Below are 144,179 nucleotides of genomic sequence, written 5' to 3'. Positions count from 1 at the left end.
CTGCTGAAAGCTAATTACAATCCCTCTCCTCAATACTGAAGCTCTAATTTATTTTCTTATTCAAAGTGACTAGCACCTATTATCTACTGTGTCAGCCCTTCCTGGTCAAGGAGTTTAGGAGAGTGAGAAAGTGGTCTGTTTTTCTAGAATGGGAGCTCTGTGTTTCCTGGAGGTTTGGGGACTCTTCCTCTCACACTATCACTGTTTCAACTGCTATGAACTTGAGTCAGGAATCTGGGTTAAAATCCAGTATCTTTCACTTCAAATAAGTAGGCAAATTACTTGATATTTCTGAGTCTTAATTCCTTAATCTGAAAAAATCAAGGGCCTAATTCTCAGGGTTAAAATGACCATTGAAGGAATTTTAAAATGAGGATTGAAGGAATTTTTTCACATGAAGTATACCAATATGGCCATGAAGAATATGAGCATATATTAAAGACTCAATGAATGTTGTGTATTTTACTTCATGTCTTGACATGAGTACAGCCATGTTTGGCCGCTCCATTGACCTACAGCCACCAGCACAAAAAGAAATAAAAAAGCTGCTTTCTGCGTGGTGGGAACTGGCCCTTCTCCCACGGAGAGAGTTGCAAGTTGTAACATTTCAAGGCTCTTGGAGCGTCGTAGCACAGGATGGACTGGCCATCGGTGCCGGGCTAAGACGATAACCAAAGAGAACAATGCACGTACACAATTACTGGACTGGGACTTTAGCCAAGGGGCTCAGTGCACATACGCCACTGATAACCATTTGTGCATGGGAACACTAGATGCTTGCTCTATAAGCTCTGTAACTGCTTATATAAACTGCTGGAGACTGAGACCCGGTGAGAGTTCCACCTGCGGAAGGGACGCCTTGCCCAGGACGTGTGATCCTTGCCCAGCCATGTGGATTGACAGGACTCTCCCGGCAGTGGGGCATGGATGTTGTGAGTAATTGATTTATTGTGAAGTAATTGATCTGATGTGTTCTCTTTTCGGTCAACCTGGTGTTTCTCTTTCCGGTTGATTTGTGTCATTTCCCTTCAGCGGATCTGGTGTTTCCCTTTCCAATCGACCTGATGTTTTTCCCTCTTATTATATGACCTATTTGGATCTGCTGCTCTCTCAGCCGATGTGGATGTTTTCCCTTTCCAGTTGAGCTGGTGTTTTTTCCCTCTTATTATTTGACCTATTTGGATCTGTTTGCGGACTATCGCCTTTACTATCCTCTATATAATAAAATATACCTTCAGTCCATTTGTTTGGAGTGGAAAGTTTCTTTTATGTCTCCGATCGAATCCCCGAACCTCTTATAACGCTTCACCATTACAGAGAAAAAAGTTACCAAAACACAAAGAAATTCTGTTTGTTTTATCCATGGAAGAAAATTTCTTTTTTCAAATGAAGTTTTGTTGGAAATATTAATATGTAAAACCTAAAAATGAAAAATTTGCTTATAAAATATGAACTGGGGTATGGAAATCTGTTTAGTCACCCACCTAAATGTTCCTCTACATCTAATTCCACTGTATGAAGTGGTCCTTTGAGATACATCTGCGAGAACCCTAAGATTTACTTACATAAAAATTACTTGTCATAAATAGTCTGGATGTTATTAAATCATTTAATATTTATTTATATATGTATATAATACATATGTGCATAAATAGGTTTATTCATTTATAAAATTATTTGCTAAGCACTTTTTGAAATTAGGCAGTTTGCTATACTTTAGAAATATGAGAAAGTTAAAACATTGTTCCAAACATAGATAACTTAATATCTAGTAGGAGAGACAAATAGGCAATCAATCTCTCTCTCTCTTTCTCGCCATCACCTATCAATCATTTATCTCTCTCTCTATCCATTTATCTATCGATTTATCTATCAATTGATCATCTATCTCTTGAACTATCCAAGTGTAATAAAAGGATGTTATGGGACCACACTGGAAAGGCGGCTAATCAAGTTTAAGGTCAGGACAGAATTCCTTGAGGAGGTGACCTCTAACAGAAAATCTGAATGACAAGTAGTAGTATGTGGAGGCCGTGCACATCCTGAAGGCCACGGGGAGCTACCAAGTGGCTTTGAACAAATCCTAGAGCTAATTATTTCATTTATTTAATCTTTAATTTTGAAGAATTTCAAATGTACAGAAATTTTTAAAGTTTAGTGCAATGAACACTCTATACTCCTTACCTAGATTCCCTACTTGTTCCACTTGGTTACACTTATTTTCTCTTATTTATGTGTTTGTTTCAAGGATGTATGCGTGTGTATGCATATAAAAATATATGTATATGTAACATATAATTTCATATGCATATATATTTATACATATTCATTTTTTTGCAGAATTTGTTTAAAGTATATTCAAACATTGTGACATTTAACCTTTAGGTACTAAATCTCTAAGTACTTTAATATGTGTCTCCTGAGAGTAAGGAGGACAATATACAAAGAATCCCCTATGACCTTCACTAGAATTCCCCAATTGTTAACATTTTGCTAATGTGCTTTGTAATTCTCTCTCTATATATAACTCATATTACTTTCTTCTGAATCATTTGAGAGCAAGCTATAAAAAGACGTCCTTTTGCCTCTCAAATGTCAGCGTGTTTCATTAGAACAGATTCTCTTACATAACCCTTGTGTAATGACAAAAATTTCCTGATCTGATGTCTTACTATTATCTAATTTATAGACTTTAATAAAATTTCACCACTTGTCCCAATAATGGTCTCTATAGATAAAAAATCTGTAAAGTTTCCAATTCAGGATCATGCAGTATATGTTCCATTTAGTTGACAGGTCTCTTCAGTCTGCTTTAGTGTGGAGGAGGTAATCAGTCCTTCTTTGTCTTTCAAGAGCTTGCTTGCAGTGACTTATCCCTACAAGCTTGACATTGACATTTTTTAAAGAGCGCAAGACAGTTATTTGTAGAATCAACCTCAGTTGAGGGTGGTCTAATGTTGGAATACCACAGATGCGATACTGTGTTCTTCTCAGTGCATCCATCTAGAGCCGTGTGATGCTGGTTTTTCCCATTACTGGTTACCTTATCCCTTTCTTTGGCATTCTACTTAAGGAATGGGGTTTTCTTTATCCCCTATTTATTTATTTACTAATTTACATATTTATGAACTCATGACTTCATATTTCTTTAAATTGGTTATAATGTGTTATTATCATATTTTAGTTTTGATAATTAAATGGCTTCAGATTTGTTCAGTAGAAGACCTATCAAGTTGGGTCCTGTGCCATTTTGTTTTGATAAGGTTTTAGTGGTGTTCTTATAAATTGGCTCCAAAAAAGAGGGAGGAGGTGCTTGATTTGAAGTATCTTCTGATTTCCATGGTGTAAATACTCCTACCTTGATGGTTTTAAGCTACGAACATGACATCACTGCACATGAGGTTGAGAAGACAGATTACAATCCGCTACTGTTAAGTCTGAAGATGAAATGGATGATATGTGCACAGTCAGCTCTCACAAGCCAGTAGAATCCAGGGCCAGTATACTGCATGTCTCTATCATTTTTTGCATCTGGTGAAATAACATGTTTGAGGATTATTTTGTATTTTCTCTTTCCAAGCCCAGAAGCCAGACATTTCTTCCAGGAGCCTTGGGGTAACTGGTCTAACGTGGCTGACTCTTTTCCCTCATATTTCTCATCCTCACCCAAGCTAGCCTAAGTATGGTCTATGACAATGACACAAGGGCAAAAATGAGAGCAAGCCCACATTTGCAAGTGCTTTTCAAGCCTCTTCTTGCACTATATCTGCTATGATCTCAGTATCCAAAACAAGTCAGAAGGTCAGGCCCGGATTTAAGAAGTAGAGTATATTGAATATACCAAAATGGGAAGTCAGTATAACATTACACGGCAAAGAGTGTGGATACAGGAGAGGTGAATAATTGTTGCCAATGATTCAATAGAACAAATGGCTATGTATTATCATCTGATCATTGCCTTATCTAAACCCCAAAGATATTGCTATATAATATGTATATATAAGTGTATATTTTTAGAAATTTTGTGATTTATAAGTGTATTTCCCAATCACTCAAGAATTTAAAAGAGATTACTTATAAAAATTTGTTATTTATGTCTTTTATAGATTTACTTTTCTTCATCCACTTGATCTATCTTGGACTGAGAGCAGTGAGTTGAAATTTTCAGGTATTTGTAATTTTGTCCATTTCTCTTTACATTTTAAATTTTTTTCTGAATTATGGAGGCTATTATTTTATTCGCTGCATAGATATTCTTAATTGTTATATCTTCACTATCAAATAAAACCTTTAGTATGATGAAGCTCCCATTTTTGTTCAGTTAGCTGCTTTTTGGTCTGAATTCAACCTAATCTAATATCAGAATCACAATCCCTGCTCTTTTATTGTTTACATTGTTCACCATTTATTCTTTTTTTTTTTTTAAAGATTTATTTATTTATTTATTTATTTTCCCCCAAAGCCCCAGTAGATAGTTGTATGTCATAGTTGCACATCCTTTCAGTTGCTGTACATGGGACATGGCCTCAGCATGGCCGGAGAAGCGGTGCATCGGTGCACGCCCGGGATCCGAACCCGGGCCGCCAGCAGCGGAGCGCGCGCACTTAACCGCTAAGCCACGGGGCCAGCCCCACCATTTATTCTTAATAGACCTTATAAATCCCCTTTTTAGGTCTGATTTTTATACAGCAAACAATTGGATTTTTCTATATAAGGTAATTTAGTTGTTTTTATTTGGTAAGAAAGTCAAATCCATTCATATGTATTAATAACACTGAAATGATTGGTTCCTATTCTATTATACTATATTACTGTTCTATTTTTATATGGTTTATGTTTCATTTGCCATGTTTGTATTTACTCTTTTTCTTTATATGTCTTTTATTGATATTATTTTAAATTTTGTTTTGGTATTTAGTTAGGTTTTATTTTATCTACTAGATATATTTATAATAATTTTTATAAAACTCTAGTCCTCTTACTTTTCTTAAACCTTATATGTTTTGTCAGTTTTAAATAATATCTTTTGAGTTTCGTTTAAAATCTCTGCATCAGTCTAACGCTTTTCTATTTTTTCCTTTTTTTATCTCTTATTTTTTCAATTTTTAGTAGAATTTTATTTTCTAATATGGCATAGCATGTAAAATCTACATAACATTGTTACATCTTTATTTCCATGTTGTTTTAGTGTTAGATCTACAATAAAACATATTTAATCCTCATCTTCAGTCCTTTTGCCAAATTTCCCTCCCTTATCTAGCTAATGAATCATTTCTTCTAATTGTCTTCAGAGGAAGGATTCATGGATATAATTTTCCCTGAATTCATACAGGCTTAAAATGTTTGTTAGTTTCTCTATAGTCTTGATACTTGAAGAACAGCTTAGTGAGTAAAAAATTCTTCATTTCCATGTTCTTTACTTGAGTTTCATAAAAATATCCATCCACTCATGCCTTGCTTGCTAAAGAGAAGTCTAAGAATAAGTTGACATTCTTTTCCTCATAAGAATTAATCTATTTTACCTGAAGCCCAAGACAAAAGGATTTTATTTTTATCTTTAACATCTAATAGTTTAGCTAGTATATGTCTGAGAGTTGACAATTCTGGGCCAATTTTGGGATAGGAAGTAACTTTTTAAAAAATATTTTTATCATGTACTCCAATTATACATGTATTAGATACTTTTGCCTGCCTTATCTATCACTTTCTATCTGACATCTTTTTTTATATATATTTATTTTCTATTTTCATTTATTTATTTATTTATTTATTTATATTTATTTATTTATTTATTTTGTGAGGAAGATCAGCCCTGAGCTAACATCCATGCTAATCCTCCTCTTTTTGCTGAAGAAGACCGGCTCTGAGCTAACATCTATTGCCAATCCTCCTCCTGTTTTTTTTCCCCAAAGCCCCGGTAAACAGTTGTATGTCATAGCTGCACATCCTTCTAGTTGCTGTATGTGGGACGCGGCCTCAGCATAGCTGGAGAAGCGGTGTGTTGGTGCGCGCCCGGGATGGGAACCTGGGCCGCCAGTAGCAGAGCACACGCACTTAACCATTAAACCTCGGGGCTGGCCCCTATCTGACATCTTTTATTTTCTAATTTCATTTTCATGTTTTTGGAAATTTTTCTTTTTGTAATTCTAATCTGATCTATTATCTCTTGAGAAACTTGTAATTTAGTATTTATTTCTGGTTTGATTTTGTTCTTTGTAATATTTCTTTTTTCCAAATTTATTTAATTCATTCTACATTAAGCTGGTTTTTTTGTACATGTCTTTTCTGTCTTTGAATTTCTGATTTGAGATATTTTTGCACATCTATAGATGGTTGGTTAAAGATAGATAATTTAGGTCGCAGTATATTGTTTCAATTTTTTTTTGCTCTTGTTTGCTTTTTAGGGATCATTTTCATCTTGGGAGAAATGGCTAACTCTTGGACTTGGGCAGGAAAAACAAAAGATTAGCCTGGAACATTTTGTTCCACCAAAAAAGTAAAGAAGTGATCAAAAAATGATGGAGACTTGCAGTATTTTCTGAGCTAACAGTACCAGGATTATTAGTAAGATTGCTAACTATATTTCATAGAAGAGTGTTTTCTTTTGTTGGCAAGGTGAAGTTCATATTCTTAAATCAACTGTGCCATTTTGAGAAGTTGAATTTGTTTGTCTTTTGATTTTTGTAATCCTATTTTGTTTCTTCCTGATCTTCATTTTCATTTTTTACTTATTTCTTTTCTTTTACCATCAAACCTCCAAGGCACACCTTCTTTGTTCAAGTAAAACCAATTCCCTGGAAGCAGTGCCTTTCCTACACTTCAAACTCAGTCCCTTCCTTTTGATGCCCCAGATGCCAATAGCTGAACTTCTGGATATTATACCTGTTCCAAATATTTCCCTATATAATGTGGGACTCTTCTTCTACAGATAATTTAACATGGATCTCAATACTCATATATCATGTTCAATCAATCTTTCTATTTTCTATGCAATTTCCACCTGACCCATCTCTAGAATGGTCTCTGGATAGTGCTTGGCTATTTTAGAATATTTTCCTACTATAAATAGGTGCAAGCTATGAGTAGTTTAATTTACCATCTTTGCTTGATATGTCTGTCTTTTGAGAGTGGGGAGATATGGATTTCAGCAGTCACCATTATTCTATGAAAACCTAGATTTTTGTTTTTGAAATATTGCTCTTGCTGAACCTGGACATATGAAATGGAAGATAGGGGAGAGGCAGTCCCTAGAGCAGAGTAAAAGTTTAGATATATTGCAACGATTAGAGAAACAAAAATTACTGTGGCCAGAACATACGAAGATATCTAAAATGAGATAATTTAAATAAAACAAAAAAAATCAATCAGTACTTGGCTGGCTTGGAATTAGGGATTAATGAGATTATAGATTGCCATAAAATACTTGGATATGAGATACTCGTATTAGTCTATCTGGAATGTCAGGTAAAGTATACCACCTGTCTCAACTCTATCCGTGCACAGTAAATGAATGAGGAATTTAAGCCACATTAAACAAACAAACACTTATCTATTTTTATGATATGCCCCCTATAGTGTTCTATGCCTAAAATTACTTAGAAATAATGTTTGATTTTCACAGTAACTGTATAATTATTACTACTAATTTGCAGATGAGGAAATTCTCAGAAAGGTTAGATTTTAAATATCATGTTCATGGATAAATAGCTAATAAATGGTGAAGCAATTATTCCAAATTATGTCTAAGTCCACTTATATTTTTAAATGTAAATTAAAATATGAGCAGATAAATACTTTGCCTCACAAAAGTTATAGACAATAGTAAAGCCAGTAAACCTGAGTTTAAAACTTTCATTGTAAGAATCTCCACATAAATTGGAAACAGTATTTTGAGAGGTAAATCACAGCATCCTGACATTTTAGTGACTGTCCATAGTATTTTTTTTCACCTATGCAAGATATGTCAAAATGGCTTTCACTACAGGAAATAGAATTTGTTAATTAGGCCAAACTAGGTCTAGGCAATTCCTGCCTTACAATAAAAGAAAACACTGTGATTTTCTTAACTTAAGTGGATATTGACTTCTACTATGGTGAAGATCAAGATTTATTATCTCAAATGATAGTCAACAGACTGGCTGACAACTATTGACTTGGGGGAAATCACAGCAGGACACTGAACCACCAATGAACCTGAAAATGATCTTCTATGTTTCTCACAGCAGGATAAGGCCAATCTTACATCAACAGTTCCAAGCTTGATCCAGTGAATACATCAAAAACAAAACAAATAGACAAGAAAACAATGTCCCTAATATCAGTGACCTCTAATCTTAGTACACAATTTTTTGGAATAAGTGTTGGGAAAGGAGTAAAACTGGGTTCAGACAGGAGCATGAAAGAGAAGGATTCTAAAGCTCTCAAGGGGTCAGAAGAGGCTGGCTAAAAGAAGTGAGAACTGAATGAGCCATGACTGGCTAAATGAAGAGTGGGGAAGGGGAGAAGGTGAGACCATGGAGGAAGAAAGAAGTGTAATGGCTTGGAGAAAGAAAGAGTATGGTCCCCAAACGCTGGGCATTTGAAAAATCAAGAGCATTTTGGTATGACTGGAGTATACAGGTGTGTGTGGGAGGGGAAGTGGCTCTATGCATCAGTTGGGGTCAAACTGTAAGGAAATTCTTAGGCCATTTTAAGATGCTTTAGAATTTACCCCAAAAACAATGGTACTGAGGTAACTATTGAAGGGTTTTAAGCAGTAGTGACATTATCACATTTGTGTTTTAGAAAGAGTATTCTAACTGCAGCGTGGAGAAAGGATGGGATGCAGTTAGACTGGACTACAGCACATGGATTGAGTCTGACACAGAAATTCATTTGAAAGTCTGAGAGGTCCCGGTGGCCTGAACTTGAGTATCAGCCTTGGAGACAGGAAGACTTGGAAGGAGTTGAGAGACAGGATTTGGTGCCTATTTCAATATAGGAATGGAGGACTGGGAGTGGGGAGCAATAATAACTGGATTTCAGCAGAGCTGGCGTGAGAGGTAATTTTCAAATTAGCGAAAGTGTAGAAAATTTTTAGCTGCCGTTGTTTGTAATGGGGCTGCTGTCTTAAAGTCCAAAATTTAGAGTCAAGGGATTGCTCAGGGTGGTCTCAGCATTACAAAGGCTGAGATGACATGCAAATATATATTTTAATGTTTGCCAGTTCTTTTCATACACTATTATAGATGGTCAAAATACGCTTTATTATTATATTTGAGCTGGTAAATTTGTTAAAAATCATGCTTATCTTATTTCAAAGGAATATCCATGGTTAGTTTCTACAAATTTTAGTTTGGTAATTTCTTCAGTATTCTTATTTGCTTTTACTTGTGTTTTTCTCTACGATTTTATTGTTGTCGTCGTGTTTTGATGTGCTGTTAGTCTTAATATTTTAGGATATGCAGAAAGCAGTACTGAATGTGACTAATTTCTCACTTTTTCTAGAACATTGATCTCAATTAACAAGGCTATAGGCTTTACCTTCCCTATGCCTCATCAAAGAAGATTAAACTATTGGTTAATTATAGCATCAATAAAACTATCAATACTCAGAATTTATAGCACAACTGTTCCCTAGTTGGGAAAAATTTCCCTCAAGTAATCATTTTGTACCATTAACTAGCTGCCTTATTGATTTCTTCTGCTCTCTGGTTACTGAAGAAGTTGATGAATGAATCATATTTCCAAAATTAAAAATTATTCTTTTCTCCAGAAAAAAATCATTATGGAATCCTGGAAATTAATAAAAAGAGCTAAGGCTACTTTAATGCTAATTATGATCTATTTTTAAACAGACAAACATTATTTGAATAATTTATATTCATGTAGTTGATCTTTATGATTCTTTTTACTAATAAATTCTATCATAAGAGAGACAGCTTCAATTACCATATTCTCCTTTGTCAAGTTGAAAAATTACCTGAAATTTAGATTATTACTATGCATAATCTACCTGTTGTTCTATTTATAACATATGATGGGATAACATTATTTTAAAATAATTTAAAAATATTTTTGCTTCTCAAAAACAACAAAATTAGTTTGCTAGGTCATGCCAAATTTACCACAAGGAGGTAAAATGAGTTGATTAATTATTGTTGGGAATTATACCTAAATTTAAAGAGAAAAATTAAAGATTAGAAAAGATGTGCAGAAGAAGAAGCAGAGAAAGGAATTTTTTAGAAGATAATTTGCCTTAGAAAATCTTAGAGATCTTAGGAAAAAACAGCTCTATGTTCTTTTTGAAAAATCTCATAAAATAAGAAATTAATAAAAATGGTTTACAAATAGTTACTCTTATCTATGAGCATGTACAGAATACTAGAATTTTTATTGCTAATTTGTTGAGAATTACATGAAATAGTCACATCTTTTGGCAAAGAGTCCAGAAGAAACCTGAAGGAAGAAGTGCCAAATAATGACACATCATTTACACTTCTTCAGTTTTCTTTGATCTGTAAGGTTTTACATATTCTAGGTTTAATATAAATGTCTCTTTTAATACTTTTTTCTTTAAGTAAACACTATACTAGTTCTAAAAAATTATGTGCTCCAACATTAATCTTTTAATTAGGAAAAACCAGGGGTTTGTAATAAGATCTGGACATCTTATAGAATAATTTGTGGCAGTGATTCTGATTTTTCTTGCGTCATCCACACCCTTTCTCTTCGGTCCTCACCCCTCTCAGTTGTGACCTACATTGTTTCCTTTGACACAGTTACTGCTTAACATTTGGTCTTTCCCACATTTCTCTTTTTGGGGAATCAGGAGAAAAAAATTGTTCCATAATTTTGGGACTCTCTTCTACTACCAGAGGGCACGTGACTGGAACCCCATTTGGCCCAAGCCTGGTCTCTCTGAAAGGAGTATCATACAGTCAAAATGAACCAGAGCAAAGTTCTCACCTTAATTTGCTTATTTTGCAGATGCCATAAAAATCTCAATTTCTAATCACAGCAGTTTTTTTTGCTATAAAATAATTCCTGATATAAAAATGATGCATTTATTAAATATTTATGTATATGCAACTAATATGTATTATTCTTGCTAATCTTCCCATCTATGTCACATATTATGATGGCCATTTTATACACAAGAAAAATGAAGTTTAGAGAGGATAAGCAACATTCTTAAGGTGGTATTTGAAACCATGTCTCTCTGACATGGAAGTTTATTTGCTTAACAACCATGCTTTATATATATGCTGTCATGAAGGTTGTATCACCCATCCTATAGCAGTAATCTGGAGAGAAGATAACAATTTTCTATAGCTTCTCTGAAATATCAGGCTGGTGTCCATGGATATCATTTCTTTACAGTACACAGGTTCTCTAGGAGAAATGGTAAATTAGGGCTTTAGATTTTATAGCCACGATTAGGACAATTATGTTAAGACTCTACAATGAATTAATATTAAAATAATAATAATAATTGAAAATCGTATATGTAGAACAGTTTAATTTTTATATATTTCTAACCCTAATCTCTATTGTGCATGTATTTATAATACACACTTATTTCTGTATATTTAAATATGCATAGGGTTAAACACAAAGTGGAAGGCAAATATTACCAGTAAATAAGTTTACTGTTTTTAAATGCCTGTATTCAAATTCTAAATGTTTGCCATTATAGAGCAAGAACAAAAATTTCTCATCATTTGCATATTTTAGATTGTCTAAATTCATTATACAGCATGTTTTCTATAGTAAATAATGTCCATTTATTGCATTATTTTATGTCTATTGAAATGCCTCCTCCCCAACACTTCAGTATGCTAACGTGAAATCATTCTTACATCCTGAGAATAAACCCTATGTAGTCATGGCATATTATCATTATTAAACGTGCTGTGGCTATGTATTTACTTACTTTCTATTTACTATGTATTGATGATAGGTGCATCTGTGTTTATAGATAAGGTGACATATAATTTTCTTTTCTTTGGTTTTTTTTTGTTTTGGCTTGATGTCAAATCATACTAGCTTTAAAATATGAGTGGGCCAACTCTGTCTATTGTCTGGAATATTTTTAATATAAGAGTGGTTATAGATTTGCCTAAAGTTTAATACAACTAATGGTACAAATATCAAGTCTTAACTTTTGGGGGTTATACAGATGTGGTGAGATTTATTACTGCTGGTCCAATTTCTTTAGTTTTCTTGTCTATTAAAGTATTCTCTTTTTTCTTGGGCTAACCTTGATAATTTCTTTATTTTTTTCAGAAAAGTATCAATGTCAATAGTTATTCAAAACTGTGTGTATAAATATATATATAGATATATAGTTACATACCCAAACTATCTTTCAATGTATTTATTCATATACGTATGTTTAATTTATTTTTGAACAAGAAATACATATACATGAGAGAAAAAAACAAAATGTACAAAAGATGTAAAGTTAAAAGTATGTTTGCCATTTTTACCTCTACCAATCTGTCCTGTTCTCCTGCCCAGGCCTACCTCTAGGATATGTGGGGCCCCAGGGAAATACTTTTTTTGAGTATGTTTTTAAAATATTTCAAAATTCATAGGTCCATGTGAGGTAATAGTGATTTATTGATGAAGATTTATAATAATGAGGATATTCTAAAGGATATCTTAGGTATTTGATTATTGTCCAATCAGTGCATATGAAGATTCCTTCTAGGCACTGTCTCTTCCTGGTCAGGTCTGGGAACTATCTCTTGGTGTTGTCTATTACCAAATGGTCATTCCTTGCTAATTTCAGAAGTCCTACCTACAGACAAATGAGCAACACTATTATTTGCAGTGCATGCCCCTTTGGAGCCTGTTTCTATACAGAACTTCCTGCCTCTGCAGTTCTCTCTTATTTATTTAGTTCTGGTTACACGCTTACTCATGACTCTGCATCATCCATCATGCCTCCTGTGAATACTGGCTTCCAGGTACTCTATCGAAGGTGGTTACTTGCTTCCTTGATGATGACCACAGATGCAAGTCTTATCCAGAGTATTCGGGAATATGAGAAGAACAAGCATTCATTTTCTAGCTATTTACCATTCAGAAGTTTGTAGTGTAAATGTAAAACAACATATCATCCTACCAAGTCTTCTCTTCAACTTTTCAAGAGGCTGTGTGTGAACACTTTTATGTTGACTCCACCCCTATCTTCACAGAGCACCAGTGGGAAGATAGGCAGGGGCCCAGTGAATGGGGCAGGGAGAGTGGCCTCTTCCTCCGCACAAGAACTGTCTGTGTCTGACCCTCCTCCAAGGGTCAGGAGAGTGAAATATCACAATATCAATTGGAGGCAAGAGATGACGCTAATGGGAAGAGCCTGTTTGCCTTCCCGAGCAATAATCTCCAAAGGGCTCCCAGCCTATAGGTGGACACCCTACAGGTGCAGCTTGTGGAAGAGACGATGACCACCCTGGGTGCCATTTGGAGAGATACAGGAGGTAATGGACACCTGTCGCCTCCTGGAAAGCTGTCAGTGCATGTGGCTCCTGGAGGGAATTTGGACAGGTGAAACTCTGTGCCCCACTCAACACGCGAGTCTGAGGGTTGGCAGATGTGGATAGCCCCTGGCCCTGAACTCGTCCTGTGTCCCATTGGAGAGTCATCAGAACTAGCACATCAGCACCATCCTGGCCGCCCAGTCCTAAGTGATTTGAGGAAAAAGATGCTTCATGCACCCAAGAGCAATTCTGCTTGCCGGCTCACGCTTGGGGATCTGGAGCCAGTGACAGGGAGGAGCACATCCAGCAAGTCCCACGAATCCTCGGGGCATCTGGGCGACCCCACGCATGGTAGAGGGTGGGAGCACATCCTAAACGGAAGAAAAGCGCCAGGCCCCAGGTGGTGCTTGGTCTCTCCTTCGGACACCCACAGCTGCCGGCCCCAAGCACTGGAGGTGGGAGCTGAGATAGGGCCAGATTGCTTAGGTCTAGGATAGTAATGCCCCTGTCCAGTGTTCCGCATCCTTCCAGAGGTACCTCTTCCATGCGTATGACTTATATGTATGCATATGTTTAGATAGTCATTCTAAGACATACCTGCACATCGCTTTGTACTTGGCTCTTTTTCACTGAATCATATGTTTTTGATATGCTTTCCATATAAATACGGAAGGAAAAAGAGAGAGTTATCATTCTCTTAAGAAACTGCATAGTTACCATCACGTTAAAGTCCTATAATTTATTTAATTCTTCATTAATAATACATTTATGTTGACATTAAATCCAATCATTTATCAGTACAGAGTGCCATACTGAATGTCCTTTAATATACAATATTTTGTGCAAGTATACAATAAATTTGGGATAAATTCCTCTAAAGAAATATACTGCTACAAAATTATGATCATTTTAAATTCAATAAATATTGCCTAAATACCCTTTTCGGGAGTCCAAACAATTTGTATTTTCACTTTAAAAAAAATAGGAGAATATCTACTTCTATACACAGCCATGTAACATATATCTTGATCTTCATTCTGACAAATGAAAAAATAATTCTCCTAAATTTAATTTAAATTGATCTAATTATAAGTTATGTTCTGCATCTTCCTATCTAAGGTCCATTTGAATTTACTTTTCTCTGAACTATAGGTTTATACTCTTTCCATATTTTTGAGTGTGTTTTTTTGAGTTTTGTTTGTTTGAGTTGTTGTTTATATCACAGCTCTTTATCTCTGGTGAGTTTTACAAACTTCTTCCACTGCCCCCACCCCCTACAGTGTTTTCACTTTAATTTCAGCTTTATTTATAGTGAATGATTTTTGCCTTGGAGAAATTATTGGATTTCTATATACTTCTATGTATGCTTTCTGGGCAGAAAGAATTCTTCATACTGAGAAACACATATACTACTCACACAAAACATACACACATGTGTTTTTATAAGCACATAGCTTCATGTTTTCTCCTATACTTTTATGGCTTCTAATTTTTCAATTTTAAATGTTTGATTTTACTGGAATTTTGATATAAAGCAGAGATCTATTTTTCTTGTGGTATGCAATGGCATTTATTATACATCTTAGGTATTTTCTTTTTCATCCAAATTAGATACAGTTTTTTAAATTTTAATTTTACATTCTAATGTATTGTTAGTTCTTCATTAATATATTTTTGAGATACTCAGATAAAATATTTTAATAACTACCTTCATAATTAAGAATTAAGCCAGCATTGAAAAAAAAAATAAACCTATTCACTTTAATTCTAACTAAACAAAATGGATGTTTAGAATGGAGCAGCTAAGAATAAATGAATATATTATAGGTTCACATGGTTTTAAAAGTCTCTGCTTCAAGATAAAATTGAATCGTAGAGCAGGAAAGACAATAATATAAGGCTTGCTTTTGAAAAGTAGAGTTTTAAGGGTGGTGGCAGTAAAATGTACACTTGGATTTGAATCAGAAGTTTTGTTCCTACTGAATATATGACCTTGGGCCGGCACGTCAACCTCTTTGAAGCTCACTTTGCTCATCCATAAAATAGAGATTGAAAAAAGTCACCCTACTTCAAAAGGCTGCTATTAGGTATCCAAACCTTTTAGCCAGTTTTGTCCATCATGCCCTATTTTGGGAAATGTGATATTAATCTGAGAGAGTGCAAGATAAACAGTATATAATCCATGAGAATAAAATGCCAAGTCAGGGTCAAAAATGGGTCCCTAAAAACGTATTATCTTCCAAAAGCATGCATTTAATGGCATGATCTTGAACATATGGCTAACTCACTTCTCTTTAAATGGTTTTGTTTTTTCTTTGGCCACCTTTCTTCCATCCATCAAAGTTTGTTCTTCTGACCACATGCTTCAATGTCATTTTTTTCCATCTGTTAACCTCCCAGCGATGGGCTGGTGGACTACCGTGTTCCATTTTGTTTTCTTACAGAAATATAACTGAAGAACCAGAACCTAATTACACTATTTTAACCAATTATTTAAGTGTCTTAATTATTTACCATAAATTAACAAGTATTTACGAGTTTCTGCCAGGCAGACACTAATAGTCACTAGGGTTACAATATGTGGCTGAGGTACAAAGGATAGATGTGTTTCCTGCACTCATTGGGCTTTTAGTGAATAACGAAGTTCAGTTAATTACAAGGCAGTATAAGTGCAATGATAGTCAATGCAGGGTATTACAGTAGCTCATGTAAAGTCCTGGGAGATTAGGGAGGCACTGGGTGGGAAAGCACTATCTATGCTCAGAATGAAGAACTACTCAGAATTAACCAGTAGAAATTGTAGGATCCCAAAAAGGAAACCCCAACTCCAGTCTCGGGAAGGCGCGGACCCACAGACACAGAAGACCGAGCTTGATGCAAATGCAAGAGGTTTTATTAAGCGGAGCTCCGGGTCGACACGTATCTCTCGCAGGAGACAGAGGAGTCGACCCCGAACCTTAAAGGGCAAGCTCTTTTATAGGATTCGGAAGCATAAAGCGGGAAAAGGTTGGCGCGGTCTTACATGATTGGCTAATTTAAAACATTTAAACAGTTACATTTTATGGCGCGAATTGCTATGGCGTGAAGCGATTATCAGGTTACACACACGCGTCCCCATCTGGACCCCCTCCACCCCGACCCTCCCAAACTTATCCCTCTGGAGCACTCTCTTGTTCTCAATTCTTCCCCGAACAGTTTAGGGTGGGTCTTTCATGAATAGAGTCAGTCAGGATTGATAAACGTTCCCTCCTATACCAGGAATCCTTAGGGCGTGGAGGTGCCTGTCTCTAAGGTAGTAACTTTTTAATTTTTAATACAATTTACTTCCTTCAGAAATAACAGAGTTGGTGGTAGAAAGAGAGGAGAAAACGCATGTACCAAGTAGAGGAAACAATACATATAAGTAAAGAACTTAAAGAAATTTAGAATGTCTTAAAATCACACTAAATGAAATAGAGACATAAAAAATATTTTTATGTTAGAAGGATAATTTCAGTTTATTTGGAAAATGTGTATATGTATAGTAGGCCTGGTGGGTAGGGAGAAAATTTTTGAGACTATGTTAGTAATGCAAAGATGATGATGTATTGAACTTAGTTGGTGGCAGTAGGGATCAAGAACAGGAAACAGCTGTTTAAGCTCTCACAGAGTTAGATTATATAGGAATTGGCTGTGGGGGTAAAGGGAGGAAAAGATAGAGAAACATTTCAGGTTTCTGGCTTGATCACTAGGCTATGCAGTTGTACAGTTCATTGAGATAGGAAATATAAGACTAGAGAATGATTTGAGAGAGATGCTGATGAGTATAGTTTTGCATGTTTAGAAAACAGTTAAGTAAAGCATCTCAGAGTAGCAGTTTAAGAGTTAGCAGTATATGGGTGGTATTTTTAGCCACTGGAATGCAGAACTTCATCTAGATAGAAGGTATTAGATGGAAAGGAAAAGGAAAAAAAAAAACCACTGAGTAATACTTATATTTTACGAAAGGCAGAGGAAAATAGTCCGCCAATAAAGGATGAAAAATGGAGACTAAAAATGTTGGAGGGTATTATTATAAACATCAACGGTAAGATGTGTCCCAAAGAGGTGTGAGAGGTCAAGAGACCTAAATACTGTTGAGACATTAATGACAGTGAAGTACGAAAAATGTCTCCGGGGTTAGCATTAGCGAGATCAGCTTCAGTGGTGTGAGAAAACAGCAGCCAGACTACAAGCAAGGCAAGGAACGCGGGTGAGTTTTATCAGCAATCAAGGACACAATGAATGCAGGTGAGTTTGGTCAGATTTGGTGCTGAAGGGGAGAAAAGGTAGGAGGAATTGGTAGAGTAGAAAAGGGGTTGAAATCGAATTTTCTGTTTTGTGCCTTTGTTTACTTTCTAGTTTTTAAAGATGAAAAAGATGTAGGCATCTTAAATGCTAGTGAGCTGGAGGCAGCAGAGAAGAGGGAGTGTTGAAGATAAGGAAGAAAGCATAACCATTGGATGAAGTAGCTAAGAAAGGTAGAGTACAGGATCCAGAGCTCAAGTGGAAAGATGGGCTTTTGCAGGAAACAGGACTCTTTTTCTATTGTGTCAAAGGGTGAAAAAGGAAAGCCGACTGCTAAATAAGTTTGGTTGAGGAAAGTTAAGTTAGTTCAGATTTTATAGTTACTATTGTCTCTGTAATTGGGTAGCTATTCACCTATTGAAAATGAAGAGAGTGGTTATGGGATCTAAGATTTCAGAAGAGGGTAATATTTTTGAAATGTCCTCTGTGGAAAATGTAATAAATTACTTGTTATGGGAATAAAGAGATTGCAGCTCAACATCAATGACTTTATAGCCAAGCCAATGGACAACTAGCTTAATCCAGGATTCCGGTTTTCCACATGAAAGCACAGATGGAAAGAGAATTTAAGAGGAGGCTCCTGCCTTGCTAGTGGTTAACAAAATGGACTATGGAACCTCATTAAATTAGAAAGGCGGTTGAGATAGGAAGATATTGATAGATAAGGAAAAAGTAAAGGAATTACATGATAATGAGCCCTTGAGAGGTCAAAGAATGCATTTGGAAGGACTAAGAAAGCTAGGAATGTAGGAGGTTATGATCAGAATGGAATGCCTTAATTTAAGCCACTAATTTCTAAAATAAAAGTTCCAATTAAAATATTTCATTTTCAAGTTATAGTGCCAAATGTATACCTCTACATCATGAGTCACAAATGCGCATATTTAGGGTTGCCAGTCAGCTTGCTTAAAGATGTGAATTTGTGCTTCCGAAGGACAAGTGGAGGGCCCGTAGGTATTGCAGGCTGGTTGCTGTGCCTAAGAATTTAGGAAAAAATGCAATCCCTGGGAGCCAACACTTCTGGTAAGAGATGCCTGGCAATCACCAGTTATCCAGATAAACGAATCTAGCCATGTTGCAATGCTGCTTTAAAACATTCAGTAGGTTGTTATTTTTCTAAATAACTGTCTCAAATCCTTAGTATGTCATGTAAAGTACTTCCTGATTTGGCTCTCACCAGCCTGTTTCCTGTTCTCTCTCTTACACATTAGTGTTGGTAAAGTCACACCTCACTGAGCCATGCTTTTGTGACTTTTCTCTTGTTCTTTCCTTTGCCTGTAAAAATCATTCCCTTCCATGTCCAAATGATGAATTCCTGGACATTTTTAAGGCTCAATTTAAATATCACCCCTAAAAAGCCCCCATAATCCTTCCTTGATTTTGCCCCTCTAAAGTCTCATTAAGCAGAGATAATCTAACTTTTGTGCCCTGATTGCATCACATTCATAGAAGGTAGTGCATTTGGGGATGCATTATTATTTTTTTATACCTCCCACCAATATGAGACTGTAAACTCCTTTTAAAAGAATCTTTTGTTAAAAGATAAACAGAAGCGTGTTAAAAATTTTAGGAGTTTGAGCAAAAGTTGATTCAAATTGAGCAGCATCCAATCTAACAGATAGAAACAAGCTCCGAGATGCTGTACAAAATGAAACACTTTTATAGGCAATTTATTTTACAAGGAAAAACTTGTACATTCTTTTGTGAAGTCCCTGTGTAAATATAGACATGAAGTAACTTAGATTTCTATTCTCGTGTCAGTCGAGTTGAATTTATTGCCATAAAGTTGCTTAAATATTCCTTAATATTCCTCCTTCTTTTAATATATCCGGGATCTGCAGTGATATTCTTTCATTCATTACTGTAATTGGAAATTTTTTTCTTTCTTTCTTGATCAGTCTTTTTAGCAATTTTTAGCTAACTTTTTCTAAGTTGCTAACTTTTTAGCAATTTTATTAATCTTTTCAAATAACTGAAAGGTTATATTAATTTTCTCTATTATTGGTTTTCTATTTCACTGAGTATAGCTCTTTATTATTTTCTTCTATCTACTTTTTTGTTTCTAATTTGCCCTTTTTTTCTATTTTCTTATGGTGGAAACAAATCACTTATTTTAAACTTTTGTACTTTTCTAATACAAGCATTAAAAGCTGTGAATTTCTATCACATTACTGTTTTAATTGAACTCTACAGATTCATAATGGTATTTTTAATATTATTTGGTTTGAAATATTTTCTAAGTTCCCTTGTAGTATCTTACTTGAATAATGGGTTAATTGGTGTGTTATTTAATTTCCAAATATTTGAAGAATTTCCATATCTTTATTGATTGCTAATTTAATTCAATTTTTGTCAGAGAACATATTCTGTAAAACATCAATAATTTCAAAGTCTTAATAGACTAAATAAATAAGTTTTAACAGACTTATTTTATGGCCCAGCAAATAGCCTAACTTGGTGAACATTTTATGTATACTGATAAGAAATTACTGTTGCATCTTCCTGGTTCTGTCAAACCACATTTTATTCTTTGTTAGAGCATGCCAGCCCACCAGTTTATAGGTGAGTGTTAGCTTGTGGCGATTACTCTATGGTGTGTTATTTACTGCAAAGGCATGTCCCTTCTTGGATCTCACCAAGCGACTTGCTGAGGTTCCTATACCCTTGCTGGTCATAAATCCTTCATCTTTCAGCTCTGTAGCAGGCGATCTTTGCAATACCTCTTAGAGCTGAACTCCGAGCACGAGTAGCCCAGACTTTGTTTGAGCACCTATGCTGACTCCCCACACAGACTCTCTTCTCCCATGCAATTCTTTCTTTTCAAAACCCTACCTTGCAAGTTCCTGCTTCATCAGCAGCCTGCGACTCCAATATTTGCTTTCTCTGCTCAGTGAGCCTGCAGCCCTACTTGGATTCCATCTTCATGAATATCCGCAGAAAAGTGTCCCAAGGCAGAAACCTAGGGGACCATGACACTCTCTTCATGTGTTTTCGTTTTTTCAGGGATCACAATCATGAGCTGAGTCATAGTTAGTGCCTGCAAATTGTTGCCTACTATACTGTGTCCAGTTTTATAAATAATTGTTTTTGATGCAAAGGTAAGTTTGGTGCCAGTTACTCTTTCAAAGCTGGACGTAAAAACCCACCCCCCCTTTGGAGTATAGTTGAGAAACCACTGAATGAATGTTTTCTGTTTCTCTCATCATAGGTTTGAACTGGTATAACAAAAAAGCTATTTGTGACCCTTGAGCAGGGAGGGAAGTAGATATGATTATGTACAGTTATGTAATCTTTATGAATGTTATTTCCCTCCTTTGTAGAGATCATAGCAATGCTTCAAAGCTGTTACCAGTTTTAAACAAAATAATATGTGTAAGGTATCTGTCACATTGGAAGTATGTAGATTTTAGTATTTTCCCCTCTAATTAAGAAAAGAACTTGCGGGCCGGCCCCGTGGCTTGGCGGTTAAGTGCGCGCGCTCCGCTGCTGGCGGCCCAGGTTTGGATCCCGGGCGTGCACCGACGCACCGCTTCTCCGGCCATGCTGAGGCCGCGTCCCACATACAGCAACTAGAAGGATGTGCAACTATGACATACAACTATCTACTGGGGCTTTGGGGATAAAAAGGAGGAGGATTGGCAGTGGATGTTAGCTCAGGGCCGGTCTTCCTCAGCAAAAGGAGGAGGATTAGCATGGATGTTAGCTCAGGGCTGATCTTCCTCACAAAAAAAAAAAAAAAAGAATTTGCATACATATAAATTGTTACAAATATTGAAAATTTCAGTTACACAGATGTTTCCATTTTTCCTCATGTTTATTATTTTCCTTTAATTCCATCTGAAATAATTATTACTGTAGGAAGTTACATGTGGTGAGTGCGCCCAATTTCCTCATAGCTGTGAGCATGTGCCTCTGAGATTGTTCTCAAAACAGGATTATGTATAAACCAATATCTCATCTTTTCATCAATATTATACATTCATTAGTCCTCGAAGAGCAAGTCATTCTTCCTGCTACATTTTTTTCTTGTTTCACATCCATTTCAAAGTCCGCCTTGTTCCACTCAGTCATCAATGCTACTCTGCAATTGGTGTCTCAGCCAAACACTCAGAAATCGTGTATAATTCCTTAGTGTATTTTTAATACAGTAAAAAGCATAATCTGTATCCATATCCTTTTTTCAAAACTTTTAAGTTTAGGTGTCTTTGTTTTTGTTGACTTCCTTTCCTTTATTCTCCTTCCCTCTAATCCTTTCAAATAAATCCTTTTACTCTTCTTCTCACTTGACCATCCTATAATCACATTATCTCTAGAGACTTTCAGTGTCTTTTGGAGTGACTTTGGACATTTACTTCCTCTCATTCACAACAATAGAACTGATGAGGAAGGTAAACAAGTGTTTGCTTATCTTTGTATTTTATTAAGGTAGATTACAGATAATAACACTGCATGTCTGACTGGTAGTTCGGGTGTTAGAGGAAGACAGGATCAAGCGGCACTTTACAGAAGTAGCTACAACTCCTTAACATTGGGAACAACTCCATTACCTTTCAGGGAGAATGTTTACAGTTCAATAAAAGGCAAGTTCAACAGAAAACCCAGGAAGAATGCTTGGTTAGTTTTCTTTTTCAATAAAAAGCCACATGGCTTTGTTGCAATTTTTTGGCCTGCTGGTCACCACCGATGTTTCATTGTTGGGCTAACTCATAAGAAACATAAGGGTTATTGACCTCCTTTACTCACGTTTGTTGAGCATTCCGCATGAACCATGGTCGTTCTTTGACCTGTTAGTCAGAAGTGGTCCTAGCCTAGAGCCTCCTGTTGCATTTTAGTTTTGAAGACTGTTTTGTTTTGAGGACAGCCTGATAGGGAAAAATTTTAATATCATAGAAGAATAGTTGAAACTTTCTTTTTTCCTTTAGATTTTTTAGTAAATAAATTTACTCAAAATGTATTAAATGAACTTAAGAAAGAAACTTTTTATCACTACGGTAAATAGAAAACAACCATCTGCCAATAAGAAGTGGTTTAGAGCTAGCCCTGATGGTCTAGTGGTTAAAGTTTGGCACTGTCACTGCTTCAGCAGCCCAGGTTCATTTCCCGGTCGTAGAACCACACCACCCATCTGTCAGTTGCCATGCTGTGGCAGCAGCTCACATAGAAAAACTAGAAGGACTTACAGCTAGGCTATAAAACCATACACTAGGGCTTTGGGAAGGAGAAAGAAAAAGAGGAAGATTGGCTACAGATGTTAGCTCAGAGTGAATCTTTCCCTGCAAAAAAAAAAAGTCATTTAAAATAAGTACAGTGAAACCACCACAATATTGTTAACTTCCCACTGGATACAGCACTTGGAGAAGGCTCTGAGGCCAAGGCCTACCTCTCTTTTATAAGAAGGAAGATTAGCAAAAGGCAGGGGTTGTTCAATACGTCTTTGTGCCGAAGTGAGATGTTCCTCATGATGCAATCAGGACTGAAGCCAAGTTGCAAAGGGAATCATTTTCTCCCCCATGTAATCCAAGGTAATTCAATCCGTATCTTTCATCTCTGGTCCTCAGTCATATATTCCACATTCATTTTCTTTAACTGAGCCCTTCAAAGAATCTGTAGCTTCCTGAAGGCGTATACACCATGCTCAAGGCATTTCGTAAATGAAGACCATTTAGTTTAAGCAGGAGGTCTGGCATTAGCATGTTGACAGGCTTGTAAAGAGAGTGAATGGATTGCAGAGCCACTGTTTGACCATTTACTTACTGCATATGTTTGATAAATTCTGTGTAATTACTATTTCTCTACCATATCCCTCTTTAGATTATATACATATATCCATTTGTATGTTTCCCTTTATTGATCTAGTTTAATAGCTTACAGTATAACTTCAATTATGCATCTTTATTACAGTCAGTCTCTGGAGTTATCATTATCTATATTAGCATCAAGTCTGATCCTTTCTCTCAAAGACTTTTCTTTTTCACATTTGACCAAGAATATCTGGGGCTTAGGTCCAAAGGGTATCAGACCTGCTTCCAAATACTAGACATACAGAGAGAAATGCAAAGTGTCATTCATCCCCAATATTAAACTTTGGCCCCTGCCACTTGGTGTCAGTAATGACAACTCTATCCACAGGCGCCTGGAAGCTTTTCTGCTGCTGAGATGATGGCTGTCCCTCCCATATCGTCGCACAGCCCCTGTGCTACTCTGCACAGTGCCAGTGTCAGTCCTTCCCTTGGCTCTCTACTTAAACAGAGAAAATATGTACTTCTCCTCAGGCAGAACTGTCTGAGTTGCCATAAAAATACTGGATTATTAAGAATGCAAAGATAAAAACATTCAACATTCAGCCTTTTTGACTTCCAAAATAAGTCTAATTGGAAATAAATTCCCCTCCTTTTCTCTACATCACTTCAGTTATTACAAACTAGTATTTGCTCCCTTGCACAACCAAGAGGAGCCACTCAAGTGACTGCAAACCTAGGCTCTGTGCTGAGCCAAGGTGACATTTTGTCCTCACCTTTCAGAGAGGATAAGGGAATGTCACCTATATAAATAAATGCATTCATAGATAAAATAAGCCCATGTAATAGTTTCTTTCTACAATGGAACACAATACCTGGCATGTATTAGGTGTTGATTAAACTATAGAAATGTGTCAATTTATTTTATGTAACTAATTTTATACTTTTTACAGAAAATGTGTTCAGTCAATTTTAGCTATATCCAATGTGTCATTTGCCAGAGACTATATTATCATCTTCATTTAACAGGAAACTGAATTTTAAAGGTTTATCTGAATTGCTTGGAGTGCCTAATGGAGCCAGGATTTGAATCCATTTCTTTAGGAATCTAGAAGCAAATGTTTAACCAGCTTGATAACACTAACTCTGTGCTCATTAAAATGCAAATATTTCTGTAATGAATAATATAATAACTCCTATTATCTTATTGTGAATGTGTTTCTTAGATGACTTTCCTTCCTGATGTAACAAATTGTACATTAGAAAGGCACTGTATGTAGGCTAAGGAAGGAAGAACAAGAGAGAAGGGAGAGGAACTATGTCAAAACCAGCCAATCTGACCTCCTTTATTATTCTGCTTTGCTCTAAGATATTAAGATTCGGTTAGTTTGAAAATGAGAATTTTAAGAAAATAAGTACTTTTGCAGTTTTATTGTATAACATCACATACACAAACACATACAGATACAGAAACACGTCAAACTGACATGCAAACTCAGCACAGATGAATTAAAGTAGTATAGATTATTTGTTTTTAATCTCCTTTTCCTCCCTAAAATGTCTGAATTGTATAAAATAAGAAAATCAAAATTTTTGATGGACTGGTTACTTTTTTCCGCCAAATTATTAACTCAAAGAAATTTTATGTAAAATGTTAAGGTGGAAATCTGTCATAAATCTGTATTTGATATTCTATCTATTCATCTCTCTATCTCTATTCAACTTGGAAGCCCCCACACTTCAGAGGACATGCGTATTTAAACTTTTTAAAAGTAAAATTTGGAAAATTATTCAAGGTTGTTTTTTATGATATATGTCTGCAATAACAAAATAGCAATGAGAGATAAGAACATAAGAGTAAAGCCACTTAAAATTTAAAATTAGATGTGGTGGTGTTAGCTAATACTACAGTGGTAAACATATTGCAAGATATGAGTATACCACATCAGCACTTTTTACACCTTAAACTTACACAAAGTTGTATGCCAATTCTATCTCAATAAAGCTGAAAATATAAAAAAATGCAATTTAAAATGAAAAATCAGGCATAATTTTTATTAGTAAAGCAGATGGGTACTTAAACCATTTTAGAAATGAAAGTCACATTATTTCTATGTTCACTGTTTTCATATACATTGTGATGTAAATGTATTTAGTACTTACAAGTAAAGAAAGTTTGATGAACTTTCAAGTTTAAATTTCTGGTTTCTGATATTATGGTAAGATTTGATTTTTATTTTTTTGAGGAAGATTGGCCCTGAGCTAACATCTGTTGCCTATCTTCCTCTTTTGTTTTTTCTTTTTTCTCCCCAAGGCCCCAGTACATAGTTGTATATCCTAGTTGTAGGTCCTTCTAGTTCCTTTATGTGGGACACCGCCTCAGCATGCTTGCTGAGTGGTGAGTATGTCCATGCCCAAGATCCAAACTGGCGAACACCCGGGCCACTGAAGCAGAACACGCAAACTTAACCACCAGGCCGGCCCCAGATGTGATTTTTATAATTTCAGTTATCTAGGCACATCTTGAAAACAGGGATCCTGCCATGTTCATTTTTGAGTTTACAGTGATTTGCAAAATACCAGACTTATAATAGCTGTTGGATAAATAAATGAGCTTTGAAGTAATAATTAAACATAAATATTAATATACGTTTTTAACATTATTTTCTGACCAAATATTTCTTAATATTTCAATTGCATCTAGACACTTATTTAAAAATTTCATTTCTTGCTGTCACATTCAACATGTCACATGCATATGGCATTCAACCTGTCTTTGTGATAGCCTAATTCATACATTTCAGTCTCAGAATTGAATATTAGCAGTGAATATGAACTTTAATATGTGTTACATGGAGATCCTGATATTTCCCTATTTCACATTATTACCAATTTATTTGTAATATAGAAATTTTCATGGCGTTTTGTTAGACCACTGATGAGATTACCATTTCCAGGCCTGAATGTTACTGAATAGGTAACTAACTTTAGTGTATAACCTCTAACCCCTGTTAATGTGACCTCTGTCTACCCTTCCTTAGTCTGCTGCCACCTTTAGGCAAGTCACATGCTTCAGTCATGGAACCCATTCTAACTTATTTTCCAGTTTAAAAAAAAAAGCAAAACCAAACAAACAAAAAAATTAAAAATTACTACATTTAAATTCATATCAATCTTCTCCTAAATAGTTATTTAAATAGATTATAATTTCTGTAGAATACTATAGTCAGATCTACTATCTACTATGGACAAAGATGTATAACACTCAGAAATTAACAGCTGTCTTTGACACTTTTTTTTTATATTGTCATATATCTTCACATTTATGATTGAGGTAAAGTTAGAAATAATAGAAAGATTTATTTAATCATTTAGAGACACCAGTAATGAGAAAGCAGAATTATCAAAATCTTAGTTAAATCATCATGATCCCAAACATTATACACTCAGTCACCTGATGTAGGCAATTGGTCACTGCATGATTTTATTTGTCAAAATAAGGAATTGAACTAGGTGATTTTTCAGTATTTCTCCTTTTTGGAGAAACTTTAAGAGAATTTAATAAAAGAGTTTGGGGGACACATAATGCAAATACATTATTTCATTTTATAATTGTTAGAAGATACTCGAACAATGAAAAGATTTCACTTATCTAGGAATATACAACTTAGTAATCCTCTCTACTGATCTTACTCAGCTGCTTAAAAATATTCTCTAGTTTCCCCAAAAGTTCAAGGCAAATCAATGCAACAAAAAGGCCCTTTTTCTTGATCCAAACTTGCCCTATTATTCTTTGACTTAATCTCTTTCCTTCTCTTCAAAAACTATCTTCATTTATATTGCTCGAAAGCCATTTCCTTTCAGCTCTCATTATCCATTTATGCCTTCAGTTTTCATCTCTTCCAATTGCTCCTTTTTCCCTACCTCTCTGCTGAAATGGCTCTCTCAAAGGTCATTAATGAGTTCCTTTTTCCCAAATACAACATACACTTCAATCTCCTTTTCTTCCTCAAACTCTCTACCGTTTTGCACTAGAAACTACCTTTTTTTGTTGTTTGTCTCATTTAGTTACAAGGGAATAATAAGGTTAGATTTCTGACATTTTGTCAACAAATCCAAAAAGAGGCATTGCAATGATTCAAAAGCTCAAGGAACTAGAGCTTAAAGATTATACTGTTTTCAAAGTAGTTTTAAGGACCTCAGCAAGAGGAAGGATTTTGCATATCTTTAATATTACATTACTAATATGACAACCACAGTCTAATATGACACCTGCACTCTATTTTTATCTTCTCGTTGCTGTTGTACTCTTCTGCCACTGATGAGCTTTATCATATGATTTATAGTAAACAAGACCCATTATGACCTCTCTTATTCTAATTATGCCTCATGTCTTTTAAACTCAATTTCTACCCATTGATTGGATCAGACTCTCTGATTCCTAGTTTCAATTCCTGGTGGTGATCATCTGATTGGCCAGTTCATCTTTTCCCAGGAAGTCACTTATAGGTTGCTAATCAGTAAACCAGTTACTGTTCTTGGTCAGTTATACGTTCCCTATTTGTTAAAGAGTGAGGTGGCAGTCAAAATGGCACAAAACATGGCACTTGGGAAATACAAGTGAAGTGACCTTCACTTGTATTTCTAGGGGTTATTAGATTGTTACAGTAGTTACCATTTTTGGTATATTCCATTCCTTGCCTGTCAACATTCTTGCTTTGCGTGGAAAGCTGTATTAATAATTTTACCAGTCATGAACTGCTTGCTAATTTACCATCCTGGAGTGAGTAAAGACTCAGTTCACTTAAGCAATGTCTCAGCAATTCCTATCACTGCCTGTGTCCTTCTGATAATTGGTTTCTTTATTTCTACTCCTAGTGATTTTATATATGTATAAATATATGGATATGATTATATATATATATCTATAGCAGAGAGAGAAAGAGTTTAAGGATTCTCTTTATTTCAGAACCATTTGGTTGCTAGGAACAGATAGACAGGTTGACCATCAGGCTAGCACAAATACAAGCAGTTTTATATTGGGTATGTGTAGAGAACTAAGAACAGAAATTTTACCAGGGCTAACTCTCAAAGAGATGTGGTGGAATGTGGTTCTTGAGTCAATGCCATTCTCTTGGCCTCAACAGGGAATCATTGACCTACAACCAACATTGTTGATGTGATTCCTATTTTGCCTATGTCTGTTCCTCTGCCAGCTGCCTGCCTTTTATTGCCTTTATTATTTGCTATTGCTTTTTCTTAATTTTGTCTTGCACATGACCCATTATAGTCGTCGGAATGTTACTATACCTCAGACACTATTAGCTACAACTTCCACTTACTAACTCAATCTGCCTGGGTTTCTCAATATATATTTTTAAAAGCAAGAAGACTTTCTTTGGCCAAATGTATCATATGCAAGTGCACTCACAGACCACCAAACAGCCTCTGAATTTATTACGTTTGGATGAGATGTCTATCCTTGGTCCAAAGAACTTGGGCTAAGTAGATGACATGGTCACATGGTAAAATAAATGACTTTTTATTTTACCTATGCAGTGATAGCTATGGATGAGACTGTGTTGATTAGTTTGGGCTGTTGCCCGGCAAGCACTGAGATTGGCACTAATCAAACTATTTCCTACTTCTTAAACAGCTCTTCTGTATTTTTTTTTTTTTTACTTATAACATATTAACTTTTTTTTTTTTTGATATCTCTGACACTTTTCTATCTGTGTCTCTGAAGAGAAAGAGAAGAGACACTTTCCTCACTCTATGAAAATTTTCCTCTTAATTTCCCTGTGACTATGTGCCTTAAGATTTTGTACTTGGATGTACATCTTTTGCCCTTAGATTTTTCTCAGGACATAATAATTCTTATGAATTCAGTCATAATATCTTTTACATAGTTTTTAAGTCTATAAGTTTAGCTTCAACTACCCTCTGAAATGCCAAATCCGCCTTTCCAATCACCTACTTCTTTTCTCTCCTTGAACGTCCACCATGTTTATGTATATTAGTTCAGAAACAAACTCATTATTTCTAATAGCCACTAAATTTCTTCTTCTGACATTGATATTTCCATTAATGGCATGACAGTTCACTTAGTTACCAAGTTTTATCCTTGAACTATCTTTAATACCATTTTCCTTCCTCCCCTATATTTAGTCAGGTGCTAAGGACAGTGTCTTATACTCTACATTATTTCTTATATCATCTGCCCTGTATTCTCATGCTCACCACCTAGTTCATGCCTTCATTGCTACTCTTAGCTAGACTAACACATTCAGTCTCTTCTCTCTACACCATCTATTCATCATTGTCACATTAATCTTCCCATAAGAATTTCGGTTGCATCAGTCCCAATTTCAGTCAAGTCCCTGTAGCAAACAGATGGCACATTCAAATTGGGTAATTTGAAAAGAGTTTAATAAAGGATTTTAAAAAGGTGTTGGATGAGTGAAGAAAGAACACAACGGATAATACCATACCCAGGGGTTTACATCTCAGTGTTTTTCCCATCATTGTACCTGAAAGGGAGAGAGAAGGAAGTGGTTATTGGAACCCTGAAATACAAAGGGCCATGTGGAGAGGCCACCTATCATAAAGGAGGTAGCAGCCTCAGAGGAAGAAAATTTAGGAATATAACCCACCTCACTTTCCTTCCTTCTCTTAGATGTCCTGCCGTTGCTTCTGATTGGGCAAACCCAAATGGAAGCCCAAAGGCAAGGGATCTCATGAATGTAGTCCAGGTAGATGGGCCCTCCAGGGTGAAGAGCAGAGAATGTATCTGAAGGGGCAAGTAGAGGACAGTTCAACCCTCTTAAACATTCAATAATTTCTCATTGCTACTGAAACAAGCACAACGTTTAACGCCTTTCATTGGATGACCTGAATCTTTCCCATTACCTTTATTGGCCAAATTGGGCTATAGGTATAGTCCCTGAATTTTCACATTTCCCTACAGTATATGCCTTTCTCTTTGATAAGGTACCTTCTTTCTTCCTTTAGCACATCTCTTCCACCTGGAAATAATATATATGCATTAAGACTTGCTGTACCATTTCTCATCCACATTTCTTCCTCAATGTATATATAGTATGCATAATTTCAATTTCCATAACTAATCTAACTTCTTTCTTATTTAGACACTTATTTTAACTTGTACTTTGTGGTAGGCAGAATTCTAAGATGTTCCCCAAGATCCCCCGTCCCCTGTACCAGCCCTATTGCTTTTGACTATAAGCAAGACCAGCAAATATGATGGGATATCGCTCCTATCGTTATACTACCTTATATGGCAAAGGGATTTTCCAGATGTAATCAGTTGACTTTGAATTAATCAAAAGGGAGATTATTTTACGTTGACCTAACCTAATAAAGTGAAGCCTTAATAGAGACTGCACCATTTTTTAGGTAGAAGATTTAAATCATGAGAAATTCTCCTACCAGACTTGCAGCCTTGAAGAAGGACATTCAAGGAATGGTGGACAGCCTTTAGCAGGTGAGAGTGGCTTCCTATTGCCAACTAGCAAGAAAGTAAGAATCTCTATTTTATAGTCATAAGAAACTGAATTCTGCCAATAACCAGTGACCTTGGAATAGGACACCGAGCCTCCAATGCAATTGCAACCCTAGCTGAGCAGGGTTTCTTTTAGCATCTTGCCTTTAGCCTGGTGAGACCCTGAGCAGAGGACCCAGCTAAACCATACCCAGACTCCTGACCAATCGCAGCAGTGAGATAATGAATTTTTGTTTTAAGCCACTAAGTTTGTGAAAATTTGTTACACAGCAATATAAAACTAATATATACTTCAATTATGTTTGTATTTAACTCAGCTTTCTAAATTATAAACTTCCTTGAAAGCTATGATTATATTCTACTTCTATAAGATTCTCCATAATTATTTACTGAATAAGTGACATAAAATATATGTAAAGCAATTGAACAATAGGGAAAAAGCCAAAACGTCTGACTATAATATGAAATATTTCAAACCTCATTTATGATGGAACCTACACATTCTCTGAAACACTGGAAGTATGCTGTATTGAAATCTCGCCTAGATGAGTTGAGCTACTCAATGAAGAATGGAAATCTTTGTGTTCAAAGATTAATGTTGTTGTTGGGCTTGACTTATGCAATCAGTGCATAATAGAGGTCTTAGAGGAGGTCAGATAATGGCTTCCCAAAATGACTTCAAATTGTAGACTGTTAGAGCCTTATTGGACCTCAAATATCACCTCATCCAACTCATTAGCTTTGTAAATGACAAGCAATAATATACTCTAAATGACCAAAACCATGCTCTTATAATAAGTCAGTTACAAAGTGTAGGTAAAGGTTCAAGCCTTATGATTTACGATACAGAGCAACCTCTGCTACCTCCTTCTAAACTCTGATTGAGAACGATTGGCCTAAATAGACAGAGAGAGAGCCACGAGTTCCTAGGTGGGTTCAAAGAAGATGATCTAGGATGAGTTACAGCAACTGTGTTTTCAAGGCAACAAAGTGTTGGCTGGATTGAAATAGAGGAATTAATGATTCTAGAGATGTACAGGAAGATCAGTGAGTTTTTTTTTTTTTTTTAAGACTATCACTTTTGCAACTGAAAACAATTTTTTTTTACTAAGCAAAAAGATAGTTGGCTCAGGCTTTTATAGGATAAAAATATTAAAAAGCAGCTTCTATTCAGAAACGTCAAATAAAGAATGGTGTTAGATTTGATAGTATCGAGTGGTCAAGATAAGCTACCTGGAAAAAGAACATTGAAACACGCAGAGGAGATTTGGGGCATAATAGAAGGTGTTAGCACTTCAAAAGATGAATGATCTTAAAGTTAGCACTTCCTTTCTACACATGGAGTGAGAGAACAGAAGGCAGATGCTGTCTGATTATCTCAGATTCAGCTAAAGGAGGGTGTCATTTGTTACCCCCATTTACAGGAACTGCATAAAACAGTCATAACAGGAGCACATTCTCCTTGCCTGTGCCCTGTTAATCATCATTACATCTTTTTCTGATCGCTCCGGAAAGAAAAGTTACAGATGTTAAGGGAATGGGGCAAACATAAAAAAGAGAACTATGCTCCAGATCGTGTTCTTTTCTGCAGATGAAGTGAACAGAAATGGAATTTTATAATTTTGTAAATAAATGTGAAGCTGTATCTATCTTAATGTTAGTCACATTCTAATAAAATAAATAAAAGATGAGGTGAATATCCATTTTGACTTCATTTTCTACTTTTTCTCAGAATACTTAAAGTTTGAGAAAAATGTGAGACAACTGCTTTTGTTTCTATATTGTCTTTGGACTCTTTACTGGAGGACTATATTAAATTTGGACTCTGATTCACTGTGGTATTTTAGAAAATCACTTTTACATTAATTCAATGTGATTCAGAAAACCGGAGTTTCCGCTTGACTTGAGAGTACCTTGGAAAATCAGCTGGGAATCCAGAGTATCCAAAGCTCACCTCATGGTCACTTAAAATGAGATATGCCTTTCCTATTGAAAACACAATTAATATTTTGAACTTTTTTACATATCATTTTAAAATTTAAAATGTATTTCAAAGGTTATTTTCAGGCTTTGAAGGAAAGCTAAGGGGAGGTCTTTATCTTTCACCAATTAGGAAACTCAATGCAATCAGAGTTACTGCATATAATGACACAGCTTCCATTACTCTGCTATTAAGTCAAACTCTACTAAAGAAAACATGTGACGATCTTTACTTTTACAGCAATCTGAAAATACAATAAACCCACTTAAAATTTACCCCATTTACCACATTAAGATGAGTGGCACATCTCACTGAGATTCTCAGAGGACGTAACCTCCCTCAGACTCTCCTCAACCTGTGACTGAGATGTAGCAGACCAGGCATGATTTCCACATCCTGATGTTATCAAATAAAATAAACTGTTGTTTAAGTTAAATATAATGAGATTCAGTTCTCCTAATATCAATGGTGAAGAAAATTGATAGAAACATTTCCTACAGAACCTGGAGTAATCCATTACATTCTATTCTCTCAATTAAGTGGAGAATATTACTCTATATAATTTCATTTCTTATGATGAAGAGCTTTTTTACCTGAGAAGTGCCTACCGAGGAAAAGAATGATTATGTCCCTTCTCAGGAACACACAAGCAGCATACGGGTGCGCGGACTTCTGATTCTTACAGCCCTGATCAGAAATTTTCAGGTTCTAAAGAAAGAACAACAACATTAATCAACCTTGTATATAACTTTGTGGTTCATGAAGCTTTTTTACATGAAGGACTATCTTTGCTACCTCAAGTAAGCTTGTGTCCTGTGCTCTAAGGAACTCCACTCACACAGCATATCATATCAATGGTGACAGTGGAATTGTGCAAGACAAGAGGCTCGAGGTCTGCTATTGGTTTTATTTAATGAAATAAATATTGATTTTGCAGTGAGAAAAATCTGAGGTTATTTTTACTTTGGGCAGTTTTCTTAACTAAGTGTACACACACACAAAGAATATTGTCTATTTTGTTTTTGCTATTATATCCTTCACACATATATTGCTATTTTACAAATAGTATTGAATAAATATTTTTGAGTAAACAAATTATAAAACCAATATGTGCACATGGCTAAAAAAATCATAATTCAGAACGGCACAAAGGAAAATAGAGACCTCTCTTTTCCTATTCTTCACTTTACTCTATGCTGTTGCTCGAGGTAGGCAATTTAAAAACTTTTTAAATTATTTCTTATTCTGTTTATCTCTTTTACTCCAAATAAGTTTTCAATTACCTCTGTTTCTGAATTAATTTGCTTAAGAATTATCTATTAACTTTTTTTTTGGATGATTGAATTCACTGAAAAATCTGCTTCTGATACCCATATCTATCATTAAAATAGCTTTCAAGTCATAATTAAGGATATGAAAACTCAACATCATGTTTTGCTTATTTTTACTTCTGTTTTCGTACTCTTCATATTTTAATATGGGGATTCATTTCCTCTGAATGTGCCCCCACTTTCCGCACAGGCTCTGACTTCCTGTGTAATCTGGTCAGCTTAGTTCCTGTTACTGCCGCACAATTATCTGGCCAAGAATTAGACCAGTACCTTTTGAGTACTGTCTCTCTGTTCCTTGATTTTTCTTTATGATTGAATATATAGATAATTTTTTAAGATATATCTGATAACCAGTTTTTGTAGATAACTTTTCTTTCTTCTCTTGAAGAATTCTAGGGTCATCTCTTTATTCTTAGTGTTAGGAAAATTCACAATTACATTTCTAGACATATGGGGCATTTTTGTATTTATTGTATTAGCCTTTACAGAGCTGTCTCAATGTGAAAGTTTGGGCCTTCTTTCCACTCGTGAAATATGCTGGATTTTTTTTTCTTTTATTATACCCATAGTAGTTTTCCTCTAAATGTTCTCAAATGTTTATTATTTCCTTAGTAATCTTCCTCTAAATCATCTTTTTAGATACCCATTAGACGTTGAACATCTTGTATTTATTCTCAATGACTTTTATCATATTTTTTCATATCTTCCTTCTCCATTTTTTAATCATACATTTTGGAATATGTCTTCCAATTCTATTTTTACAATGATATTTTTAACTTAAAAGGCTTTTTCTTATTAATGACTTTTAACTTTTTTTGAGTATATTGATTTATTGTGCTTTTTAATGTTCTCTCTCATCTGCTGATGCTCATCACAGAAAGCAAAATTCATAAAAACATGATGAACAGATTTGTAACATGTGAGGTAAACACTACAATCAGACAATCTGCGATCTGAAATAATATGGGCAGAGAGATGATGACTGACAGATTAGAAAAGTCTTCAAAATCTTACTGCCTATGCCATACATAGTGCCTGTTTTACCTGAACCTAAACTTGAGTAACAGTTACTGCCCCTCTATTGGGCCTATTATTACAAAATCTCTCTTGTCTTGGCATCAGTTACATATGTAGAAAGTGGTCACATATTTCAGTATTCTAATTCTGACTCTAAAATTTTTCTGTATTTTCTAACATTCCTAATCATTATGTTTATAAAAATCTTGGGGTAGAAATAATTTAGTGCCAATATATGAACATGGATAAATTTTGAATAAACTTTCTCCTTATCAATGTGACATACTTATTCTAGATTAAAATAAATTTGAATATACTTTGTTATAGGTAAAAAATTTAATGGACTTGAATATGAAATTTTTAGATTTCTCTTGAAAAATACAAGGATTTCTTTGTATGCAACCTGATAAAAAATACATTCTATGCTTGAAAGTCAATTAAAACAGAAAGCAGGATGGTAATTCACACTAATTCACTAATGTGTATCCCAGTGGTAATTAATTCAACTTTTTGTAGCAATTCCAGAAAGTAATTTACTATGTTGTGAAGGATGTTCAAGGAAAGCCTTCAGCATCCTCTCATAACCCCTCAATCCTTGGATGTGCAGCATGAATAAATAAATATAAACTGAGATTTGCTTTGGAAGATTATTTTTTATCTTAGAAGAAAGGGATTGATTTGTGTAAATATTTGCAATTTCCATTTGAAATTCTGAATGAGTTAGGAGTCTCTAACCTAGAAAAAAAAGAACATTAATTTTCCACCAAAACATTTTCTGTCCAAGTGTCATATTGTAAAACATTACAAAAAATCAAATTAATTTTCCAAGAATAATAGATAAACATCTATCTCATTTATTAACTCAATTAGTATGTGCTAGCATCATAGGATACTTGAAATTCTGGTATTTTTAGAGCAAAAGGATCAAGGGAAATTAAAAGTTATATAGTCCTTTCTATCTTTAGGTAGAAAAACATCATAGAAATAAAATTATCCTATTATATTTTAAATAATATCATATTAAGTATCTCTAAATCTCTTTGGAAACCTATTTCACTAGAGATTATGTTTGTTTTCTGTGCTTGTCACAATAGCTATAGAAAAAATTGAAGTTGTTTTTAACAATCATTACAAAAAAACTTAGTCTTCCAACCAATAATATAAAATTGATATCATTATTTGATCTTTCTTATAAAAACAATATAAAACAAAAAGCAAGAATAGGTAGGTCTAACTTTTATGATAATCTTTTTTTCAACACACCTATTAAGCATCCTATGTCTATGGAAGTATGTAGGCCCTATGGAATTTCTGCAGATGAAACACATTCCCTAGAATTCAAGACCTAGCAGGAGAAATACATGCACACATTCACAATTATGCAAGGTACAATAAAACAAATGCATAACCATTGTACAAAGGGTGCAGAATTTAAAAATATTGGCTTAATAAATGATGTGTATGAACACATTCCAGTTAAATAAATAATATGAACAGAAACTTAAATATGCTCATATAATACACATATTTTATTATTAAATGTGCTTTTGGCCCACAGAGAGAACTCATAACTAAGAGCCCTGGGTTGAAAGCACCAATAGAGGTGAGAGCTCAATATGAAACTTTACATATTATGTCACACTCATTTCTACCAGATCAGTCCTAAAACTTAATTAACATGTAATCAAGAATATGCTTGGAAGCACCAGAAGTACTAGGATAAAATATCAAAAACGACCAAAGATGTAAAATTACATTTAAGGAGTAAAGCTGGATTCAACAAGGATATAAGTATTGTGAATGATGGCAATATCTGGGACATGTTAGGACAGATGTATTAGAAGGCTATGGAAACTGGTAGAAGTGAGGGCCATCTAACTGCTTATGGGAATTGCCTCCATCAGCTCTAAGCTCTTGCGAGGGCCACGATTTTACTTGCCCCATGATGTTGTGTTTTTGCTCTCCATCATGAAAGCCCCATCCACTATCTGATGTTGTAAATATGGACAAGTTGTTACCCCATAGAGTGTTTTCTTTTCATTGTTTGGTGACACGCTGTATATATGATGTAAAACATACTTTAACTATGTAGAGTACTCTCTCCATTTTTCTGAATTCAGAACACTTTGTGTGACACATGACATAATATATGTAAACCACTTTGTAAACTCTGAAAGTGTACATGACTGTGAGTTTCCGTTACTTGTTTTTATCAAAGGAAGGAAATTGTAGAAACTAAGAGGAGTTAGGGCATGGCTGCCATCAGAAGAGTGAAGGTTTTTCTCTGGCCCACACAACACATAGCCAATATTCTGCATAGTTTTTCCTTGTGTAGAATTAGTACCCACACAGAGCAAGTAGGTAAACAGTATAACCTAACCCCCCACAGTCAGAGCACAGGAACACCCACTTTAAAGTGTAGCAGACAACAGCATTTGTCACTGGAGAAAGTCAGAGTTTGTTCTTTTATTCCAAGACAGGTCAAGATGAAACATAGGTGACACCATAATCATAATTGTGAATTTCAGGAGAAAAGGAGCATGTTGAAAGGAAGAAGATCCTGCCAGTTATATATATTATTTAGTCTTCTTGGCAACTAGGAGAAAATATTTAGGATAGAAATAAGAAGTTTCAATTGTTTATAAATCAACAAAAGCAGACAGGCCTTGGAGTACATACTATTTCAGTAATTGCTTATACTCAGACACAACGGTTGAAAGGTAACACAGCAACTGTGTTTCTCTCTCTGTTACTTCCCTACCTCCAAAAAAATGACACAAAGATTAGTCAGACTTAAAAAGTAACCAATATAAAAACAGTATGCAGCAGAAAGCAATACAGAAATATTTACTCAAGCCACAAATATCCATAGGTTGGCATCAAGTTGACAAAAATTGACTTCAAGAAATGTGAAGAGGCAAAGATTGCTAGCTGCCTACCAATGATCCATGCTGTCCTCTTCACGGAGTGGAATTATCTCTGTGAAGTGGCTGTCAATCCAGGGACTACATTTCCCAGCACCCTTGTATTTTGGTGGGGCCATCAGATTATTTCTCGCCAGTGGAATGTGACCTGAACAATGTGTCTGTCATTCCTGGGCTGATTTGTTGTTGTCATGTGTATTTAATGTTTTTCTTTTTCTAGAAGTAAGTGTGCCTTCTCCATTCTTTACTTGTTTTTCCCTTTTACATTTGGATGCAGAGGACTCCACATTTGTATGGGTGCCACAGGATGGAAAGAATTCTTGCTTTACCACATGGAAGAAACATTCACTGCCAATCAGAAACACTCTCAATAGAACGGTTATATGAGCAAGAAATAAACTTCTATTTGTTAAAAACATCTAAAATACAGGATTTTTGTTGTTGTTATAGTGAGTAGTATTATCCTTACTAATATCCTGGAATTCTTTAACATAAACTAAGATTAAAGGAGTAATAATTCATGATTAAATGTGGTAAAAGTAAACAGAGAGCTATTTTGCAATTTAAATCATAAAATTTACTGTCTAGACCTTGGATTGGCAAATGCTTTCTTAAAGGGTCAGATGATAGTAAATATTTAGGATTTGCAAAGCATACAGTCTATGACACAACTACCCAATTCTGCCATTGTAATGCCAAAAAGCCATAGACAATATATACACAAATGGGAGTTGTCATAATACTTTACTTACCAAAACAGGCTCCTTGCCTGAGGGGCCATAGTTTGCTTACCAATGGCTTAGCTTTGGCACACTTTCTCCACCTGGCGGCAGCAAATTAAATTGCAAGAATAAATAAATGGTGCAACTCAATTTGAGAAATAAAGTACTTGAAGAATAAAGTATACCTAAAGACATGAAGTGCACATGAGCTTAGAGATTTTCTTTCTTTCTTTCTTTCATTTACCCATACAGCTGCCCCCCTACCTCAGTGGTTGAAACATCCAGCTCCTAGTTAAAATGCATATAGCACTTATTTCTTTATTTGATAAATATTTTATTTTTAAAAATCAAGATCATTCACAAGAAAAATGAGAGTATTCTTTACCTATTTCATGGCATCATTTTTAGTATACTATACAACATTTGAAAAAAAATACAGAGTAGAAGCTCACTTTTATCATATAAGTTACTTACCATCTAACTCCAACTTTTCAAAATAAAGTTAAGATATGGGGGTGTATGGGGGGGAAGTAACGGTTCAAGGGCTTTCCATAATGGCATCTACATTTTCATCATATTTTTTGTATGATTTCTCTTATTCATCTAGCTTCACATAGTTAAAATAACACTCACGTCTATAAATAATAAAAATGAAAAGAAGAGACTGACTCATCTACATGATGGTACACTACCACGCCACCTGAATATGGACTCTATACCAGTCAGGAAGGTCTATAATATTGACTCTATGCCGTAAAAAAAAAAAAAAAAAAAAAAAACTTTCATTAGCTCCTTTTAATATCAAAATTAATTTAGAATGTTAAAAATTGAATTTGTTTAAATACAAATAGTTATTGCTAATGAAAAATAATAATATTCATCTAGAATATTCTAAGGAACAAAAGAAAGTTCACTTTTTCTTTCTTCAGGCCAAGCTCCAAATTCTAAATGTTTCATTACTACTTTTTGATCCCACAAAATTTTTGGAAAGAAGCACATTATTTAACCAGTAAAGTTTGTTTTTGAAATCCTCCTCAAAATATTAAAATGTAAGACTAAGGAGATAAAATTTCCTACTGAAAATGTTGGTTTGCAACATGTCAATCACTACCGTTCTTCTATCCATCCTTTATATTCTAACTGCTGTTTGAACTGCTTGTGACGTCGTTTGTAACTATTTGGGTTCAAGTGGATGTCCCCTAGGGAAATCCTCAAAATTACTGTCTAAACCACTTATTTAAGTATGTAGTCAAGATTTTTTACATTTTGTGCAATGTAAAGAGGAAAAAAATGAATCCACTGTGTTTGATAGTCAACAAGAAGACCAGTTTAGTACAAGTAAAAGTTTTGCATCTGAGAATAATTGGAGATAAGATTTAAATTTGGATGGGCATATTGTATATAGACTTTAATTCACTAGTAATAAAAGCATTGTGGAATTTTCAGTGTGGGAATAATGGGGTGGATTCAAATTATTAATTTGTTAATGTATAGGAAATGGATTGAAAAAGAGAATGAATATACGTATATACGTATGTAGATAGATGGATAGATATATAGATATGTTCATTACTTTTTCCTAACCAGATTGTTTTTTATATGTTTGTTTATTTTCCTTTAGGTGATTTGATATCTCTTTTATGTCACCAAAAGACACAGGATCTGATGATATGCTGAGTTCAGAGTAGATTTTTAATCGATACTCATTGAATTGGAAGGAATTGTATTGTTAAATCAAATACTTTTAAGAAGTTATTCTCCTGATCATATGCAGAACCATCTGATTTTCTCTGTAAAGACCCAAAGGAATCACATAGATGAATGCACACAAAAGCAGTATAGACTATCATACACTGAACTGAACAATTGTAGGTTTTCATCTAGAATGCGTACACTCACTACATTAACCTCTGTAATTAAATAGACCTCTTTTTATAATACACAATTGAATTCTCTAATAACTCTAACTTGATCAATATAATGGGTGAAATTTGGGTTAATTTGAACATGAAATGACTTGTTTCCTAAGGTTAGGATTAAATTGAGGCATCCATTTCAAGTGGTGATTAAATCAATGGAAATAATTACCTGCAAACAAAGTTTAAAAATGCATATGCACACAGACATCAAATGTGATTCTTTCAGAATATTTATTACTTTCTAACATGAGTGGAAATAGACATACTTCAGCTTATCACATAACCAGTACTTTTTGATAAGAGTTTTCCACCAGGAAATAGTTTTATTTATAGTTGAATTTCTGTTGTGGTATGTGTATTCTCCTTGACAAACCAGTGGTTACCAGGAAGTTGGGGAGTATGACGGGTTGAAAAGTAGCACACAGGATATTTTAGAGCAATAAAACTATTCTTTGCAAAACTATAATGATGGATACATGACACTAAGAATTTTTCAAAATTCATAGCACAAAGAGTAAACTGATGTATGTATGAAATTTTAAAACAAAAAGAGGCAGTCAGGAGGTCCAGGATGAATGTAGACTTAACAAAAGAATCCAACTATATTATAAACGTTTGAAATAATTTTACTGAAGGGGGTAAGGGGAAAATGTGCTGAACAAAGTAACTTTGGAAATGAGTGGATATTGTGTAAGCCTAAAGGTGCTAAATGCAGATAAGCGCTCTACTCTACCTGATAAAGTTGTTTCCCATGGGATATGGAATAACAGTTATGACATTGCTCTCCACGTGTACTGGAAGTGAACAGTTAAATAGGATGATAGATATTGGGAGCACTGGTTATCACTGTTGGAGTAGGAGGTTACAAACGAGGGGATGACAGAGTTACGCAAGTGGTACTAGACTAGAGTTGAGACATCAGTATGAATTCATGTTTACTTTATATAGGAAAAGATAATATATAAACATATATGAATATTTATAGTTATGTGTATATATACTCGTTAGTATATACACTATATTCCCTTGCTCTGTCTGCTGAGAGGACCTAAAAGCAACACCACCTAGCAGTGAGCAATGAGTATACCTGGCACCCAGATCTTGATTTCTAATGCCATCCTCCAGTAAAAGGAATCAGGGATTGTTTTTAGAAACTGATTATTATAGGACTGAAGTAGGGAATATACGATATGAGCCCAGACCATCTTGAAGTTCCAGAAAGTAAGAAACTGCTAAAACAAACAAACAAAAAAATAAAACAAAACAGGAAAACCCAAAATATGTCAAAAGACATAGGAACCAACTGAAAGAGCCCCCTTGGCCAAATCAGGAAAAATTTGGGCAACAAAATAAAGTAGTAATAGCTTATAATCCAAAATACATAATAAATATCCATGTGTCCATATTCTTATAAAAATAATTGAATGTATAAATAAATTGGGGATGATATACAAATCTCCTATGCAGAAGAATTCCAAATCACTTATGTAGCTACTCTGGGTATATAATTTATGGGCCCAAATAATTTATGTAGCCACCCCTCAATGGGGTGGAGCACTACTCTCCACAGTTTAAATGTGGGTTGTACAAAGTAACTTCCTTCCAATGAGTACAGAATGAAAGGGGGAAATCAGAGTAAATACACAGTGGAGAAATCTCGCAAACACTGCCTCACTCTGCAATCAAGGTTAATATGAACAGTGTAAGTCACACTAACAGCATGTGATAAAAATGGCACTTCACCTCTGTTGTTTTCCAAAAACCCGTAACCTCAGTCTACTCATGACAAAACGTCAGACAAATCCCAATTGAAAGATATTTTAAAAAATATCTGACCAACAGTCTTCAAAATTGTCAAGGTCATCACAACTAAGGAAAGTTGGGGGACATAGTCAAAGCCAAGGGGAGCTTAAGTAGATATGATGACTAAATGGGATGTGATATCCTGTATGGGAACTTCGAACAAAAACAGAGCATTAAATAAAAGCAAAGAAATTTGAATGAAATATGGACTTTAGTTAATAATAATGTTTCACTGATCAATAATGTTTCATTGATTCATTAATTGTGACAAATGTACCATACAAATGTATGATGTTAATAATAGGAACAATTGGTTGTGAGATTTATAGGAACAAGCTGTAACACCTTTACAATTTTTCTGTAAATCTAAAATTATTCTAAAATTAAAAGTTTATTTTGAAAATAGATTCACCTTCACTCACACACATAAAAAGTTTTGCAACTTATTTAGGCCTAAAAATCACTCTATTGAATGAGAGGAAATCATAGTGCCTTTCTCAGAGAATTGTTTTGAAGATAAAATAATGTGTCATAATGACTATTCTTATTCATAGTGATAGTCTCAAGTGGTCAATGAAATCATGCAATTACAATGCTCTCTTTCACCTTTTCACCTATACCACATACATACACACAAATCCCCTAGATCATCTGTACTATTTATTGAGTTTACGATAACAATAAATCAGACTAGCTGGGCCAGGCAAAGAAGGGACTTCAAAATTATGGAATGGACCCTTTGAGAAGTTGAGGTTCTAGATTGGCATTCACAAGGTTAAAAGTGAGAATGTGTGTTTGATTGACTAGGTAATATGTTCTGTTTAGAGACTGATAAAAGAGAACTGAGTAAATGTTAGTGTTTGGTGTTTTTATGGGCTTTATCCAACTGATTTTTATTCAGCATATCCAGTGTTTCCTTTAAAGAATATCTGAGCTTAAAATATCCTGTAAATCTATTTATTAAATGCCCACTGTGCTTTACACTAAATCATAAAAGTTTGTAAAACTATATATACACACATACATATTCATATTTTCATAAACTTTCATAGTTTATATTTGTAATACACACAGACACACCCCCCCACACACATATGTATCCTTGCTTTGGAACTCAAAATTTAATAGGTGAGATAGAGTACATGCAACTGAAAACAATACAAAGAGAGAAAAAGGGGTCAATTCATCCAGAGTCCATCACAAGAACATGTATCCAACATATTTGGAAATATGTTACAGCAGTGAGGTCAAGGGGTAGGGATGAGCCGAAATAGAGGGTTTCTATTTGAAAGGTGGAAATCTAAGGGAAAAAAGGGATTAGGCAAAAGAGTTGTCGAAGTTCTGGATGATCTGCTCATGCTGAATAGGGAACAACATGACTGAGGAAAGAATTAAAATAGGGGAAAGTAGGTATAGTGATTGCTGAGTTTAATGTGTTTATACAACAGGCAGCCTGGGAGTAAGGGAACAGATGAATGGGAGGTGGTATAGTCAGTTATCATTCTGTTGGAGATTAACATTTTGGGTGTGAGACTGTGTTTGAATGATGGCAAGAACGGGGTATATCTATTGTCATACATGTTTAGATATGGGAGACAACATAGTTAAAGCCGAGTTGGTGGGCTGATTTTGATGACACCCAAGATGAATGGGATGTCCATATGTACTCGCTTACATGGAATAACCTGATTTATACCTGATTCCATGACATAATTAGCAAAAATACTGTCTTTCATTAACACTCTACTCTCAAATTTTACTAATTTGAATGTAACTTACATGATGTTTTTAACTTTCAGCCAGTAGCCAAACTTCACAATGGTTAGGTGGAATGGCCAGCAATTCTTTAGAATAAAGGATAAAGGAGAGAAGCGAAGGAGAATTATAAGCTGATGTTTTGAACAGGAGCTGGACCGAGGATTTTTGCATGAGGGAGGCAGAGGTGAACAGTTTGGAAGTCATCCACATGTATGTCCTATTTCTCCTCGGCAGAGCTCTTTTTGCACGAGTCTGGTTTATTCTGTGATCTCAGTGTGTGCCCTGTACTTCACCATGCACTTTATTTGTTCTGTGCCCCTAACTGAAATAATTTTTTTCTCTCCCCCTTCTTCAAAACAATTCCCTCAACTGTCCAAAGCCTAGTTCAAAAATGACCTCAATAAAACACCTTTAAGTATTAGGAATATATAGTAATCCAAACTCTGTGATTTAAGAAGCCTGCAGCATTTAATTTTTGTTGATCTTGTCTTTCAGGATAGACACCAGGTTCTGGTGAATTTCCAGGAAGTTAATAGCCCCTAATGACTGTTGAAAACTGCAAAAGTCGTCTGATGAATTCAGTCTCAAACGTAAATATCAGCTCAGCTCAATATTGAGGTGTGTTTAATCGGTCCGTGCACACTCAGCTTTCACCCTTTAATTCAAGGGATAGAAATTACACATGCTACGTCTGGGTTAGTAGTAGATTTGTGTGGAAACTGTTAGGCTTATAAAATTTATCATAAACGTGGCCTCTTTTGTATGTTGCCACATATGGAAATACTAGTGTCTAGGTTAATGCCTGTATGCTAAGAAGTTTTTCATTAAGAAAATATACAGAAATACAGATATTTGGTAGTGGTTGTTGATGTTGGTGGAATTTTATATTTTTTTGCTGGGGAGGACAAACCCACCCTCTTTACTACTAAATTTTAACCTCTTATCCTTAAAAGTCTTTATCTTTCTTTTTCATTTTAATATCACACAATAGGGAGTCAGTTGCCTATAGCCAGTAAGGCTCAGGAAGTAAGGCTCATGCCAATGCCCCATGCTGATTATTAAACTTTAAGAAAGACATATCCAGGGGCCAGCCCCGTGGCCTAGTGGTTAAGTTTGGTGTGCTCCGCTTTGGCAGCCTGGGTTCGGTTCTCGGGCACGGACCTACACCAATCGGCAGCAGCCATGAGGTGGAAGCGAACCACATACAAAATAGAGGAAAATTGGCACAGATGTTAGCTCAGGGTGAATCTTCCTCAAGCAAAAAAAAAGATATATCTGCATTTGAGGAAAAAAGGTTATTTAGCACTGCTTCAGTTCTAAAAATCTCTTAACAGACATTATAAGCAATAGAAATAATTTTCCTAATTTATATTAACTATCTCCAAATACAGAATAGTCTATAAAATAATGTAAGTGCAATCTTATTTCTTTGAAAAAAATTTTAAAGAGCATTAACATCATGTAAGTCTTTCTCTTAGAAAGTTGTCTTCATTGTTTTAATACTTCATGGATAATTTATATAAGGGAAATAATTTCCCTTGTTTTTGTTGGGTATAAATTTACTTTTGACAAGAGTTGAAAACAAATACAAAGCCTTCTTCTAATAAATTAAAATATATAGCTAGACAAAATTATATGGAGATATTATCCTTTAATCATAATCATCTCCCCTTAGCCTACAATTCTATTTTATTATTATCTTTTAGGTTATGTATCAATTGAAACCCAAATATTATGTGGATTTGTTTTTCAATAGAACCACTTAAATTACACAAATGAGATAATCATGTGATGGGAGAATTTTGAAGTGAACCAAATGATATGTGTTAAAATGAACCTAGGTTGGTGTTAAGAAATTATCAGACACTATTTTCTTTCATAACTAGATATTTCTAGTACTTTTTCTGATACTTTAAATAAAATTAAGTGGAAATAATCTTCTAAAACTTCTATTATATGGTGCATATATACATAATGTAATGTAAAATTCAAATATTAAGACAGTTGAATAAATTGTAACATCAATTAAACCTTACCGTCTAATCTATTTCATTCCATCTTTTCATCTCTATGAATAAATGATATGATATGTGTTTGTCTATGTGTATCTTTTTTGACCCCATAGATGGTTCAGGAACCACTGATATAATCACTGGCATCCTTATATCCTTGTGGAGTTTTTGTGTCACCAGTCTAAATTCTTTCAGTATAAGAATTGATTTTTAGCTTTTCAGTATTTCATTGTATTATTCACAACTTTTCCTAATGAATCATAAAGTTTATTAATTTATTTTGATCATATATTTTGGGCTTTGGCCAAATTGTTAGTAAGGTCAAAATTTCAAATTTAATCTTCATAATTTTGACATTTTGGTGGTCTGGCTTTGGGAAGGGAATTGGGGAGGCTAATTCCAAATGTTAATCCCAGAGAAACCATTGGAGATATAAAACTAGCAAAAGGAGCCAAACATATTTTGGAAAGGTGAAGTCAAGATAGTAGCATATCTTCCTATTCACATGTGATATCTGCTGTGAAACTGCATCAGCCAGTTACATATGGTTAATTGCATTCTTTAGAATACTTAGAAAAAAATATTTAAATAAAAACAATCTTGCTCATTAATTTGCCCTATAGAGTTATAATTGAATATTTGAGGTACTTATTTTGAATTTGGTAGAAGTAAAGTTTCAAATCAATTCAGTCTTTAAACATTAGCTTAGAATGATGACAGACCTTGTAAAAAACCATTATTTACTTCCACTCACTTAAATCACCTTAGTGATTTAACTACTCAATATTAATGAATAGCTCTGTAAATTGAAATGACAATAAAATAATATAAGCAAGTAGTTAAGAGCATATGCTAGACATTTCAGTCAGCTAAACTTGAGAGTCAATCTCATTTCAGCTATGTTGTACTTGTGTGTTGTTGGCCAAGTTTTCTACACCATTTAAAATGAGAACATAACTGTATTCTAGAGGGATTTTTTTATAAATGATTACATTGAGTGATGGATGATAATCACTTAGCCCAATGCTGGTACATGTTTAACACTCTAAGGCAATTCATTATCATCATTCTTATTCTTATTTTATTACTACAGCTATTACTAATTCTATTATCTGTGTCATTTCGGGGTCTATTTCTATTGATTTTTTTCTCATTAAGATTCATATTTCCAAGCTTCTTTACATGCCAGGTAATTTTTTATTGAATATCAGACATCGTAAATTTTGTTATTGGGTCTAAGAGCTTTTTGTTCTCTTAAATAATTTTGGATTTTGTTCTAGGATTCAGTTAAGTTACTTGGAAACAATTTGATGCTTTTTTTTTTTTTGCAGGGGAAGATTCACCCTAAGCAAACATCTGTTGCCAATCTTCCTCCTTTTTTCTTTTTTCCCCCCCGCAAAGCCCCAGTACATAGTTGTGTATAGTTGTAAGTTCTTCTGGTTCTTGTATGTGAGCCGCCACCACAGCATGTCACCAGACAAGTGATGTAGTTCCATGCCTGGGAAACAGGCCTGGGCCACTGAAGTGGAGCATGCCAAACCTTAACCACGAGACCATCAGGTCTGGCTTGACAATTTGATGCTTGCTTTAAGCTTTGTTGGACCAGCCCAGAACAGCCTTTAATCTATGGTTAATTTGGACCCACTACTGAGGAATCTACTTGGTGTCCCATGTAGTAGAAAAACTTTCCACTCTGGTTATTCAGAATGTGAACTATTCTCAGCTCTATGTGATCTCCAGTGATTGTTCTGCCTGTTCCTTTCCAATAGTCTTTCTCTGGTCATGAGTTGATTCCTCATGAGTATGTGCCGGGCAATAGGTAGATGAAGATACGAGGAAAATCCTCTGCAGGTCTCGGGAACTCCCTCTCTGTGTAGCTCTCTCCTCTCTGGTATTCTGCTTCATGAATTCTAGCCACCATGTTCTTCCTGAACTCTGTACTGTCTCCTCAACTCAGGGAGATCAGCAGGCTTTGTTTGCACATTCTGTCTCTGAATTTCTGCCTGGAAATTTTCTCCAAGAATTGAGCTTGGACAATCTTAGAGATCACCTTATTTGTTTCCCTTCTCTCAAAAATTGTCAGCCTGAGATGCCTGTTGTCCAACGGGGAAAAAAAAGAGTTTTATATACTTTGTACGTTTTTTTTGTTTGTTTGAAGTGGGAAGCAAATCCAGTCTCCGTTATTCTACCAAGGCTAAAACCATTTCCACATAATGATCTCTTAAAAACACTTTATCATTTTTGAAACTGTAGTTAGATTTCTTCTTATTTTTTTATTTTTGTTATTTTGGGAGGAAGATTAGCCCTGAGCTAACATCCGATACCAATCCTCCTCTTTTTGCTGAGGAAGATTGGCCCTGGGCTAACATCCGTGCCCATCTTCCTTTACTGTATATGTGATGCCACCACAGCATGGCTTGACAAGCGGTGTGTCCGTCCGCTCCTGGGATCCAAACCCGTGAACCCCGGGGCCGAAGCGAAGTGCACGCACTTAACTGCACTTAACTGCTATGGCACCGGGCCGGCCCCTCTTCTTCTTCTTTAACATTTTTCCCTGTAATCTCATTACCCAGAAGTCTATCTGTATTTTTGTTGTTAAAGATTTTGCATGTGACAATATGTCAAGTAACTTTTATTTTTATTCAATTTTATTAATTTCATGTTTTATCTTTATTAGTTCTTTATTTCTTCAGGATAAGTTATTTATTTTGAGTTTTTCCTCCTAGTTTCTTAAATGCTTCTTCAAAAATTATTTTTCATCTTACATGCTTTTTGAATAAATGCATTCAAAGTTTTACCTTTCTGGCCTTTAGAGGAATAACTTCATTGCCCCTCTTTCATTTATTTTACTCAGTTTCCTGATTGAAGTCTCATTTAAGTCTCATAGCACGCTCATTAAAATCCTCCATTTCTAGTTTTCTTCCCTGCCCATTGAGACACTCCGTATTATCTTCTCTTCTTGTGGCTTGAAATTTAACTGTTTCAGGGTGTCGCTGCGTATCAGCGGGACCATATTCACTTAAGGTTCCCAATGGCTTTAAGAGGCATGAGCTCAGCTCCCCCAGGTGCGTATAAACATCATGATGCTTCAAGTCTAGCTCAGTGTCCATCCTCTTGTGAAGACTAAATTTATTTTCTCCTAAGTTACTAGGGGACAAATATAATTTGCCAAAAGCAATATTTTTTCTTAAAATCACACAATCTAGTCTGTATGAGGAATTCTTAGAGACATATTGTAACTTTGTACCTATTATTCAAAAAAATTGAAACTCTGGCCAGATGAAGTTAAAAACTGACTTCTATTCTGTGATTATATTTAGTTTTTAAAGGTCCACACTTTACCTTTTGAGCCATCCAGGGTCCTCAAAAAATTATGCCTGAGTCCCCAAATATAATCTTTCTATTTCTCCCTTGACAGTAGTGAAAACGGATTTTAGGTCTTCATAATATGTTTTTCTCTTCACTTTAATGAGGCTTAAGAAAAAAGGAAATAAATTCAGGTAGTCAATAGCTATCTTGACTTAGACCTTTCAGGATCATTTTAAATCCTTGTAGCGAGCGTTATGCCGCACATAGAAGCCGGTTTAAGACCCGGACACACTCCCTCAGCTGCCAGGAGTATTGCCCGCTGATGCCTCACAGCTGGGTCCCACTCCGGGAATTTCCCTCTGAAAGGGGACTGTCTTACCCAAGGTAATGCCCTCTCCCTGGGGTGGCCCTCATCTAATGCCTGGTACCATAGAGCAGCCGCTTTGCCTTGACCCATGCCAGTTCTGAAGGACCATGTGAGTTCCCGAGTTTCCTTTGCGTCCACTGAGGCTTCCGCTGCAACCTCATTGCAATTCACCTTCTCCCTCTGCACAATCCTGCTGCCCCCATTCTCTCACAGGTGTTGTTGCAAACTTTGTTGCAAACTTTGTGCCTGCAAAACTCCATTTCAGCGTCTGTTTCTTTAGATCCTAGGACAAAATATTTAATCAATTTTTATATCAAATATATTATGCTTAAGTTTCTGACTTACAATCCTCTTGTGTACGTATGTATCAGTATTTTCACCCACTCTCCCACCTTTGCTCCAAAGTTAAAAAATGTGGTATCCCTATTTTTTTGAATGAATATGTCCAGTAACCTGAGCTTTGATTCTAATCTTTCATTTCCCCAAGGAATTCAATAGATTAATTATCCCCTTTCTCAACCCTTCTAACCCTGCACATTCCTTCATCTTAAAAACACTCTTCTTCTATCCTTCATTACCTTTTAGTTATCACTCGATCTCACTCACTCCCCTCACAAACTTTTGCAAAAAGTAGTTTGTACTCTCTCCCTACAATCTAATTTTCACACCCACCTATGTTGAAAATGCCCACTCTAGGAAAATGGCAAGTAACTTTTTGCCAAAACAAATAGATAATTTAAGCATTTTGATTAGATCCCTCTGCAGCAGGAATAGTCCATAATTCCCTTTACTGTGAAACTCTTTCCTCTCTTAATTTCTATGAAAACTTTTCTCTGGACACTTTTTCTCAATATTCTTGACTCTCTTTTACTATTTCCTTTCCATAAATACCGGCATTCCTCCAAGTCTGGCCACGATGCTCTTTCTTCTCTTTTAATGCAGTATAATAACTGCCTGTAGCCTATCTGCTGATGATGCTCAATCTGCACCATTGGTCTAAATCTCACACCCAGCTTCCAGATTCAAACATCCAATTAAAATTTACTGACTCCAATTAGATGTTCATGGACATCTCACAATTAACATACCAAAAAAACGGTGTCATCATTCTGTCTCTCATACATAAACATTTTCTTTAATTGCCTGCTGCAGTAAATGGCACCAGCATGTTGTACAATTACTCAAACAGGACCGTTGTAAAATATCATCCCTTCCCTCTTTTCTAATCAATCATCAAGGCACATCAACAACTTAATTAACTATCAAGTCAGCCTCCCTTAGCTCCATTTCTCGCCATACTGTTGAAAATTATGTCCCTGAGATTTTTCATGTGGATTATTGCAACTACCTTCAAATTACTCTCTGTGCCTTCATCCTTTCCAACTCTCCAACGCATTCTCGATACTACTATCAAATGATTTATTTCCTAATATTTAAAATTACTCCTGTGAGTAAAATCTCTGTTCTCACCTCATTTCACACAGGAATAAGTCTAAATTCTTTATCAGGGCATATAATGCCATCATGGTTTGATCCCTACAAAAACTTCTAATCTCCCTTCAAGATGTGCTCCCTGCTCTCCAATTTAAAAATACGTACAAAAACAAAACAAAAAAACTTATAGCCAGCAGACTTCACTTTATCTGTCATATCTATACCTTTTCTTTTTTGTGAGGAACATCAGCCCTGAGCTAACATCCATGCTAATCCTCCTCTTTTTGCTGAGTAAGACCAGCGCTGAGCTAACATCTATTGCCAATCCTCCTCCTTTTTGTTTTCTTTCTCCCCCAAAGCCCCAGTAGACAGTTGTATGCCGTAGTTGCACATCCTTCTAGTTGCTGTATGTGGGACGTGGCCTCAGCATGTCCAGAGAAGCGGTGCATCGGTGCATGCCTGGGATCCGAACCTAGACCACCAGCAGCACAGCGCATGCAGCCAACCGCTAAGCCATGGGGCCAGCCCCTATACCTTTTTTTAAATTGTCATGAGAACACTTAACATGGGATCTACCCTCACATTTTTTTTTTTTTTGGTAAGGAAGATTAGCCCTGAGCTAACATCTTTTGCCAGTCCTTCCCTTTTTGCTGAGGAAGATTGGCCCTGGGCTAACATCCATGCTCCTCTTCCTCTACTTTATATGGGACGCTGCCACAACATGGCCTGACAAGCAGTGCGTCGGTCCACGCCCGGGACCCGAACCTGCGAACCTCGGGCCCCTGAAGCAGAGCTTGCAAACTTAACCAGTATGCCACTGGGCCAGCCCCTACCCTCAGATTTTTAAGTACATAGTACACAATAATGTACCATACAATATTGTACAGCAGATCTCCAGAACTTGTTCATCTTACATAAGTGAAACTTCAGACCTGTTGAACAGCAACTTTCTGTTTCCTCCTTCCTCCACCCCGGCAACCACAATTCTAGTCTCTGTTTCTATGAATTTGACTGTTGTAGATACCTCTTTTAAGTGTAATTACATAGTATTTGTCGCTTTTTGACTGGCTTATTTTACTTAGCATAATGTCCTTAAAATCTATCCACATCATAGTAAAAGATAGGATTTCCTTCTTTTTTAAGGCTGAATATTTCATTATATGGAAATACCATATTTTCTTCATCCATCAATGGACATTTAGATTGTTTCCATATCTTGGCTTTTGTGAATAATGTGCAACTAACGTGGGAGTGCAGATATCTTTTGAGATACTAATTTCAAGTCTTTTTAGATATATCCCCTGAAGTGGGATTTCTGGATCATATGGTAATTCTATTTTTAATTTTTTTTTTTTTTTCTGAGGAAGATTGGCCCTGAGCTAACATCTGTTGCCAATCTTCCTCTTTTTGCTTAAGGAAGAGTCACCCTGAGCTAACATCTGTTGCCAATCTTCCTCTATTTGGTATATAAGCCACCACCACAGCATGACTGCGGACGAGTGGTGTTGGTTCACGTCCGGGAACTGAACTCAGTCTGCCAAAGCGGAGCTCGCCAAATTTAACCACTAGGCCACCGAGGCTGGCCCCTATTTTTAATTTTTTGAGGAACCTGCATACTGCTTTCCGTAGTGACTAAATCATTTTACATTCCCACCGACAGTATACAAGGGTTCCAGTTTCTCCTCATCCTCATCGACACTTATTATCCTTTGTTTTTTTGATAATGACCATCCTAACAAGTGTGAGGTAATAACTCATTGTAGTTTGATTTATATTTCCATTATTAGTGATGTTGAGCATCTTTTCTTATACCTGTTGGCAATTTGTATGTCTTCTTTGGAGAAATATCTATTCAGATCCTTTGGACATTTTTCAATTTTGTTGTTTATTTATTTATTCTTTTTTTCTCTTGAGTTGTAGGAGTTCTGTATATATTTTGAATATTGATCCCTTGCCAGATATGTGATTTTCAAATATGTTCTCCCATTCTATAGGTTGACTTTGCACTCTGGGCTCCATCTCTGGAAGAGTTGAGGCTGGGTTTATAAGCCCCACAGAGTCTAGGGGAGGGACGTGGTGGCAGTCATTCTGTCTTAGGCTGGTAGTCTCTCACCCAGGTACCTAGGGACCTAGCGTGTTCCAGCATAAAGGTTGTAGTATCCTTTGGGGTCACCCGTCTATTGTATGTTCCCACATTGGGCCTATAGGAAGGAGAGATGACTGGCTCACTTCCCCACCTTGGCAGGGTCAAGGCTTATCAATTCAGTGACTAGCAGGTGTTGAACTTGGCAGCCTTCAAGCTAGAGCGTGCATGTGTGCCCCTGGCATCCCTGTACCCACACCCAGGGTCTAGACTTTCCCATGAGTATCCTGTTCTTAAGAAAGCTGTTTCTCAGGCCCTCTCCGTGCTGAAGGGGACCTTCTATTCCTCCTTTCAAACTTCCTGAATCTAGCTCCTGTTATTCTATTCTAGTCAACTCAAGGCACCCTCTGGAGATGAGTGATGAAATATGGATTGAGTAATTTTGATGGTTCCACGTATATGTTAAATGCTCTGATATTTGCACTTAAAACGAGCATTGCACAATATACAGTCCATGCTAATAATTTAAGTTTTTAATTTTTCTTTACTTTGAAAAACATTAAATACCAAATAAAAAACACCATGGCAAAGTCAAGAAAAACACGGCACAAGAAAAGAAAACACTTCTTTTTTAGTACCTATAACACATCTTTCCCCTGTTTTTGAACAAAGGACTCTGCATTTCCATGTTGCAATGAGACTTGCAAATTATATTGCTGATTCTGAGTGAAATATATGCTAATTATTAGATCTATTTTCCTCGGGAAGAAACTGAGTCTTAGAGAGATTCGGTAGTTTTACCAAGATGACAGAGGTGTTAAATAGGGGTATCAGAACTGGAAACCAGGTAGTCTGATTCAAGAACATATGCTCTCAAACATGCCAGCCTGTTTCATCACTTGTGGTTATACTGGAAAATGGTGATGATGATGCTATGGCTATCACAGATAAAAATAACGATAATGGTAATACATACAATGCTTACTATGCTTGAGGCATTGGTTTGAAAGCATTACTTATGCTACTTCATTTAATTCTCACATCAGCCATATTAGAGAAGTGCTATTATTATCATCTCTATTTCCAAAGATGAGAAAACTGAAGCAAGAAGTTAAATAAGTTGCCCATTTTATAATTAGCAAACAGAAGAGTCAAGGTTTGAATATGATCAGGCACTAAAGTATATTCTAAATCATGTACGTGATAGAATGCATGCATAAACTAACAAGAATTTCTGTGTGTATCCTATGTAACTCCACACATTATAAATAAAAATAGATTTAGTGTATCCTTATTATTTAACTAAACAAGGAAAGCAATTTGATTTCTGTTATCTTTAGTTTGGTTGCTCTCTTCAATTTTAAAGTGATATATTGACCATAGATAGATGGGGTGGATGATGATTGTCTTCATGTAGACATTTATATCAGCAGATTTGCAAGTGAGGCAATGCCTGTAATGCTAAGTCTCTGTGTAGATTTTCAAAGGATTTGGCCATTCTCTTTCCTTCCCATATCTAAATATTTCAGGTTAACTTCGCAGATGTCCAATTACCTAATGGGGTAGTCCAATGATGAAACTAGATCTCATTATTTTCGGCTCCTGTTAAGGATATAAAAATAAAGAGAATGGAAGGATTTTAGTGTTACTATTTACTATGGTGTGGTGAGTTTCTAATTAAACTTATTTTAGCACTGAAGACCATGACTTGAATTCATTTTATTGAAGAGAAGAATATGAAGACACAAGCACAACTTTCTGTCACCCTCACAGTGACAATCCCAGGTTGGCACATCATGCACACCCAGCCACAGCTGCTCAGTCCTTTACTACCTCAGCGCTTGCTGGCGTCAGGTTTGTGAAGAATTCTAATTCCACCACCCCTGGGTAGAACCAGAATTGAAATTACACAATGTTAGCCCTGGAAGGGAGGTCTCGCATTACTAAATTAAAATTCTTTCATTTCCAGGTGAGGATTTGATGCATGAAGGAATGCATATCCTTAGTAACTTGGTATCATTTGCTAGTGGTAAAAACAAGACTTAAAAACTTACATTTCCAATCCTAACTGCTGGAAATAATCATAATATGGACCTCGCAGGATACTATGTATTTTCTGCTTGAGTCTTAAAACATCCAGATAAATAAATGCCATCTTTTATTCTTAAATAAATTACTCATATGGGTGGTTTTATTTTGCTTTTTGACATGTTACTATGATGCTGTGAATGAATGGCATATAAAAGATTATCTTTTTTCCTCTTTTCTGACAATTTGGAACATTTCATTTTTATTTTGCCCACTGAGTTTTCTATTTGTCACAGTAAATATATTTAAGAAGAAGAATTTAATAGACATAAAAAGCAAAAAAGTCAATACAATGAAATATAAAATAAACTAATTTTTCTTTTTATTATAAGAAAAATATTAAATCATTAAAGAATTAAATTTATTTCATCAGTTTGGGAAATTTAAATAAACACATATTACCCGATGTATGGGAGATCGCTGTTCTGACCATTCAAACTATTGCTTGCTTCTGAGAACAGGGTACTTGTCTCCCATTTGTTTTAGGTGGAAATTACTTCATCCTTTTAAGCCAAGAGTAGATATATGACCTAGTCCTCAACAGTTACTGCACAATCACATAGACACATAGACAAAGAGTTTAGTTCAAATTCAGACACATGGCCTCAATCTAACTAATGTATCTCAATTGTTTTTCTTGAGGTTATATAGAAAGAATGGCTTTCTCTTCATTGAGGATGTTCACTTTAGGGATAAGCCTACAGTTTTAGCCATCATAAATTCTACTACTATTTAAGTTTTTTTCTCCTTTGAAGATAAAATTCAAAGCCAAATACCTAATTTAACCAAGTAAATCTAGCATTTATCATGCAACGCATTATGTACATGGAATGCTTAAGAAGTGATAAGAACATGAATGAATAAGTAAAGATATATGCTTTTTTTTTGTAAAATGGGATTCTAGAAGAACTAACATTTTGTTATGGGTATAATGTTTATATCTCTCCAAAATTCATAGGTTAAAGCCCTAATCCCCAATGTGGTGCTATTTGGAGGCTTTGGGGGAAGTAATTAGGGTTAGAAGAAGTCATGAGAGTGTGGCCCTAGTCTGATGGGATCAGTGCCCTTGTAACTGGAGACACCAGAGCAGAGACACATGTAAGAACTTGCTTTCTCTCTCTGCCACATGAGGACACAACAGGAAGATGGCCATCTGCAAGCCAGCAAGAGAGCTCTTACCCAAACCTGACCGTGCTGGCACCCTGATCTTAAACTTCCAGCCTACAGAACTGTGAGAAAACAAGTTTCTGTTGTTTAAGCCACCTGGTCTATGGTATTTTGCCATGGTAGCCTGAGCTGACTAATACACATTTCAGAAAAATTTTATTTTAGGCAAAGAGTCTATGATATGTTTCAAATTCTTTTAGAAGCAATTTTCTGAATCTGTGAGACAGGACTGAGGAAAAGTGCACTGCAAGTTATCGTGTTTTATTGTCCAAGGGCATTTCAGGTCAATTATACAAATTAATATAAGCTTATTATCTAAATGCAACTCTTTCCTGTATTATAAAAAATAATCATCCATATAGCAAATAAAAATTTTCTCATTGCTACTTATCTTAAAGGATTACTTACTCTACATTACATCTTTGTATTTTAATAATATACAGGTGATACATGTCTAATATATATTATAGTATATATATGTATATATTATGTGTATATATATGTATATGTGTATATATATGTATACATGTATACATACATATATACTATGTACATGTATATCTAGTATATATATGTATATGTATATGAGGTGGAGAGAGAGAAAAAAGAGAGGGAGAGAGATTTTGGGATTAGTGTTTTAAACACTTATTGCTTTCTACTTAGAATCTGATTGATGAGACAGATCTAATCCTTCATTTCCTTTCCTGTCTCCCCTTATCATTAATCTACTAGAAAAAATTTACATATTCCTAAAATATAAATAATATTTTATGATACTTTTAATATCTCAAGTAAATTTACATTTTAAAATGAGACAATATTACAAATTTTCTTGATGGTTTTCATAACCATAGATATGTAAAATACTATCAGTGGATATGAAGCATTTAGTATATTTACCTCCAGTTATGGAGGAAATCATTTGCAGTATGAACAGATCAGCCCTGCCTAGAAAAACATTTTATCAACAAGAATCTCATTTACACACATGTCTGCCTCTGTGGTATCATGCCCTGTCAAAATACAATTAATGGAGTTCTGGAACATAAGGGATATCTGATTTTCTCATGGCCAGGTCTCCTTTATCAAGTATACCTGACTTGATGTTATATCATGACTTTTTGTTATATCATTTCATAGAGGATGATGAAAGAAACCTTTTAAAACTAATGCCTTGAAGTAAAGGTTGCCAGATTTAGCAAATAAAAATGCAGGATGTCTAGTTAATATTGTAATATTAGGGACAATCTAATATTAAAAAATTATTCATTATTTACCTGAAATTTAAATTTAATTGTTCATCTTGTATTTTATCTGGAAAGCCTACCACAACTGTACTTTTTTGAAACTGCAGAAAACATAAGTTTTTAATCAAATTTCAGACATTTTCCGATTTTTACCTAACATTTTGAAAACTTGTTTTAGCCCTAAAGAAAAATCAATCCTGAATTTATTGTTGAGATTATTTCTATCGAAAAAGTAGCCTTTTTTTCTAAGTTTAACAAAAGTTAACCAAAGTTGAAGCATTAATTTTGAGACAAAGTTACGTGTAAAGATGTATATCTGATCTTTGTAAAGTGTATCTGATTTTTACTGTCTTCTGCCATAAATGCCAATAGATCGTGATTAAATTATAATATGTGATTTAATGACTCTGTCTTGTCTATTCAAGACCATTTTGCTGAAAAAATGTGCAGAATACAATTTCACAAAAATGCATATAAATGCTTTTTATCAAATGTTTGCACTCCTGGCAAATAATCTGTAATGATGTTAGTGTAAACTATTTTTGAAAAAGATTCTATCTGAAAGAATAAGAATGTAGGATATGCCCAAAGTTAACTTATGACTTACCATAGGTGGTGGATTGTCACAGTAACGGCCAGTGGATCACATCTCCCTGTGTCCATGCAATTACATAGCCCCTTCCAATACTGACTCCAGCTCAGACACGTGACTTGCTTTGGTCAATGAGAAGGTATCATTTCTGCATTAGGTTTGATCTTTTGTTGTTCCCTAAACTCCATTTGAGGAAGCCTCAGTTGCATGGTGGAAGATGAGACTCACGGGGCATAGAGAAGCAGTCCCAGCTAAAGTCCCTGAGACAAAGGGTCCCCCAACCCATAGATTAACTGACAACATCCTTGTGAGTAACTTCAGCCAGATGTTACTGGCAGAGCTGCTCAGCTGAGTGCAATCCAAATTTATGACCCACAAAACACAGCAAGTTAAATTTTCTTATTTTAATCCACTAAGTTTTGGAGGTGGTTTGTTAAGCAGCAACAGGTAAGTCATACACCCTACATTGTTTTCAATTATCTTTAAGAATGCCTTATCAATGTATTATGTCCAACTGACATGTAGCTATATAAGTACACCAGATTTTGCTATGGACTGTAGCAGCATCCTGACTCAGTGTATGTCTACATGCCTACATGATCTGAGAGCAGTTTCTCTTAGAGTGAGTTACTTTAGAGTCCTCTGGCCTCTTCAGCCTCTCCCTGCTGTTACTGCCAGTAGGAGTTCTAATATGGCTAGTACTTATGATGCTATGCTTTTCTAGCTTCTAGTAACAAAGTAGAGATAAGCCAATTCATTTCAAGTTAGCTGCTATTATAACTAATAGATGGTTAAGAGTGATAAATACCTTAATAATTTAGATTGGAATGAGTCTCCTAGTAGTGAAAGTTATTAACAGAACTAAGAGCCATAAATTGTTCTATTTTCCAATAAATGCCTATGCCAAATTGTGGTAATGTAGATTGAACAATTTTAGAAACATTAAGTGTTTTCACTGGACTAATGTTGGGTATTTTAGAAATATGCATATTTTATTGTTTTAAATAATTTGAAAGGTGAATCATTTAAAATTAATGTTTCTTGCCTTTTCTGAGAAAACTGAATCAATAGGGCTATCGTAAACAGGTTTAAGTAATTTTAGGGATAACTTTTATCTCCTTCAATCCATTCCCTTTCTTTAAAAATTTCAAAATGTCTTAATTGTATACAATTCATTCATTTATTGCACTATTTGAGCACTGACCCTGTGCTGTAAACTGTGATAAGCAGTGGCAGTGGAATAGGAGAATTTGGATAGGAAGGATATGGATTTTAGACACAAGAAATATATGAATAATTAGTATTCAAGAAGTTCAGAGAATATGCAGCAGAAATAAATTCAAAGTTTAGTAGAAGAAAACATTCATAATATAAAAATGACCTATATGTGTAAATCAATAATTCTCTCTAGCTTCCAGTAAAAATTAATGAAAAATACAAAGATTCTCGTTATTGTGAAACTTCTGAACATAAGTGGAAAATTAAAAGTACAAGAGCCAAGTCAGAAAGTAAAGTTTCCTACAAAGGTATAAAACTTATGTTGGCCTCAGACTTCTCCATAGCAATTCTGTGTAGAAGGTGGTTTATTCTATCTTCCAAATAACTGAACAAAATGTATACTGTTTATGTCATAAAGTGACGTGATTCCAGGCACCATGTGAAACCAAAGGATGAGTAAAACATCAGCCCTGCTTCAGATTTCTCTTAATCTGATGAGAGAGAGACAAACATGAACATCACTGGATAGTCAGAATGTAAGACAATACTGAGGTCTATACTACAAAGTGGTAAGGAAATACAGAGGAGAGAAGATTAATTCCAAATGGGAGGTTTTGGGAATGATTCATGGAGAAATAACTTTTCATCTTCCCCTCCTCATCTCTCTTGATAACGGGAGAATTCGAAGGGCATTCCTAGTAGAGAAGATGGCTTGGATGGAAGAACTGAGCTGGAATTACAGAACTCAAAAGGACAGCGGCATTGGACTATGGAGAGTGGGAGGACATCCTCCCATGTTTCAAGCGCACAGAGCTGTTGATACCATTGCACTTCAGGGAAGCCTCGAGGGTGAATCAGTCAGATCCCTCTTGTAGGCAAGGTGCCACCTTGCTTACCCCAGTGTGAGTGTCCTTACTATTCCTTTCTTTTCATACCCTGGTGTTGACAAAAATGAGATGCACTAACTAAAGTAGAAGCTGAAATCAAACGTTGAGTGATCTGCCTGCTGTGATAAATGGTTCCCAATTCATTTTGTGAAAGAAGGAATCACGGATACATTTTAAGCAAAAGTTTGATATGATTAAATCATTATTTTAGACAGATTAATTTGTAAAAACTGTGGAAAACAAACTGAAATGGGAAAATGTGTTCACCAGAGGATTGTTGGGGAGTAGAATCACCAAAGGTGTGATGGAAGTGTTAGTCTGATAGAATAACAGGGCAAAAGATTTCAGAGATATTATTTAAAAAGTTATAGATTGATTACAGGGAATACTTGGAAATGTGTAAAAATATGCAATAAAATAAGAGTAAACATTTTATAACTACTTTAATTTTTAATTTAATTTAATTTCTACAACAGCCTCTTGGGATAGTTGTGGTTTTTTTAATGTATACTCATTTAAAAGATGAGAAACACTTTGGTCGAGCAACACAAAGTTATTTGCAGAAGGCGAAACAGAAAATTAGTTTAGATCTAAGGGAAGAATCTGAGAACCTACGTCTCCTAACCTCTCTGCATATTTTTGACATCATATTTTATTTTTTTCTGTCATTTCTTGAGTTATTGCTGAGACTAGCAAAATAAAAGCAAAATATTTACTAAATTATTTAAGTATATTCTTAAACTTCACTTGCAAATTTGCGTAATTGGTAATATCAGAAACTACCATAATTTTTAATGGTAGGAGCATCCAGTTAAACAAGACAGCTCAAGAAAGAAGTGTTGTATTTTTGTTTAAAACATATTTTGTCTTTGTTCTAGTAAGTGAAGTGTTTCATTGTGAGCATGGTACACAGTCTGAATTTTCAAAAAGCTTTTGTTCTTCCTATGGAAGAAAAGACATATATTAAAATAAGCAGTTTGGAAAATGTTATTTTTAAAACCAAGTGCCTCCTCTAACTACAGTTTATCTGCTCCTCAGTTCCCAAATGCCAGCCATAGTCACACAACTGTAATACATTAGCTCTGCAGCTGATAACGTCTTCTCAGAAATGGTGTCTCTACCTTAGTTTTTAGGGCATTATTTCACTCACTAACTCATATTGATCTTGGTGACTCTGCTCATATGTTTCTATCACCAGGATCCCCAAATAATATGCTTTCCTCTTAAACCTAGCATCTAAACAGTAAAATTTCCTCTATATATTGAAAAAACCAAGTTTATGTTTAAGGTCTCCTGTATATTTCAATGCAGCCACTATGGAAAACAGTATGGAGATTCCTCAAAAAATTAAAGGGAGGGGCCAACCCAGTGGGGCAAGCAGTTAAGTGCGTGCACTCTGCTGCGGCGGCCTGGGGTTCGCTGGTTCGGATCCCGGGCGCACACCGACGCACTGCTTGTCAAGCCATGCTGTGGCAGCGTCCCATATAAAGTAGAGGAAGATGGGCATGGATGTTAGCTCAGGGCCAGTCTTCCTCAGAGAAAAGAGGAGGATCGGCATCGGGTGTTAGCTCTGGGCTGATCTTCCTCACAAAAAAAAAAAAGAAAGAAATTAAGGGGAGAACTACCATACAATCTAGCTGCTCCACGGCTGAGTATTTATCCAAAGAACATAAAAACACCAATGCATAAAGATACATGCACCCCTGTGTTCATTGCAGCATTCTTCACAATAGCCAAGACTTGGAAGCAACCTAGGTGCCCATCGAGGGACAAATGGATGAAGAAGATGTGGTATATATACACAATGGAATACTCCTCAGCCATAAGAAAATGTGAAATCCAGCCATTTGTGACAACGTGGATGGACATTGAGTGTATTATGCTAAGTGAAATAAGTCAGAGGGAGAAGGTCAAATGCAGCATGATCTCACTCATAAGTAGAAGATAAAAACAACAGCAAACAAATACATAGAGACAGAGATTGGATTGGTGGTTACCAGAGGGGGAGAGGGGAGGGAGGAGGGCAAAAAGAGTGATTAGACATATGTGTGGGGTGATGGAACATAATTAGTATTTGGGTGGTGAACATGATGTAATCTATGCGGAAATAGAAGTATAATGGTGTACACCTGAAATTTATACAATGTTATAAACCAATGTTACCGCAATAAAGAAAAAATAATAAAAAAAAACAAAACAAAACAAAACAAAAAAACTTGAGGTTCTCAGAAATTCTATTACAGAAGACAGCTTCCTGCAGAAACCATTCCTTGTCAAGGAAGTACCTGATAATTGTGCATAAATCTGAAAGTTTTCTGTTAATCAAAAACAAAATGTGTAACCATATTTTCTAGAGAGTGTTGTTAATTTTTCAGAATGTCTTAAATCTTTGTTGCTAAAAGTTTGGTAGCTTTCAGCTTTGGACAAAAGTTCCAGGTTTAGGGACATAAGTATTTAAAAATAAATTTTCATTCTCAGTGAGCTCAGTAGGTCCCAGTCAACAGTAATTTACTTAATTGAGTTAGTAAATTGACTCCTACTTGGCATTTGTTCCTTAAAAATATCGTTGTCTTAGCTAAGGACTCTTATGATACTTAACAAAAAATATTTAATGTATTTGGTCTGCCTATTTTTTATTATTTTCCCCAAAATATGAATTCTTTAAGCACAGAAAGTAATTCATATCATTTGTAAAATATTATAGATAATAAATTTTAATGCAATTTAATTTGAAAGTATTTAAAGATAATTGGGTGAAAATATTGTTTTTTCTATCATAAACTGAAAAATGCATTATCTATCTATAGGCTAAGAGGTGTAAGTTGATCAGAAATAGACACCATTTTGTAAACTATGCAAATAAATTGTATCTTATGAGCAATATAAACGTGATCTTAAATATTCTTGGTTTCTCCTTGCTCAGATATCTTTTCTTAAAATACCTGATCAAATTTTTTAGGGCTGATTACCTATATTCTGAGATTTAAAAAAAAATGAAAAATGAACTATCATAATAGATTTAACTATATACAAAAATTGAACAATTAATCAAATATGTATATATAAGAAATCATAAATGTAGACTTATATATTGCAAGATTCTGGTATTAACTTCCATTTTCTTTTCACAGGGTGGTTAGTGAAACCCTCTCTTTGCCACTTGTGAGGATATTGATGTCTTAGCTGTGGTTCTTATCCATTCACTGTTGATTTCCTGATGTAACACAGACCTTCTAAACAACGATCTAATTCTACATTTTTCCTAGTGTATGCTAACATTCTGGTTTATTCACACATTCTGAAAATAGCTGTCACTTATGTGCCAGGCACTGTTCTAGTTAGTGGGAATCCAGTAGTGAATAAAATAGATCAAATTTCTGTATTCATAGCACTTATATAAGACAGCAAAGTGTGTAATTGAGAGCCTAGATTTTGGAGCCCCTTGTCTGGGTTCAAATCCCAAGTCCTTTATAATTTTTAGCTGTGTAACTTTCAGCAAGTTACATAATCTCCTTGTAGCTTAGTTACCTCGTTTGCAATATGAGGATTATTGTAAATCTCTCTTATGGTTGAATGAATTGCTCTAAATAAAGTGCTTAGAACAATGCCTAGCACATAGTAACTCCCGTGTATATGTTATCTAACTTTTAGATATTTGTAGGGAAGACGGTCTGCAGACGAATAAAAACATAATTAATATACCAGGCAACAGAGAGTGACAAATTGTTGGTTATCCTCTCTGATCAAGTGAAGGAGAGCCATCTGGGAGAAGAGCATCGCACGCAGGGGGAACAGTGAGCGCTAAGGCCCTTGAAGAAGAGCAAAGAAGCTGACGGCAAGCAAGCTGGAGAGTAGGAGTGGGTATGTGTTTTTTGTCTTTTGTTTTTTGTTTTTAACTCTAGAGACCTTGATTCAATAGCCACAAATATTCTTTACTCTTTGCTCATCTGACCAAAACCATGATTCTCTGGGAAGAACACCAGTCAAATCCTTGACTAGCACCATGGGTGCTCATGGGTGATTACGAATCTGTCTATGTTGATGTTTCTTTAAGTGATGAGGGTGTTATCCTCTCTGGGAAAGGAGTGGAACTCAAGGAATCATGAAGGTTTGCTAATTTTGTCTGGGGAAAATCATGATAAAAATCACTGGGCCCAAGCTTTTCAAGTCCCTTAACTGAAAACCTCTCCAGATTTCATTTCTTAGCACTTTCAACCTTCCTCCCCCACCACCCCATTACATTATTTAGTGACCTGAGAAGGATGGGTAAACTAATCTGGTTAATAATTTGAATGGTGCTAATGAGTCATGTCTACATAGAGAGGTTTTAAGTAGATTTCAGTCTTTTAAGTAGGCCTTTTCAAGCACCATCTTACATATTGCTGATATATTAATCTTCCCAAAAGCAACTTTAACTGAAATTTAAACATATTCAGTACATTTTCTTTGTCCACAGAATAAAGTCCCATATTCTAGTCAAATTGGTCAAGGTTTCCACAATGTGGCCAAGACATTTAGACAAATGTGCCTGTGCCTCCAGTCACTTATTAACTCAAATTGCCTAAAATTAGACACTGTGTTTTCTAAACCCATCATGCCTTGTGTAAAATCTGTACCACCATTCACTAAGTTCCTTCTGCTTAGGTCTGCCTCCTCACTGTCTGTAGCTTTTCTAGGCCTCCATGTAGAGATTAAGTGTCGCTTCCTCCAGGAATCTGCCCCTGACTCCTAAGGTTACAAATAACATGTTGTTTAAGGGCTTTGGTGACCCTCAGTTATGTGCTTCTTATCTGAAATATCTCATAGACAGAATAGCCTAGTATTTAGGACCATAGAAATTTGGAATTAACTGACTGGTTGAGTATAGACTTCTCTTTTATAGCTGTTTGTTTTACATCAAGTTACTCAATGTTTCTGAACTTTATTTTCTTTCTTTCTAAAATCTTTATCATATCATTTTATGATTCACAAAGTACCTGGACATTGCTGGTACTCAAATAAATACTATGTTTAAAAATTGACCACTGTAGGGCCAGCCCCATGGCTTAGCAGTTAAGTGCACGCTCTCCACTGCTCGCGGCCCGGGTCCAGATCCCGAGTGCGCACCAAAGCACTGCTTCTCTGGCCATATTGAGGCCGCGTCCCACATACAGCAACCAGAAGGATGTGCAGCTATGACATACAACTGTCTACTGGGCTTTGGGTGAAAAAATAAATAAATAAAAATTGTACCCTGTGTATTCATATGCATCCTTATAAAATTGTCCATACTAAATTTTAAGCTTCATTAAAACAAAGAAATAACTTGTCTTATTCTATTTTTTACTCTTACCATTGCCAAATTTTAAAGCCTCATAAAGAAAAAAAAGTGTAATATTCTTTGCTGTTTGGAATAATATGTCCACAATTAGCATATTTATTTGGAGAGTCAAGATGGTGGCATAGGCAGACTCTGAACTCACCTCCTCCCGTGGACACAGCCAATTTACAACTACTCGTGGAAAAATTACCACCGAGACAGAACTGAAAACTGGATAAGAGGATCTCCTGCAACAAACGACAATCTTAATTGAGGTAGAAGAGGCAGAAACTCCCTTCTGGAGAGGAAAAATGCCGTCCTCACGAGCCGCAGCACCTCACAGCAGCCCGGGAGCAGCCCACAGGTGCGCAGCCCTCCCTGGAGGAGTGGGTCCCTGAGCCAGGGAGCACCCCTGCTGTGGGCATTATGTGGACCCAGCACAATCGAGATGAGTGGCATAATATCTGACTTTGCCTGCCACTAAAACATTGGGGAGTACCCCCAGAAAAGCTGGTTCACCAAGAAATTAAAACCGGCTCTTAAAGGGCCCATGTCAAACTCACCAGTTTCAGAGAGCAACCTAAAATCACCAGAAAGAAAGGTGCACAGTGCTTTGGTGAAAAGACACTCACCTGATGGGCCCTGAGTGCATCTCAGTGAGGGGTGGGACCTCTCCAGGGACTGGGACATTGGTGGCGGCCATTGTTGTGGCCTGGTGTGGGCGTGCTGAAGCAGATGCCATTGGAGTTCTCCCTGAGGCCTGCTAGCCCAGGGTATGCCCCACCTGCTAGAACACCAATTTAATCCAGCTCAGCCAGGGCAGGCAGCCCACCCTAGAGACTGGCCCCACCCAACAATAAGCCCTCAGGCAACTTGTGGGCCTGCATAGATTGGTGACTGGATTCTCTGCAGCCTGGCAACTGAGCCGACCTCAGTGGGGCAGGGCATGCACAAGGAGCAGGTGGAGAGTGTGGGGGCGGTGGTGGAGTGTGTGGGGTTCCCAAGGTGGAGAGACTGGGCCTGCTTCGGGAGGTCGGGGCGCACACACAGGGCAGGACTGTGTTGACTGTGTGTGTTGACCTGTGGGTGGGAGGGCTTGTCAGCTGCAGAAGACTTGTGATTCTCAAAGACCCACATAGGGGGTTTGCCCCACCTTTCAAAGCCTGAAACAATTGGGTGCTCCTGTGCCTGAGGCCAGCCCCACCCAGCCGCAATCCTCAGAGAGCTGACAAGAGACCTAAAGGCTGGAGGCTTATAGCAATTGTAAGCCCCTGAGCCTAACAACCGGCCACGCTGGGGGCCTACCCACTTAAAAGAAATACTGCAACACAAATGTGGTATTAGAACTTGCAGCCAACTGTGCTGGGGCTCCCCACAGCTGATAAAGAGACTGAAGGGCCCACAACAACTACAAGCAGCTGAGCATTACAACAGCTGGCCAGGAGCATAACTCGGCCTCCCTGGGAGCCTACAGGGAGAGCAAACAGGCCACAACAGAAGGACACACGTAGCCCACATAGGGATCACCCCTGGAACATTGAGAACTGAGGGAAGCACTTCAGTACAAATAGCGTTAAATGTGGAGGGGGATGCTAACTAGTTGCAAACAGATGGAAATGAAACATAGTTGGAAACATAACTTCAGATCCTGTGATAAATAAAGGTACATGGCTCCCTATATGTGATAACAAAGTAATGTTTAATAATATTCATTTAAGTCTTGACCAATTAATTTTTCTAATCCATTACAAACCATAAAGCTTCTTTGAAAATGACCAACTTCATCTTAAGAAATTATAATTACCTACAATTTTACTAGACTTAGGAAAAAAAGTACAGCAAACCACAAACATACATGAAGTTCTAATGCAAATTCTTATTCTTCCTTTTTTAAAGAAAAACTGGTAAAAATCTTCCCCCAGATATGGGAGGTCAGCAGTATTTTTGTGGACCTAAGTGATTCCTTTCTGACTTGCATAGTCGTAGGCCTGCAGATCACGTTGTCCTGGTCGCCTGCTCGGCTGGGCTGGGCAGGCAGCTCCTCCTTATGTTTAGTCTTCAAATCAAGTTTGATTACTTTCTTATTCAAAGATTACTTTACTTGCAATTTTTTTTGTTCGATTTCATATTCCTGAGATTTGTCTGTGAGTAACAGTATTGCTACTGCTCATTTATTTTCACTGGTGTATAGTATTCCACTTTTTCAACAATATATTTATCCATTCTATTGTTAAAAAAAAAAAGAATATTTATTTGTTTTTCAGATACCTTAGCAGACCAAAAGGAGCATATTTGGAGGTCATTTGGTCCCCTGAAGCGCAAATGAAGTCTCAGATGTTGGAAATGTACCTACTGACTCTGTGAATAAAGCACATTTAATGTGATGAATAAGACAATATGTTCCTTTTTCTTTTTATAAGGACATCATAAAAACCTGCTCTTTCTGTGCCTAGGAAGAAAACTGATACCAAAACACACACACACATGCACACACACATGCACACACACATACATACACACGTACACATATATCTGTGTGCTTTCTTCTCATGTAAATCAAATCAGCTACCACAAAAAACTAATCTTTGAATATTTATTTAATTTTATTTAATTAAAGCTTTAACCAAATCTTATAAAATTTTTTAGAATTTTAAATAAGCAAAGATAGTAATTGAATTATTTTACAAGATGTGTCAGAAACAGAACAAAAACTTCTACGGTGGTGAAAACTCTTCTTGTAGTTTATAGTTTATACACATCCAGTTACAAAATAGGTACAATTTCAATTGCCTTTTTTTGCTTGGGTCCTAACCTAGGTCTGAGAGGAATCTAATCTCATTACCAGAGTTGACTTCAAATGGCTTTGTTATATTAGGTTTAGAATGGCTTGCGATCATCATCTGTTTCCACGATCATGTATCACTTCACCTAGGCTCACAATTACAGCTCCCTTAACAGCATAATGGAACACATCACAGTGTACAGGAAACGAGCACTATCTTTGAAACCGAAGTATTAGAGGAAGGTGATATACACACATGTATTGTGAAAGGGTTTCAATTGCTGTTTTTAGGAGCAGTCACTCTGAGTTGAAATAAGTCAATGTATGTAATTATTTTCTCTTGTCGTTCTAGAAATTTGTAATGAGCTTGAAAAAGTGGATAGAGCCATTTTCTTGGCCATACAGGTACATATTTGGAAGAAGTAATGATTCTAGAGCATTATATTCTATCTTAGTTCTTTACAGCAGGTATGAAAATATGGCCTAAGTGATGTGCGCAGGATTTTAAAGTACACAGGTAGACCAGGTGAAAGTCAGATTTTATGTTTAAAGCTAACTTATCACACTACCTCTCCCTTCTGTTTCCTTTTGTAACTCTGTTTTGTGGGAATGTATGTATCTTACAGGCAGATATTTGAATTTATTTAAATTATCATGTTGGTGTCAATAAGTATCAGTAGAATGGAAGACCAGACACTGGAGGTGATGGCAGTGAATGGCCAGTTGGCTAAGCCAATGTAAAGACAGGAGGCTTAACACATAGTTACAACATTTTTCATAGATATAGCAGATTATTTCTTAGCAAGATTAAATAGATTGACACATGGGATTGCAGTAGTCTGAATTCTCTGAAAGACTTATTAGGTTGGCTTTTTGCAATACTTTTTGTAAAAGTACTTCACCTGTACACAGAGGCATACACAGATACTTTATAATATTTAATCAAAATCAAATCATTTCATTTATAAAACAAAGCATCTTTGGGAATTCAATAAATATTATGTTATAACTTCCTCCCTAGTAACTACTCTGAGAAAAAGATTATGATAGTCAGTGTCTGGAGATGTGAATATTAACCCTCAACAAGAAATATCAACTGCTTTCCAGAAGCCTTCATCAGTTATGTGACAAAATGTTCAAATTATGATATGTACCACCATGGAAATATATTCGAAAGAGCTTTTAAAGTGATTCAGAGATGGTATAGCTATCCATTTATTATCTCCAAATCTTTACCTTCTAAATCAGAATTATTTTTCTGCACACAGATTTGCCATTATTTAGTAAATACAACATCCAAAATTATATAATAAAAACAGATTTTACATTTTATCACAAATCACATTGTCAATAGATGGCAATAATATTCTTTGCAGTTGATTTCTTCCTTCTCTTTAGTTATCCCCTCCTGATAAAAATTTCATAGCACAGTAAGGTTATTTATATCTGAAAAGTTCTGTATTTCTACCATTATAATTTTTCATGTCAATATAGGCCAGCTATGAGGGAGGTATAGCATAACATTGCTTTATTAATGCTGACACTTTCCTGTGGATTGAAGGAGTCTTCATCCAGTGTATATATAGAGGAATGTTATTAGCATTCAGATGCGGTGTCTCCATCAACTAATCCACTTCAAAATATTTGCATAAAATCAAATTTGCTTACCAGCCAGCTACATATAAAATATAATTTACAGACTTGGGTTCACATTAGTGAAGTTTAGTTATTTAGAGCATGGAAGAATTATCAGACAGTCTCATTACCAAGGGAAGACAGGCAGTGAATTCCACAAATACTGTCTCTCTGCCCGTCCTGAGTTGATTTATACAGTGTGTATTTCAAATGTTTAAAAATATGTCGATCATGGAGTCTTACTGATAAAGTTGGCAACATTAAAATTTGAAATTTGTCATTTATAAAATAAAGTGACAAGTCTTTTCCCTTATGAAATTCACAAGGTAAAAGTTTAGTCCCATTATATTTGAACAAATGTGAGGCTGACACATAGTTATCTAAATAAGACATATGCAATTTCTGCAAAGGTTTACGTGTTAAAACATGTTTAAACTATAATGGCAACTTAGGTTATTATAGTATCCCCTTATATAATAATTGTATTTTTAATGTAAATAATTGCCTAGGTTGACCATTGTGCTATGTGAAAATGTACAAGAAATGGCCAATAATACCTCATTATGTGCTAGCATAGTTCTGAACTCTTTACAAGCATTAATTCATACCCTCCTTAAAACACATTTATATGGTAGGTACTGTAATTATCCCTGTTTTATAGATGAGGCAAATGACTCACAGAAATTGGGTAATTTGCCCATGGTCACAAAGCAAATACGGGGTGGAGCCAGGATTAAATCCAAGCACAGTCTAATTTTGACTGTTCATAACACCGTGCGACATAGGACTCAACAAGAACAGAACCAAGCTGCTCTGACGGTTGGAGGGGCGATGAGAGACTGGAGGTGGGAATCGAGCAACTCTTTTAATGCTGTCATGTTAACTATGTTTCTGTCTAATGGGAGAAATCTGTTCTCAGTGGACACCTCAAGTGAAAAGGTTCACAGGGCTCTCATGTAAAAGCAAAACTGTAACATCGACAGAGCACAGAGAAAAGCCATCCAAAAAGTTGACACGTAAAGCAGGCAATGTTAGCTACAGCATATTGGAATGAAGAAAGATTTTCTTCCTTTAGGTGATAAAATTGCAAGTAAAGTAATCTTTGAATAAGAAAGTAATCAAACTTGATTTGAAGACTAAACATAAGGAGGAGCTGCCTGCCCAGCCCAGCCGAGCAGGGGACCAGGACAACGTGATCTGCAGGCCTACGACTATGCAAGTCAGAAAGGAATCACTTAGGTCCACAAAAATACTGCTGACCTCCCATATCTGGGGGAAGATTTTTACCAGTTTTTCTTTAAAAAAGGAAGAATAAGAATTTGCATTAGAACTTCATGTATGTTTGTGGTTTGCTGTACTTTTTTTCCTAAGTCTAGTAAAATTGTAGGTAATTATAATTTCTTAAGATGAAGTTGGTCATTTTCAAAGAAGCTTTATGGTTTGTAATGGATTAGAAAAATTAATTGGTCAAGACTTAAATGAATATTATTAAACATTACTTTGTTATCACATATAGGGAGCCATGTACCTCTATTTATCACAGGATCTGAAGTTATGTTTCCAACTATGTTTCATTTCCATCTGTTTGCAACTAGTTAGCATCCCCCTCCACATTTAATGCTATTTGTACTAAAGTGCATACCAAAGACTTTGGAAAAATTTTTTGTTATTTAAAATAATAAACACTGACTATTATATTCTTTCATAAAGATCATTTTCGTTTTCGCTTTCGCCTGTTTATGCTGCTCTTCTTCTCTCACATCTTTCCACTTTGTTTTATATAACAGATATCATCCTCACTTCAGGTGGCATGCTCATTTTGGCTTGCTCCCAAAGCTCATTCACAGCTTAGATAATTTTGTCCAGTTGCATTCCCTAAATCTTGGGAAGCAGTCATGAGATGATTCTAGATTCAGAATCCTGTTTAGCCTTCTCCTAAAGACATGTTAGAAAATTAAAATAAACAAACTAGGTTTCTTCTTCTGATTTCATATTCGCCAAATAGCTTTCTGTGTATTTTCTTTCAGTTGTGAAAATAAGAAGTAAATATATTTATTTTGTCTTCTTGTTGCCATTTATCATATTAATTACAATAAATTAGAATTATTCTCTATATCAACGAAAGCAAAATAAAAGCAATTCTGAAATTTAAGAATAAATTTAGAAAATAATCCTGTCATAACAAGGGGAGGGCTATTATTAATTTTAAATGGCACAGTAAAGACTTTTTTTGATTCTGTAATTCTTAAGAGCACATAGCTTGAAATTGCTGATCATCTCCATTTGCTGGGTGGAATAATGACGTAAGGTACGTGAAACTTGCCCATTCATCAATTTCAAATCACTTTATAGCTCAACGGAATCTCTTAGCATCTGGAAATCGATGAAGTTTGCCTCTGGCAATTCAAAAAAGCAGTTGACAGGAAAGAGGGGGCCAATTCTTGTCTAGTATCTTGCCCAGCCACAGGAACAAATAGCAAAACAACCAAGGTATATTATCGTTTGTACATAGTTCACAAACATTAGCACGTTAGTGTAATTTTGCATAGGCAGAAAGAAAAACCTTTTTGAAGGCAAATTGGGACAAATGTTGACTTGAACATTATCGTATTAGAGGCACAAATGCTATATAATAGTCTTGCTATGAATTCTTAAATGTTTTAAAATTGCGTTTCCTCCACTACATATGCATATTTTAATAACTATTAGTTTTTCTTCAATATAGGTACAATCTGTTCATCTTTGAATTTTGCTTTTCATGATCAAATAAGAAAGTTCATTAAATTTTTAAGTTCTTTTAAGTTCTTCTGATTATTATTTCCTACTTTGGACTGAATTATATTTCTATTCAGTTATTACTTAAAAATCGAGTCTTCCAATAAGATTCAATTAAGATTCAAAAGATTCATAGTCATTTTTTGACCATAATACAGTAAACAGACTCATCTAATTATCATTCACTCCATGTGGAGTCTAAGAGAAATCTGTTCTAAAAAGATGTGCTGAAACTAGAATACATCAATATCAAAACATTTTTAGAAATCCAGTCGGACAACTTGACCAGGTAGATCACGAGAAATATTTGATATGAATATAATCAAACTCCATTATTCATATTCAAAATGTATATATGATGGATCATTGCTGTTTCTTGTCAGTAAATGACAGCTGAGTTTCAAGATGCCCACAGAACTGATAGAAAGTTAAGCAGGAAACAGTAGGAGCTGGAATTGTAGGAATGAAAGAATTCATGAGAGTGTTTTCATGTGTTTGGGCTTTTGTATCTACAAATATATATGCTAAATAATAAGTATCTTTTAAAAGTTCTTTAAAATATTTAACATAATTAAGGAATATATATTCCCAATAGAAATAATAATTCATAAATAAAAAGCATAACAGTGAAAACAAATATCATTTTTAACCTCCATTAGAAAAATCACTTGCTATTTACACTTTGAGACACACACACACAAACACATATATACACATATATCATGTCATACATAATTGCTTCAAATAATAAAATGTACTTCACCACTATACCTCATTACTATAATACCTTTTTCTTTTATGATGAAATAATTAAGGTCAGTAAGTGTATATGATGTAGGTACAAATGTATTTTATATGTTATGGGAATATATTTGTGAATTCATATAACATACAATTTAAAAATATATCCATTTAACGTTGATATAAATACCAAAATTAAGATAAAGATCTTTTGTCATATTCTTGCAAATAAGATGAGGCCCTTCAAGTGGAATTGATGGGACAAGTCCAAATTTTCAAAGAATTGTATTAGGTAGTATCAAATTGTCATCCAAAATTGTTAAGCCAATTCAATCCAACGTTATTTGACAGTGTATTTCTCCATTTCAGCATCAACACTGGGCATTACAACAATTATTTTAATCTTTATTAAACTGGCAAGAAAAAAAGATGTTTTTTATTTTCAACTTGTTTGTTTGGCTTTGAACTTTTTCCATATTTATTGGCTATCAGCAGTTCTTTCATTGTGGATTGACAATGAGATTTGACCCTCCATTGAGATTTCCACTTATTTTTCTTTATACTAAGAATATCAACAATGTCCTATCATTTATGGTGCAAGTATTTTTGTTTTTCTTAAATTTGGGGCCCATGTTTCATGTAACAAAACTTAACCCAGATGAAGCAAACGTGTTGAGACTTTAACTGGTTAATATCAAAAAAACCAAAAAGGTTTTGTGAACAGGAAAAGAAAAATCAAAACAGACTGAAATATAGGGAAATAAATAGGTATGTAATTAAGGAGGCATTTCAAATGAATTTTAAAAAAGGAATTTTTATTAAACAACATTCCAAGGATTTGTTAACTCAAACCACAAAAATTGACTCATGCTAAAACCCAGATGATTCAGAGATTTAAATAATAAAAGTAAACTATGCAGAATCTGATAAAAGCACAAGCAAAACTTAATAAAAGATGGGGAGAAGGAAGACATTTCTCAGCATGATGTCTCATGGAAAATTAATCTAATAAAGGAATAAAATATTTATGTAAATTCAAAACAGCTAAAAGTTAAAATAATAGCAAAATAAAAATAAAAGACGGCTGTCAATATTTTGCAACTTGATACAGTATTTTGTTTGACTTTTTTGTTTTGTATTTGGTTTACCACTGCTCAGACCTTCTGCTTTTTTAGGAACTTCTCACCATCAACACTAGTTTACATAAGAGCATCCATTTGAAAATATTTTTTCCTTTCTATATCTTTTTCAACAAATATTTATTGAGTGCCTGTTTTGTGCTAGGCATTGTTCAAGACACTGATGATGCAATGATGGACCTGACCAACTCCTTATTTTCATGAAGCTTCATTGTAGAAGGAGATATAGATTATGAATAGTTATATACAGTGTATTTTCTTTCCTATCCTATCCTATCCTATCCAATGCTATCCTATCCAAGTTTACTTTGCTATCTACAGTTATTTGGATAATGCCATTAATTTTGAAGAATTTTTAACTTTTTAATATTTGGAAATATTTATTCTGCCATTTAGTATATGTAGGTACATATGCGTATAATTGTTCAGGTTCATTTTTTGCCATGATGTGATTTACTTTTGCTTCATGTTTTCCTTCTTCTTTTCCTTTTATTGTACTGATGAAATTTTGTTTGTTACATTTGTAGCCTTTTCACTGATTCAGAAATTATGGCTTGTGTTTTATATTTTTCTTTTTTACATTTCACTTTAAATTTTTAACAAAATACAAAGCTATTTGGTAGATTTATGCCTTTTGTTAAAAAGATATGGGTTAGTACACTTTAACAACTTAAATCTTCTCATTATACCTTTCTAGATAGGGTTGTCAGAAATATTTTTAATTTTAAGAAAGCAAATATTGTTGTTACTCTTTTTCTCTTATTACTTGTACTCATGATTAATTAATTTACCACTGTATTTTACCAATAACAGTGTTTACCACTGCTGATTTTATCCCATTAGTTCCTTGGAGTTTAATTATCCTCTTGCTAAAGTAGGTATTTTAGTAGGGTTGGTGAGAAGGAAAATCTTATACTATTTAATCTCCGAAAATGATTGATTTATTTATTTTACTCTATTTAATATCTTTATTATGGTAATATTCAAATAAATTTATAAAGAATAATATAAAGAACTGCCTTGTACACATCATCCAAATTCTATTATTATTTATATATTCCCACTCATGTCAAAAGGTAGTTTATTGGTCCAGCCCCAGTGGCCTAGTGGTTAAGTTCAGTGAGTTCTGCTTTGGTGGCCCAGATTCAGTTCCGGGGAGCGGACCTACACTGCTCTGTTAGTGGCCATTCTGTGCTGGCGGCCCACATACTAAAAAATATAGGAAATTGGCATCAATGATAGCTCAGAGCAAATCTTCCTCAGCAAAAAAAAAAAAGAGAGAGAGAGGAAAAAAGATAGTTTATCTGAGTATAGACATCTAAGTTGACTATAATTTTTACATAGTCCTTTGAGGATACCTCTTGTCAGACTAATTGGCATTCCTTTGTGGTTAATCTCCTTTTCGTCTATGGTATCTTTTAAGAAATGTATCTTTACATTTGATGTTGTGCAATTTCACGATATAATTACAACTTGATGGTATGAAATAAGTGAGGAGGATTATTTTAGACAGAAGGTATAGCACAAGCCTGGAAAATGAGTGACATTTAAAATTTGTAAATAATTTGTTAGCCCTAGATTAAAATATACATGTAAAAAAGTAGCAGACAATGAAGCTGGGAAAGCTGGAAGATCACAAAGGGCTTTTTAAAATTACTACACACTTTTCTTCTTAACTATGTACCTGTAGCTATACCTATCTATCTACCTATCTACCTATCTATCTACCTATCTACCTATCTATCTACCTATCTACCTATCTATCTACCTATCTACCTATCTACCTATCTATCTACCTATCTACCTATCTATCTACCTATCTACCTATCTACCTATCTATCTACCTATCTACCTATCTATCTACCTATCTACCTATCTATCTATCTATCTATCCATCCACTCTTCCATCTATCTATCATATATTTATATTTTAGTGACGCAATGCCATGAAGTGATCCTGAATGTCACCACTCTTCTCTGATATTCACTTATCACTTGGCTTTTTATCGATTAACTCTGTAGTCTCATTTTCATAGAGACTTTTTAAATGTCCTTATACAAAGTGATTTATATTATATCTTTGTATTTTATATTATCTTCCTAGGTGATGTCATCTGTTCTCTTTGGCTTCAATTGTCATTTGTGCACTGCCTAAATATATCTCTTAGATGAAATTTTTATTCTGTTCATTAGATCCTACACTGAGCATCCAGGAAATATCTCAGATGCTTCAAGTCAGGTGCACCTCACAATAAACTCATCACCCCCTTCCCCTGCCACAATGCTTCAATCTTTTTTCCAACTGGGAATAGCCTTGTTTAAGCCTACTTTAAACCCAGTTTCACAAAATTTTCTTGACTCTTTTCACTTTCTCACCCACCTAATTAAATAATTGTTTCTGCAGATTCCATTTCCTAAGTCTCCTTCAAATCGTCCTGTAAGTTGGATCTCCGCTATCATTGCAGTAGTGTCTACTTCTCTTCCTTTGGCTCCACTTCTATCCATTCCTCATGCTACAGCCAGAGTAATCTTTCACTTGGTTTAAAAACCAAACCCAGCGAACCAAGGAAATGAAAAAGAGGTATGCCTGTGACTTAAGAACAGAAGCCACAACCTCAGCAGTAGGCTTGAAGAACTGGTGAGACACAGCTGAAAGAAAAGTGAACCCACTGGGATAGAACAAGTGCACCCTAGAGAAGGAGCACAGGATCACTGGAAATAGTGAAGAGCCAATACGAGCCCAGAGAACAGAAAGATCCCAGTGGACATCTGTGGTGTCGGGATCCAGCAAGAAAATGGAGAGAGACAGTGTGTTTCTGAAGCAGTATTTGGAGATTCTCTGACTGACTACGACCCCCAGCCATGCTTTGCATGGCAAGAAGAACCCCCAGAGGGGTCACGATCCAGAACATCCTATCCAGAACCACAAAAGGAAACGTTCTGAGCGCCAACCCAAAGTCTGAGAAACTTGGAGACAGGGTGAAACGGTAAAAGAAAGAAAAAGAGAGAGAGAGAGAGCGCTTGTCAAGGAAAAACCCTGGTCCTGATGGCCCACCCCCCCGACCAGGCCCACTCCAACCCACAGGGCCCAACTTCCCAGGAAAAAGAGTGGAAGCCAGATGGTGAAGTGCTGCTAGGCCAAAACAGACAGCTCAACTGGCCATAGGTCAGCGGTGATTTAGCAAATATTGTATCTCTCTCTGCATAAAACCCTTTAGTGACCACTCGATAATCATGATAATGTCCCCCAAATATTTTTTTTTACTTTGTATTGTCAAATATAATACACAGAGAAAAAAAGGACGTAAACCATAAATATCTAATTTAATAGATAATTAGAGAGTGAACAATCACCTAATCACTCTTCAGGTCAAGATCAGAAAATTGCCACAACCCCAGAAGCTCCCAGATTGTTTCTGTTTTATTTTGTTTTAACCAAATAAAACCTCTTCCTACTTTCAGAGATAATTGCTAGCTTGAATTTTGAGATCATATTTACTTATTTTATTTTATGGTATTATCATCTAAATATGAATCTCTAAATAATAAAAATCTAGCTTTGCCTAATTTTCAACCTAGATCCTCTAACTACTATGGTGTGAAATTTTCATATACCATTTTCCCTACTTGGACCTCAGTATCGTCATCTTTGAATCACTGAAGGTAGACAAAACTAGTGTCTAGAATGATTATTAAATAAAAGAACATTTTTCTGTAAGCAGCTAGGGGCTCCACAAACTATGGTGCTCTTTATTGATGTCAACGGATGTCTTGTCCTAATCAGCGACCTCTCCATCCATGGAAAATGCAAAACATTTTTTTTTGTTAATAATGACATGTTTCTAGGGAAGGCTGGCCTGTTTTTCATCTATTTTCTCCTGTGACATTGACTTCTCCAGAAGTGCTTACAACTCCAACATTAAACTGTAAGACATAGATTAGTTTTCTCTGAAATCCCTCACTTCTAGAGTTCAGATGGCTCTGAATAAAGACCAACCAAGCAAGTAAAGCTATTTACTGAATAAATGAAGGTGTCACCTCCCACAGCAAATCCTCAGTCTTTATATAGTGTTCTTCTCTCAGCCAAGGAATGGCTTTAACCTTGACTTCTCACCCCAATCCTCTTATCCGTTCTGCCTAGAAGAGAGCATTTTTCTAACAAGGGACAACTCCATAAACATTATGGTCCTGAGTAGGCACTCCAGTTGTGCCCCAACTATTTCTTTTCATAGAACACTGAGGGAACTAGTACTCAAACCTAGGTACTTTAGATAATAAAATTTCTTAAAAATTCCCTCCCAACGTATATATCCTCAACACTTCAAATATATGTAGATCCTGTCTGTCTGCCATCAGACCTTATATAAGCATAGGAAAGGAATATTAGATTTCAATCAGCTCTATTACAATAGATTTGTGCTTGACATGTCTTCCTGTCGTCTAGTATCTCTTGATTACTAATTTTTTTAAGTTATATCCAAATATATGGCTAATTCTTTATTTTATATGAAGACGACACAAGATCTAGTAATCTCAAAATGTTTACTAATGATGCTTTCTTGCCCAAATCCAAATAATTATTTTCTTATTTTCATCTTCATTTTATTTGCAGTTTTATAATGTTTGAGCATCACTTTCTTCTTGAAATTCACTTCTCTGGGGCGATCTTTGACATAAAATTTTCTTACTTTTAGTTTTTATTCCAATAATTTTTATGTTTCTTCTTATTTCTGCTCCACCTTGAAAGGATTTGAACATCAAAGGGACTTACTACATATAATCTATAACGGGTTTTGTCAAATTATTTATTCTTCCTCACTGATTTATAAGAATACTTTTAAACTAAAAAGATATAACTGTTAAGAATCTTAAATACAAACCATAGGAACCATCTCTGTATAACTTATGAAGGAAAAGATTTACATAGAGAATATTACGTATCTCAAAAGCCTCACAGAAAAAACTCAAGAACAAAGGAATATTAGGAGAGTCAGAATCACAGCCAAAGCTACAACTCAGAGGTCACTTGATCGTGGGTACTATAGCTGCCGCCTCTAGTACTGGATGTTACTGTTGCCTTTGGAGTGCATTATAAATTGTGTGTTCTTCTACATGTTATTCATTCAGTACAACAGCAATTTACTTGTTACTTACGTTACAATTTCCTGTGAGTTGTTTGGAGTACTCTGCTCCATGCACATATCCAGAAACCCAGGCTCCTTCTCTCTAAAGGCTCTGCCTTGGCCTTGAAACTAAAAGTCTACTGGACCAACACACAAACGTAGATAAAGTGTTGAGAATCTCACAAAATAGTGTTTTTGTTTGTTTTCTTTATAATCTAGTATTAACAGTGGCTTAAATCACTAGGACCAAGATTCTAGTCTGGAATATATGTTACTAAATGGGGTAAAAAAATAATTAGAGTTATTTTTATTATAATAAGTTACCAAAAGCAATTTTTAACAATAAAACTTTTCATTGACTTGAAAGTAATTATCATATATGAAACACATATTATTGAATCTAATTTGGCTTTTCTGTTTTGTTCACTGTTCTTTCTATTTCAAGTATTTATATTCAAGCATTCAAGTGTCATAATGGAGTTTTATAATATATTTTAATAGGTGGCTTCCAGAATGGGTGAATAAGAAGTTTGGTGGATCCCCTCCTGAGCAAAACAATTTAACTGGTGAAAAATATTTTTAAAAGAATAATTTAACCTCTCTAGAAATTGTCCTGAGGGCATACAGCAAATGGAGAATCCTTCATTTAAGGAAATCTACTTAATATTGATAAGAATAACAAGAATCTGTGGTATTCGAGCCACAGTCTGCTACCTTACCCTACCCACCTCCACCAGCTCCTTGAAAGTTCTACCCAAGGTGCTCTGCTTCAGGCAGGTGTGGCCAAGCAAACAGGGGATCCCTCTCTTCCCAGATCCTAGTGTGGAGCTAAGGTTTCACCTGGGAGGGGTAGATTGCCGGTAGTGTTTATCATCCCTCCCAGCCCTGTGTTCGCAGGTAGGCATAGTCAAGATGACCAGGTATCCTACGCCCACACAGCCCCCAAATGCATGGGGATAAGCATACAAGGGCCCCAATAGCTCATGACCCAATTTTCTCTTAAATTCGAAATAATTAACGTAATTACCAAGTACAATAATGTTTTCCAATTTTAATACATTTTCCGTTTAAAATCTTGTTTTCCTCAGAGAATTTATTTCCATTATAAGTTTACTATAAGGAGATAAGGCTTATGTTTTGGTTGAGTTTACTTCTTTATGATTTCTAATTGATTATAAGCTATTTTGGGGAAATTTATTGACTTTTGTACCAACATTTATGGTTATCTCACTGAATTTTATTATTTTCTTCTATCTGGACTTTGAATTTTCTTTGTTGTAATTATTTCTAGTCATATGACGTGGAAATTTGGATCATTGATTTTTTTTTTTTTTTAGTTACATGCATTTAAACAAGTAAATTTTCTCTAATTCCTGCTTTAGTTGCAATACACAAATATTGAAAGTCACTTTTTCATTAACTTTCAGATCAAAATTTTTCTGATTTCCATTATGAATTATTATACTTTAGGTTATTTAAAAGTGAATTGTTTAATTACCAAATATTTGATGATTTTCTTTAAATTAGTACTATCATCACTTCCATAATTACGTGAGAATCTTACATATATTTAATGCCATTGCCAGCTCCCATCTGTTGAACTATTATTTTATGTGTTTAATCTCTACATGTATTTTGAAACCAATATTATCATATTATCATTATCATAATCATCATTTAAATGATGAATATTTATTTATATATGATTAGACTATTTACCTTGTCTGATACTCTTCATTCTTTGTTTTATTTCCAGCTACATGTGATATTGTTTTCCCTCATTGTGTGCAGATCTACTGCTTCTGAACTCTCTAAGCTATTGTTTGTCTAAAAATATCCTTATTTCATCATTATTTCGAAGAATATTTTATCCATTTACAACATTCTTTCAACATTTTAAAGATTTTGTTCCATTTGTTTTTGGCTTCCATAATTTCTCTTGAAAAATCCTTGAACTTTTTGTTGCTTCTTTTTTTCATTTGTTTTTTTTTTGTGTGAGGAAGATCAGCCCTGAGCTAACATCAGCCAATCCTCCTCTTTTTTGCTGAGGAAGACTGGCCCTGGGCTAACATCTGTGCCCATCTTCCTCCACTTTATATGGGACGCCGCCACAGCACGGCCTGACAAGTGGTGCGTCGGTCCACGCCAGGGATCTGAACTGGTGAACCCCAGGCCAGTGCAGCAGAGGGCGCACACCTAAACCACTTGAGCCACCGGGCCAGCCCTTGTTGCTTCTTTGAAGATAATGCATTTTCCTTCTCTGGTTGCCCTTAATGTTTTTTTTTTTTTCTTTTGTCTTGAATTTTTTTTTTATGTAGTTTTACTATAATGTGCCTAGATATGAGTTTCTGTTTACTTATTTTTGGGGGGTTTTGCTGATCTTTTAATATTATAAAAAAATATTCATAGAGTTCCATATGTTTTGTCAATTTGGAAAATTTTAGCCAGTGTTTCATCTAGTATTTTTTCTAATTCTCTCTTTCCTTCCCACTTGAACTTGAAAGTTGTATTAGACTTTGGCACAATGTTCGTATGTCCTTGATAATCCTCTCCATATTTTTGCATTCTTTCCCCTTTTGGCTTCATTTGGGATAGTTTCTACTAACCTGCCCTCTAGTTCAATAATTTCTTTCTTTTATGTCTAAACAGTTATTAAATTTATCTATTAAATTATTAATTTCGATTAAAACATTTTTCTGTTTTAGTATTGTCATTAGATTCCTTTTGAAAGATTCAAATTTTCTGTTAATTTTTTTCATACTTTGCTTGAGCATAATTAACATAGCTGTTTTAAAAATAATGCTGTAATGTTAAGTACAAATTAAACACTATGAAAACTGAAATTATGGGTTTGCAATAATTTTTATTAAATGTAAAAATTCCAGCTTTGGTTTTGTGTAGGTCTAGGTTGTTTTTAAATTGAAGGTGCTATAATGACAGTTGAAACTAGAAAACTCATATTATATCTTATTTAAATGAAAGAAAAAGGTGGAACCAGACTGTTGGTCCAGTTCATTTTCACTCTTTATTTAAACAAACACTTTTACATTTAAATATATGAATCAAGGTCTTGAAATTTCAGAGATTTTTGCCAAAAGGGAACTCAATCGGCAATATATTGTAATGTTAGATTCCAGCAAATCCATTCACTTAGCAAACATCACAATCCTAAAGTGAAATCAAGCAATGTTTGAGACTTTAATTAAATGGAAATGTGTTGTTTTAGCTGAGGGCAATAAAGCACTTAGCTATTACATATCCCAAGCTATGAATGCTAGAAACACAGCATTTATTGGGTGAAATTCTAGACACTCATACACACACACACACACACACACACACACACACGCACACACAGTCATGTGTAAGTAATTGGGTTTAATCAGTTGAATAGCTGATACACATAGAAATAGAAATCACTTGATTTATAAAATTGTGAAATAGTTTTATCCTTTTTGGTCGTCAGGATTTGAAAGCTTATGTGACAGTTCTTAGCTTAGTGGGTGTCTTTCTGCTTTCATGATTATCTTAACAAGCATACTATATCTTAGAGCTGAAAAAAACTTAGGGATTCCTTGATATCTCATGCTATGTTTATAATTTGAGGTAAACGCTAGATAATTTTAATATCATTTGGTAAATTTAAAAATTATGGTACATTAAATAGCAGACACATCCAAAAACGTCTCACAAAGATTATTTGCTGACAGATTTTACATAATACCTTGCCATATTTAGACATACATAAAACTCTTCTTGCCAAGATTATCTCATCTGACTAGACTGCTTAATTACAACTGACGTCTGTAAGCATAGTCCATAACTAATTCTTCTTAAAGAAAGAAACAAAGGGCTTTTCAAATGATCTACTCCACTTGCTAGCTGAATAAATGGATTTGTTGGCATCTGATAGTTGCAGGAGCTTCCTCCCTCTAGTTCCCTCTGAATACCATTCCTCCATTTATTATTATCATATCCATATTGTGGGGTTCAGACATTAAATAGTATTTGAAATCACCTGTTATTTTCTCGGTGCTTTCCAGTGTGAAGAATATTAGAAATAAGATGTGGTGCCTTATAGTTAATTATGCTTTAACCTTAATTTGAGTAAATTTAACATCCTTTGAAAAATAGGACCACAACATTGTAAACGTATCCAGTGCCTAGCATGCTGGTCCTAAACTTGTAGCACAGTCAACTTGCATATGATACAGTGTTAGAGAAAGGAAGGCTTATTGTTAGTTAACGAAAGGAGGAAGAGGGTGAGAACATTAATTTGTACTTGTTTAGGGTCAGACTAGAAGAAAATGTTTAGCTATGGAGAGCTGATAGAAGTTCCAGGCCTAATTATCCTGTTTTTGAGGGTTGCAGGAATACTGCCAAGTGTATCGTTGACTTTGAAGAAGAGTTCTGAGCACAAATTTGACATAGGACAGCTGAAGCAATGAGAGAGGTGAAGCATAAATATCCCCAAACAACCTATTTTCCATATTGAAATGTATTTCTTCTAAGATGGGAAAGCTTTAATGAAGTTGAAGATGACTACAAAGTGGCTTACCTGACAGATGAAGCAATAAGCCCATTCCCTTTCTGCAGCTAAAAGCTTAAAATTACCCATCTGTCATCTCTCTAGTGGGTGGGGATTATAATGGAAAGCAGCAAGCCATCTTAATTACATAACTATTCCAGTTCCAATTATGTATCACGTAGGGTTTAAAACACATTATCTCCCTACAATAAACCGAACGTGTAACAATGGTACTTCTCCCTTTTATCTTTGACATTTCTGTTTTTTCATTACTAATTTTTTGTTTAATGTAATATTTTTTAGAACATTTTACCTTGATGTGACTTGTCCTGTTTTTTTCTGGTATTAAATTATCAAATAAGCAGTGCTTATTAGTTGACAATTACTATGTGCCTAAGTCCCTATCAGTATACTTCCTATGAGTTTTTCTGAGGAATAAGATAAGTAACAACATTAAATTTAGACTTTTGTTTTTTTGTAAAAGTCAGTCTCTGTCACTTTGTTCAATAGTTCTCAAGGGACGGTGTGCCAAGGGACTCCACAAGGTGCATAGACTTATTCATGTGACATTGAGCAAAAGATCCTTGTGATTTAGTCCAATATTCTTCATGTATACAGTTGGGTGGCTAGACGTCCAAGCATGGTACTGTTTGGGGACTTTTTCCTCTCCCCTTGACTCACTCAGTGACAATCTTGAGCTGTAACCCTCACAATTGAGTATGTGACAGGAATACTGAGCTTGGTAGGATTAAGATAACACTTAGAGAGGAAACCTTTTTAATTTTCTACATAAAAGGACATCTAGACGGAGATGCTCAATATAGATAAATTGCCATTAAAAAGAGACTTTGAAAGGTGATATATAGAATGAAATATATTCTCTTTTATTTCAGTGAGGAAACTAAAACCCTGAAATATTGCCATTTTTAGGTGGCCTTTGCTTTAATATGGAGAAAATGTCTCCCAATCATTTGTATCAGTTAGTTACTTCTGTATAACAAACTCCACTAAAACTCAGCAGCATATAACAATAAATATTTATTTAGCTCACCTTCATTTGGATTGGATGATATGGATAGGGCTCACCTGTTGCAGCTTCTCTTTGTAGCTTTCCTCCCTCCCTGGGACCAATGTTTAGTCCAAGCATGTTGCTCTCATAGCAATGGCAGGACCACAAGACACAAGTGGAAATGGACAAGGCCTCTTAAAGCCCAGGCTTAGTACTGGTGCACAACTACTTCAGCCTCCTTCTATTGGCTAAATAAGCCACATGACAAATCCAAAGTCAACGGTCAGGGAAATATACCCTGACCCTTAATGGGAGGAACTGAAAAGCCATCTGACAAAGAATATGAAATTATGAAGGAGTGAAGAGGTGAGGTTAATAATGTGATCAACCACAGTGAGTATCTACCAAATACTCATATTCTAAGAGTTGTGTCTGCTCAAATGGGTGACGAGAAACATAAGGCAGGGTTCATATGCTGAAAGAGTTGATCATCTACTTAGAAGGATAACAAATTTCAGCTGGGGAAAAAAGTTTAATTAATCATTGTTGTGTAAATGTGACTTCTGTTTGCTAACCCATCCTACTTTTGGGGAATTTTCCACAATTTACATACAAACTTAGACTCAGTGGAAGGCAGAACATGCCTCCTAGTACAGAAGCTGAAAACATCAGGCTTTCTCTCTCAGCTCCCTAGAACTTAGGACCTTGTTATAAGATCTGAGCTCAACCCATGGAGGGAAGAGATGTGAAGAACTTTGACTGTGGACCTCTGCTTGCACAGAAGGAGGGACAGTAGAGAATCCTTCCTAGTAGAAGGGCTGGTGTTTCCAGGGGCAGCTGTGCTGCTGTCATCAGCAAACGGGTCTAGGTACAGAGTTGCTGGTGGTAGAGGCATGACCACTAGTGTTGGACACAGGTATCTTTCTAGGATGGATTTTCGCTGCATTTCTTTCTGACTTCAATCTCTTTATTTTATCCCTCTTTCCGATTCTGATATGCCAGTCTTCCCGACTATATTCTTTCAATAAATTCCTGTTTTTCTGCTCAAAATAAGGCAGAGTCATAATCTGCTGCTTAAAACTACCAACCCCAACTGATACTTTCACAGTGTATAAATTAAGAGGTAAATTTCATAGCAATTCAAAAATGAAATAGCAGCATAAACAGAGGAGTCAAGGAAAGGTGAAGGAGGAGATGGGATTTAACTGATTCTTACAAGATGTGTATGGAACAAATAAAGAAAGAGACGGGGGCTAGGTAACCTGAGCAAGAAAAGTGACATGAGCAATTTAATTTACACAATTAATGGTAGGCCAGTGCAGTGGTAACTTGAGAGAGAGGAGTAAACTGGCCCTCTCCAGCTCTCCTTGTCCGTTCCCTCTGCCATACTTCAATGTGAGGTCTCCTCTTACCATCTTATTATAAGCATTTAATACCAAAATTATAATAACTCTGAGTCTGACTTCCATGGACAATTTTCAGTTGTTATTACTTAAGTGACCTCTAATAACTTTGATTATGTTTACCACTCTCATTTGTGGCTTCTGTGACATGCACCCTCTGGAGATTTCTCCTACCTTCCTGGCTTCTTCTGTTCAGCCTCCTTTTCCAATTCTCTTCCTCTGTCCCACAAAGGTTAGTGTTCTTCGTGATTCTTTCACAAACATCTTTTGTTCTCCCAGGGAAAACTGAGCAATTCCCATATGTTCAAAAACCGTATGTGTGTTGCTGTCATCCAGACCTATTTTTACAGCCCTGATCAGTCTCAAGTTCCACACATATATAATTAACTGCCTAGGAGAACTCTCAAATTGGATGTCCCAGAGATAGTTCCAATCCAACCAGTTCAAACTCAACTTTTTTTTCCCTCCTATTTGCTTTGGTGAACAATTTCACCAGTGTGGATATTTCAGATTTTCCTTATTTCTTATCCAACCCCCACTACAACCTCCACCCCCACCCTACGTTGAATCAACCTTTAGGGCCTATTGATTTTTCCCCTTTGATATTTCTCAAGTTTGTCTTTTTGTTGTTTTTCCCATCTCACTGCCATTATCTTTGTTCTGTCCAACGTTATCTCTCACTTGATTTATGGTAAGAGTCTCATAACTGGTAATACTCCTTCAAGTATAGTTTCTCTCCAAATTTATTGATAATATACCCACATTATCTTTTTAATGATTATTTAAATACGATTACTTTATTTTTAAAAATTATTTAATGGGAATCAGGATGTCAGCAACATGGCAGAGTGAGCTGTTTCCTGTGTCTCTCCACCTTTGAACTACAACTAAAAGGACATTCATCAATCAGCAGAGGATACCCACACAGCACATCAGAATGCCTGAGAGACCTGAGCAACTGTATATCTGAAGGTGGATGGACTGGACTACCCCCCCCAGGAGGTGGTGGAGATAGGTGAGCAACCTCTGGACCCCAGGCAGCCCAGCGCACGTGTGCAACTACTTTACTGGCTGGAGTGATCATAGCACCGCTGTGGCCCCGAGGGTGGGAGCGTACCTCAGTGTGACTGCGGAAACAGGTGATGGCAGCCCTGAGCCCCCCGTGATCACTTCCCCATCTAGTGGGGAAGCCCTCAGGGCCACACAGCCCACAGAGAGTGGCACAGGCTTGGACCCAGTGGGGAAGCCCCACCCGCCAAGCACAAAGGCCCGGTGCTACCTAGGAGAAGAGAGTGGCTGAATTGCAACTCAGGCAAACAAGCTCCCAGATGCCGTGAACACCCATAGTACTGCTGTGGCCCCAAAGGGGGAAGCGTGTCTTGGCAGGACTGTGAGAGCGGGTGGCAGTGGCCCCGAGCCCCTGTGTAATCACTCTTTCATCTAGTGGGAGAAACCACAAGCCCACCATGGTCTCCGGGTGTGGCTTTGGCTCAGTCCCAGAGGGGAGGTCCTGCCCACCAAGCACGATGGCTGGTGCCACCTAGGAGCAGAGGGTGGCTGAGGTCCCAGTCTGGACGAACAAGCTCCCAGCTGCCATAAACATCCATAGTACCGCTGCAGCCCCAAAGGGGGAAGCGTGTCTCAGTGGGCATGTGGGAGCTGCTGGCAGTGTGATCACTCTCTCATCTGGTGGAAGAATCCACAATCCCACCCAGTCCCAGGGAGAGGCTGGCTTGGTCCCAGAGGCGAGGTCCTGCTCACCAAGCACAACGGCTGGTACAACCTAGGAGCAGAGGGCGGCTGAGATCCCAGTCCAGGTAAACAAGCTCCCGGCTGCTGTGAACACCCATAGTACTGCTGCAGCACCGAAGGGAGAAGCGTGTTTTGGCGGGACTGTGAGAGCAGGTGGCAGTAGCCCTGAGCCACCGTGTGCTCACACTCTTGTCTGGTGGGAGAAGCCACAATCCCACTCGGTCTCAGAGAGTGGCTTTGGCTCGGTCCTGGAGGGGAAGTCCCGCCCACTGAGCACAACAGCTGGTGTGACCTAGGAGCAGAGGGCAGGTGAGATCCCAGTCTGGGAAAACAAGCTCCCAGCTGCCATGAATACCCACAGTACCGCTCTGGCCCGGAAGCAGGCAGCACAACCCCTGGGGTCTATGGCAGGAGGTGGCAGTAGCCCTGAGCCCCCCATGTGACTACTTTCCCATTTGGTGGGGGCCTCACAGGGCCACTGCAATCCCAAGTAGTGACCCAGGCTTGGACAGGCACAGCTGACAGGGATCCCAGCAGTGGACTCAGATTGCAGAGCTCCTGCCTCTGACAAGTGGCCGCAAACAGAACCTGCATCCAGAAACTATCACTATGCACTGGCAAAAATCCACTCCATATCAAATGGTATAAAGAAATTTATTACTACTCCAGACCAGAAGGAAAAAGACAAACACCCAGAAACCAATCCTGAAGGCATGGAAATCTATGATCTAAATGACAAAGATTTCAAGACAGCCATCATAAGAAAACTCAATGAGCTACAAGAGTATTCTGAAAGATAGTTCAATGAAATCAGGAACCAAATTACTAAAGAGAGGGAAGTCTTCACAAAGAGATCGAAACTATAAAGAAAAACCAAACAGAATTGTTAGAGATGAAAAACACAGTGGATGAGATAAAGAAAAATCTGGAGTCTTGAAACAAGAGGGCTGATAATATGGAGGATAGAATTAGCAGTCTGTAGGTTACGAACACAGAAATGCTTCAGATGGAGGAGGAGAGAGAACTTAGACTCAAAAGAAATGAAGAAATTCTCCGAGAAATATCTGACTCAATTAGGAAAGGCAACATAAGGATTATAGGTATCTCCAGAGGGAGAGGAGAGGGAAAAAGGAGCCGAGAGCTTGTTCAAGAAATAATAACTGAGAACTTCCCAAACCTGGAGATGGAGCTAGAATTATGTGTAAAAGAAGCCAACAGGACTCCTAATTACATCAATGTAAAAAGACCTTCTCCAAGGCATATATTAGTAAAGCTGGAAAAGGTCAACAATAAAGAAAAAAATATTAATGGCAGCAAGGCAGAAGAGAATAAACTATAAGGGAAGCCCTATCAGGCTTTCAGTGGATTTTTCAGTAGAAACTTTACAGGCTAGGAGAGAGTGGAATGATATATTCAAAATTTTGAAAGGCAGAAACTTTCAGCCAAGAATACTATATCCAGCGAAAACATCCTTCAGATATGTTGGAGAAATAAAAACTTTCCCAGATAAACAAAAGCTGAGAGAGTTCATTGCCGCAAGAACACCCCTAGGAGATTTGATCAAGAAAGCTCTCATACCTGAAAAAATAAAATAAAAGAAAGAAATGGTTTACAAAACCTTGAGCAAGCAGATAAATAGGCAGACAAAATCAGAAATGGCAAGTCTCTATCAGAACAGATTAGCAAACACTTAATTATAACTCTAAACATAAAGGAAAAGGAAACATCAAAAATAAATATTATCACTTCATTTTAACCACAAAATCACAACACATAATGGAATAAGTTGTGACAACAACAACTTAGAAGGAGAAGAGAGAAGAGATGAAACCTGCTTAGACAAAGGGAACAAGAGGCTATCAGGGAATGGACTATCTATCTCATCTACGAGATCTTTTATACAAACATCACGGTAACCACTAAACAAAAAATCAGAACAAAGACACAAATGATAAATAAAGAGAAAACTGAGAAAACCATCCTAGGGAGCCACCAAACTGAATTAGCAGTCCAAAATACATGGGAGGATAAACAAGGGAAATACATAACAACTGAAAAACAAGAGATAAAAGGGCAGCATTCAGCCCTCATATATCAAAAATCACTCTAAACGTAACTGGCTTGAATTCCCCAATCAAAAGACACAGAGTGGCTGAATGGATTAAAAAACAAGACCCAACAATTTGCTGCCTCCAGGAAACACATCTCAGCTCTAAAGACAAACACAGGCTCAGAGTGAAGGGATTGAAACAGTAATCAAAAACCTCCCAAAAAATAAAAGTCCAGGACCAGATGGCTTCTCTGGAGAATTTTACCAAACATTCAAAGAAGATTTAATATCTATCATTCTTAAACTATTCCAAAAAATAGAGGAAGATGGAACACTTCCTAACACATTCTACAAGGCCAACATCACCCTGATCCCAAAGCCAGACAAGGAAAATACAAAGAAGGAAAATTACAGGCCAATATCGCTGATGAACGTAGATGCAAAAATCCTCAACAAAATATTGGCAAACTGAATACAGCATTACATTAGAAAGATCATACCCCGTGATCAAGTGTGATTTATACCAAGGACACAGGGATGGTTCAACATCTGCAAATCAATCAATGTGATACACCACATCAACAAAACAAAGAATAAAAACCACATGGTCATCTCAATAGGTGCCGAGAAAGCATTTGACAAGATCCAACATCTATTTGTGGTAAAAACTCTCAATAAAATTGGTATAGAAGGAAAGTACCTCAACATGATAAAGGCCATATATGACAAACCCACAGCTAACATCATACTCAATGGGGAAAACCTGAAAGCCATCCCTCTGAGACCAGGAACAAGACAAGGGTGCCCACTCTCACCACTGTTATTCAACATAGTGTTGGAAGTTCTGGCCAGAGCAATTAGGAAAGGAAAAGGAACAAAAGGAATCCAAATAGGCAATGAAGAAGTGAAACTCTCGCTGTTTGCAGATGACATGATTTTGTATATAGAAAACCCTAAAGAATCCAATTGAAAACTATTAGAAATAATCAACAACTACAGCAAAGTGACAGGGTACAGAATCAACTTACAAAAATCTGTTGTATTTCTACACTCTAATGATGAACTAACAGAAGAGAACTCAAGAATACAACCCCATTTACAATCGCAACACAAAGAATAAAATATCTAGAAATAAATTTAACCAAGGAGGTGAAAGACCTATACAATGAAAACTATAAGACATTATTGAAAGAAATCGATGATGACATAAAGAAATGGAAAGATATCCCATGCACATGGATTGGAAGAATAAACATAGTTAAAATGTCCATACTACCTAAAGCAATCGACAGATTCAGTGCAATCCCAATCAGAATCCCAATGACATTCTTCATGGAAGTAGAACAAAGAATCCTAAAATTCATATGGGACAACAAAAGACCCCGCATAGCTAAAGCAATCCTGAGAAAAAAGAACAAAGCTGGAGGCAACACAATCTCTGAATTGAAAACATACTACCAAGCGATACTAATCAAAACAGCATGGTACCGGTACAAAAACAGACACACAGATCAATGGAACAGAATTGAAACCCCAGAAATAAAACCTCACATCTACAGGAAGCTCATGTTCGACAAAAGAGCAAAGAACATACAATGGAGAAAGGAATGTCTCTTCAATAAATGGTGCTGGGAAAATTGGACAGCCACTTGCAAAAGAATGAAAGTAGACCATCTGGTTTCGCCATTCACAAAAATTAACTCAAAATGGATCAGAGACCTGAAGGTGAGGCCTGAAACTATAAAACTCCTAGAAGAAAATGTAAGCAGTACACTATTCGTCACTGGTCATAAAGGGATCTTCTTGAATTCCATGTCTACTCGGACAAGAGAAACAAAAGAAAAAATAAACAAGTGGGACTTCATCAGACTAAAGAGCTTCTGCCATGCAAACAAAACCCGGAGCAAAATGAAAAGACAACCCACCAGCTGGGAGAAAATATTTGCAAACCATATATCCGACAAGCAGTTAATCTCCATAATGTATAAAGAACTCACACATCTGAACAACAAAAAAACAAATAACCCAGTCAAAAATGGGCAGAGGAAATGAACAGACATTTTTCCAGGGAAGATAGACAGGTGGCCACTAGGCACATGAAAAGATGTTCAACATCACTTATCATCAGGGAAATGCAAATCAAAACTACACTAAGATATCACCTTACACCCGTGAGAATGGCTATAATCAGCAAGACAAAAAATAACAAATATTGGCAAGGACGTGGAGAAAAGGGAACCCTCATTCACTGCTGGTTGGATTGCAAACTGGTGCAGCCTCTATGGAAAACAGTATGGAGATACCTCAAAAAATTAAAAATAGAAATACTTTATGATCCAGCTATCCCACTTCTGGGTATTTATCCAAATAACTTGAAATCAACAATCCAAAGAGGCTTATGCACCCCTATGTTCATTGCAGCATTATTCACTATAGCCAAGATGTGGAAGCAACCCAAGTGTCCTTCAACTGATGAATGGATAAAGAAGATGTGCTATATACATACAATGGAATACTACTCAGCCGTACAAAATCGTCCCATTTGCAACAACATGGATGGACCTGGAGGGTATTATGTTAAGTGAAATAAGCCAGACAGAGAAAGACAAACACTGTATGACCTCTCTCATATGTGGAATATAAGCAAACACACAGACAGAGAGAACAGTTTGGTGGTTACTAGTGGGAAAGGAGTTGGGAGGTGGGCACAAGGGATGCAAGGGTGCATTTATTTGGTGACTGACAAACTATAATATACAACTGGAATCTCACAATGTTATAAACTACTATGACATCATTAAAAAAATAAAATAAAAAACAATAAAAAGCCAAAAAAAATTATTTACTGGGCTTTCAAGTGTCCTCAGGACAAACTGCTATCTTGAACTGCTATAAAACTGTTATAGCATACAAAGCCTTCTATGACCCTTTTTCCTTCCTTACCTTTCTAGATTCAGCTTTTGGTTATTCCGTCTCCCTCTCACTTCCACCACAATCTCAGGAAAATTTTATGCTCCTGCATGAAATTTATCTAAATGTGTCATCTTTCACTCATCTCTCTGACCCTTACCAGCTACTTCCTCTGAATACACCCTCCTGCCCCCATCAATTACATCTTAAACTGGATAACACCTAATCACTACTCAGGAGTCATTGCAGGTCTTACTTCCTGTTCTCTGAAGCCTTATGTAACTCCTTGTACGTGGAGTAGTAGTCTGAGAAAGGCTCTTCCAAGGAGACCTGATAGCATCCTGAACTTACCCATATTGAGGCAGTAGATGCAAAAAATTTCATGATTCATTTCTGTATCAAGCACTAGACTCTAAATTTCCTAATGTCATGATCATACTCTTTTTTCTATTGCATATAGTCGATGATTAATAAATATGTGATTACTTGAATTTGTTGACTGTGGCTGAATCATGGGAAATTAGCTTGAAGATGAATATGAACATTGCCTGTTAGACAAAGGAGTAATGCCAAGATGAATTAGTTTCCAATTGTAGTAATTCAAGAATAAGGTATAAAGGATTTAAAATTTTTATGTTTTCTATATACTTGCCATACCAAATTAACTGGCCAATCCCAATCATTGCATAGTATTTATAACTTCTTATTTTTCCCCATATTGTTACATTAACATCATTTTTATACCTATTCTTAAGAGGAATTTATGCTCATTGCTATGATTTTTTACCTACTAAATACCTTTTTGATTACTAAGTTAACTTAGTGATGCTAATTTATTCAAAATTGAATACTTCAACTGTAATAAGGTAACATGAAATATAACTTGGAATCTACATATAACATTAAAAAGATTTTAAAAAGAACTAATTAGTTATATTTATTAATGTAGTAAATAAATTAATAAAAATCAAAGATATTATGAGTGTTTCTATTCTATGTTTAGGTGAATTTTACTTTTTAACTGTTAACCTCCTATTACAAATGAATGAGTAAATTAATTAATGAATGATGGGTGACTACATACTAAACCTTTGCAAGAAATTTTATAAGATATTTCTGTAAAAATGCTACATACCAAGATAAAACTAAGCCTTGTTAATACATCATTCTATAAGGAATACTTCTTACTGTTTCCATTTATGAGTAAAAACCTTTAGGGTTCAGGGGCCAGCCCAGTGGTGCAGTGGTTAAGTTCGCACACTCCACTTTGGTAGCCTGGGGTTCACAAGTTCCGATCCCAGGTGCAGATCTAGGCACTGCTCATCAAGCCATGCTGTGGCGGCGTCCCACATACAAAATAGAGGAACATGGGCACTGTTGTTAGCTCAGGGCCAATCTTCCTCAGCAAAAAGAAGAAGATTGGCAATGGATGTTAGCTCAGGGGCCAATCTTCCTCAGCAAAAAAATAAAAAAAAATCTTTAGGGTTCTGAAAGGAACCACCAGATCCATATGATCTACCTAAATCTAGTCTTTAAGGAATTCTTTAATTCAACACTTGACAAAGATATCAAAGGTTTAACTTAGAAACAAAATTTACTAACAATCTAGAATGAGAAATTAAAATTTAAGTCTACTCTTAAGCATAACTTCATTTGCAAGAAACCTAAATTGATAACCAATGAAGACTTAATCTATTCTTTTCAATCTTTTCTTAACAAAAAGTGAAAATTCCACAGCTTTGGTTAGACCATAATATCTGTTTTACATGTTTCTTTTTGTTTGGTTGTCTTAATTCTATTGTAGAAATTTATAATGTTTTTGACCCTTTCCATGTGCCCTGACCATTGTTTTCTTTGTATCTGGACATTTATTAATAGTTATTTTTTTTAGTCTTCATATGCAAATATAAAATTATTTAGTCTTTTTTAAATTGTTGTTGAAAGGAATTTATCTCTGTGGCTGAGTCCTCCAAATAACAATAATGATGGTCAACCAAGAACATGTGTTTGCTTCTTCTTTCATCTATTATCTTATTGAAACATCATGTAAATATTCAAAAACAATAGAACAAAACTATGACCACAACAAGAATAGGATTTCATAGCAGATGCGAGTTTCCTGCATTCTGGAAGACAGAAAAGCAAGGGAAACATGTTGTGAAGTTAAGCATGTGGAGTTGGTTAAAATCCCAAAGAGGTATGAGAGTGTCTACAGCTGAAGATATGGCTGATGTCACAGGTGTAACCTCGTAGAGAATCCAAGATCAAGGTCTGCTCTGGAGGCTCAGAGTCAGGTGGGCTTAGTGTAAACATTTGCTATGTAATAGCTGCACCAATTAAACTCTTGATTGAAGAAAGAGAGGCTAAATTCCAGAGAAAGTGAAGTTTGAGTTGTTCTGGCAGAGGTGTTGTTGATGACAGTAGCTGAGAGAAAAGGAACTTCCGGCTCTGGAAAATAGATCCCGTCTCAGTTTCACAGCTGGGGGCCCCTTAACTTATAGCCACCTTCCCTCTTAGCAATACTAAATTAAACCCTGCCAGTCAATACACCCCTCCTGTCCACACAAAGCTTGCATGTTTCTTCTTCAGAGGAGAGGATGATGGGCAAAGACAACAAGATCCGTGGTAGATGAGGAAGCTGTTATGAGCCACAAAGGAAAACCCATGTAATCCCCTAATATAAAATATTAATAGACCATCAAAGATCATCAGACATACGAGAACTAAACTAAAGCAAGCTAAATAAAAGACAATATGATTTTTAAACTATCTATACTTTATATAAATATAATTAATATATACAACTAATTTGAGAAAGAGAATAAAAATTTTTTTAAGTCCAGGAAATTTCCAGAGTAAGAACAACATACATAAACCAAGAACAAACTATATGAAAAAAGTGAGCAACCTGGAGAATAAAAAGAGTTCTTAGAAGTTAAAAAAAAAGATTTAATTGCTTAAATATACAAGAATGCAATTTATTGAGTACTGCAAGGTAAGACCAAGAAAAACCTACATGTTAAAGCACAATTATTTTTTAAAAAAGAGAAATCAAGAGAAAAAAGTGAGACCTAGGGGATCTAACTGCTCAGGAATTCAGAGGACTATTAGAAGAACCAGAAAATATAGCACCAAAAGGAGAGTCAAATTAAAGTACTCTATTGTTCATCTTGTTCTGTACTCTGAAAATTAAACTTTCACACAGAAAGGGTTTTATTTATTTTTGGAATTATGGCTTTTTTTTTCTGAATTATCTTTATTCCTCTGGCGTTAATATTATTTCTTTTCTTTCAGTTTGTTTTCTCGTATATCTCGTGATCTTTGAAGGCCTCTTAATATTTTGTGACAAAGGAGTTCACTGATTTTCCTTGGTCACTCTTGATGGTTTCCTTGGTTATTGTGGACTTTGGAGTCTTTCTCTGTCATCTCCCCTGAGGGAGGAACTATCTAGGAGATCCAGGCACTGGGATGACTCATTTAAACAAGTAGGACGAGCATTAGGGGGTTTAGGAGGTAAGGCTGCTAATAGACTGAAGGTCCCTTGCTTAAATATTAACTACAACATATATGGTGGTAAATAAAAGAACATGTGTTATTAATATAAAATATATAAATTTAAGAGGCAATTGAATTGCTTTTCATTGACTCCTTTGCTTCATTGTTAAGATGTAATTTAGAATAACTTTTATGACGGGTTCAAGTGTCAGCAAGAATTTTCTATGGTGACAAGACACAAGAAATACTGTATATTTTGGCAGACATAATTCTGATGTAAAAGTTATTGCTAAAAACTGTTCGTGTATTCAACAATATTTATGAAGCAACTACCATATTCCAAGCAGGTTTTATATGCTTGGGTTGTACTGGTAAACAAAATATCTCCATAATGGGAATAGATATTTAAAAAAATGACAAAAGTGATACAGGGAGGCAGAAAATTGGGAAAAGTCTGTGAGAGTAGCAATGCATTTTGTTCCATACTGTGGATGTAGAAAATAAACAGAGCCTAAAAATGCCTAGAGCGGTTAAACAGTTTTATATCTATGTCAATATGTCCAAAATTCCTTCAGTAATACTTCACAAGGGTGTTCTGCTACAATCTTATTTTTCCCCTGTTCTTGGGAACTGTCCTTCCAAGCACATTCCCCTTTGTCATATTCCTTAGTTATAGTCAAAGATCTTCATTGAAAGTTCTCCAATCCTCCAACTCAGCATGGATTCAGAATCATAGGGTGACTGGCATAGGGCCAGGGCAATAAAGATGTGTTACTTGTTTATGTACACGGTTAGTACTGTGTTCTCTCTTCCCTAATTAAAGGCTAGCCAATTGTTATTTTTCTTCCATTACATAAAGTAATCCAGACCTTGGTCAGTTTGTTCCTCTAGTGTACCAATCCCCTTCCCTGGTCCCTCTCCAAATCAATCATCTGAAAAGGAGTTTCCAAATTATGCATTGCTAAATATTGCGATTACATCACTCTCCTTTGGCTCCCCTTTATCCATGAATCAAATCAAAGTAATTCTTCCTTTTGTCCAGTGACAGGTATGTCTCTACTCTGGACTTGCTTCTGTTTATAGACATTTTTTTCCCAATAGTTCTACCTGTCTGTCTAAAATGTTATTCTTTCATTCTGTAACATTTGCCTGTAGAAAATACCACTTTATCTGCAGTGGTTAAACAGACTGACTCAAGTGCTAGACAAGAGAATCATCTTTCTCAGGAAACTCAGCTTGGGTAGAATTTGGACCTTATTCAGGGGAAAAGGCATGATACTGACGAGCTGAATATGAGTTAAGTCTTGAAACAATCCAGAGAAAGACAAGGAAATTATCAAAGAGATAGGAGTTAGCATTCTTTACTCTAAAATAAAGATGGATAAGATTGGATATAACCAACATGTATTTGTAACTTAATAAAAGTTCCAACATTTTTGCGACTTAAGCAAAAGAGATCATTTTCATGAAGAACTAGGGAGTTTACACAACAACAAGTTGATGAAATATACTAGTAAATGTTGAGTTTCTCTTTGTACATGTGTGTATATTTGTCTCTGTATGCACGTGTGTGTGTCATGAACACACATATATTTTAAAGAATAGATCATATAAGTATCATCACAAGTTAGGGAAAATTACATAGAAATGTCTTTAAGATATTTAATTTAATATAATGGAGTCAAATACATTATGTCCAGTCATTTCACTTTTTTAAAATTTTGTCGTTCTTGTAAGTGACTTTCAGAAGTAAAAACTAATGAATGAAATAGAATGCAAATTTGCTTTTTAAAAATCAATGATATGATCCTGGATATTTGTCTTATAATATTAATAAGTAAATCACAAACTTTGACCCTTTAAACACTGGGCATCTTGCCACAAATCCTTTAGGATATAATTACCCACCAAATAATATATTTTTCTATTAGGTTAATACTCAGTTCAGAGATATGCTAGAAATTTGCCTGAAAAAAAAAATACAGGACTCTTTTATTAAAACCTCAGTGTAGATACCAGAATGTTTTAACTCAGAAAATTATAGGAGATGGGAGAGCAAGGTGTAAACATAATTAGGTACCCAAGCTGTCTCTATAATTATTTAATCTCACTGAATTTTATTTTCTTTATAATTGTAACATTACTTAAACTTGCTTTGGTGCACTTATATTGAAAGTTTCATATATTTTTTAACCAACATTTACTAATCCCTGTTCGATCAAGATATTGAGCCAGACACTGAACCTTCTAGGTTTTGTAACATAAGGACATGAAGACAGAAAGGTGACTCACAATGTTCCTGATCTTAAGATCTCAAAGACTAGTGAGAAAGATTTATATGTTCTCCGTTAAAGATATCAAGTTAAAGTATAAGTAGAAATATGTAGAATATGTTATGAACACATGCAAAAAAAGAGGTTAACTGTGATTTCAAGGGAGAGAGAAGAGTGGTCGAGTCAAGATAAATTTTATTGAACACGTAGTATTTTAGCTTGATCTTGAAAGAAAAAGAGAAATTCTTTGACTTAGGATAAGTGGATAAAAGAGCTTTCATGAGAAGTGTTGTGGTCGTGAACACTCATCTCTTTTGTTTATTTTATGATGTCTTGTTCTTTCCTTTTTAGGGTATAATGCCATGAAAAAGGATTCCTGAACACTCTAGGATTCTACTTTAAGTAGGAAACCATAAATTTGTCATGCCACAAATTTTCATGGCAGTGTAATTTTCTCTAGCAAGACTCAGCTACCGAGTGCAGGAGCCTAGAATGGAAATGTTTAAATTTACCAACATTATTTCCCATCATGAACAATATTTGGGCAGGTAAAACTTTTTTTTTCCCCCAAAGCCCCAGTAGATAGTTGTATGTCATAGCTGTACATCCTTCTAGTTGCTGTATGTGGGACGCAGCCTCAGCATGGCCGGAGAAGCCGTGCATCGGTGCACGCCCGGGATCTGAACTTGGGCCGCCAGTAGTGGAGTGCGCGCAGTTAACCACTAAGCCACGGGGCCGGCCCTGGGCAGGTAAAACTTTTTAATGACTTGGAATTCAGACCCAAAATACGTGAACTCCCAAACAGCTCAACTGTTGCACTGTCTCATGAAGGTAGCCACAGTACCATGGCCTTTAATGATTACAAGGTGCATATAGAGAATCACCTTCCTGAAGTGCCTTTTTCTTGCTTTCTAGAAAATATAATTATGAAAGAAAAAAACTCTCGTGTCTCTGAAACGGAAAATAATATAATTCTGATACAGTAAAAAAAAAAAGCATTTCAGTTCAATGATTACTCATTAACATTGTGAATATCAAAGCTCTTTTCCATGACATGGAGATAGGCAGCTTCTCTGTGCTTTCAGATAATTTGCTTTGACCTTCCTCTGCCACCTCTGGTCAATAGACCATCAATATTTTATAGTCTTTTTTTCTACTGCAGTAGTCCCACTCATGGCGTGAGAGCATTCTCAAAAGGAGCTTCAGTAACTTCCTTTTTCATCAATCCATGCAATTTCTATTCTTTTGTGTGATAATTAGTGAGGTATTCAAGTTTTCATTAACTAATAGTTATTTATAATGTTTTAGCTACATAGACATTTCCTAATTGGTCAATTCTCACCCATTTCAAACAACTGCTCTTTTCACAAGCATTGCAAACATAACAATCATCTGTGATACTTCCTCTAAAAAATGTGTTTGCTCTACTCCCCTTGAGAGTCTCATCTCCTTGAGTTTGTGGTAGAACACATATATCTATATTTTATCAAGCACTATCAGTGATCCTGATTCAGGTACTATAGGGACCACAATTTGAAAAACACTGTTATAAGACATAATATGTTGCATTTTATTTTGGTATTTAGATTTTTCTTTCAGGAATACTCATTACTTAATCTGTCTTAGAGTATAGACTTCTGTGGTATGTTAAATCATTCCCTAGTTAATAATTTGAGGGGCTTTGCTGTGTAGTAATGAATACCAGCATTGATCCTACTATCTCTTGGTTTATAGGTAGAAAAATAAGCTTGTGTCTGGACTTCTCTTCTTTGCCACCTACCACTATTATTTTTAAGTGTAGGTCTATGTTTTTCACTTCATTGCTGCAAACTACTGTGATTCCAGTCACTGGTGTCTTTACTAAACAAAATAATAATCATATTTATTCGAAGTCTTCTATGCACAAGGCATCAGTAAAAATTTGGAGGAAAGAATGGTAAACATACAGTGTCCCTGTCATTATACAGTTTACAATCTTATGTGGGAAACAAACTGAAGCAAATACTCATGCACTCAACTTAAAATATAATTTTCAAAAGTGCTATGAAAAAAAGTATACATGGGACTTTGACGTCATGTAAAGGGATAAGATTTGGGAAGGCAAGTAGTCCTTTCAAAGGAAGCTAAATATTCTAAGGATGTAAAAGTAATCCAATTGAAGAGAAGAGTAATAAAGAACATTCCAAATCTAGAAAACAATGCAATTGAAAGCCCTGAATAAATTAGATAAAACCAATGTGGCTGAAACATAATAAGCACAAGTGACATGGACAGAAAAAGGGATTGTTTCGTAACTAAAATCAAAATCATGTAAGCCCCTCCTTCCTTCCTTCCTCTGCCTATCTGTCCATCCTCCCTTCCTTCCTTTCTTTATTTCTTCCATATCTGGTTAAGGATTTGGATCTTCCTTTAAGATCAATAAGAACTAGTTGAAAGAATCTAAGTATATAAGTGGCATGATGAGATTTGGCTTTTGAAAATACCAGTATGGAAAAATAGATTGGAGATGGTGGTCATCTGGTGGCAAAATAAGAAGTAGACGTATCGGCGAGACTTCCCTTGTAGAGGCCAGATGAGAAGCATGGTTTTTATTGTATTGTTTTTGGTGAGGAAGATTGGTCCTGAGCTGACATCTGTGCCAATCCTCCTCCATCTTGCGTGTGGGACGCCACCACAGCAAGGCTTGATGAGTGGTGTGTAGGTCTGCACCTGGGATCCAAACCCATAAACCCCTGGCCGCCAAAGCAGAGTGTGGGAACCCAACCACTATGCCACTGGGCTGGCCCCGAGAAGCATGGTTTTTAAAGGGTGGAGCAAAGGAAATGGAGAAGGATCAGATGAGAGAGAGATATTTGGTAGATAAAAGTGACAAAATTTAGTGATTGGTATTCATCTCTGATAACGCCCCTTCCTTACTCATCTCCAACATCCAGGCATTTGGCTTAAACAATAGCATACATGGAAAAACCATTTGCTGGCATGAGGAACATGGACAGAAGGGCAGATACAATATTGAGTTTAGAAGCTAGAGCTCAGTTTGGGACAAATTAAATTTCAGATGTTTGTGAGACATGCAAGTGTGGAGATCAAGTGTATATATCTGGTTTTCCACAAAGTTCTGGCCTTAGGAAATTATCTTGGAAGATATCAGTATATTTTAAACTTCCCAATGGTTGGTAAAGATCATAGTGCTCACTTACGCACCTGTTTGGAACATGGCCTTTGACTCTCAAGATCAAAATCTAAAACGTGCTTTCTTCAGGCCCCACTTAGAACTAGCATCTCTAAGCATACGTCACATGAGAATTGAACAGCCAGATAGCACACCACTTGAGGCCACTGGTGACCACACAATCAGGACCTTAATGCCAAAGTTACTGTCTGTCTCTCTCCATCAGGACCACAAGCTAAAGGGCTTTGGACCCTTTGAAACTGCCACTGTCATTACCACCACATCAGTTGAGACTGAATCATAGAATACTTTTGGGTATACTAAGATTTATCATCTGAATGGATTTTTGTGTTATGGATTCAAATGTAAGCCCTGGTATGAATTTTGAACAAGCATCTTGAAAAAGTAATTGAGATCAGTGTGTGCTCTTTTGATGTCTTTCTGTTGATCCGCCAGAGAAATACACATTACCCGAGAAGAAAGGTGTCTGATCTGCAACCAAGGGTAAACTAGGGAATACAGAACAGAAATGGACCACCTCGTACCTGAGGGATCAAACTGGAGTTTCTCCAACCTGATCAGTTGGTGCTATCCCACTGTCAGTACCAAGCTGCACCGTTTGTCTTTGAACATGGGCAGTATCCAACTTGGCGAATCAATAAGAAAAGCTTCTTGTCCACTTTAGTGCCAGAATAACACACATCCTGAAGGAATTTGGGTTTTAAAATAACGAAGAACCAAGTTTTATTTGAACATAAAGAGATGGTGAACAAACTCAGAACCTTAACATGTTCACACTTGTTTTCATATATCATCTGCAATCTTAGTATTACATGATATTGCTTAAGTTCATTTACTTAAAAAAATAAACAAAAGGGATAATGAATGCAAATCAAGGTTAGCATTTCTAAACTTTATTTTTCTTTTTCTCTTCTACTCTGGTTTATCCATACCTATTAAGTCTAACCATTTAGAGCAGACAATCAAACTATTATTTCATTCATGCAATCATTAATTTATTCAAAAATTTTTTACTGAGCACCAAATATGGTAAATGCTAAAGATTCAAAGGTAAACAGTACGTATTTTACCTTAAAAACCTTCAGGATTTTAAAATTTTCTAATTTCAATATCAGATTTAAGAAATAAAAATTAATTATCAAAAGTAACACTCATACTACAATAAATTATTTCTTCCTTTGCTATCGAAAGCGTTTTTATTGCTGGACCCTATTAAAGTGAGATGCCACATATATTAATTCATTGATTTAGGCTGAAATGAATGAATGAATGAATGATTTTTTGTGGGAAATCCAAAGACCTAAGATAAATGTAGGATATTATAATGACAAAACTTAGCAGAATACCTAAGTCTAAGAAAGATAACTTATCATCATGGAATTCTGTTTATCTACCTGGCTCTGAATAAGGAATCTTAAATATTATTAATTTAATCACAAGACAATCATAAGAATAGACAGCATAATCCTGTTTTACTAAGGAAACTGAATCGACAAATTGATATTCCAAAATTTAAAAATATCCTCAATGTTGGAAGAAATGTTCAAATCTGGATTGTTTAATAGAACCTATATTCCTTTACTGCATCCCTATTCTTCCCCCTGGAGCAGCACAGAAGTAATAATCACAGGACCTTAGACAGGCAACTTAACACTTGCAGTCTCAGTTTTCAATTTCACCCCTGCATCACACAATAACCTCCAGCTCCTTTCAGAGCTTCTACATTTTTTCTTCCATACTTTATATAAAGTTCTATTTCAAAATCTACCTGATCTGGCATTGCACAGATCTTTGTATTTTGTGGTGTTAATCTTCCACACAAACCCTGTGTTGATTAATCAAATAGATCACTGCTCCCCCATCTTATCATGCCAGTTACTGTCTAAGATTCTTCCCTGACAGTGTGCTTGGAATACCCCCCATCCACCCCATTTATTTTTCCAATTTTAGTCACTTTAGACATCCTTTAAGGTCAATACACAGTCCAAATTCTGTATATGCTTGCTTGACTAATTTCAGCCTTGCATTTCATACTTTGGGAATTGACAAATCGAGGAAACAAAGATGTGAGGCCATAACAAGATGTCTCAACACAATTGTTGTGAAGATCATTCCTAAATTGAGCCAATGTGTAGGAAAAAGAGTTCAAGAATTTTCACAAAAAAAGATACACATATTAGTTAGAAATTACTGATTTAATATCTGAGTCCCTGAAAACCTAACTTAAAATTGTAACATAGTTTCCAAATTTATATGTAATTCTTGAGATTGAATGATGAAGAATAGCTTAGGATCCACATCCAAGAATCTTTAAAAACATACCTTGTTTACTTTCAAATTTACAAAACCATGCTACAACAAGAAACCAATATTTTGCAGCTGGAGTGTATTCCTGTTGTAGAGCCAAAATCTAACTTAGCAGTCAGACCAATGCCTTAAATTAAGAAAAGTAAACAATATTAAGTACAGGAAGTGAAGAACTGCAGTAGAAGTGGTCAACTGGTTTTTTGTCATGTTATTTGTCAAATTGTGCTGAGAGAAACACCTCCCCTTACAGGTGTCAGAATGTTGACTGGCTGCAATGATGTGGAATAGCTACTGGGACTAGGGAGGAGGAAAGTAGCTTAGAACAGGGTTTTGCAGTCGTATAATCACTCAAACCTGTTCAACACAAAATTGAAAAACACTTCTTAAAAATATTCAAATGCATAGTATAAGAACATTGAAATATTTTTACTCAGTTTTCATTAGATAAAATGTGTCAGTAAAGTAAGTATAAACCTGGTGATTCTCTAGAATCTTTACCATTCAAGAGTCCTAAATTAATAGTGGTATCTATGTGTTGTATTCCTTCTGGGTTCCAAGGTGTTCTAGGGTTTCAATGGTGGGATAGCAGGAAGAGAGTTCTAGCCAAGTGGGTGAATCTCTGTGCTCTACTTCTGTTTAATTCAAAGGCCTTCACAACCACAAATAGATCTGAAGATCACTGATGAATACTGAAACTAATAAGTAAGAACAAGTTCCTAGTTTACCACTAAATGACTTTAATTAGCAAAGCACTAAAAGAGTTTATGTGACATTGTTATTATGGTATTATCGTCCCATTCATTTATGGATGATATAATGAGAGTTTATTATACCTATGTTAGATAATAGAAAATAAATATATTGGTCTCTGCCCCAGTTCCTAGCACAGAGCTCCCAAAATCCTTGTAAATTCTTAAGTGATAAGAGCACTAGGAGCATTTTTTGTTCTAATATTTAATCTTTGACCCTGGTTCCTGACACAGAGCTCCTAAATCCTCTGTGATTTCCTGTGTGACAGGAGGGTCTTTTGTTCTAAAGAGGAGACGCCTGGTGGGCTCCTGGATGGAGCTGGTCACCGGAAAGACCAAGCCACGATTAGAAGCTTGGAATTTTCAGCCCTACTTCCCATTCTCCAGAGAGGAGAGAGGAGCTGGGAATGGAGTTAATGATCAGTCATGCCTATGTGATCAAGCCTACATAAGAATTCCAAAAGTATGGGATTCAGAGAGCTTCTGGGTCGCTGAACAAGTAGAGGTCTTGGGAGAGTGGTGAGCTCAAGGAGAGCATGGAAGCCCTTCTTACACACCTTACCCTCACATCTCTTCCGTCTGCATGTCCGTTTGTATCCTTTATCATATCCTTTTATAATAAACCAGTAAACAGTAAGTAAACTGTTTTCCTGAGTTCTGTGAGCTGCCCTAGCAAATTAATCTAACCAAGGAGAGGGTCCTGGGAATACCGGTCTACAGCCTGTCAGTCAGAAGCAGAGGTGAAAACCTGGATTTGTGACTGACATCTAAGTGGGAGGTCCTGTAGGACTGAACCCTTAGTCTGTGGAATCTGACAATATCTCCAGCTAGAGAGTGTCAGAATTGAGTTAAACTGTAGGACATCCAGCTGGTGTAGTAGAATTGCTTGGTTAGGAAAACACCTCAGACATCTGGTGTCGGAAGTGTTGTGAGTATGGTTGTAGTGTGAGAGTAAAAGATACACACAAGAGGAAGAAGGAGTTTTTTCCTATACAACCTAGATACTATTTTCTCTAGCCTATTATCTCTAGAGGTAAATGAAAAACCAAACAAGTAACTCTGTCCTTAAGAAGCTCACCATCTAGGGCAGTGGTTCTCAGTTTTTTTTTTTTTTTTTCTGTGAGGAAGATCAGCCCTGAGCAAACATCCATGCCAATCCGCCAATCCTCCTCTTTTTGCTGAGGAAGACCGGCCCTGAGCTAACATCTGTTGCCAATCCTCCTTCTTTTTCTCCCCAAAGCCCCAGTAGATAGTTGTATATCATAGTTGCACATCCTTCTAGTTGCTGTATGTGGGATGCCACCTCAGCATGGCCTGACAAGCAGCATGTCGGTGCGCGCCCGGGATCTGAACCCAGGCCGCCAGCAGCGGAGTGCACACACTCAACCGCCAAGCCACGAGGCGGGCCCCTGGTTCTTAGTTTTGAATGCACATAAAAATCACCTGGAGTACTAATTTACAATTCCATTACTACCCACCACCACTTTTTGATTAGATAGTTCTGGAGTGGGGCTCCTAAATCTGTATTTGTATCCTACTCAAGTGATTCAGATGCTGGTGACATAGTGTCACATTTTCTGTTGTAAATGAACAGATCAATGCATGTACAAGAAATTATAATGTGGTAAATGCTATCTACTCAAAGACACTAGAGGAGCGAGTAAATAATTTTAGAGATAAGAAACAGAAAACTTCCAAGAAAAAGTGACTTTTCAGCGCATCCTTAATAAAGTAAAATTTTGACAACTGGAAAAGAGGTAGAGTCCATTCCATGAAGAGAAGATAGCACAAAAATAAATGGAGGAATGAGAGGATATTATTGGTTTGGGGAATAGCAAGGAGACCTAAGAAAAGGGAAAATAGGTATGGTTTGTTTATAAAAAAGGATGAAAATTATACAAGAAAATTAAGTAATACTGGTATATAAAGACATTTCATGTCATGCCAAGATGTCTTTATGTTAAACCAGTGACAAAATTGGATTTAAAGCAATAGAAATATCTAACTTGGGGTATTCAAAAAAGATAAATAAATCTGATAGAAATGTAAAAAATGGAAGAGGGAAGAGATTTTTAAATTGAATCTTGTTTTGTATAATTTGGTATTTGTGATAAGTTCTGGAAGTAGTATATCTTTTCTATAAATTTTATATAACAAAAACAACAATAGTTTACCTTTAAGCTAACGATATGATTTTACAAGTATCTCTCAATTTAAAAAAACCAAAAGTGAACTTGAACTTTTAACTATCAAAAGATACATTGGATTAGATTATTTAGTTTATTTACTATATTTCATCATAGTGTTCTTTAACTGGTACATTAAGAAAATTTGAATATAATTTAATTAATAAAACGAAACTAAACAAAAGAAATATAAACAACCTTTATGTAAATGTGCCCTGTAAATCAGATCATCTATAAACCAGTGCCAAAGGAAATAGTACAAGCTAACCTGTAGGCTTGTAGACCCACTCTATAATTACATATACCAGCTTTGCTTCCAGAAAGGTCATGATCAAAAAGCCTTTGGTCAAATGTATTTGTGCTTTAGAGTTTGGGAATTATAAAAGCTGAGCAGTAAATTGTAATCCTTAATTAATTTAAAATTAATCCTCCTGGGACTGGGGGGAGGCAGATAAGGACAAAGGGCTCTCCCATTTGGAGAGTGCTAAATACTTGACTGTGGGTGGTTTATGATGTCTAAGTACCATGGGAAATGCATACATCTCAAACTATCTAACCTCACTGAAGTCTCTGTAAAAAAAAATTAGCCTGTAAATTTGGTAACAGTTCACATTTATGCCCAAGAATGAGTTGTAGAAACAGTGGCATCTTCAAGTAGGTCATTTTTAATATTTTGAATTAAACACTTTTTAGGTCAGCTCTTCCTCCTGCTTTAATGAAATGTTGTGTCTTCAAATGGTTTTATAAAGGAGATGAAAAAGCAGCCTGTCTATTGCCTCAGCATCAGTGCTGTGTGGAAGCAAGAGTGATTGCAGCCTAACCTGCAGAAGCGGGGATGGCTGGGGACTGCAAGATGATCATAGGGGCATATGGAGCCGAGGGGTGGGTAGGGAAAGCAAACCGACATATGACTCTAGAGAAGCAGACAGATGGCCTCAGCTCTGTTAGAACAGAAGTCTAGATTAGAAATTTCCTAATCCACTGAAAATATCAGCAGAAAGGAAATTAACTCAAAAAGCTGGATTAGTTTATACTGGAGGGGTGGAAAAGGAGTGGGCTCAGAGATTGCCCAGATAAGATGGTAGAACTTTTCTGTCATAGAGCATTGAGTTGATAAGGATTAATGTCTAGAGCAAAGTATCCTATGATAGGTCTTGCTTACTTGTGTCCTTTAAAGGTTCCTCAGTCCCTGGGAAGTAGGTTAGAAGAAAAATGAGAATTAATGGGATTTAATTATAAGATAAAGGCTAATAATTAAACTCGGGTCAAGTAATTCTATTGTCCTAGACACAAGATGACTTAGATGGGGCCACATGTTTATGGATATCTGCAGAACAGCTCTTGTTACTTCCCCTTCTTGTTGCATTAGTTGGCCTGAAGTTCAGAGACCCTGATTGGAACTGGATTGTCTACTTGCTGTGCACTACTTACTTAATCAATGAGTGCCTATTTCCACATCAGTAAATCTGGTTAATGATGCATAACTTTTTTTGTTTTTTTTTTTTGTGAGATCAGCCCTGTGCTAACATCCACCAATCCTCCTCTTTTTCGGCTGAGGAAGACTGGCCCTGGGCTAACATCCATGCTCATCTTCCTCCACTTTATATGGGACGCCACCACAGCATGGCTTGCCAAGCAGCACGTTGGTGCGCACCCGGGATCCGAACTGGCGAATCCTGGGGCGCGGCAGCCAAGCACGCGTACTTAACCGCTTGCGCCACGGGCCGGCCCCAATGACACATAACTTTAAGGATGTTATGAGATATAAATTGTGTATGCAAATCTATAGGCCTTAAACAGTGACTAATACATAACAAGTTCTTAGGATATGTTAGAAGTCAATAATTTATTCATTGAATATATTTCTAAAATCATGGCATACAGCCTAAACATTAATTATAAAATTGTGAAGCCATGCAATTTTAACTTGGATTCTGAAAAGAAACCAATAGTTTATGGACGTTTTGGCATGTTGGTTTTCTAATAACACACAAAGAATGTATAAATATATTTAAAAATACACAAAATTAGAAAATTTAGAGGAATAGTCATTTATTGAGATATAATCTCAGTATAAATAGATACATGTCCTCTTTTCAAGACAATGGGAGCATTTTGTATAAATAATTTAGGTATTTTCTTGAACAAAATTCTTAAAAGTAGATGAAAAAATTCCTTTCCAAATTCATAAAAATGTATACATTCTGTCACTATTTTACATGAATATAGCAAATATTTAAAAATATTTTTCTTTAAATGTTAAATTTTACTCTCACCTTCTAAATTCTTATACATGACAATACTTTTATACAGAATCTACTGACTTAATAGGTATTCAACTGTTGTTTTTTTTAAACTAGCACATTTACCTGCCTTGTATTCATTATTCAGAGTTGTTCTAAATGCTTGTATTTTGCTTTCTATTGTCTTTCTCTACAAATTTTTGGTATCTTCTAATGACAAGAAACATGTTTAAACAGGAAAACCACAAAAATAACTCAGTTATTTTTATAGTTATTATTATAGTTATTATTATAACTATATTGTGTTTTTTGATAGACAGGCATTTCATAGTAAAAGTAGAACAGAACCTCTACATACGCCATTAGGCTGATTAAATCACAATTCTTGGTGTAGGTAGGTTCCATGTTTATCCACAGGCATAGAATAAACTTGCATTGTAAAAGGAAAAGCCGCCTACTTTACTACACCTATAAGAGTTTATATAAGAGACAAAGAGGATTTTATGACTGATATAATCATAATTACGGGAATAGCTAACTGTAGAGCTGAAGCAAATATGAGGCAGTTATGTAATATTCTTGACATTTCAGTTTCTATCAAGCATTATAGTGTGGGAAAAGAATATGAAACAATAATTCTCCTTAAAGAAATGTGATGACTAACTTTCCAAGCAAAAATGGCCATTAGAAGGAAAAATTGGATTCTATGTTCAGAACAAATATTCTTTCAAAATGTGATAAAATCATACTCAACAGTATAAAACTTAATGGTTACCATAGACTTCCAGGTATCATAAATGATTCTCTCATAGAAAAAGCAATTATGTTTAAAACACATTCTCTTAAACAATGGCATGACTCCCTCGGGGATTCACTTGATATACAGAGTAGGTGCCCTGTGAATGTTATTGGATACTTTTGGACTATAAGGTTGAGCTTTTTTATTTTGATTATTTGAAATATTGCATTATATTCCATTCCTCTGTACTGTAATGCCACCTATTTTACAATGAACCATCAATATTTTATAAGATTGAGTTCGGGGAAATGAAACACTTAACTAAATGTACATAGTTTTTCTTTAACTTTTTGAGAATAACATAAAAGAACATTCTAGTATAAGAACCAAGTTCTTATTAAGTAAATGACAATGGGTGACCAAGCAGCCCACACAAAAGGCTGGCTGGACCAAAGTTTATCAAGGGAAAAGCAGAGACAGGGGTAAAAGTAAGTGCAGTGTTTCAATATCCCAAAGCAGTGCACAACAATCTGGCAGGACCAGACATTAGAATTCAGGAAAGGAATCCTGGCCCTTCAGTTGCAGGCTTTTAAACTGCCTAGTAGGGGAAGCATTCGCCCCTCAACTGGTGTTGTCTGCAGCAGTTAACAATCAGATCTTTGGCCACCAGCTGTGCCTTCCTGCTAACTTAGCATTCATGGATGGGGAACACCAGCCCCTTCCCTACTGGGATACAAAAGCTTGGGTTGAAGCTTTATTGTTGCAGCCTAGAATGTGGTGGAAGAGGTGACTGATTCGCCACCACAGCATTCTACCAGATTTAACTGCCTTAAGCACCAGGCTGTAGGAGGTTTCCATCAACTCTCTCTGGGGCAGTAAAATTTACTTTAGTCCAACCCTCTAAGCCCAATGTATGACTTCTATGCAGTAGGAGCATATGAGCAACCTATGACACTTGAATCAGGAAGAATTGTGACTATAGGTGGTGACAGTGCCATGGCAGACACTGAAAGACTGAAGAGTTAATAAGAAAAAGGAAGACAAATGTTGCCTTGAAGCCACTAAACTCTCAGCAGAGGGAGCCTAGACCTGACTGAAAGAATAGATCGCAAGTTGCAGATTGGAACTTTGGAGCTTGTTAGATAAATGCACTGCTAGTGTACATCAGTGATTTGTGGGAATATATCAAGTGATATAATATACATGTGCTTGGAGAAGAAAAGAGCAAGAAATGGAGCAGAAAAAAATGGTTCAATAGTTATTGCTTGGAAAGTTAAAAAGTTGGGAGATTTTATATATATATATATGTATTACAATATATACATAATTATATATATGATCAAATATATATATTATAATATATATTTGATCATATATAATTGACTACATATAATCAATATATTACATATGTAATATACAATGTATATTATAAAATCATTTTATTTATATATACAAAATTATATATATTTCATATAAAAATCATATATCATTTATATATTTTTAAAATTATTTATATATTGTGTAAATATAGATAAATAATATAACCATTTATATATATATTATATGTATAAATTCAACCTATAATTCCAAGAAGTTCAGCAAGTCTCTAGCAGAGTAAATACAAAGTAATCTATACTAGGAATATCCTCCTAGTGGCTATGACGTGGGTAGTGTGGGTACACAGTGGGTGAACTGCAAAAAATTAATAACAGAGAAAAAATCAACCCAAATTCTATATTTGGTCAAAATATTTTTTAAAAAGTGAGGGTGAATTCAGGGCATTTCCAGGTCAACAAAAGTGGAAAAAAGTTGCCAGTGGAATTATACTTCAAACACATTAAAGGAAGTTTTTCAGGGCAATGGAAAATAATGCCAGATGAAAACTTATATCTATATGAAGGAATGCAGAACACCAGAAATGGTAAATGTGTGTGTAAATATAAGCAACTATATTTTGTCTCTTAATTATGTTAGAAAATAAGTATAAGTATGGAACAAAGCAATAACATTGTAATTTAGCATCTTATAAAATAAGTAGATATATAATATTTGACAATTACAGTCCATGGGAAGGGAATGACTGAAATTATACTGTCAGAAAGTTCACAATGTCACATGAAATGGGCAATATTAATCCAAAGTCAACTGGGTAAGTTAAGCTGTATGTTATAATCCTTATAGCAACAATTTAAATAATTACACAAAGACATGTAGCCAAAATGTCAATAGTGAAAAGTAAATGTAAAGCTAAAAAATATACACTTTATGCAAAAGAAGACAGGAAAGGAGGAAAAGAACAAATATAAATGGGATGAATAAAAAAACAAATAGAATGATGATAAGCTTAAACCTGATTATATCAACAAAATATATTAAATATAAATGGAATAAACACTCAAACTAAAAGGCAGAGATTTTCAGACCAGATATAAAGTTAAGAACAAATGATATTTTGTCAACAATACATGCATAATTAATAAAAAGACAGAGGCTGAAAGTAGAAAGATGAAATGAGGTGTACCATGCTAACAGTAGGCCTAATAAACTGGTTTGTTATTATCAATATCAATGTAGACTTTAAAACAAACAGTATAACTAGAAATAAAGAACATTTCATAATGAAAAAGGTTAATTTATCAGGAAGACATCATCATCCCAAATGTGCATGTTCCTAAAAAATGAGCTCAAAATACAAGAAGCAAGTCTTGAAGAATAAATTTCAATGTAATAAAATATTATAAAGTATGTTTACTGGCCACATTAGAATTAAATCAGAAATCAATGACAGAAATAATTTAACAAATGTTTGAAGATAGAATAGTACCAATTTCACCCAAAGTTTTTCAGATTATAGAGTAGGAAACACTTACCAAATTGTTTTATAAGAGAGCAAAACTCTGATAATAATTTATGATAAGGAGATTATGAGAAAAGAAAACTATAGACCAATATCCTTCAGAAACAAAACATTAGTAAATCAAATCCAGTATTGTTTAAAAAGGGTAGTACGGCATGACCAAATGCTATTTATCTCAACAATGTAAAATTGATTTAAACTTCTAAAATTAATCAATATTTTTCACCACACTGAGACTAAAAATAAAATGACAATGGTTATAGAAAAAGCATTTAACAATATTCAATACCCATTTATAATTAAAAGCACAATGCAAACTAAAAATAAAAGAGAATACAAGAGAACATTCTAAGTATAATATAGGGTTTTACCAAAAACTCTATAGTTACTGTTATACTTGGTGAAATATTGAATGGTTCCCACCCTAAAATAGGAAATATTACATGAATGTGAACTCTCACACATTCTTTTAAACATTGTACTGCAGCTCTTAGCCAGTGCGATAACACAAGAAAATTAAATAAAAGACATAAACATTGAAAAGGAAAACGTACAACTCATTATTCAAATACTATATGATTATTTACATTAAAAAGTCTAAGTAGTCTACAAAGTGACTACTGTAACTACTAAAGGGATTCAAGAATATTGCAGGTTACGAAGTCAATATATAAAATTGATTGTGTTCAATGTCCATTTATGATGTAACTCTCAACAAATTAGGTATAGAAGGAATATACTTCAACATAATAAAGGCTGTATATGACAAGCCCACAGCTATCATCATATTCAATGGTGAAAGGTTTAAAGATTTTTCTCTAAGATCAGAAGCAAGACAAGGGTGCCCACTCTTGCCACTTCTATTCAATGTAGTATTGGAAGACCTAGCTAGAGCAATCAGGCAGGAAAAAGAGAAAAAGGCATCAGAATTAGAAAGGAAGAAGCAAAATTGTCTCTATTTAAAAATCACATAATTTTGGGGCCTGCCCAGTGGCTCAAGCAGTTAAGTGAGCGCACTCCGCTGTGGCGGCCTGGGGTTCGCTGGTTCGGATCCTGGGTGTGCACTGACGCACAACTTGGCAAGCCATGCTGTGGGGGCGTCCCATATAAAGTGGAGGAAGATGGGCACGGATGGTAGCCCAGGGCCAGTCTTCCTCAGCAGAAAAGAGGAGGAGTGGCAGATGTTAGCTCAGGGCTGATCTTCCTCACAAAAAAAAAAATAAATAAATAAAGTAAAAATAACATAATTTTATATATAGAAAGTTGTAAAGACACCACAAAAAACTGTTAGATCTAATCAACAAATTCAGTAAAGTTGTAGAATACAAAAGCAACATACAAAAATCAGTAGCGTTTCCAGGCCGGCTCTGGCTTAGGGGTTAGGTGTGCGCGCTCTGCTGCTGGCGGCCTGGGTTTGTGCACCGACGTGCATGATGCGCCGCTTGTCTGGCCATGCTGGGGCTGCGTCCCATGTACAGCAACTGGAAGGATGTGCAGCTATGACATACAACTATCTACTGGGGCTTTGGGGGAAAAAAAGGAGGAGGATTGGCAATAGATGTTAGCTCAGAGCCAGTCTTCCTCAGCAAAAGGAGGAGGATTAGTATGGATGTTAGCTCAGGGCTGATCTTCCTCACACATACACAAAAAAAAATCAGTAGTGTTTCTATACGCTCACAATGAATTATCTGAAAATGAAATAAAGATAACAGTCCCATTTACAGTAGCATCAAAGGCAATAAAATTCTTAGGAATAAATTTAACCAAGGAGGTAAAAGATCTCTATACTGAAAACTATAAGACAACGATGAAAGAAACTGAAAAAGACACAAATAAATGGAAGATACCCCATGCTCCTGGATTGGAAGAATTAATATTGCTGAAATGTCCATACTACCCAAAGCCATCTATAGATTCAATGCAATTCCTATCAAGATTCTAATGGCATTTTTTACAGGAATAGAAAAATATCCTAAAATTTATACAGAACCAAAAAAAGACCTTGACTAGCCAAAGCTATCCTGAGAAAGAACAAACCTGGAGGCATCACACTTCCTGATTTGAAACTACACTACAAAGCTATAGTAATCCGTATGGAACTGGCATAAAAACAGACTCATAGACCAATGGAGCAGAATAGAGATCCCAGAAATAAATCCATGCATCTACGGTCAATTGACCTTTGACAAAAGAACCAAGACTATTCAATGAAGAAAAGATAGTCTTGTCAATAAATTGTGCTGGGAAAATTGGATACTCACATACAAAAGAATGAAACCAGACTCCTATCTTATACCACTCACAAAAATTAACTCAAAATGGATTAAAAACTTAAATGCAGGTTTCCCCCTCTATCTGAAAGTAGAGTGTTCCTATGAAACCTTTCATAAGCCAAAATGGCATAAAGCAAAAAGGCAATTACCATTAATTTATATGGGAAAAATTTTTGAGCATTCCTAGACCCAAAAAATAACCTAGCAAATAACACATAAAACCTAAAATAACACTAACGTATAGTAAAAGCGGGAATGATATGACAAATACACAGCCTATGTAAACTAGAAATAATGTACATATACTGTAGTTTCACTTACCAGAACCAGGAAGACAGAGAGCACACTGGAAAGCTAAGAGGTGGTGGTGGTTATGATGGGGTGGTAAGCTGAGTCGTTGGAGGTTGGGGTGGTGGGAGGTACAGGAAACTGAAAGAGAGGAAGAGGGTCATCTATTAACATCTCGTTGTCATCTGAATCCATCAGGGCAGATTGGGCACTAATGTCTACACCGTCTTCTATGTTTGCCTGCCTCAGTGGTGAAGGTTGAGGCATGTTGTCTGCTGTGTCTGATGTAGCTGACGTGGAAGGCTTGAAATATGACAGTATGCTTGACTGCTTAGCCTCTATAATGGCTTGATGCCAAACAAATGCTGAATGCTATTTTTGCTTTTGCCTTTTTTCGTTAAAGCAGAAATCCTCTCCATATTTCTCTTGGTTAGCAAAAATGGGTACTAATGTAGGTCTTTATAAAAGTGAAGTGGTGTAAAGCAAACATTCAGATAGTGGGGGGAACCTGTGTAAGACCAGTGACCATAACTAGAAAATAACACAGGAAAAAGCTTCTTGACATAGGTCTTAGCAATGATTTTTTGGCTATGACATCTAAAGCACAAGCAACAAAATAAAAAATAAACAAGTGGGACTACATCAAACTAAACAGCTTCTGCACAGTAAAAGAAATGATCAACAAAATGAAAAGGCAACCTACAAAATGAGAGAAAACCACTCATCTGATAAGGAGATGATATTCAAAATATAAAAAGAACTCATATAACTCAATAGCAAAAAAAACCCAAACAATCCAATTATAAAATGGGCAGAGGAACTGAAAAGACATTTTTCCAATGAAGATATTCAAATGGCCACAGGTACATGAAAAGGTGCTCAACATCATTAATCATCAGGGAAATGCAAATTAAAACAATGAGATATCATCTCATGCCTCTTAGAATGGCTATAGACAAGATGTAAATGCTGGTGGGATAAAGGGAACCTCGTGCATTGTTAGTGGGAATGTACATTGGTGCAGCCACTATGGAAAATAGTTTGGAGGTTCCTCAAAAAATTAAAAATAGAACTACCATATGATCCAGCAATTTCACTTGTGGGTATACATCTGAAAGAAACTATCCGCAATCACTATCCAAAAAGATATCTGCACCCCCACGTTCATTGCAGCATTATTTATGATAGCCAAGACGTGGAAACAACCTACGAGTCCATCAACAGATGAATGGGTAAATAAAATATGAGATATATATATATATATATATATATATGTAATGGATAATAATTACACACACACACACACACACACACACACAATGGAATACTATTCAGCCATAAAAAAGAAGGAAACCCTGCTATTTGTGAGAACATGGATGGACCTGGAGGGAATTATGCTAAGTGAAATAAATCAGGCAGAGAAAGACAAATACTGTATGATCTAATTTATATGTGGGATCTAAAATCCAACTCATAGAAACAGATCAAATTTGTGTTGCCAGAGGGGGCAACACAGAGGGGATAAGGGTGGGGAAATTGAGTAAAGGTGGTGAAAAAGTATAAACTTTTTGTGGTAATCATTTCACAATATATACATATATCAAATAATTATGTTGTATACCTTAAATGTATACAATGTTGTATGTCAATTATATCTCAATAAAACTGGAAGAAATAAAAATAAATAAAATCAATTGTAGTGTTGTATATAATAATTGAAGAATGAAATTTAGAAAAAATACCATTTATTATAGCATAAAAATATAGCTTTTAGTTGTTTTATATTTATATTTAAATGCAACAAAAGATGTGTAAGATCTCGCCACAATAAACTGCAAAGCAATGTTAAAGGAAATTAAAGAAGAACTAAATAAATGGATAGATATAGCATAGATATAGTCATATAGTCATGGATAGATATAGTCATAGATTCAAAGACTCAATATTGCTTAGATGTCAGTTTTCACTACATTGATCTACATATTCAAAACAACTCCAATCAAAATCTCAATAGACTTTTTGTTGGTAGAAACATCAAAGTTGACTCAAAAATTTCATAGAAAACCCAAGGATCTATGCAAACCTGTAGGACAATCTTGAAAAAAAAAAAGAAAAAGATAGAGGACTCATATTATGGAATTGTTGTCTTTTTATAAAATTTTATTAAAAAAGATTGTATGGGTTTTGCCTATGGAAAGACAAGATCAATGAAACATTATAGAGTAGAGAAAAAGACCCATATTTATTTGGTCAGTTGATTTTCAACAAGCTCTCAAGGTAAATTCAATGCAGAAAGGAAATTTTTTAAATGAATTAGTTAATATTCCTCAAAGGATATGTCCTGATAAAGCCATTGTAAATTGAAAATGCATTTAATACATCAGATTATTAATGTATATTATTAATGTATATTATTAATGCATAATTATTATACATTATTATTGTATGTAAGTATATAGTATATTATTAATGTATAATGCTCAGAACACTTACATTAGTCTATACTTGGGCAAAATTATCTAACACAAAGCCTATTTTATAATGGAGAGTTGAATATCTCATGAAATTTATTAAGTACTATACTGAAAGTGAAAAATAGAATGGCTGTCAGGGTACAGAATGGTTGTAAGTGTGTTAGTGTTTACCCTCCTGATCATGGCGCTGACTGGGAACTGAAGCTCACCACCGCTGCCCAACATCAGGACACAGTATCCTACTGCATATCACTAGCCTGGGAAAAGATCAAAATTCAAAATTCAAAGTATGGTTTCTACTGAATGCATATGGCTTTCCCACCATTGTAAAGTAAAAAAATCATTAAGTTGAACCATAGTAAGTAGGGGACCATCTGTATACAAGAAAAGAAAAGAACTTTGATCTCTCCCTCACACCATATGCAAAAGTGAATTCAAGAGGGGACAAATTCCTGAATATAAAAGCTTATATTTAAAATAGTAAAAATTTTAGAAGAAAGCACAGAAAATTATTTCTGGGGTTGATTAGGGTGCTTGATACTAGGATATGTATATTTGTCAAATGTATCCAAAGTATGCTTAAGATCTGTGTATTCCATTGCATGTGAATCTTATTCAAATGAAATTTAATGAGGTAGGGCAAAGATAATGGACACAGCCCCAGTGTGATAAGCCACTGACAATTAGCTGAGAAGCTGGTGCTGTCAGATTCCATCCACTTCCTGGCAAGAGATGCAGTCTAGACTTCCCAACTGCCTGAAGACGTTAGTATGTGTAAGAGAAGAGAAAGAAAGAAAGAAAGAAGTATGTGAATATTGATCTCTGCATTGTAGTTGTGTAAATCCTGATATCTTTCCTACCTCCTGATTCCTGCCTACCTATAAACAACTAAAACCAAAATGAGTCCTCCACACTAGATGGCGACATTGATGACACTTATAGCATTAATGAATTATTCTAGAGTGTCCAAAAATGAACAGCAAAGTGTTGGACTGTTATAATCTGTCCCAGAGTGGGTGATTTTAGCAATATTTTGCTCTTGAGCTCCATAAATTAATGGTTAAGGAATGGCTATGAATCCCATGCTGGATAGTCCAGGCTGGGGTTCATAGGCCATGAAGGGCATTTCATTGGTTGGCTGGATGGTGTCTGGATAGTCCAATGGTTATTCACAAAGTGTAGTAGGAAAGCTTCCTGGCAGAGATGAAAACTTATTGCTACGATATTGAAAGATATTTGGCAGTTAATAATGCAAAAGAATTGAGGAAAAGGATGTGGAGGAAAGTGTTCTATCTAAATCATTTTAAAATATAAGGTATAATCTGGTTCTTCCAAAGGAGATATATATTTTTTAAACAATATTTTTGTCTGTGTCTTAATCTATGTCTTTTTATTTAAAAATAAAATTCTTTCCTGTATATCTATATGAAATTACAGCATTTAGATGACCTATGTAAACTTAGCATAAATTCCTAAAAAATATATATTCAACATATCTATCCCTCATTTCTTTGTGTCTCCAAAGCCCTTTGTTGACATTTTCATTATATCAGTTACTGTAGTCCTTCTTGTATTATATGTAGTTGGTTATTTATTTGCTATTTTCTTTAAGCCACAAGTTCCTTTTGGTAAGAATGTAGCATGTTTACTTATAGCACACAAAGAACATAGTGCTATTGTAAAAGTCAGTAGGCTCGTGAAAATGTTCTGCTTCTCTATTTCTCTGCTTTATTAATCTTACCTATTTGATATCTCCTTAAACATAAAATAATAGTAAGCTTAGTTTAATCCTATTATCAGACTTTTACTTTTTCCCTATGGAAACTCATATCGTAGATAAGCCAGTTAACCAGTCTGAATCATAATAACTGAAATGTAAGATGATTATTTTACAGTTAATAGTTTCTATGGTTTATGTCTGAAGCAACCACAGAAAAAATATATGTATTAATTGCTTGAAGTTGACACTTAAAATTTAAGGAAGTAGAGAAGTATATAACGGTGAATGAGTAAATTTGATTTCTTACTTAAAGATAGATAATGTGGGAGATCAAGATTTGGCCATCCTAAAATATATCTCTTTACCTTGACTGTTTTCTCTGAGAGATATTTGACCTCCCTCACTAACTGCCTAAAGAATTTGACATGGTGGCTCCTTCCTGGAACAGATCTTCTATCATGATGGCTGTAAAGATAATGTAGGATAGAGGTTACAATAGGAAAGCCACCAAGCCCCTTTTATCAAAAATTCTGTCACTCCCTGACCACATTATCTATAGATGACCCTGAAAAGAATTGTCTTCCTGCCCTCTGAAGTCCCAGACCACTACCCACCCCCAACACGTTCCTCGCCTTTAGCTGCAATACTTAAGCAAGCAGCTTAGACAGAGGGACGAGTTGCTCATTTCTGAGTTTCTCCCATGTATACATGTTATTAAACTTTGTATTATTTTCTCCTGCTAACCTGTCTTGTTAATTATTTGGCCAGCCATAAGAACCTTAAGGAAAAGGGCAGAGGGAGATTCTCCCTCTTCCCCCGACAATAATATAAGAAATTCAGCTTTAGATAATTTATTTTAAGAAAGTAAAGGACTGCAGTTTTGACTTCCTGAAGGAATTTTGTTTGGGGTAAAATGTTGTACTAATATTGTGTGGCTGCTGTAACAAATTACCACAAACTCACTGGCTTAAAACAACACAAGTCTGGAGGTCAGAAATAAGAAATATTTCTCATTGGGCTAAAATAAAGATGCCAGCTGGGATGCACTCCTTTCTGGAGGCTCTGAGAGAGAATGTATTTTCTTGTCTTTTCCAGATTCTAGAGGCTGGCAGCATTCCTTGGCTCAGAATAATTTTCCGATCTTAAGGTCAGCTGATCAGCAAACTTAATTCCATATGCAACCTTAGTTCCCCTTTGCCATGTAAAATAACATATATCACAGATTTTGAGGAGTAGGGTGTGGATATTTTTGTAAGACAATTACTCTGTCTCCCACACTCTGTCCTCTGGCCTCCTAAGATTCAGATTCTTTCCATATGCAAAATACATTCGGCTTGTTCCAGCATCCCCAAAGATCTCACCCCATTACAGCAACAACTCAAAGTCCAAAATCTCATTTAAATTTCAACAGCTCAGAAGTCCTAAATCTCATCATCTAAATTAGATATGGGTGAGACTATGGGTATGCTCCATTTTGGGGCAAAATTTCTCTCCATCGGTAAATTGTGAAATTCCAGAAGCAAGCTACCTACTTCTAAAACATAATGATGGAACAAGCATAAGAACCAATCATAAACATTCCTACTCCAAAAAAAGGAAACGGAAGGCAGAAAAGAGTCAACTGTCCCAAGCAATTTTGAAATCCATCTGAGGAAACTCCATTTAGTTTCAAAGCCAGAGAATGACATTTGGTGTCTTGTGGTTCCACCCTCTGGGCAAAAGGCGTCATTCTCTAGGTCATCCTACCTTTTTCATGAAAGGTAACGTGTTTTTTGCAACTGAGTATTTTTATCAGCCTGTTCTTGACTGTAGAATTTTGAGTGTCTGACAGCCTTCTTTCATTGTGTCCTATCTCTGTACTGTTCAGTTAAAATTGGCAGTGTTTTTGCTTATATAACATTGTCAAGAACCTCTTAGGTCTCCTATGTAGTCACAGGCTTCCACTCCATTAGACATGATGCTCCTGGACAAAATCATCTCTATTTTGGCCTCTGCTGAGATAGTTGAGAGGATCTCTGAGTCATGTGCTTAATCTCTTCAAAGAGCTTTTCTGTGACTGAATATTCTGATCTTTTATCCTTCTAAGATATTAGCAAAAGATTTTCCAGCCACATGCATGGACTTTTCCATGGAGTATGCTCTCCAGACAGTGACTATCTTAGTTTCAGTATCCTTACAGTATAGATAAGATGAGAATTTTCTGAATCATGAAACCCTATTTTGTCTTTAATTGTTCTTTCTTCAATTTATCTTTTTCCACTGGAATTTTATTATGAGCAGAAAGAAGAAATCAGGCCCTACCTTCAACATTATATTTGGAAGTCTCCTCAGCTATATGTCCAATTTCATCATTCATAGCTTCTTCTTTCCACGTAAGTGCGGTAGGCAATTCTGCTAAGTGTTCTGCCACTATGTAACAAGGATCGCCTTTCCTCCAATAGCGTCTTCCTCAATTCTTTCCGATCCCTCACCAGCAGCACCTTTAAAGTCCATATTTCTACCAATAGTCTGTTCATGATGATTTAAGTATATTCTAAGGCAATATGTGTTTTCTCTACCATACTCTACACTTCCTTCTCTGTCCTCACCAGAAATGTTCTTGACATCTATATCTCTACAGTCTGCTAAAGGACACACTAGGCCTTTTCTTTCAAGCTCTTTGAAATTTGTCTGGCATCTGCGCATCACCCAGTTCCAAAGCCATTTGAACATATTTATGTATCTGTTACTGCAGCATCCTAGGTCTGGTAAAAAATATGTATCAATTTATAAAAAACTCACCGGTAAAAAAACAACAAAGTTTATTATCTTACAGTTGTGGAGGTCAGGAACCTGAAATGAATCTTCCTGGACAAAAATCCAGGAATCAGCAGGGCGTTGTTCTTCTGGAAGGTCTAAGGGAGAATCCATTCCTTGCCTTTTACAGCTCTAGGAGCCAACTGCATTCCTAGGTCCATGGCCCCTTCCATTTTCAGAGCCAGCAATGGCTGGCTAAGTCTTTCTCACATGGCATTATTCAGACTCTGACTCTTATTCTGCCTCCTAAGCCCACTTGTAAGGACTCTTCCGACTACATTGGGCCCACCCAGATGATCCAGGGTAATCTCACTATTTTAGCATGACCTGATTAGCAACCTTAATTCCAACTGCAACTTTAATTTACCTTTGTTTGTGATATAACATATTCACAGGCCCATGCATTAGGATGTGGACATCTTCCTGAAATAATATGCCACATCTGAAAGAAGTGTAGCTCTTCTATTAGGTAAAGTTCTCCAAATCTAATTTACCACAGTTGCCAGGAGTGACGTTGTCACAATATTTCTTACCTTGAATATATTTCCTTCTCTTTCTTCTTTTATCTTCAGAGCCAAGCCCAGTGAGTAGCAAACAATAAGCACTCAATTAATGTTCCCTGGATGAAATAACTGATGACTAAATGAGGGAAGGAAGCTGTATTAATTTGAACCCATGTCAAACTTTTGCTTACATACAGTCTCCTCAAGAACATGCTAAATCTGTGTGCTGCACCACGGCTGCCAGTTTGAAACAAAGCATTTTGTTAGATCTCACTTGTTTGTTTCTTCGGGCAGTTTTATTCAGTTTTTAAAATAAATATAAATATTAAACACTAAATAAATATAGTCTATCTATTTAATTCTTTAGGAAAGTAGACTTTAAAGTTACTAATAGAATTCTGTAAAATTCGTAGTTTGGCAATTAAATTACAGAATTTAAACCCAAAAATGAACTTAGATATTGTTTGCTTCAATAAACCAAGTTTACAGATTGAGGACATGAGGTTCAGAGAAGCCAGGTAACTTGACTCTGTCAAATCCTTGTTAGGCTAGAGAAAGAACTAGAATCCTTATCATCTCACTGCCTGTTCTACTTTTTTCCTACTTTTTACTTACCATTTACAACAAATAAAAAACAAAAATTTTGAACTAAATCAAGATGGAAATTTATAACCTAAATTTAAGCAGGTATTTTTGTAACTAATAATACTATCTCATTAAGTTTAGGTCAGTGTTCTCACTCTTATTATTTAAGAAGTGATTGAAGCAAATATTTCATTTCTTAAATTTCTTGATATGTTAGAAATTATTTTCTAAATCTAAAGACTGCTATATCAAATCAGCTATGAGCCAAATCTCTTGAGTAAAAGCTTAAAAATTCTATATATTAAATCAATAAATATGATTGAAGTTTATCATTCACTCTTGTAAGTATCTGTTCTAATCTGCTTAAAGGTTTTAGTGTCAAAGTAAAAGAATATATATGCCAATTTCTTTGAATGAAATATTCCATTTAGTTTTTAGCAGAAACTACTGTTCGGCAAAAATTTTGCCTTCAGGTTAATTCATATTATTGAAACAGCAAATAAATTACTTCAGGGTATCCAGGGAAACTCACAGTTTTTTCATTATTTTGCAATCCTACTTTACATAATATTTGCCCAATTTATAATTGACTATGAGTTTATCAAATATTATAAAGCTTCATATTATGCAAATGATAAAAGATATAGAGACTTTTGTTTTATAAGTTTTCAAAATAATGTCGGGAATCCAGTTCTTGCAAAATAAAAATATCTATTTTTCAGACCGACCTGGTGGCATAAGCAGTTAGGTGCGTGCGCTCTGCTGCGGCGGCCCGGGGTACGCCGGTTTGGATCCTGGGTGTGGACTGACATACTGCTCATCAAGCCATGCTGTGGTGGCATCCCATATAAAGTGGAGGAAGATGGGCACGGATGTTAGCCCAGGGCCAGTCTTCCTCAGCAAAAAAAAAAAAAAAGAGAGAGAGAGAAGGATTGGCAGATGTTAGCTCAGGGCTGATCTTCCTCACCAAAGAAAAAAAAATCTATTTTTCATTGCACATAAATGCTGTACTCCCTATGCAATAGGATCATAGTATGCATTTTCATATTCTATATAAAATAGTATTTCTGGAGAGTTTATAACAGTTAATTAAATTGGACATATAAATATAATTCATTAGTATAATGCAAATAAAAAAGAAATAATACCTATAAACTAGTATGTTCTCCTTTTTTAATCTGTTAAATATAATTTGAATCAGGATAAAAAACTAGTAAGGTCACTTGTTGATAAGGTTAAATCATTTCTATTTTAGACATATTTTTTAGGCATGAAAACTTAGCTCCAATCATGACCTACACAAAATGAAGCAATGAATACTTGTATACTTGTACTTGAAATTCTTAAATACAAAATAATACACTCAACATTTGTGATACAAAGAAATAAAAAGCATACTGTATAGAATTCATACCATCAATTGACTCCAAAGTTGGGGTTCTTTTCATCTTTGTCACATTTAAACAACAATCATTTATGTTGTTAAGCAGCAACTAAAACACCCTCTCAGTCTTTACAAATGATTTAGCTGTTTACATTTCCTTCTTCATTATATTGTCTTATAAGGCAGTTTACAAACTTGGTAAGAAACTGTGCATCATAGTGTGAAATTACTTTAGAAACTGTTCCTAGAATCCTATCAAAATGATAGATTCTGCTGGGCAATTCACGAATTCAGACATCCCTTTGATGCAATTTCATTATTATTAGTTGCACGCCATTGCCACTATAATATTTTAAGCAATTTTAAAAGAAGAATTTTGACAATTTTGGGGTTATGATTTTTTTTCTATAATAAAAGAACATTTAATTTTAAATAAGATACATTTGGATGGTTTTTTATTTCATGTATTTTACTTTAGATTAACTCTCTTACATATACTGCAGAAAGCCAAATCTTTACAAAAATAACTCTTCTACTAGAGGAAAAGTATGTAATACTCTTATGTAAGTAGGTGACACTTATATTAAATATTTGAGAAAATAATCCTCTATAAGAGAATTGACATTATGTTGAAGGTTTGTATTATGTATGTGTTGGTTTCTCTCTGGTGGTGAAAAGAGCTATTTTTAATTCAACAGTTAAAGAATTAAATGTAAATTCCCTAATATGTCAACCCAAGTGACCAATATTATTACTATTACCCAGTTCATACTTACTATTTTCACTCAAACGTGAATGCAAATAAAAGTGTTACCTTTTGGTTCTCTTTACTAATCTCAATAATTTTTTACTGTCTTAGCCAAAATTTTATTTTTTTTTCTGGATGTTCATAATTTTGTGTTATGCAGCATGTTTACCAGAAAAGCAGTATGTCAAAAGACAAGCTTTGGAATCTGACAGATCACTTTGCTCCACATTCTTCTTCTGTCATTGATATTTTTAGGTATTATTAGTCCAGGCGAATAGCTTTATTTCTGTAAACCTTGGTTTCCATGTCTGTTGTATAGACCACTCTGTTGAATTTCTTTAAGAGCACACTGCCTGAGACAAAATAGGTGCTTAATAAATGGTAAATAGTATTTATTAGTAGTAGTATATAGTAATAAGCTGTGGAGAACATATATTTATATTGGTGAAAATTTATTGATGCTGGTGTACTTACACAAAGTCCTGAATTCACTGTGCTAATGCCATGAGGAGTTGGACTTGGTTTTTCATGTTTGATTGCTGACAGCTTTCACATCCCACCCTTCCCAACTGCTCTTTAGCCCTACATCTGGGAATACTGATAAGCAAGCCCAGGTCTCCCTCCTTTGGCACTAGCAGAGTGTTCAAACCACATATACCCTGGTCATGTGAGGGAACCCTCATTACAACCCCATTGCCTAATCATCATAAAACCCCCAAACAATTGTCACCCTCTGCTCTCTCAAGCCATTTTTGGACCTGCTTGGGAGTGCTCTGCTCTTTCAAAGCCTATTATGTGAGTAATCTCCTTCAGGTGCTTGTGTATCATCATCAGTCTCGACATTCAAACCAAATCCTAGGTGTCTGTGGGGTCCATCTTGTGTCTGAGGGGATACTGCAACAACTAACTTAGGCAATTTGAAATCTTTCTAACTTTTTGCTCAGTTATTTGCATAAAGCATGGACTCAATAGTGGCTTATGATAAAAATTTTGAGATAATATTTATTGTTTATTTTTGTTGATTTCTTTGTAAATTCCAAGCTCTGTTTTAAGTGTTATACATGGATTAATTCATGTATTCATCAGACAACTCTATCAAGTCAATAGGATTATCATCCTTTATTTCACAGGTGGGGAAAAGCAGGGAAATTGTCACAGTATGCAGCAGAACTGGGACTTACACTTGACTACAGGTCCCTTGCTCATATTCATGAATCCATGTTGTTCTCGATGACGCCAGAAATTCCTTGAAATACTGTTGAGGAAGAAATTCAATGAGTGAGGTAGATAGACATGTTGATGTGGGTCTATCATGTGGCACTCAAATACCCATTTCTTAATTATTTCTAGGATCCAAGACATTTAAGGATGCCCTGGAAGCACTCCATTCACCAAGGCATTATGAAATATTTTTATTAATAGAGCAGTATCTTTAAAAAGTGCTTTTTTGGCTTTTTTCTATAGAGTGAGGGTGCTGGGAGAATATATCACAATGAAAAAGGTCTCCCTGATTTCAGTGAGCATGGCAGAATCCCAATGGTCCAGAGGCTATTAGGACCTAGATAACTGACAAAGCAGATAACTTAGATTCTTTTCTAAGAGTCATGTATGCCAGAGGGTGGGAGCTTTGTTGCAACATAGTTCAGAAAGCAGCCAGCTTAGAGAAGTCACAGGGGGCTTCAGTGTTCTTTGGAATGTCAAGGAATCCCCTCTAGGGGCCACAAAAGCACAAATAAATTCACCAGCAGAATTTCACATTCCCTGTGTGCCTATTTTGTCAGTATTGTCACTTCCCTGTGAGAACTTTCCTATGACCAATTGTTACAGGAGAAAAAAGTTAACCCTTAAAAAGAGATGGTTCTACAAGATGTGCTGGCACCAGCAGAAATTGAACCACTATAGCATTCACTCTTGAGTGGATTTTCACTGAAGGATCATAGAAATGGGAAATTTTGTCAGCAGCTGAATTTTGAGAGGTATTTTTCTCTGTCTAGGAGAATAAATCTTATAATAGATTGGTGCTTTCTAAATATTCTATCTGGTGTCCTACATTTCCTCCCTCTCTTTTAGTTAGGTAGTTAGAATGATGTGATATGATGACATCTGGCCAAAGGGCTCTGAGAGAAAAGGATGAATGTCAGCATCGCCCTTCAGCTTTTCCTTGCCCTGCCGTATCAACTGAGCAAGACTCACTTTACAAATGGTGCAGCTACAAGACAATGAAGCTTCCAATTGTGTGTGGTTCTAAGTGAATTTTGGAGCAAAGCCCCTTCTGATCTCCCCACCTTGCTAAGCCCTGCACCTATAATAGGAATAAAAAGGAAACATTTGAGGGCTGGCCTGGTGGCATAGTGGTTAAGTTCGCACACTCTGTTTCTGCGGACCTGGGTTCGCGGGTTTGGATCCCAGGCACAGACCTACACACTGCTCATCAAGCCGTGTTGTTGCAGCATCCCACATACAAAATAGAAGAAGATTGGCACAGATGTTTGCTCAGTGACAATCATCCTCAAGCAAAAAGAGGAAGATTGGCAACCAACAAAAAAAGGAAACATTTGCTCTATTAAGTGAGATAATAAGATTGTTTTGTCCTTGATGTATTCTAGCCTATCCTGACTAATACTGATGGTCAGTGATAATTCATGAGCAGTATCAAATGGTTTAACAAGATATTCAAGTACTTGGAAGAAATAAGATTAGGGAATTAATTACAAAGGTATTTATACTTGGGTTAAAAATTGTAGACTAAATTCACTGTTGAAAAACTAAAATGAAGAAGGGGAAAACATACTTATTATTTCATCAAAATTTTCAACTTGCAAAAAAATTGCCTCCTGTCTCCATATTTGGGATCTTTGTTATTTGAGAAGTTTTAAGCTCAAGGGCAAAATAGTTTCACCAGGGAACACAAAAAAGATTCCTTTGAATTGGAAAAGTTGACACTGGCACTTGGCCTTTAAGCACATATTATACTGAGTGAGCAATATTATGAGTCTTCATAAGAAATGAAAATCTGCTCCCACTATGCAAGCTGAAAACAGCTGTTACTCAACAATTCAGACTCTCTGTTTTAATGGGGAATGAACAAGTCACCTATCTCATCTAGTCAGATATACCTATCCTGGACTTTGATTTTGATTTTAGTAACAAAAATTTACTAGGAAACAATAGAAAAACTTTTGTGGTGGCAGAAGTATTTGAAAAATCTGATAATAGCACATAATGACAGAGATGTCATTAGTGATATCCAGTGTACAGCGCAAGCTCTGTTTGTGGTACAAGCCAATTCATCTGGAAGTTATTAGTGCTGCCAAAAGAGTCTCCAATGGAGTATGTTTGCAGAATAATGTTGGCTGTGGTTGTGGGTGCACAGCCTATGGAACTTGCTTCTCCATCTCGAGTCTTGATTTCACTAGCTACCTATAGACAATTCAATACTTCCCTTCTTGGTTTAATTCATTTGTCATCAATATCTAATATTTCAAATGAGAACTCCTAACTAATGTAGTAATTCGTTATGATTTCAGGCTTGTTATCAAACGAAATGACTCTAAGAGGAACTCTGATCAACCAGGTTCAAATGGAAAGGAAAAAGAAGTCAAGCACATAATGAGATTAAGGAGTTACTGGAAGTGTAGGAAAGAACGGGAATAATGGGAGATTAAAATCAGAGACCCTGATCTTTAAATTAATATTTATGATATGGAACACATCTGGATTATGAGAAATGAGCATCAAGGGACATAGCTAAAATGGAATGCAAATAAAAGACATTTCAGTTGAGTTAATGAAATATGAGGTTAGGCTTTTTGATTTGTCATTCATATGGATATTAAAATTGCCATTATATTTGCAATTATAGGAAAATTCATCTTTGCTGAATGTGAGGTTGTAAACTTAAAGAGATCAGTAAAAATCTATAAAAAAGAGAAGTAGAGGTTACTTAGCAATATGCTACAAGATTCAAAGGTGAAGGAGTGTGGCAACAGTGAAAATAATTCTCATCCAAAAAGCAGAAAAAAATAAGAACAAAGTTTAGAATACGCCAGTGCCCTGTGGCATGTGGAAGATTTGTGGTTCAAAATGCATCCTTTGTGGAGGGAGCTATTAAGGGAGTGGTGTCCTTGAAGTAGAGAGCAGTTTCAGTTAAAATGGAGAGATAGAAGGTTCTGAAGAGAGGTTGAAGTGAAGGGAGTTTGCTGCTAAAAGGGAGAATTTCAAAAGAAAATATTAGAAAAAGTTAGGATATCATTTATGATTCATTAAATAATTCATACTTTCAATAAGTAATATTGTTTTTCCAGGTAGCAAGCACCATGAGAAGTACTGGAAATATAAAGTGACTAAATCATTGTCTCTACCTTCAAGGGATCTTATAATCTAGAGAAGAAGACCAAGATATAAAGAACCAATTAACATACTGCATGATGTATGTTTTAGGCATATTTCTTTCTTTCTTTTTTTTTTTTTGGTGAGGAAGATCAGCCCTGAGCTAACATCCATGCTAATCCTCCTCTTTTTTCTGAGGAAGACCGGCTCTGAGCTAACATCTATTGCCAATCCTCCTCCTTTTTTTTTCCCCCAAAGCCCCAGTAGATAGTTGTATGTCATAGTTGCACATCCTTCTAGTTGCTGTATGTGGGACACGGCCTCAACATCGCCGGAGAAGCAGTGCGTCCGGTGCGCGCCCGGGATCTGAACTCGGGCCTCCAGTAGCGAGCGCACGCACTTAACCGCTAAGCCACAGGGCCAGCCCATTTCAAGCATATTTAATGAGAGATGCAAGAGGACATAAGCTAACAGAATTGAGCTTTCAGTTAGAGAACATGGGAAGTGTTAGAAAAGAGGTTAGAGAAATTTACCAAGAAGGAAGTGAACTAAATTTGACCTGGGAATACAAGATAGGAAATTTTCCAGAAGAGTAGAAAGTGAGAATGATGTCCATTAAAATCAGCTGCAAATAGAAGAACTAGCACTTGCCAACAGCATGTAAAACTGAAAAATCAATGAGTAGCTGAGCATGGGTAGAGAGTCTGTGAGTGAGTGTGTTCACATGTGCAGGACAGGAAGTGAGAACAGTAAGAGATAATCTTGAGAGATACATGGAAGCCAGGTCTTGAAGGGACATGAAAGATTTACATTTATTTTGAATACCATATAAAGCAAGTGATCACATCTATATTTGAGAAAAATATTTGTGGGAGAGGGAAGAGGGCAACTGAAGGGAGAGGCAGTTGTTCGAACATGGCCAAGACTTGCTGCAGAAGCCATTTCTCTCTGTCCCTACTTAAAGCTGGCAGCCTCTGTCACCTGGTTTCTGGGCCAGATTGTGTTCCTGGGTGTTGAATGTGATGCCTTCAGAACACAGAGGCCTATAAGTGACTCTGCTTCGTATTTTGTGGTAGGTGTTTCAAGATGCAGTAATTTGTCTTTTATTTTCAAGGGAATATCTTGGCCTGTCCTGAAGATTAGACCCCTAAAATTTCACTGATGTGTCAGGTCCCCGAATCTTTGTAGGGTGTATCTTCTATCTTTTGGAGCACATGTGTCTTACCAAGGCATCCAATGTCCCAGCCAGCTCTTGCTTGTCCTGTGCAATCAGTATGATATCAGGGTGATCTCGAACATTCAGGGGATCTAGACCTCTTTAAACTACATTTTGACAGAGGGAAAGAGAATTAACATAGCCCTCAGGAAAAACCGTAAATACTATTGTCCATTCCACTTGAACATCCTTTTTCTGATTCTGTTTTCTAATTGGAATGGGAAAAAAATGTATTTACCAAACCAATGGCCATGAAACATGCACTATGGCTTTATTAATCTGCTCTTGCAATAATACCAGCTGATATTAGAATCACTCCTTGAATGATCTTGCCATAATATATAGTCATTCTACAGGATGTTTACTATTTCTGCAGGGTCCATTCTGGCAAATTAAATGCAGATATGATAGAGACCAACAATCCATTATTTAAGCCTATATTATTATTATTATTATTATTAATTTAAGCCTAATCTCCCCCAGGAAACAATATTGTTTCAGGGCTACTATCTTGGCTGTGTGTGTGTGTGTGTGTGTGTGTGTGCGTGTGTGTCTGAGGGTGTACTTTTTAGAGACTTCCACTTGGTCTTCCCCACCATGATAGCTCTAACCCCCAGTAGATCAGGGGCCTAAAATGAATGTTACTCTAACTTTCAAGTATATCAATTCCAAATATACATCATGGATTGGGGAAATGACCACTGTGTGGGTCCATGGACCAAGTAAGCCTACTGTGAACTGACCTTTAGCCAGTTCACAGTGGACTTACTGGATCCAGAACTCTTGTTGTCTGCCTCTGTGTCTGCATCTCTGTGATCAGAAGCAGCAATCAGCAATCAGAGCACAGATCTTCGATTTTTAGAGGACAAGATCCTTATTGCCCACCCTGGCTTCTGCAAGTAGTGTGCAAGCTGCTTCAGGAATGTATGCAAGGCTGCCTGGTATGGGTGTTGGGGGATGGGTAGCTGCTGTGGAGGTAAGAGCTGAATTGACTGAAATTAACAATTTACTGTTCAAGCCTTCCTCTGGAAGCTGTAAGCCTTTGATAAACTTCAGAGTTCCAAAACCATTACATTAGACAGATTCTGCCAGTGCAATTGTTGTCTAGGAGGAGATAAATTCCTAGTGCTTCCTATGCCACCATCTTCCCAGAATCCTCTTGCCTGCTCGACTCTTTTGCCTCTAAGACACAATGCGCTATTGACTAGCTTCACAACTTATTGTGGATCAAGCCCTTTAGGCTGTCCACTTGGTTATGGTAATTATGATCTCCTGAGTTCTGGTGGTTAAGCATTACCATTTGGCTTCTATTAATATGGAGTCTCACCAACCCCACCAATATCCATTGCCTTACCTACCATGAGCCGTGACCTGTAGAGAGAAACCACCAGTCTTCCTAGTAATGCTGTTGCCCATCTCACCAACACAGTTCTGGTGGGCATTGTGATTGGTGTTTTCTCTTGGCACTCCTGTGGAACATAAATTTTAATGCACCACAACTCACTACCAAGTCAAAGTAGCATTTAATGCTTTGGGAGACGGCAGACACAGTCCAAAAGAAAACAGTTAATTAAATATTTGGGTTATTTTTTAAAGTCATAACAGATTATAGATTAAAATTAAAAGCACATTTATTTTCAGAACACAATACCATGAGAGAGAAAAAGTGATTTGGAAATCAAAAACTTGGCCTTGCATATCCAGATTAAAGCTTGAGGGCATTGAAGCAGAAACCTTATATCACACAACATAGAGTAAAACAAAGAATATAATGACATAAAGAGTTTTCCTGCCCTACAGTGACAGAGCAAGAACCTATTCTGAAATTTAATACAATTGAGGAAGGAGAGCAAATATAGGTCCCTGCTGTCTGGCCTCTTTTTGGAAAACAAACCAAAGAAAATTAAGACAAACCTGTAGATATTTCTGAAATTGTGAGGGCAGAGATTGATTCCCCATTACTGATTTGAGTTTCTAGCGGGAGGCAATTTCAGATTACACATCCCCAATGGGGTTACTACAATGTTATCATAGATAGAGAGAGGGAATCATACAACTAACTTTACCCTATGCCTCCAAATCTTCCCTCAGCTCCTACAGGGTAGGGAGGAGACATGGAATAACCACATAAGTCCAAATAGAATGTAAAAGACTGCTCAGAATTGAGAGCTGGATGCTGACCAGGGAGCCTTAGCAGCAAAAGGTAGGGAAACCTAGATCTGAGAATGTAAAATAGAGAGGCAAAGTGGAAAATGATCAATGGTAAGTCTGTGACTCAAAGATCAGCAGTGACAACACAGGTTGAGGTTGGAGGCTCAGTCAGCAGGGGTGGAACTCTCAACTCCTCAGATTTATCACCATGTGTTGCCTGTGTTAAAAGAAGAGATGTGGTAATCACTAGCACACTATGTCCATGTAGTAGACACTCAGCTAGGTGGTATCCACAGTACAAGGAGAATACTGACTGGGAGAAAATTGAATTTAATTAAGCCTTCAGCCATTCCTACATCCAAGTCTTAGAGTTGCAATGATTGATTGCCTTGAATTGCCAAGATCAAATTTTTTTAATCATCAGAAATGAGGCTGGTTAGCTGAGTAGAATTTTATAAAATTTCGTATTTACACTATTATAATCTATAAAATATTGAATCTGTTTCACATGTTTAACCAAGAAGTATTTATGTAGTGGAAATAGCCTTTGGACATTAAATTCTGCCTATACTATTGACATAGCAAATAAGTTCTTCAGAGACACATTGACTAAATACCTCAAATGCTAATTTAATATGATCTTTTGATTAAAATATATATAAGATATATCAATGTTATACAACTGGCCAGCTGGCTGGAATAGAATAGCTTGTGACAGACCAACACTCCTGATGATAACTAGAAAAGCAGTAAGGAAGAAAGGGAAGGAGGGAGGGAGAGGAGAGGAGGGGAGGGAGTGGAGAGGAGAGAAGGAGGCGGGAGAGGAGGAGAGGGAAGGAGAAGAGAGGAGGGGAGGAGGGAAGAAGGGAAAAGAAAAAAATCTTGTTTTGAAGGCACCTCATAGCTACTGAGCCAAGCAGGACTTGAAGAAACTAGAACCTGGAAGGAAGGAAACACAGAGATGTGAACCAACATCATGTGAGTAGGTTTTATTCCTCAGGGATTATGCTTAATTTGGGGTAATGTGCAAGTCTGAAAACTCAGACAGAAGATTACATTTTAGAGATAGAGAAGCCAAGAGGACTTAGAGAAAGGTCGTCGTAATGGAATAAAAAAACGGATTTTAGAGATTTTTGGGAAACAGGACTTGAGGCGACAAGATCCAGAGAGAAGAGAGGAACACTTCCTCAGCAGGTTTTCAGCCCAAAGCGTTAGCTGGTTTCTTAAGATGCTCAGGGCCAGAGGTTAAGAAGCTAAACAGAAAGTCAGTGAAATGTGGAATAAAATTTTCTGCAGTCTCACGTCACTAAGAAGATAGAAATTGGAGTTCAGGACTCACCAAAGAGAAAGGACTCTACTAAATATGCCAACTTCCCACTTGAGACCTATGAGGATTTAATCTTGGGAATGTGAAGAAATGTGAAGAGTCTGAGATTCTACCTCACGAGTTAGCCTGCTCCAGTGTCACAGAGGCTGGCAGAACACACACTGAGCCAGAGGCACAGGACTTTATTTCTCACAACACAGCAGGTAGCGCATTTGCATTGGTTCTCATTGCCCCTCAAGTCTCATAGGAACCATGTAACATCAGCTCCAGGGGGATGCTGCACATGCGGTGAGCTTGTGTCACAAGGGGGAAACTTGGAGCTTAGAACCCTGCCAGCCTTGTAAGGGGCCTGTGAGCAAACTTGCCTAACTTTTGTCCTTGAGGGAAACATCATCAATATTACCTTGGACAGCAAAAACTTCTGCTTTTTACCCTGGAGAGAAATAGTATCTTTATCTTTGTGCAACAAACAGCCTGGAGAAGATAGTTTGGAACAAAAGCTGACACAGACGTGCAGAAGAGCCATGGAGTGAAACAGAAGTAAATCTAGCCTTACAAAACTGATAACCCAACCTCAAGTCAGGTAGCCCTTGATTGGATTATACTGATAGACCCCCTTAGGCCACCTATCAGAAAATAAGATTAACCCTCTCTGGAAGAAGATACCATCATCTGGCAAAGTGCAATCTTTAATATAAAATGCAAGGCAGTAAAGATTACCCGGTATACAAATAGATAAGAAAAAGAGAAAAAAAATAGACCAACAGAAACAGACCTAAATGACCCAATTTTTGCATTTAAAGTAAATATTTGCACAGTGCAAGGTTTTCACTTTCATTGTTTTCTTTAAATATATTCTGAAGTGGCTTTCAATTTATAGAATTCAATGAAAAATTAGAGTAATTCATTTGTTGACAATTTTAATCTTTTGGGTACATATTTATGTTGATTTATGCTAATGAATTGTTATATTCCTTTAAAATTAAAGAATTGTTTAAGATATGAAAAAATATTCTTTTGTGTGTGTGTGTGTGAGATCAGCCATGTGCTAACATCTGCCAATCTTCCTCTTTTTTTGCTGAGGAAGACTGGCCTTGGGCTAACATCCGCGCCTATCTTCCTCCACTTTATATGGGACGCCACCACAGCATGGCCTGACAAGCAGTGCATCAGTGCATGCCCCGGATCTGAACTGGCGAACCCCAGGCCGCCGCAGCGGAGTGTGCGCACTTAACTGGTTGCACCAGCGGGCTGGTCCCTGAAGTATTCTTTATATATATGGTTTACACATTTTGAGAAACACTTTCTTCACTGGGCAGATTACAGCAGCCGTTAAGTACAATATATTTTCATAAACTATTAAGTTGTTTTTCATCCTTGCCACTTCTAGCCTCTGGTGTTTGCCAACAATCCTTGGCATTTCTTGACTTGTAATTACGTCACTCCCATCTTTGTCTTCACTATCACATGGCCGGTGTGTTTTCAGTCTCCCTTCTGTGCACAAATTTCCCCTTTTGATAAGGAAACCAGTCATATTGGATGAGGGTCCATGCGGATGACCCCATCTTACGTTGGCGAAATCTGCTAAGATCCTATTTCCAAATAGCGTCACATTCTCAGGTACTGAGGGTGAAGACTTCAACATATCTTTTTTGGGGAGGCACAATTCAGCCCATAACAAACGCCAAAGCAGCAATTTAAGAAGCTCAGTGACCCCGTCCCTGCTATTCAAGCAGATCACATAGCAGGAAAACCGCAACTAGGTACAACATTATAAATGAAAGTATTGATCTTGAGAATGTAAATTCACCAGATAGAAAACAAAGCTTGAATGATTTTAAATGTTTAATGCTATCAAAAAATATATACTAAGATCAAGGAACTGCATTTGATAGTTTTAAAAGATGAAGAAAAGGAATAACTTATGCCTTCCATGAAGTTGTATTATTTTATAAAAACAACTCATAAAAAGTATTTAAACAATGAAAATGGTGCATATGGCAAAATACCAATAGAACAAAAAAAAGGAAACAGAATAATAAAATTGAAAGCATTTTTTTTTTTTTGGTGAGCAAGATTTGCCCTGAGCTAATATCTGCTGCCAATCTTTCTCTATTTTGTATGTGGGTTGGGGCCACAACATGACTAAGGAGTGGTGTAGGTCCACGCCTGGAATCCGAACCTGTAAACCCCAGCCGCCAAAAGGAGAGCACCAAACTTAACCACTGTACTGTGAGGCCAGCCCCTTGAAAGCATTTTTTAAGATATGAGTTTAAATATTTTTTGTGATTATAAAAATAAAGTGATGACTACACAGAAATTGAAATATAATGATGTACACCCCAAATTTATATAATATTATAAGCCAATGTTACCACAATAAAAATAATAATAATAATAAATAAAATAAAGTGATGGAATTCACTAATAAAAATTAAAGGTTTAGATTGAGCTAAAAGTTCTTGTTCTGCCTTCTTGGGCTGCCTATTGGCCAAAATTAAACTTCCCACCTGCACCAGACGGTTGGATGACTTTAGGAACTCAGCTTTTCCTGTTCCCGTCATGTTCCCAGTACCAGTCCATGATCATTCCAATTCTGGAATCCAGGCTCACATTTCACCTGGCAGAAGAATGACCCACTGTTATGTCTGGGCCAAAATTATCATAAACGTTAATTACAATTCCAATTTTAACTGTAAGAAATATAAATATGGAATATGGATATTTAAGTAAAATTTAGTTAAAATAGCTAATTTCTACCTAGGGCAATTTAAAAGACATAATAGCAACAGGACGGTTTATACACAGAAACAAGTTTTGCAACATTTAAAGTGTTTACATTCCCCCCAATAAAACAAACAAACAAACAAATAAAAACTGATTATTGTTGGTGGATGTTAGGGTAATAACATTATTTTCAAAATTAGAAGAATTAAGTATGTATCTTGCCTTCTTTCAATAAAATATGTGACAGAGTAACCGAATGGTAATGAGACTCAATTTCTTCTTATGGATGTATTCCAACTAGTCAACTTCTCAAAAAAAACAGAATGATTTTCCCATTTTGCGATCCCTAATGAACTAATTGATCTAGGTAGGAATGATGGCTGCCATCATTACTAAAAGAGAGACAAACATTATGCATCTCCTAGGGAAAGGCATCATCTGTGAAATATACATATATATATATATATATATATGTGAGTGAGAGAGTCATCTATATGATGAAGCCTCTAGTTCCAACAACCTATTGTTCGCATTTCCATCAGCAAAATGCAGACTGTGAGATATCAAATGTAGTGTCTCCCAAACTTTATATATGAGTAAGAATTACCTGGGATTTTGTGAAAACGCAGATTCTGATTCAGTGGGTCTTAGGTGGAGTCTGAAATTCTGCATTTCTAATAAGCTCTCAGTTTATTATAATTAAAGTTTTCTGTGCTGCTTGCCCTTAGACAGTACTTCGAGTAGCAAGGCTCTACAGGAAAAACAACCTGATTTTGAACAACTGCTATATACGTGTATGTATGTGTGTGTATTTAAGAGAGAGATATTTTGAGAGAGAGGGAGAGAGAAGCTACAGATCACAAAAAGATTTAAAATGTGTATCAACTATTCAAAATATGTAGACTTCATTTAGGTTCTGATTTAAAAAATTAAAACATAAAACTATGACATTTTTGAAATGTTGAAAAACTGAACACTGGCTACTGTTTGATGATATTAAATAATTATTCTTAATATTTTTAGGTGTGAATGACACTGTAGTTACATTTAAAAAATTTCTCTCTTAAAGACACATTATTTGTATATCTTTATACATATTTATGGATGAAATTTGCCTCAAAATAGTATGCAAGGATGAAGTGGTCTGTAGTGTGAACTGAGCAGACTTGGCCATGGGTTCGCAGTCATTGGTCCTGGGTGATGCGTACATGGAGGCTACTAAGATTTTGTGCTTGTTTCTTGTCATGTTTGAAAATTATTCACAATAAGAATTAAAAAAAAAAAAAGATTTGTAATATTTAAAATCACACAGCTGACTAGTAAGAATCCAAAATAGAGGTATAATGCTCTTACACATAAAAAACACTCCCCTTAATTAGAAACATGGGTAAATAAGATAAACAGCTTACAGTAGAAAAAATGAAATGTCCAAATTAACCAACCAAAAAAAAAGTACAAATTATAGTCGTGATTACAACAATGATAAACACTTTTTTAACCCTTAAAGCCCCAAAATTAATTGGTTAGAAACTTTTTCTTTGTGATCACATCAGTTAGGCATGGTTATCAGTAGCTGATGAGGTGTTATTTTGGAAGAAGTTTAACAACATATTAGAAGAGGTTTACTTTTTAAAATATATTTTTGTCACATTTGTTCCACTTTTAGGAAATTTTTCCAAGTAAATAATCAAGTACATAGAAAACTATCATTATACAAGGTAAGTATCAATTTATTATTTAGGATTCTTTTAACCGTGACTAATTAACTAATTCAAGTTTGTTTAAGCAGAAAAGGACAAAACATTATGTTGGAAAGGACTGACAAAGATTCTCTCCTTTACCAAACTCTAGCCAACTGCCCCTGAGCCCTCTTCTCCACTAGACTTAACCTTGGCCTATAAAGACTTGAACAAACACTAACAGTTTCTAATAGCTCAGGGTCTCATCCCTAGGCTGCCCTTAGCCACCCTTAAAATGCCTGTCTGAGAACACTCAACACTGCCAAAAGAATTTACTGTTTGTTCCAGCCAACACATGAAGATAAGGTCCAGGGTCTCCCATCCTCAAGGGGAGGGTAGGAGCCTAACTTCAACAAGTACCAGTTAGCAAACCCAGATGGATTTCACATGGATCAACCCTCCTTCTTGATTTTTGTAATTTTTCTCTTCCCTGACCCTACTGAGCCCTGTTCACCCTCCTCCCTATTCCTTCATTCTCCCTTCAAAATGCCCAGTCACCTTTATACAAACCGAAATTGAGTTCAGCTCTCGCTGGGCTCTTTTCCCTATTGCAATAGTCTATTACTGATTAAAATCTGTCCTTACCACTTTAACTCGTGTCTGATAACTTTGTTTATCTTTGACAAGACATGTTACTTAAAGTCCAATCATGAGAATGATGTCAGGTCTCTAAAAATGAAAAGAACTGGAGACTAGTGCCTCATCATTGCAAGAGCTGGGAAATTAGAAGAGTGTGGTGGTCATAGTAAGGTGGACAATCACACTCGATTAAGGGTCAACTACAAGGCAATTTTTATAGCAAATATGTGTAAATCACCTCGGTTTCCAGCAATAATCTAATGGTTAAATAAAATATGGCCTATGCAACTACTGTATATCTGTTAAAAGGCATACTCCTTATGTACTGTCAGTGGCAATGCAAACTGGTGCAGCCACTATGGAAAAGAGTATAGATATTTCTCAAAAAATTAAAAATAGAAATACCATATGATCCAGCTATCCCACTACTGGGCATTTATCCAAAGAACTTGAAATCAATGATCCAAAGAGATTTATGCACCCCTATGTTCATTGCAGCGTTATTCACAATAGCCAAGACGTGGAAGCAACACAAGTGTCTCTTGACTGATGATTGGATAAAGAAGATGTGGGATATATATACAATGGAATACTACTCAGTCATCAAAAAAGACAAAATTGTCCTATTTGCAACAACATGGATATACCTTGAGGATATGATGTTAAGTGAAATAAGCCAGACAGGGAGAGACCAATACTGCACGATTTCACTCATATGTGGAAGATAACAAATACATGGATGGGGAGAACGGATTAGTGGCTACCAGAGGGGAAGGGAGGTGGGGGTGGGTGAAAGGGGTAAAGAGACACATATGTGTGGTGACGGACAATAATTAGACTACTTGGGGTGACCATGGTGAAGTCTACACAGAAATTGATAAACAATAATGTACACCAAAAATTACACAATGTTATAAACCATTATGATCTCAATAAAGTTACCGGGAAAAAAAGAAGGCATACTCTTAAGAATACTTGGTGATATGATGTTGAATTTGTAAAAATGAAAATACAAATCTAGGAAGTAAATGAACTAATTGAGCACATTTGTCCCTGGAAAATGCTGAGCCTAAATAGCAAGATAGAGGTTTCATTTTAAAACTATCTGAGATTTCTGGTGGCCCACTACTAGACAGAATGGTTTCTAGTTTGTTTGTTTAACATGGACCTGCTGAATGAACCACAGCTGATTATAATAGGAATCAATGATAGGAAAACAAAATGAGTTGTTTATACTCCCACTGCTGGTAAAAGCAAGTTAGAAATCTGACATGTTGGGTACTTTATGTTGAATTGTGACTTAGTAAGTGATTCAAATTTGCATCAAGGACGCAGAAGTAATAGTGGATCAGAAACCGGGAAATACATTAAAAGAAGGCATTAGCAGAACGTATTAGGAAGTAGAGGACAGATGTAAACAAAAACCACAGGACATTCGGAGACATGTTAAGATAGTAGGAAAGCAGGGCAGGTGGGAGAGAAGAGCAGAGATTCATTTACAGCAATGTTTGTGATATTGTATCAATACTGGATAGTCAGCCCACGAATTCTGATAGTCTGAATTCTGAGATATTTTCTTCCCATTTTACAGGTAATACTAACAATGAGCCAGTATTATCCGAGGTTACCTAATAATATCTTTACAACCTGAAAGGGTCCTCACATATAAACACACACACAAACCCATGGACTGGAAACATGTATTACAGTCAGCAAGTCAGATTAAATTGTTTCACATGTTCCCTTTTATTGAATAATTGTCATCCAAAAATGCTTTATTTTGGGTCAAATTCCTGATTGCCAGTAAGGATATTTTTCCTGAATTAGATTTTTTTTCTTTTCATATACAGGCTCACAGTAGTGCTATATTAGTGTCACTGTGGATGAACTGTTATTTTTATAAACTTTAGATATGGTATTATTTTCCCTAGGAAGATTAGCCCCTTAGAAATAAACATCATTTCATATTTAGGAGTAATTGGTATATAAGTAGAGAGTCACATTGATTGCTACTTACAGATTAATAATACCAATTTCTATTTTGACATTATGAATTTAGAAGTAATTTTTACCCTAAAACTAGTAGCTAATAACTAGCATGCTAACATTTTTTTTGAGTATGACATACAGTATCTTCTTTCAGGTGTACAGTTTCAGGTGTACATCACAGGGATTTGAAATTTATACACTTTACGAAATGATCACCATGGTAAGTCTAGTTACCATCTGTCATCATACAAAGTTACTACAATATCATTGACTACATTCCCTATGGTGTACATCACATCCCTACGACTTATTTATTTTATAACTGGCAGTTTGTACCTCCTAATGCCCTTCATCTATTTTGACTGCCCCCCAACCCCTCCCCACTCTACTAACCACCAGTTTGTTTCCTGTATCTATGAGTCTGTTTCTGTTTGTTCTGTTTGTTCATTTGTTTTGTTTTTCAAATTCCACATCTAAATCATACGGTATTTGTCTCTCTCTGTCTGACTTATTTCACTGAGCGTAATACCCTCTAGATTCCTCCATGTTGTCACAATGGCAAGATTTCATTCTTTTTATCGATAATATTCCATAGTATACACCAATATTCCCTTGTATATATACACCACATCCATTCATCTATTGATGGACATTTAGGTTGCTTCCATATCTTGGCTATTGTAAATAATGCTGCAATGAACATAGGGGTGAGTATATCTCTTCAAGTTAGTGTTTTTGTTTTCTTCTGATAAATACCCATAAGTAGTATCACTGGATCATATGGTAGTTCTATTTTTAATTTTTTGAGGAACTTCCATACTGTTTTTTATACTGCCTGCACCAATTTACATTCCCACCAACAGTGTACAAAGGATCCCTTTTCTCCACATCCTCTCCAACACTTGTTATTTTCTGTCTTTTTGATAATAGCCATTTTAACAGGTGTGAGGTGGTATCTCATTGTGCTTTTAATTTGCATTTTTCTGATGATTAGTGATGTTGACCATCTTTTCGTATGCCTCTTGGGCATCTGCATGTCTTCTTTGGAAAAATGTTTATTTAAACCCTCTGCTTACTTTTAAATCAGGTTATCTGTTTTTTGATATTAAGTTGTATTAGTTCTTTATATATTTTGGATATTAGCCTCTCATCAGATGTATGCTTTGCAAATATCTTCTCCCATTTAGTAGGTTGCCTTTTCGTTTTGTTGATGGTTTTCTTTGCTGTGCAAAAGCTTTTAGTTTGGTAAAAT

The 144,179-nt window shown here is 35.8% G+C and overlaps 2 long non-coding RNA genes across 5 annotated transcripts; both read right to left on the bottom strand.

Annotated features, from left to right (window-relative positions):
• Positions 1-29,961: 29,961 nt before the first annotated feature.
• Positions 29,962-33,034, bottom strand: LOC147915217 (uncharacterized). Its single transcript, XR_015554401.1, has 3 exons — positions 32,966-33,034; positions 30,184-30,320; positions 29,962-30,060 (listed from the first exon to the last, which is right to left on the bottom strand). It is a non-coding gene; the product is annotated as an uncharacterized LOC147915217 (long non-coding RNA).
• Positions 33,035-33,580: 546 nt separating this feature from the next.
• LOC147915216 (uncharacterized) lies at positions 33,581-138,511 on the bottom strand. 4 transcript variants are annotated; one of them, XR_015554399.1, is made up of 8 exons: positions 138,404-138,511; positions 133,774-133,884; positions 132,425-132,522; positions 128,052-128,125; positions 125,467-125,629; positions 116,694-116,801; positions 39,058-39,128; positions 33,581-33,741 (listed from the first exon to the last, which is right to left on the bottom strand). It is a non-coding gene; the product is annotated as an uncharacterized LOC147915216 (long non-coding RNA). The 4 variants fall into 4 exon arrangements; XR_015554397.1 differs by lacking the exon at positions 132,425-132,522; XR_015554400.1 differs by lacking the exons at positions 132,425-132,522; positions 133,774-133,884.
• Positions 138,512-144,179: the final 5,668 nt, after the last annotated feature.

This window comes from Ceratotherium simum, chromosome 15 (genome assembly GCF_057802395.1).
Source record: "Ceratotherium simum simum isolate JZ-2026a chromosome 15, ASM5780239v1, whole genome shotgun sequence".
NCBI lineage: Eukaryota > Metazoa > Chordata > Mammalia > Perissodactyla > Rhinocerotidae > Ceratotherium > Ceratotherium simum.
The sequence above is the reverse complement of the archived record's forward strand: the minus strand, read 5'-3'. Positions and strand labels throughout refer to the sequence as shown.